The sequence below is a fragment of the Styela clava genome, chromosome 3, assembly GCF_964204865.1.
Source record: "Styela clava chromosome 3, kaStyClav1.hap1.2, whole genome shotgun sequence".
In the NCBI taxonomy this organism is placed as follows: Eukaryota; Metazoa; Chordata; class Ascidiacea; order Stolidobranchia; family Styelidae; genus Styela; species Styela clava.
Window position 1 is genome coordinate 22,053,706 of NC_135252.1, and position 144,179 is coordinate 22,197,884.

The 144,179-nt window shown below is 32.7% G+C and overlaps 8 protein-coding genes across 11 annotated transcripts; 3 read left to right on the forward strand and 5 right to left on the reverse strand.

The window, feature by feature from the left end:
• The first annotated feature begins 8,086 nt into the window (after positions 1-8,086).
• On the forward strand, positions 8,087-17,570 carry LOC120342231 (uncharacterized). Of its 3 annotated transcripts, XM_078111283.1 has the most exons (11): positions 8,087-8,351; positions 8,632-8,697; positions 9,428-9,673; positions 10,129-10,350; positions 11,115-11,327; positions 11,677-11,889; positions 12,781-12,870; positions 14,211-14,300; positions 14,883-15,009; positions 15,768-16,450; positions 16,625-17,570. In XM_078111283.1, the coding sequence occupies exons 2-11, from the start codon at positions 8,640-8,642 to the stop codon at positions 16,630-16,632; spliced, it is 1,950 nt and encodes a 649-aa protein (XP_077967409.1). In that variant the 5' UTR covers positions 8,087-8,351; positions 8,632-8,639; the 3' UTR covers positions 16,633-17,570. The 3 variants fall into 3 exon arrangements, with proteins under 3 accessions (XP_077967409.1, XP_077967407.1, XP_077967408.1); XM_078111281.1 differs by having other exon boundaries at positions 8,088-8,351; positions 15,768-17,570; XM_078111282.1 differs by having other exon boundaries at positions 8,088-8,697; positions 15,768-17,570.
• Positions 17,571-17,694: 124 nt separating this feature from the next.
• On the reverse strand, positions 17,695-22,407 carry LOC120342236 (uncharacterized). The gene is made up of 2 exons (XM_039410988.2): positions 22,342-22,407; positions 17,695-19,535 (listed from the first exon to the last, which is right to left on the reverse strand). Exons 1-2 carry the CDS (start codon positions 22,353-22,355, stop codon positions 18,254-18,256), a joined length of 1,296 nt encoding a protein of 431 aa, XP_039266922.2. The 5' UTR covers positions 22,356-22,407; the 3' UTR covers positions 17,695-18,253.
• A 23,046-nt stretch (positions 22,408-45,453) lies between these two features.
• LOC120342242 (guanine nucleotide-binding protein G(o) subunit alpha-like) lies at positions 45,454-52,719 on the forward strand. Its single transcript, XM_039410994.2, has 10 exons — positions 45,454-45,620; positions 45,912-46,003; positions 47,756-47,848; positions 48,134-48,294; positions 48,745-48,873; positions 49,299-49,428; positions 49,784-49,855; positions 50,482-50,569; positions 51,225-51,301; positions 51,831-52,719. The coding sequence occupies exons 1-10, from the start codon at positions 45,497-45,499 to the stop codon at positions 51,942-51,944; spliced, it is 1,080 nt and encodes a 359-aa protein (XP_039266928.1). The 5' UTR covers positions 45,454-45,496; the 3' UTR covers positions 51,945-52,719.
• Positions 52,720-52,906: 187 nt separating this feature from the next.
• Positions 52,907-69,295, reverse strand: LOC120342237 (uncharacterized). Its single transcript, XM_039410989.2, has 7 exons — positions 69,174-69,295; positions 57,577-57,860; positions 56,306-56,447; positions 55,441-55,565; positions 54,822-54,929; positions 54,396-54,481; positions 52,907-53,953 (listed from the first exon to the last, which is right to left on the reverse strand). The coding sequence occupies exons 1-7, from the start codon at positions 69,255-69,257 to the stop codon at positions 53,559-53,561; spliced, it is 1,224 nt and encodes a 407-aa protein (XP_039266923.2). The 5' UTR covers positions 69,258-69,295; the 3' UTR covers positions 52,907-53,558.
• A 12,387-nt stretch (positions 69,296-81,682) lies between these two features.
• Positions 81,683-93,324, reverse strand: LOC120342238 (uncharacterized). Of its 2 annotated transcripts, none has more exons than XM_078111198.1 (8): positions 93,308-93,324; positions 92,780-92,848; positions 91,422-91,646; positions 88,893-89,072; positions 88,395-88,484; positions 87,373-87,547; positions 85,873-86,023; positions 81,683-84,677 (listed from the first exon to the last, which is right to left on the reverse strand). In XM_078111198.1, the coding sequence occupies exons 2-8, from the start codon at positions 92,820-92,822 to the stop codon at positions 84,381-84,383; spliced, it is 1,161 nt and encodes a 386-aa protein (XP_077967324.1). In that variant the 5' UTR covers positions 92,823-92,848; positions 93,308-93,324; the 3' UTR covers positions 81,683-84,380. The 2 variants fall into 2 exon arrangements, with proteins under 2 accessions (XP_077967324.1, XP_077967323.1); XM_078111197.1 differs by lacking the exon at positions 93,308-93,324 and adding an exon at positions 93,224-93,240.
• Positions 93,325-101,503: 8,179 nt separating this feature from the next.
• LOC120342240 (uncharacterized) lies at positions 101,504-107,114 on the forward strand. Its single transcript, XM_078110768.1, has 6 exons — positions 101,504-101,546; positions 102,226-102,453; positions 103,260-103,445; positions 103,900-103,995; positions 105,524-105,698; positions 106,136-107,114. The coding sequence occupies exons 1-6, from the start codon at positions 101,504-101,506 to the stop codon at positions 106,521-106,523; spliced, it is 1,116 nt and encodes a 371-aa protein (XP_077966894.1). The 3' UTR covers positions 106,524-107,114.
• A 2,419-nt stretch (positions 107,115-109,533) lies between these two features.
• On the reverse strand, positions 109,534-110,298 carry LOC144420921 (uncharacterized). The gene has a single exon (XM_078110769.1). The coding sequence runs from the start codon at positions 110,296-110,298 to the stop codon at positions 109,534-109,536; it is 765 nt and encodes a 254-aa protein (XP_077966895.1).
• A 2,550-nt stretch (positions 110,299-112,848) lies between these two features.
• LOC120342243 (uncharacterized) lies at positions 112,849-118,928 on the reverse strand. The gene is made up of 7 exons (XM_039410995.2): positions 118,799-118,928; positions 117,877-118,015; positions 115,930-116,000; positions 115,160-115,309; positions 114,781-114,884; positions 114,318-114,392; positions 112,849-113,843 (listed from the first exon to the last, which is right to left on the reverse strand). Exons 1-7 carry the CDS (start codon positions 118,808-118,810, stop codon positions 113,747-113,749), a joined length of 648 nt encoding a protein of 215 aa, XP_039266929.2. The 5' UTR covers positions 118,811-118,928; the 3' UTR covers positions 112,849-113,746.
• Positions 118,929-144,179: the final 25,251 nt, after the last annotated feature.

Sequence of the window (144,179 nt, forward strand, 5' to 3'; positions counted from 1 at the left end):
TTTTCATTTTTCCAAATATTATCTTAGTCATATAAAATCTAATATTTCATATTTTATTTTATGGAAGCATTGGTGATATTTCGTCAACCGTTACCGCCTACGCCACGGCTCCACTTTTTTTGCATACTGCATGCTCATCTACATTACCGTCTGAGTCGTCTGGTGTAACAGTATTGCGAATAGTTAAATTATTTGAGCATTACTCCATTATTTTATATATTGTGAAAACCAGGGATGGCCAATTCGAATAAAGTATTCGAATGTATTCGAATATCTCGTCATTCGAATATCGGAATTCACGTTCATAAGAATATCGGATATTTGTGTGACGTCACACATTTTTGACGCCGCTTTCAAGACGTTTCCGCTGAATGAAAACATTCTCGATAGAAACTTGCGCGTGATCGTTTTTATCACTCATCAACGTAACGTGTTATTTAGGCCCGTAAACGCCTTTACGATTGTGTTATTTTCTCTAAAACGAAAATTTTCCCCAAATTTGTTCCACGATAACGATAACATTTATTTTATTTTTGTACGCGCACGGAATTGTGAATCTGGTAAATACGTTTATCGGCGGCGAGTTTCTAAAGACAACGCAACTTTTTGATTGAAAAGCGGCAATTCAAAATACTGAAAATAAAACCGTAAACAACATAAGTTTTATTGAGGCACGCGAAAATTTAAAAAACGCTTTTCTAGGCAGTGAAAATCGCAAAATTTCGTGTGCCTCTGGCACACATTATGTTTGGTCGGCGTTTAGAAACATATCGTTACTAATTGAGGGCGGGACTTGCCTGATTATCCATTACTTTAAATTGCCGTCGAATATTTTCGGGTTAACACGATACAAGGTTTAAAACGCGACTTTTTCCCTGGTGAGGATGTATATAATATAATTAATCTAAAAGTATATTCAATCAATTTTATTGTGATGAAATAAATTTTACTCTGAGATATTTTACTCTGAGCATTTCGATCGAGCGGAGTCACTGTTAACAAGTACATCTAAATATTTGCCGAATTCGCAAAATACGGATAAAAACAATATTTAATCGGACAGTTTACCTCACGTTTTTATTTTTATGGCCGTGGATTGCAATGGTATATAAGAGTGGTGAGGATTTTATTTTGTCGACGCAACCGCAGGTTAAATTGAAGACAATTAAATTAATAAGAGCAAGACATTTTAAATATGTCCGTGTCGGTCACGAATTCATCACTTTGCACAACAGAAAAATATATATTCGTTGTTATATTATTTGTTGTAAAAGTCGACTCTTTTAACAGGTGGCATAATCGCGGCGATGAATATGTATTTTTAATTTACTGCTAAACTTTATATGTATATTCATTGTATGAAATGAATTATTCTCTACACTTAACAGGATTTTATATAATTATTTGAGATTTTTCTAACGGCGAGAACGAGTTGGCAAGATTGCAAAAATACATATTAAAATTAAATACATCAAGCAGTTTATCTCGTAATTTTAGGTCACAGATTGCCGTGGACCGAATAGTAATGTTTTTTTTTGACGTAAGAAGAAGCAACCGCGAGTTATGTTGGACACATTAAATTAATATATAAAGATATTTTAGAATCTCGTAGTTGTCATGGATTGAATATTTTACGTAACAGAATGATCATTATACGCTGACAAGACGGCTCTTTTAACGAGCGCGGAATCGCGGTGGGTGTTACAGGCGGCAATGAGAATTTCCGATTTTGAAAATCCTGACTGCGCGCTGGCAGTGGTGGTCATCTATTCTCTACTGATTTATTTCTAACTCCAAACACAACAATATGTTACACATAATAACAATATGGTTCACATAAATTTATATACAAATATACTGGTAGGTAGTAGAATACTCTAGGCTTAAATATTAGAATTTTTAAAGGCATAATGGATTTTCGATTGTTGTTGCCTGTATTGCCAATAAATTTTATTACTCTCAGAAAATATACACAATTATCTGAATACAAGTAGTATTTTTGTCAATAGACTCTACTATTATTGTAATATCATGGTACCAATGATAGAAAGCGTCAGACAACTCCTTGGCTATCTTTTCATATGGTCATTTGTACAAAGTGAATAATTTTAATAAACTGACTGTGTCACAAGTTGCTATTATTTTTTATTAATAGCTGTAAACTATCAAATACTCTGTGTACATATACTGTTGGTCCGTGGCTTCATTCTGATATTTCTATTGAAGCTTATTTCCTAATTTACTGGGTTTTAATCAACTAAAACAAAAATGTGTTATTTTCGATTTTAGAATGTATTCGGAATTCCAGATTCGAAAACATTATTTTAGAATGTATTCGGAATAGCTTAGTATTCGGAAATGGCCATCCCTGGTGAAAACATCGTCTATTAAATACAAAAATGCAAATTTCCTTTGCTTTCTCATTTAGTCTGGAAATATTCTGCGGAATATACCTAAACTATATCTAAATAAAAAGGAATCCGCCGTAGGCACCAAATAAGATATCGAACACGATATTAACGTTTAAAATATTCATTTCATTTAGTTAAAGGTATTGAATCATTCACGATCAGGCGTGGTCAAAAGTAGAAGTGGCGGACCTAACTAGGGATGGCGGAATCGAGTCCGGATTCGATTACAGAATCGATTCTTTGCGGAATCGACTAGAATCGATTCCGATGCATTGGAATCGATTCTCGAGGTTAAAACTTGGATTGAAAAGAACGTGTAAAGTTTTGTGGCAATTTCTTCACATATATGTATAAACTGCTTCACTGCTATGTTGAGTTGCTACGACAACGCAAACTTCACTATATATAATATATAATATTTCGATAGAAGGCTTTAACGTTTATTTATTTTAAATATCTCTGTGGGTTCTGAGGGATTCGTTTTTTTGTGCGATTTTGTCTCCTGTGACAGATTGGATACCCATACCACTTAGTTTCGGCCTTCTTGGCAGTCCAGAATTTGAACATCGTGCTCTTGTTTGATTTCATATGGTATTGCTTAGGTGAGTATGTGTTTTCGGTAAGATATGTCGAGGAATCGAGATTCGGAATCGAGAATCGGAATCGAAAATTTAGGAATCGGATAAGAATCGAATACTTGTAAGTACTCATACTTGGCATCCTTAGACCTAACATGTAAAATTACGCTCATGAATGGATTACAGATTGGTCCCAAAAGTAATAAATAAAATGGTTGAATGCTACTAAACAGGGTTGCCTATTGAAACGACGTCATATTATTATGATACGAAAACCGTATAGGTGTAAGATGATCATCAAATTTGAACTTCATGATATTTCTTAGTACGATTCTAAATTCAATGACGTCACATCTCATGACGTCATTTTTTGCACATTGTTCGAATCGTTTTTCTTTCATACACAATGAGAGTTTTCATATTTTTTTAGTGTAACGAAGGTTTGAAAATGGAAGCGTCATAGTCCACTATTCAACTCCAAACTCATGTTATTAATTGTAAAACTTTTGCAGTAAACGTTTGAATTGAAATAACTGTATCAAATAAATTGAAACTTGCCTGATATTGAAACGAATTATCTCCGAAAACGCGTTCAAAATCAAATCTTTCTCGTAATAAAGGAATTTATTCTCAATTGGCACAATTTTGTAAAAAGTGAGGCTGTAGTGTAGACACTCAATTACTGGAACGCAATAAGTTATTTGTTACGGAAATTGATCGCGACAATCAGAATAAATTTTCGACCACTAGTCGACACTCGAGAGCTAATGTTCATCTAAATATTGCCATTGATCAAATCACATTATTTTACAAGCATGACCCTGGGTGACCCCGATAAGCGTGATTCAATCCAACCCCGCCAGATCCGATGAAGCCTTTTATGTGATTTAAATTGTTTGCCTGAGATTTTGAAGTCGTCTGCTCCTTGTGTAAACATAATCGTGATGACAGTCAGAGAAAATCGAAATTCAATCCATAACACGAAACAGACCAATTTTTTTTTTCTGGAATGAAGAGGAACTGAACTATTACAACCAGATATTTATAATTTATCTTCAGTCGTAAGTTCGACTAGTCTGCAAATATGGGAAGAATTAAAAGATTAACTAAAACAATTCAATTAAAGCATGCAAGTTGGTTTCTTCATGACGCATGCTACGAACCTGAAACGTTTGATATCCTGACGTACCATGGTTTTTTGTCAATATTTATACGAGTTGAATAGATGTTAGGCTGTGTACGGGGTTTGCACCCCGGAACTCAAACATGAAGTGCCAATATAATACGTGATAGTAATGAATTTAGCGTGAATATAATGGGGCCCTATATTCATTATATTACAAATATAACTATACTAAATATACCACCCTTTATATATACACTACATTCTTACAAATTTTAGGCCTGGCCAGCGCATTGCCTGGGTCAATCAAAATAGGCCATTAGTTGACACTGGGCAGCAAAATGCATCTGGATATCGTCATTTAACGGACGATAATGCAGATGGGTGAAGGGTGATCGAATACTCCGAGACAGTTTTTATTCGTGGCCCTTACGCTGCTCAGTATGTAATTTATCAGAGCTATTTTGAGACTACAAGTAAATTCTTCAATGCGATAGCACTAAGTAAATATTGTCTAACCGGGGTATCGTCAAGAGTTGAAATCAGCTAGGTTGGCTCTCATATATATCCATATACGTATAAGATATACATATGCACCGGCGTCAATAAAATGCTACTCATATTTGGTACGAGCTTAACAATCTATCTCCGATAATTTTTTTTATTATTTCAATGTGTATATTCTTGAGTTCAATTCATATTGATTGGCCCTTACCCGATCGTGTATATATATATATATGTGTATGTGTGTGCGCCAGCGCCGTCAAGACCTAATTTGTCTCTCTGGTACGTGCTGGAAGATCCAAATCCATTAAAATTTTCTTGTTCCTGCGTGTTTGTTGTAGATACTCTATCCATATCTGGCACGTATTTAATCTATACCGAATACATTGCCTCTACTTTGCCGTCTCAACCCTTTATTTATTTCGTCTATGGCCCGCATTTATTGAAAATTTTCCCTTGCAGTTCGCGTCGCAATATATCAGATAATCAAACAAAGATAAAATACCGAATTAGTTCAGCAAGGTGTATATTCGTTAATTAATAGCCCAACATATGTTGCTAAACCACTATGTTTGATTGAAGAGCGGTTTATTCCAGATTGAGGATGACGATACTATGCAGTAATCCAGGTTGTTCTTTCTCGCGCAGTTTGGATTCAGACCCAAGTTTGATTTGAGATTTTCTATATAATTTCATGAATTGGTCTAACCGTATACTCATCTAGGACAGCGGTATTCAGCCAGTGAGCCACAGAAACATTTTCAAGTGAGCCACACACAAACCTATTAAAATTTGCTTGAGGTATTTATAAATTAGTTTAACTTTGATTGTAGTAGCTATGGATATTATGCTGTTTTTGCTACTTTAAATATATTAATGAGGAAGTGTCTATCTTTATTTTATTTTTTCTGCATAACATCTAGGATAACTAGTCTATGTTCAACATAGTCTTAAATGAGAATTTCAGACTTTGTGTTCACTTTGAAATTTTGAACAGTTCGTGCCATGCACCGTTTTGAGCATATAACATGTAATCTGGATATTCTTCGCCCAAGAAAATTAGAAATCAGCTAGTCAGCTCATAGTCTTAGAAAGTGAGTAAAGCAAGTCTAATTTTCTAGAAGTTATTTGGGGGTTGGGTAGCAGTGGGGGCAAACTGCAATGCAAGAATGGCAGTCAGAATTCTTTGCCAATGAGAAGCTTCGTAAAGATATTTGAAAATCTTAGATGGGACAGTGAGCAAAGTATATCAAAGAGTTACTAGATTTGATTGATATTTCAAGCAAAGATATTGTGCAAATTTCGAATTTACAATATTTTTCTGTACAAAAGTTAATTTTTTTTTTGCAAGCAAAAGCTAAAAATTGTGACTTGGATCTCCATTGCGTTTTATGCGTTAAATTATGCTTTTTGTGTTGGTCACCATCTGTAAATCCAGCATGTGATATTATTTTGTATGATCAAGCATATATACACAAACCCAAGACCCCCCATAAAATGAAGTCAGGTCATCAGGAACATATTCTAGAGAGAATATAACTTTTGTGCAAAGCGTCATAGTTTACTGGAACTGTGTAGAATCATACATAAACAGAAGTGGAAAATAATTTATCTTTCGTAGAAATGATTAAGAAATTTATGTAGTTTTATTTCTAAGTAAACTGTTTCTTCAATGTGTTAAAAATTAAAAGTGCGGATGACTTTATAATTCTTGATTTTTTCAAAATATAGTTCGTTTTTCAAATTTTGAATTAATATTGAAATTAATTTTTCAAATTATTTTTAACTTGCACAACTAATCGCATTTAATTACAAAACAATTAAAAATGTGAAAATTTTCAAAAAATGCTTTGAAACTGGAACCAAGTTTTTTATCTCTTTGAAAAAACATGTCTGTTTTATAATTCTTGTAGCAATTGATCATGTCAGCAGTAGGCTATTGCATCTCATAATCAGCTGTGTAATAACGTGTTATGGCAGGGGGCGTTTCTGAAAAATTCTCGATTGCTTTAAAATGGTAAAGTGTTTAACTTTGAGATAAATACAAGTAGAGCGCGGACTATTTTCTAAATTTAGGACAAGAAGCAGACAATTAATCTAATATTCACGCCTGTTCGTTCAGACGTTGTAAATTATGGATAAATGACGCAGGAAACATCGGTAGTTTGACAGTTATAAAAGTCTACATTTATTTCAAAAATACTTATGCTTCCTAAATTGAGTGAGTGTCTGAATTAGGTAGACTTTGAAAAACCTTTTATCCGGCAGTGTTTGTCTTTGTGTATTTGAGTTTAGCGTGAATTTTCGTGCCATTTTTCTTTTCTCTTGTGGTTAACTGTAATTTTACCTTATCCCAAATCTAGTCGTCAAATCAACATTATTTCTCAAATCGAATGATATCCCCACTAAGTAACCTTCGAATACCCTTTTATCCCATGAGAGCAGTGTATGTTTTACGTAATTTAGTTAAGAAAGGATTTGCTTGTAGCTTTCTTTTCTTTCTGTGGTAACCTCTACATTTGCCCAAATCTCCCTACAAATACAATATTATTAATAAAATCTAATGTTTATTATTATCCTCAGGAACTATAGAATTTATTTATCTCGGAAATTCATGATTTGCTATTTCTCATTCGTTTTTTTTCAGCCCTCCTACTCCTCATTTCGTCATTTCGCTCAATAATGTTCCACATTTTAGTTAAAACATGAGCAAACTTGCAAAAAAATTACAAAAATTAAAAGTAAATAAACAACGATGAAGTTTAGACTTTGGCATTTATGTTTATTTCAGACGAAAATAGAATGTGCGCGTGAACAAATAGAAACCAAATCGAGAGTTAATCCATTTCATAGCTTAGAATAATTCTTGACCCCAATTCTCACCGTTTAAATCGTAATTTCCTGAATTATTCAAAAGGCAATGTCTCTGGGTTACTTAAGCTGGATTAGGAGTTTAAACATCATAATCTGATTGCCTGGACTCAGTGGAAGTCAGTTTACACGATTAATGGATATTGGTTCGAACCGTAGCGTTTTGTACTTGGGTATATCAAGAGGTCCATCTAACATCATAAAACACGCAATAGTTAGTTAAAGGATAAATTCGGTTTTAGTACAAAGAAATTTTAAAATAATTTTAGCATATTTTATGTTTTGAATATGTGGTATATGTTAGAAGGTAGTGGTTTTCGTTCTTGCTCTGGTATACATACCCATAGAAGGAATGAATTTCTTCTCTCATTGTTGAAGATTGAGTCGGTAATTGTATGGAATTCTTAAAAAGTCTAGTCAACTATAGATACTATACATTATGTTTGACAGTATATGTTTTTTTTTTTAAAAAACCTTTTTTTTCTGTCATTTAGTATCTAATATTTTTTTATTTCAAGTTTTGAAAAATCTGTCCTGAATAAAGCCAATACCTTCAGTCGCTCCAACACTTGATAGTTACATTATTGAAATGGTTTCGTAATTTTTGCCGATAGGTGTGATCTTCGTAATAAAAGCTGTGGTTTGGAATAAAGAACTCGACTCACGAAGCTCATGCTTGTCGGATTGTCTTATTCTTGTTATTTTGTCAAACAAAGGAAAGCCGATAGGACTGTTTAATAATAGGACAAATGTTAACTAGTTAAACTTGGATAGTCAAACCAAGGCTTGCACTATAGTGATGAAAAAACTATAACCTATCCGCGATTACGTGAATAATTTTGCCATAAACAATACCAACATATCGTAAGTTTGTTTAATTAATTATGAATTACCGTTCCTATTCCTACATTGTATGCCTGAGAGAGTATTAAATATTAAGATGAGATAATCTCCGTAATTCCTGGTGATTATTCATCTCGTAAGGGTCTGAATAATTGAAACATGCTGCTACTCGATGTCAAGTTGGGTTCCACTAGAAATTGGTTTCACTTAGAAAAAGCTCTATTAATTGATCAAAGAAATTTCAATGGTGCAATGTCTTTCATGGATTCTATTTGAATATATTCAGAATTTATATAATTAGGAATAGATATGAACGCGTATTGGAAAAGTGCACTTTGGATTACAAGTTTGATACTCTTAGTTGAAGGTAAGGTTAATTTTTATTTTTATTTGTAGTGCCTACCCGGGTGAAAAATTATAACTAATAGGCCTTTATTGTTTGCATAGCTTATTGCATAATATGATATCATGTGAGCTAGGGAATATCAATTGATAAATAGCGACTTTGACTGTGCATTAAAGCGAGGATACATATCCTTCATTGTTGTGCTTCAATGCTGTGCTCATGTTTTTATATGAATTTAGTTGTAATACACCATAGACAGACAAACTAAAAATATCAAATATATCTGTTTATTATTCTTTTTTGGAATTTTCATTGAAATAAAATCTGCTTTATCGAGCATATTACATATTACTTACAAATACAATTACGTATTATGCGTAATCGTATAGTTCCGAGAGTAGCTGGTAATAAATTTTGTCCTTCTGTACTTTTGTTTCTTATACTATTCTTTCGTGATATATACCACCCTACTCTACCCTACATATTCCCATTCATTGGAATACATCGACAGAAGTCGATATCATAATAATAATCGTAATAAAAATCTGTTGTAATAATTGTAATAAAAATCTATTGTAATAAAAATCTGTTAGTCGATCTGAATTTCATCACAGCAGGATGACTCCAAAATAGCTACGAATAATCACAAAGAGTTGGTTTGTTGGTTTACAAAAATTAATATTGCTATTTACTTGAAATAAGTGAGCGGTTACATTGCATCTACCTAATACTTTCCATTTTATCATTTCAGTACCGACTGTGAACTCACAATGCAAAGAAGGAAAACCGAATGTTTACTCAGCGGGATCGGGATCTTTCAACTCACCCGACTACCCAGATCCTTATCCAGCAGACCAGACCTGCGTTTGGCAATTTTTGGAGCCGTTGGATAGTGATTTTATGATTGTTTTCGAAATTGTGGACATTCATTTGTTTCAAGGAGGAGAAGGCATTTTTGATCCCAAAACTTGTACAGCAAATCTTCAAATCCATGACGGTGAATAATATTCATATTTTTATGCAACCTTATTTTTCATATAATACAATGACATAAAATTACTCCACTTCGATGCCAAAGTGGCTCTTGGCCTTGAAACTGTCTAAGAATGAAACATGTTGCAACACATTACAAAAGCTATAAACTTGGTTAAAGAACACCACTATATTATGCTACATAAATGATCAATAAGGAATTTTATTTTTATGCGACATTCAATCGACATACGCTTCGAACAAGATTTGGTACAAGCCTCACTACTTGGTAATAAGTTACTATAGTATGGGGGACCGCAAACTTTTGACATCGCCTATTCAATTAAAATCTGGATGCGATAGACGGCTTGGGTTTTCCCCACCAGATTTCAACTTGCAATGACAACATAGGTATGTCCAGTCTCTTATTCAATTGGTTTTCGCCTCACACAAACAAACAAATTTTCCACTTTTCCACAGATATCGTCGACTGTAAATCGGAAATTCCCGCAAATCCGTCTTGCTACACTCATGCAAATAGCGGTTTGTGCTCAACAAAACAAATTGCTGAGTTCCCAAGCTGCCAAAATTATGTCAATTCTAACTCACCATTGGAAGTTAGATTTACTTCGAATCAAAACAATGAAGATGGTAAAGCGACAGGTTTCAATATGACATTTCACTACGTCGACTGTGTTTCAGGTATGGTGTTACTTAGTAATGGTTGCACTCGGTCCTTTTTGAATGTCTCAAACTTCCAGATTGAAACCGGGAAAATTATATCTGAAGTCTTGGATTAGGTCCGATGGTTGAAATAGCGAATCACTTAATATCGTTTAGCATATTGAGAGACATGTTTGATATGTTGCTGCCCTAGATCCATAAATCCAATCACATGTATATATATATATATATATATATATATATATCTTAAGAAACTTTGCCCAAAGTTATTTCACGTTTTTTACTTAAAAGCAAAGAGAAGAATCGGTGATCGAATTACAGAAACCACTGGAAGCCTACTGGCATTATATAGAAATATATCCTGGAATTACGCGCGTTACAGAATACCAACTGACGCGAGACTGGAAACTCGGCTCTGGTCAATGCGATCAGTAAAACGGAAGATGGGATGAAGAATTCCAGATTACAGAAATTCTTAAAAAATTGTGGCAAAAATCATAATTTTCTGCTCTCGGGCTCAAGCTTGGCCCGGTCTCATAAGCCCTTTCCATAATACAAAACAAGTTACTTGAAGAGGTTCGTTTGTGTAGACCAGTACCAGGCAATATCGGCATATGAATAGCAGTAGCCAATAGAAACCGAAACACAAGACTGATCTTGAATACAGACCCATGTGGTGTCCGAAAGGCTGTTTGAATATATTTGAATTGGAAACACTGTAAAACCATGTTTTGTTTTATCTATTGTTTCCATTCATTTGAACTTTATTATCATGTTTTCAGAAAGCATTGAATACCTGTCTGGTTCTGGAAACATTAGTTCACCTAACTACCCTGGACCCTATCCTGCGAGTCAAGCCCACATTTGGGAATTCCACGAACCCGAAAACGGAGAAATTGTATTACTTTTCAATGTCACGGACATTCGACTGTTCCACGAAACTGGTTTTATTTCTATAACGAATGAATGCACAGGATTCCTAACAATCCAATCTTGTGAGTTGATTGTCATTTGACAAATATGTGAGAGCCACAGATCAAATTAAAATATTTAAGATAAAAGCAGACCAATTTAGATAAAAATTAAAGAAAGAATAATGTAAATTATATTTCTAGCTTGAATTCATTGGTGTAGATTTAGTTTTTAGCCATGTAAGACGCTTTACATTTAGTGAAAAAATGATCGTTTATATGATTTCTGATAGTTTTTGTCGTTTGTTTTAAATAAATTTCATTTTCGTGATTGGTTTGAATAGGGTGAACGTCACTGGAATATTTTCCCGCCGTTCCTTAATTCAAGTAATATTTTTTTTAAATATTTTTAAACCGTATCTGCTTGTTTCAGATGAAGTCAACTGTGCTTCTGAAAGCCCAAGCTGCTACTCTTATCGTAGTTCTGCAGTCTCATTGGTGGATCACAGAAGCATGCATCCTGACTGCATGCTTGGAGTTATAGAAGGTTCCCCCTTAAAAGTGATATTTCAGACGGGAGCAAATGTTGATCGCGAAGAAAAAGGATTTTTCATGCTTTATGATTTTATTAACATCAGTACATCAGGTATACTATTCGAATATAGGGTAAAAACATCAGAAAAAGTTTTAACCTAATGAAACAGTGAGTAAGCCGAATTAATTATTTTGCACATAGTTCGGCAGGTCATTTTTCATTTTGTAACAAAATTCAAATAGTTACTACAGTTACTAATTCATAGCCTTAATTGAGTGCTGTAAATATTAACATCTTTATTCTTAAAACATAAGAATATTCATCTTAATTTATACATTGACTCATGTTTCTATCCTAATTTCATATATTCCATTAAAGTAATCGACGAGAATATCGGTCAGAGACCGGAGACTTATCGATCGAAAGTTAGGGGATTCCCCAAAACAGCGCTCTTACTCCATAGTGACACCTTGTGTCCCATCACTAATTAATTTATAACTCGCTAATTATACGAAATAATTCATCCAAAATATGATGACATGTCCGACATGTGATGAATGCACATGCAAAATCTGGAGCAGATTCAATCTCGCTTTCGTGAGATATCGCGTGCATCTAACTGACAGACAGACAAACATACAAATACCTAACAACATACTTGCCGATTAGAATCGATAAGTAATAATAAAAAATAAAAGTTATAAATTTTGTTCGCCTACTTCTACCTACTGAAGGGAGTAGAATCTATGGGCAAGAGGTATGTTCACTTGGCTAACATAGACACTGCCCGAACTCGTAATAAAACTAAAATAAGGAATATTGGAATAGAATTATGGCCTAACCCTTACCTGGTACACATACTACGGAAGTACCCACGCGGAGACCTAAACAAAAAACCCGATTACAAGCAAAATTCTTTTCTGCGTTCCTCCATTAAATGCAATAGGAACGTAACATTTTTACAATTTTATTTGTTGCTCAACGTTGTATTATATTTTGCAGAGTCTACTACGATGCAAGTTGACGTAACAACAAAACAAACAACTCATTACGAAACATCCACGAGTGACAGCCCGACATCAGCTATTTTAGGTAGATAGATTATACATTCCTAACCAAAAAAACTGCCTATCGGAAATTTTTTGAAGCAATTTTATGATGCCACTGTTCTAGTTTTGAAGTACAGTTACAACAGTCCTAGGCAGAGTATTTTTGTTTAAACTTTTTTCAGTGCTTCAACTTTGCTGAAAAAAAAAACTTGTAAATATGAAAATGAATTTGAATTAAATTGATTAAAGGTTTAAAGTCGAGTACGAGAGTCGCGAAAAATACCTTGTTGCAATATATTTCGATTTTGTCAAAATCGATTATTATGGGGCTGTACTAAATGACTTCCGATATAATATCCTACGCACTCTTATAATTTCAATAAGTTCGCTATTTTCTAATGTTTTCATTAAAACCTATTTTTTTCAATTTCCACACTATAATAGCAATTACATCTTATCAAATCTTGTACGTGGAAATTTGACATGAAAAGACTTTCGCATTTATGTTCAAGAGTAAAGTCAGATGATCAGTGTAATTCTTTAATAATATTATCAGCTTCTATGAACGCAAATATCTAGCAGTAAATATTTTTTCAAATATGTTCGGAAATAACCTACAATATTCGTATTTGTCTTGTTATATGGTTGTAAAACAAGTGCCTAAACGCCAACGATATGCAAACATGTTGGTTGAAAACATGTACTGGTAAAGCATACGATACACTATTTAAACATTGAGAAACATTTTTATGTACTTGCTATTAATAGCCATGAAAAAATCTCTCTTCCTGCCAATTGATTTGACGCAATCTTTACAGTGAAACATGTTTTTACCTTTGCTCTTGATCGAGATAATAAAGCATTCCTTGTTCCTCCACGACGTAAAATAAAACATTAAAAACTCATTTGCTGGGTCTCCTGGTTTTTCCTCAGCCATAACCTTAATTCTAAGGTTTACCTTTTATATATTTGCCATGTTTTATATCAGAAAATTGTTCTCCATGGTTTGATTAAACGCAAACGATATGCAAACAATTATAATAAATAAAACTGTTAAGGAAGCAATCCGTTAATACATATTGTTCATGTACATTCTAATAAAGTCAAACACCAGAAATATGGTATCTTGATAATTTGGGAATTACGGCCCTACCAATTGATGTGGTACAGTGTTCAAAAGCTATATCAATTAAATTATTAATTTCCAATGATATATGAAGAGGTTACTTTCTATTGTAAATTATTTGGGTAATATTATGGTATTTCGCGGTTTCCCTCTCCCTGAAACGCATTTTTCATATTCATTATAATTTTTTGTATATCCAGTGTGTTTTCAGTATGGTGAAAAAATTAATTACTGATTACTGATTACTATCGTCACAGACTCGACTACACAGCAGACAGAAGTGTTTATCGAACCAACAACAATTTCTTACGAAACGGACAGTTATCAGACGACGTCACAAGCGATAAGTAAGCATTTAGTCACTGAGCAAACAGTTGTTTTTCTCTACCTCGAAGTGAAAGTGGTTTATTCCTCTAAAATATTTCGCAATATCATCATGTAGTTCGTGTTATCACGCATTTTAAAAAGAAACTCGTTTTGAAAATTCACTGTCAAAGAATTACAATCGCCAGTTCAATGCGTCTGCCTTAGATGTCGACTTGGCTGCCATATACTCACTAGGTTATAAATAGGCATAGATACATTGTTCCATTCGTCATTTAAATGGTCTGCCCCGTAGACGACGTATACAGCTTCTATATAGACGATTAGGAATAAGGATAGATATATGGCCAAAATTGCCATTTGAATGGGCTTCTCCATAAAGAAATATTGGGCTGCTATATGACCATTCAACATGGTAATAGAAATTGAATCACATCAAATCCTGTGAAATTTTTTACATATATAAAGATATAAAGAAAATATTCGGTTCGACTCTATACCTATTGTAAATAGATCATAACTACGCTTATTGTGATCGTTTCTATGAGAAACTGGAATAAAATAAAATACTAGATAATATTAATAACTCTCATATTATGACTTAGCATCAACCGCAAAAGTCCCAATCGGACAAAGTGACGGAAACACGATAATGGTCGTGGGACTAGCTGTGCTTTTTGCAGTTTTGATTGGCATCGGACTTGCTGTTCTCATCATTATGCTCCGTAAAAGGTATGATTTCATAGGCCATACGATGAACAAAAATTCTCATCCGTTAAGTTTTAGTATACCAGCTTGGCAATTGAAAATTTCAATGTCAAAAGTTTTTGTCTCTAAGGAAATAATTTACAGTAAGTAAAATTAAAGTTCAAGCTTTTTCAATTCATGCGTCAATCGGTATTTGATAACGCGTAAAACCAGTTCGATATGAATCTATAAATCTTCAGTAGCTATTAGCATATAAGAAGTTGTCCGTAACTTCAGTAAATATCAATTTTTGGACATGAAATGGACATATGGATGGTTTTGTTATTATTATTATTATATTGTTCGTTTTCGTCTCAATTTTCTTGGTAGTATTTTTCTTCTATGAAAAAATCGCTTCAGTGGTTGTAGATTATTGTTGTCTTTAAAATGCTATTTGTTTTATTTGTTCGTAAATTTTGTAATATCCCATTTGATATTCCACCCAAAATTTTGCTATTCAATTTGCATTTATGGGAATATGGTTTTTATTCCACCAAGCGTGACGGCTGTCTTCCCATTTGATTTCGCTAACTAGTGCTACGCAAAAGTCGGAAGATTTTCGATACTGGCAAAGTATTGTAGATTAGTTAGGTAAGTTAGTTTGGTCTTTATATCTTAGCATTGCTCTTTTGTTTATACTTATGAGCGAGTGTTCGTGACCTTGCTTTGATCTAGGGCAAGGTCGGATCGTCGTGCCCATTTTATTGATATCAATTGTTCTTTAATTTTATCTGTGTGATCAGATCTCAACCTCGTCGTGGAGAAGATATATTTCCAACTAGACACCGAGGCACACCTTCGGCACGCCCTCTTCATACCGAACCACCGCCTGATTACGACGTACTTTATCAACCACATCAGTATGAACAATCTAATACGTACGAATCTCTTCACTCAAATGGTAACGTAACAGATACTATATATTGCGAGGTGGCTCCCCTAGATGGTCAACCAAAAATCACAAATAACAATCAGCCATGCCCAGAGTACGATAACTTATTCATCTATCGAAATCAGCAAACAAATAACAGACAGTCATCCACAAAGAGGGACAACAACCAATCAGAGTACGAAAATGTTTCTGAATTTCATACTGAACCAACCACCGATGTAGACGCGAGCCAATCAAATGGCGTATATCCAAATAACAACCAATCAGATGACGGCAACGAGTCGTTATCATTTGATCAACAACAGACTACAAGTGACTGTGAGCCAAATATATACGATACAGTCTACGAATCCAGTGAATCTATTGGTCTCGAAAATAACGAAAATGGCGAACTTCCAAGGCCACTGGAGGGCGTAGACACTCCTACTTTGACAATAGAACCCTCTGATAAAGATTCCTCCTGCTCACAACAGAGCCAGCGCGCCCTTGCAGTTTCTTACGCCAAAGTAGTGCCTAAAAGCGAGCGGCGTAAGAGTGAAAAGCTATAAATTGAAATTTATAAAAAAAGGAATTAATATAAATTTTCCATATTATATCCAGATAGTAATATAAATAATACGTTTTTACTATTACTGCAATTGATGGCGCTCCAGAAGTGTGTGTACCAATATGGAGGTAAGTTATTTTGTTCGCCTATTTTACATCAAGTTGTATAAAGGGACTTAAGTCTTTGGGCATAGGGTATATTCACTGACAGCTAACAGTAACAGTCCCCGAACTCGTAACAGAACTAAAATATTCCCAGTTAAATGGAAAGCTTAAGCAAAATCGGAACAAATTATGGTCTAACTCTAACCTGGAACATATACTACGGAATGCCCAAATTATTGATTATACCATCGTTCAACTTAATTAAAATATTTCAAAATACTCAAACTCGAAAACCTCCTAACTTTAATTAAAACTCGATTATGTACTATAATATGCAAACAAGATAATTTCACGTTGATGCAACGGTTGACATAGAGGCCCACGTATTCGTCTGGGCATGTCCGTTTATTTCATGAGTTTCATGAGTACTGATTTCATTCGTACCCCACGCTCATTATCTCCCAATGTTTAAACAAAATAATTATCTACAATTCCCAAGTCTTCACAATTGCTAAGTTTGGCATCTCGAGGATTGACTGGAAAAGCTATGAGAACTGGACGAATAGTTTCGTGAGTAGAAATAGGTGCTGTGCAATATTTTAATGAAGGGGTAGAAAAACTGAAAGTTTTATTTAAGTTATTATAAAATAAAAAGCGTCGTAAAAACAAACCGTCATGTATCTACTTTTTTATATTGAGGAATATATAAAAGTGTCCTTTATTCCATCTGGGCATGATCTCGCCACCTATGCTACTATAGTGATAGCCTCCTTTATCTATGTCATTGCAATGTTTTCCAAACGTATTCTTCTGTACGATATTTATAAAAAATATTATGATAAATCGTCCTTAAATCTGCTCTTTATTTTCCGACAGTGTTCAATAATTTATTTCAAATTTTCCCATTTGATCTTAATTTTATATCATATTGAACTTTATGCAATCAAAATGCAATACTGTGAATAAAATTGAAAAGTGAATACATAAAATTGCTGTTGTGTTTTTTGTTATGTTTTTTTTTTGTTTGTTTCGAAGCCCAAGACTCTCCAATTGGTAAAATTACAGACAAATAAAGATGACCTAAATTCATATCTTGATAGAATGTATAAAGTATACCGGATAAGGATTTAGCGCATCAACGTTCATTAACAGCTACTCAGACATACTTAAACACTAAACTCTTTATATCACATTTGCCAGGGCGTTGCGTACAAGGATGTAGTTAAATATTTGTGAGAGCTGTGTGATAATTCTCGAAAAATTTTGTTATTTCTGAAATGCTTAGAATACATATTAGGAATGATCTGACGTTTTTGAACATAAAATATATTGAACAAAATGGCTTATAAACAAAAAAGTTAATCAAGATTGTGGCATTCGTCGCTAAATGTCTGATGTTTTGTCGACAGTTGAATAGTTAACAGTCGCACGACAACCCATACAAATCGTCCATAACCGTTCATGTTCAAGTCTCTCCGTTACATCATAGCATAGTGTTTTCCACGGTGTTCCACTTTTACATATTCTCCATTTTCTTCCGTGCCATGCTTTTTTTCATAGCTACCGAATTTTTCCTTGTTGAAAATCCAACAAAGAGTTCACCCAGTACATACGTACTAGCTTCAATACATAGCCTTTGAAGTCTTAATTCAAACTGGCCAACCATTCTACATTGTTGAGTGTAATTCATCTAACGGAATTCAGTCGAGTCTTCATAGTATTGAACAGAAAACTTTCAGAAAGTTCGTTTTTCTTTTCACCTGCAAATCTCACTTTTTTGCGCTCTTTGGTGACATCTTGTGCACATGAAGGAGACTCGTCGTTGTTATTGAGAGTGCTCTTGTGTGAAAATGATTTACTCTGAGAAACCGAATTCTCATTGAATTGGGCACTCAGCGCCTTCACGTTGGTACCATTGTTAAAAGATTTGACGCTGCTTAATTGTTTTCCCTTGGGTACGTATTTAGTTTTAAGCTTTGACTCGTCTTTTTGTGTCAATTTTGTGACTGGTGTTGTGACTTTTATGACAGGAAAATTGTCTGTTTTCCCTGCGTTTTTGAAGGATTTATCTGGCTTGGCATATAATTCTTCTTTTTTCTCCTCACGGGTTACAACAATGTTTGGTGTCGATGTATCAGAAATCTTTTTATAGGAGTCGGATTTATCCTTCTCGGAAACCACTTCTAGTCTAGGTGTTGACCTTTTCGCTATTCTTCTGTTTCGCAACTCTTCACTCGTTAGTTTCTTAGTTCCTTCAGAATTGCTAACATTTTTAAATCTATTCACAGCTTCTTTTACTGATATAGATGGTTTGACTATTTCAAGATGGCCTCCAGGTTTTCTATCTCGTCTTGGAGTTCGTTCAGTCTTTTCTTGATTATACAAAGCCATTAGCTTATTAAAATCATTAGTCCGTCTAATACGACGTAATTCAGAATCAAGTAGTGTTTCATTCATCGCATGGGAGGTCGATCGCGATAGCAAATAGTAAGTGCTATTGTTGTTTCTCAATGAACGCTTACGTAACATATTTTCTGGTACGTCATTGTCTCTTTGTAACGTGTCATAAAGATCGTTTTTTCGTTTCTCATTCAAATTTAACAAATGGTTGTACATTTCTTCCGTTATGTCACGTGATATTTCCCCCGCGCTTGCCGATCTTCTTCTAAATTTTCCAAAATAAGCCACTTCATAAATTGCGTCACTGTTTATTTCGTCATATATTTGAACGTCATCATAAGTGGGTTCATTGAATATGACATCATCATATGTGCTCTGTGATGTCACATTGGAATTTTGTTTCTCGTCAGTGATTGGTAGATAAGGCTCGTAAAGGTCGTTGGAAACTATGACTTTGCGTTTCAAAATATTCCCTCTTCTTTTTCTAGATATTAAATTGTTATTCTGAGTTTTATCTTTTATTTTCTTTTTGCTTCCTTTTTTACTGCTCCTACGGAAGATTTTCATTCTAGAAAATACAAAACATAATAAATTATTATTGAAAGCAAATATATTATTTAATATTTTTCATATAATTACTGTGAAAGGTCAATGTTGTGACAACTTCTTTATTTTAATACTTATTTCAAGTTTTGCTTTAACAATAAATAAGTTTTAGCACATTGAATGACATGTAGTATTTCAAAACAATAAACAATCTTCTTGCATATTTAATGAATTAGTTGGTAGAATTCTTCAACAAGTTTTCATAGTCATTACAGTTAAGGCTATAATATGCACTAACTTAGGCAATTAATTACATAAACAATTATTTGGTGTCAATGAAAATTTATAATTTTAAAATAAAAGGATTTTTCTGGTATTGGACTTGATATTATATCGAGTTATGTTTTTAATCGATGTATTTGCAAATCTTTGCTCTGCGCAAGCAACCATTTATATATATATAAGTTGCTATTCAGTTATATGTGGGAAGGAATAATTTTTATTACACTCTGGATTTGAATGCAAGATATCAGCCTGCGATGCCATTATAGTTAAGTCCTATGTTACCCACTAGAACACCACCGAACACTATTATTTTGTCTGTTACAAAAATGCTTCAGTTACATGTGTATCAGTAACCAAATCACTGTATACCAATCCACCGAATTAACAAGATGGCGTTGTGTATAAGCCGTATTTCAAACCACCCTATAGCACTACCTAGTTTTTGACACGATGTCTGATTTCACCATATCAATTGCCATATAACCTTTTAACTATAATTTAAGTTCACTGTTTTTCGAAATTATAACCTTAATCAAAAGTGGGACCCGTGGCAGGCCAGCACAAATATAGCAACTAACATTTCACGTTAAACAAGGTATGGTGGCTGATTGACTAGTTTAAGATATAGAGCCAAGTTGGTTTCAACACGTTTTGTCTCGTTCAAATATATATTTAAAGTTGCAAGCCTAAAATTTATTAACTCGCTAATTAAACATTTTCTTTTGCTACAGTTTTTTTTTAAATTAATTTGAGATCGAACGATTTATTATTATATGGATAAAAAATTTGTATCCATGATATTAATTTGATACTCCCGAAGTATGTGAACAAAGACATCGGAACGTAGTATGTGTACCAGGTTAGGGTTATGCCATAATTTCATTCCAATTTTCTTATTTTAGTTCTATTGCGAGTTCGTAGACTAGCCAAGTGACTTCCGTAGTATTTCTAACTGAAATTATGGCCTATCCCCAACCAGGTACACATACTACATTCCAGTCTCCGCCATCTTGGTTCACATACTTCGGAAATACCATTAATTCAGTTGACAAAAAACTTTATTTTATAAATTTGATTTCATATAGTTTTTAATTTGGTATTCAAAATATAATAATATATTTAAAAAAAAAAAAAAAAAAACTGGGTACGTTTTAGCGTATACAGTACTAAAGTAGTAAAGTTAAAAGTTACAATTACGCATAAATTAACCACGTATTTGGCAACATTAATCAAATGAGTACACAGATTCACGATTCTAAGTTTCGTATATATAAATATACCAATTTGACATTCTGATACCTCCAATATTGATTATATTACTAATATTTTGTTTATATTATTTATAGACAACTATAGACCGTCTAAATTTGTTAAGTCATGGTCTGTCTAGAAATGTTAAAGTTTAATAACATGATGTATCAAGCAACGTCTGGAATATTTGAGATACAATTTTTTCATAAATGAATGAATTAACTGTTGAAAAGACAGTGAAAAAGTACCTGACACAACTAAATATTTTATTATGGGAATGTGGGTTGTTAAGTGAGTTTACATTTACTATGTTTCCATATGGTTATTTTATTTTTTGTATCGGAATGTCGTTTTATTGAATGTGTGCATGTATTACGAATTTGAAAAATTAGAAATATAATATCGATCCTGACTATTTTCCGCGACCTTAAATGTACGATATAAAAGTTCTATTTTTCGAAGTAAATAATTCCGATATTTGAAAACAAATTTTAGAAATAGTCATTAATGTATTATAAAAACACCATGCACTTCCAATACAACAGATATATTATATTTCGCATGTTGGTTTAATAAGTTTCTTTCGTTAATTTGAAAATTACTTCTATGGTTGGATAATGCAAACCTTGTAAAATCTCACAGGATTTATAATAATATTATAGAGTGATGATCATCATTGGTTGGGGAAAGTTATGTTTTTCAATTTTAAAGGTTTTTCATGATATATTGACGTAACAACTAAAAAGAACTAAAAATCCCTATAGGTAGTTTATATCAAAATATATATCGATTGTCCGAATTTGGTACACATTGCAGGAAAAATGTCTCGATCAAATAAATTTCGTGAGTGGCGAAAGTTGCTTAAAATCAATTTCATAATAGTGAAAATACCTCAATAATGAATAAAGAATTTGAACACACATTTCCAAGTTTCGTCAAATAAAAAAAACTTCATTCACAAGAGCTCATGAAAGAGTGTAATCTAAATATTGAAGTCGTCAAATATTATTATTTTTATTGACCAGAATGATCTCTAAATAAATCAATTATTATAAAATAATATCTCATATACATCTAGTAAAAATAAGAGATATCTTTCTTACACCCCATTGCCATTTTGCACAGTATGTTTCTAAAATTAATGAAGTAATTAGTTTTACGTCAGTATATCATAAAAAATTTTAAGGTTGTTTCAATAAATACATGGAAGTTGGTTAAGCTAAATGCACGTTTATTTGGACACAGCGTACTTTAGAACACCGGGGATAAGTAATAATAAAATTTATACTTACAGAAAACGTAGCATCTCTAGAAATCTTTGCTTCGAGTACAATATAAGTGAAAAATTAATTTCTATTTTTAAATCTGTAAAATGTGTTAAATATATTTACACAATTATAATATTGCAGCATTTGAAATAAATGTTTGATTATAAAATTAATGTTCTAAGATATTCTTGTCGTATGATTTTACCTAAAATTAACAAAAATTTTATTTACTTGTAACCCAATATATATAACAAACTATTTTCCCCTAAAGGACTATATATTATAATATATATAAAAGTGTCTGATTATTTTGCACAGTGGAAAATTATACATTTGAGTTTGCAATTACCCTTGCTTTTATAATTAGTGGCGTCAATGAAGGTAGGCAATTCGATGGCCTCAATTGCGCTTTCACTCAGAAACTAAAAGCAGAAGCTATTAAATATGTGTTCAGTTGATATTTATTTGTGTCTGACATATAAATATAAATATTACAGAATAGATTATCCTCGACATGCATCATACCTTGAGAGACTTTTGCTACCAAATGGCTCAAAAATTTCCAGTCAAAATCAATAATTTGACCCACCCACTTCACCCACGCAGAAATAAACTTGGTAGAGTACATCAATCCGGAAATTCAAGTTTTTATGATAAAGAAACTCTATCTTTGCTCGAACCATTTGACAAAAGCATGGGTTCTCTATATCATATTATATGATAGTTTAAGCTTGGACAATATCTGCTCAAATCCGATTCAACACAAATGCATAACAATAAACGAATCAAGATTTCAAGAACCAAGTAACGAGTCAGTTACTTCAATGCTAAGGTACATGACGTACTTTTTAGGAACAAAGTCGCAATATTGATCTTCATTTCCGCATTTGGGTTTTTCCTGTCACCATATTCAGTTTCGTAATTTTATTCATTGATCGAAAATTTCCACGGAAATTGATGTAGGTAATAGGTATTGAGCCAATCATAATTTACCATTCATATTTGCCGTTAATATATTTATTCCATATTATATTTAATACCAAAAGAAAATAATGCTCAAATATTTGGATACGAAGGTCGGGTATCGGTACGGCTTAGGTCAGGTCTCAGCTAAAAAGATCGCTGACAAGCGTGACGAAATCAGAACTGTTTGTTCTCATATTTCATAAAAAAATGTTGCCATAAATTGGAATAAAAATAAATCAGCAAAATGATTGGGTGAAATATAGAATTCATCACACCCGCAAGGTGGCCTTCTAAAGCCTTGAACCATCTTTATTAAAAAAAAAAAAAATTGAGTGGGCCCAGGGTTGAGAAAAAAACTATTTTTATGCGACAAGAACGACAAAAACTATCAAAACCTCAAAAACGATTTAAAGAGAGCCTGATGGACATTTTACGTTTATATTTCTAAGCCATAAATTTATATATGTTGGTTGGTCGTCAGCTCATTCGATAACTATCATTTTAATAATTTAACTGTGCCCAATACACAACAACAATATATGTTTGTTGTATTCTGAGCAAAAATTTATTTTCATTGGAGCAACAATCTACTTTAGTATTTTCAATTGTATTGCAATGAACTATATCATAATAAGAAAATTTAGCTCCTTTGAAAAAAACAAAAACTCGAAATCAATGTACCCACTATGCAGTATCCGCAAATAATTATTAATTTACAAACAAGTCGTAAATTACTTTCTTTCTGTATAAAAAAAATTTCGCTCGAACTGTTAAATTATAGTTACGTACTCAAAATATAGTTTTCTTATACTAATAAACAATATTTCGAACTCGACATAATATGCCTACCTTCTGATGAATGACCCTTAACATTTCATTGTACTTCGTTTACTATTTGTACAATTTTTTAATATTCTCTTGCATGTTTTCTGTCTAAGCTTAATGCATACACAGTCAATATAATTAAATCTGAATTGATTTTGGAACGAAACAGTTTCGAAGAACAAACTTAAAAATAGTAAGATGTATTAAGTAATTAAACCAGAAATATCTCATTATAATGCTATGCAGGGAAATTAAAAACTGATCAATATTTGAGCACACTGTACGAAGTATGTTATTAAATTTATAACTTCACAAAGTTACGCGATATTACAAATAATAAAATATGTAAAAGTAAGTAAATAAAATCATCTTGTCAGATTCGCTTTTCGATTTTTCTTGTTAAATTATGATATACTTTTTAAATATCTATACCGCTATCAAAATCGAAATCTCAAAATGTTCTCTATTGGGATCTGTGTCTCAATGCTAAGCCTATATTTAGCATTAGTGTCAATGGTACCTGCAACTTTTCATCAGTACTCATTAAAGCTCCATATATTTACCCTTGCTTTGTTATACAAAAATTATTTCAACAGGCAAAGATATCATCAAATTTTAATATTACTGAACGTGTTGTGTCCATGGACGCATCGTGCTAAATTGAAAACAAATAAAAACTATGAATGTTCAGAACCAGTTATCGTATATACTTAGATTTAACCTATAGTCAATTGAACAATGCCAAAACTTACACGACAAAAATGCAAGACAACGGTTGAAAATCCGAATTAAAGTTTCCCAATGAGCCTAACGACTTAAAACAAATCTTCCCAATGAATTCAGAAAATATTATATAGAATATTATACATTTAAAATATTGTATTTTATATTTTATAAGCAATATTGTTGCTGATTCTAAACTTCTGGGAGAAACTGTTTCTAGTATATACAGCAGTTTCACAGTCAAAACTTCCGTATCAATCAGACACTTTGAAATTGTTATAATATAATATTTACAATTATACGAATTGCCATGTGTAGTGCATTAAACATCGCAAAATTCCTTAACCTCAAACAATATAATCTTCAGTTCCAAATTCAAATGTAAGCCAGGAAGATCACACCAGTATATGCAATTTCTTAAAACTCTAAACACTTTCCAGTAATACCTACAATCAATTGTAAGACTAAGTTTTTTAGTCAAATATTGTTATTATTGAATTTTCGCAATAAATATTATCTGCAGCACATCAACTTGAAGCTCAGATTTTTGTGAACTTTCTCGCATGTTTGTTATGTGAAAGACTCTAGTGCCAGATTCATGTGTTTGCTGGTGCTGTGTGCTACCTACTTTCTTAAATACTTTATCTAATAAATATGTCACAACTGGTCCCTCTTAAAAATTTAATTACTCTTTGACTTGAGCTATTTCCCGAGACTAGTCCACTGATTTTCATATATCAAAGTATAACTATTCTCTTCGTACTTTGTACTTTTTGAACTATTTACAAATATTATCTTGAATCAGTCTTATATTACTATAATTGTCCTTCTGTCCTAAATAAACCGAAATAATTTTGGCGATTTCAATAAATGGAGTCCTATCATAAGATTCATATTTAATTCCCGTGTATGATACAAATTATCGACATAAATGGAAAATGAATTTATTCAAATATTGATTGACTTTAAAGAATAATTCTCCTTTAAACATTTCACTTTCGAAATTTATAATTATAATACGTCACCATAGGAACAAAGACATCTAAATTACCGTGACATCATTGGCATCTTCATTAATTAATTGATCAATGGAAGAAAATGATCTTACGTCATTCAAGATTTAGATGTTTTTGATATTACACTTATCGATTTTGCTGGGAAATCTTTCACTTGGCATAGTCAATTTGGTGGGTCTTTGTAACTAAAGAAAAGCGAATCTAATTTAGTAAGCAACATACTTCAAGAACAGTGGGTTCGAAACTTTCCCGCCGCATAACAATTAGGTAATGAGTTACTCCATATTTATGCCAACTGTACGTAACAAAGGTATTTAATATAATTTGCATATTTGAGCAAAATATTTTCACCATGTTGCGAAACTTTGACCATGTCACTACCTCTAGATTAGTTTCAAATAAGTTTGCACATAAATCTTGGCCTGATTCCTGCCGTTTCTTTTTAACAATAACCGCTAAACAATATATAGCTCTCAATGAATCATATACTTTCCTATCAATAACGGTTGCTGCAATTTTAAAGTGCCAAGGCTAATCATTTAGCTCCTTACTTCACTTGTATTACTACAGTATAGATCGAATCACATCGACGTACCAAAAATAATTAAAATGTTTCAGTTAGCGCTGAATTTATCAAAATATATAGTTGAAAACAATTCTAGCACGTATTTACAAACCTTTTTGTGACGTAACAAATATACGTAAGCATCTTCCCGGAAATGGCGATATTTATTGATCAGAACGATGTCGATTTGGTCACGTTTGACCACGATTATATCAAACATAAACAGACTATAAAAAAGAAGTTCGAACTGCCATCATGCATGGTTGATTCCAGATAATAGAACTTGTGCATTAACGCAGACTTCTTGGCGCACGTCCATTTGCGTGCACAGAAATATGCAGAATATACACAACAGAAATAAAAAGATTTCAATATTGAACAAGCATTCGAAAATTACATTTCGACTAATGATGTAAAATTGGAAATTTATGCAAATGAGAATGTTGCACAGTTTGAAAATATATGGATGTTTTAACTAAAATATAGCAGTTAATAAGTGAACGTATGGCAAATTGTCAAATACTCTGCCAGATTATATTGAATAATAAAGTATAGGATACGCAAAAGTTGAAGAATACGTAATTATTTTCGTATTTCATTTATATCAAGGTAAGCTACGGTGGTGCAAATTTCGGCCCTAGTTAAAGAGAGAAATTTTTTTCTAGGTAAGTTAAAAAAGAAATTGAAATTTCTATCGTTATCATTATACGGAAGAATGCTGTAACGAATATTTGAGCTACTGTGCTTCAATTTACGTTTTGCGTGAGTCTGGAGTCATTTTAGTTTAATAAATATTTTCGCTTTTCAAGTCGAATCTTGTTTACCCTTATTGCTATACCATGACAACGTTAGATAAGATAACTGTGACACATGGACATAAAAATATCGTTTTGCTCTTCACTGTGAATCGTTATAAATATAACTGTAACTAAAAAAATTGCTATTTTTAAAAATACAATTAAATATAAACTTTTTGTTAATATTCTGTAAACGAGTAGAAACTTCTCCGTTGTACCATTGCCAATTTTTATATGTGTTACATTACTCTTAATGTCTTTGACATTTATTGACATTTAGTTGTTCAGATGTTGCAATCTATCACACTAAAATCTGAAAATTCGTAAACACTTTTATATTCAAATCATCTTTCGATAAAAAAAAAACTGAAAAAACGGAAATGATCGAATATCTGATATACATTATTTATTAATTTTGACATTACTTTTCTTTTCGTTTAATAAAGTACTGCGAAGCTAACATTGTTGTACAATTACATCGGCTTAGCATTAACATACCAATCCTATTAGGACAGGTATATATCTGACCGATTTCAAAGACTTTGTGCACTAACTTTCAGACCAAACAACTCCTCACTATAAAACTTCACAGAACAAAAGATCGATTGATATTTTTCAATTAGTATTTACGAAAATACTACAAATAAAAACCCAATTAAATATTTTTGCCATAATTAATTTATTAGACAAAAAGATGAGAAAGAAGCTGTACTAATAGAAGTGTATCTACCGCACTATTAGGTCTAGTTTGAAAGAACCAAGGCATTGGCAAAGTTGTTTGTGATAATTATGTGTTTTCAATCGCTATTTCTGCTTTTGTTTCATTATCACGGGATGTGGTTGAGATTACGCAATATTGACTGACTGGTCAAGTCTGGTCATGTGATTATTGCGTTGTTAATTAAATATTTACTTGATATATACAATTGGTCTTTCACCTTGAAGGGAAAATGAACCAATACGGTAATTTTCCTCCGACTACACTTCGGCTCATAATAAAATATATTTGTTCCGAACAACTCCAAGACTTTAAGGTAAATATATAGATTTTATGCCATTTGATTTGCATGTTGCCTCCCGTGATTTCTGATACATATTAACTTTTTAAAAAATTAGTAACCTTTTGCCTAGATCTTTTTCCTGAGCACTTACGAAAAATAATACAAATCTTGCACATGCGCTATAACTTGGAATGGAATATGACATTATAAACTGTATATACAGTTTTCGGTACTCCCGTAGTCTGTGTACTAGTTTAGGGTTAGGTTATCTTTTTATTCCGATTTCCCTTATTTTTGTTCTATTACAAGTTCGAGACAAGTCTGTGTAAAGTATGCGAACAAAATCAGTTAATTCCATATTGGTACACATACTTCTGAAGCGCCCAATTTTTTGACATCTATATGTCTCTAAAGAATTTTGACAAACAGAAATTTCTGAAACTCTAAGCCGTAGTATACCTCAACACCTACACATAGGAAATATTGTGCATGTAAAATGTGTAGCTTTATATTTCGCAAGCAGTCAAGAAAAACAAAATATTTCATAAATATTGCGCGTCACTCACTATTCCCACGTTTTGGCAAGTCCAGCATAACATGTGATAAAAATAATCAACATTTTAAAATAATCGCGTATATAATCTAAAAACCACGTACTTTAGTTTCACTTGCGCAACGATTTGACGTGAAAGAATATCTGAGTTTTGTACATGTGCCGTATCGTGAAAACCTTTCAAAAAGGGAAATCAAGTCCACCATTGCATTTGAAGAATATATCATATAGCTTACCTTACCAATATATTTATATTGTGTATATTATGATAATATTAACAGAATATTGACGGTAAAATATTGGTCGTTCAATTTTTTGGTCATTTTTGTGCGTGTATGTGTATCAAGTTTCCCAGCACGACATATAAATTCGAGATTCTTGATATGCACTTAATGGATTGAATTGCTTTTTTATGTTCATCGAATGAATCATGGATAGTTACCTAACATTTAGAGCGTAAAAATACATCAAAACATAGAAAATGCTGACATTACGCTTGCATATCTACTTCCCTCTGGCAAAACGGAATTGGGTTACTATATTATATTTGAGGTTTTCATAAAATGTTTTAAAACTTGAACATTTATTCTTTTTCTTTTGGTTTTAAATAAAAGTGCTAAACATAATAAATCATTGATGGTGAAATATCATTTTCGGAGTGCCTGTCGCAAAATTGTTATTTCATAAAACCAGTCCATTTGCTATTTCTATCTGAAAAATCTTTATCTATTTTGAAATCTAGCTGCCATATTCAACTTAGGAGTAAGTAAATAAGTATGCTGTTCGTTCGCTGTTAGTTTAAATCTACTAAGAAATTTCAAATTAAAAAAAAATTTGCTAATGTTAGGAACCGTTGTCAACCCCTATCTATATTGTCATTCTGTCGCAAACTATTATATATCCATGAGAGCGACCGTGGTAGGTTGTAATTCCTTGATCATTACCATTTCTATGTATTACGAAGTTTGTTGATTTCACAAATCTCAAATCGTCAAACGAAAGTCCCTTAATTAATAATTCAATATGTTCAAAATATTCGCTAGAGCAATGTAGGATTTTATACATGGTCTGTATAAAGTAGTTTAGCTGATTTATGTCCGATGTTACCAATCGTGATTGCAAAATTGGAAAAGAACATTGCACGATTGACGTCGAACATGCGTCGTTCACGACATTGTTTGAATACAATACAACAGCATTTGGCAATTCTGTGCTTTAGATCACGTAGTATGTTCAACTTAACGGAAACAATAACGTTGAAATGCGTCACATTATTGACGCAAAACTCACGTCTTCATCAATCACAGCGTGACAGACAAATCCCAAGAAAAAGTGTTAAAAAACGCGTTGTTGCTAGACGACACCTAAAGAGACGCGCGTGTTTTTGGCAATTACTAACATGCCAGACGAAAACGTGATACGGACGGAATATCACTCAGGGAAGAAAATGTATGAAAATGTACTTGGGAAAATGTACGATGATCAAATTGAATATGATTACGGCACTAGATATGTTTTCAGATATTCATATAAATGAGTTATAAGTTGCTAAATTCTCATCTTTTTTCATTCGTTTTTGAACCAAAACATTTCTTGTGTTACATTACAACTTCACATACCTGAATTTGACTTACTCTCGTTGGATTAAACTGATTTAACCTAGTAATTACTATTGAACTAAACAAAAAGCTCAATGAATTCAGCTTGTGATAAAATGATTGATCAAAAAAAAAAAAAAAATTACAACATAAAATTGCATTTTACATTTTAACCTGTGAAATTAAAATTCAAATTATGCTATAGATTTCAGTGGTTCCCAAACTTTTTGTACCATCGCCCCCCTACAGTAGTTTATACAACTTCATCGCCCCCCGGCACTACAAAAAAAATTGAAAGTTTGAAACGAATATATTACAGACCAAATAAGGAGACAAATCATAGTTTATAGTATTTTTTAATGAGTTGGGTGTTCTTCAGCGAGTTTTTTATTTTATCTAAATTACCCCGTTTACTGAAAAGCGATTTAGTTATTTTGATAGCAATAGCAGCACCGCTAAAAACCCCTCTTTCACCAAATCATAGGTCGGAAATGAAAGCATCCAGGATACTACCTTCTCAAAGACCGTGTACTCTTGTCCTATAGCATTTATCTCCCTAAATTCACCCCATTTCACATTGAAATTATAAAAATTAATTTTCCAAAACATATATAATAATGATTTTCGTACATCTCATTGATCCTTACAGTCTGATGACCTTCACCAAAATACATGATATATAACGGTCTTCGGTACAAATCTTCCCCGATTCCACTCCCTTCCATGTCCTCCAGTCCGATCACCTGTCCATAGAATCAATCAACCATTTGTTTCGGATTCGTGGACTCGGATGGCCCAGGGGTCCGCAAATTTTACGTCGTTCGTGTGACAAAATTTAGGGTTGCTATTCTTTTGCGGATCGCATATATTTTTTGAAAGTTAATAACGGAACATCGTGCGAAAACTGCGACAATTCGTGAACTCAACTCAGTCGTCTTATTAAAAAGTTATTACAATGACATTTAATATGACACTGTCTTGTTGCTGCATCACGCTTGACAGCTTTACGACGCCAAGATTGGAAGATTTTCTAAGGGAGCATCACTAATCTTAGTTTTTTGCTTGTTCTTTGTGATGTTCATTTTCGAAAATAAGTGTTCGCACAAATATGTACTTCCAAACATCGAAGTGAATATTTTCGCATGGTTTCTGAAATTTTGATAAAGATTTTCTTTAAGATACATTCTTACAAAAATTAAGCAGTGATGAATCTCTCGAATAGAATATGAATTTTATTTCTGCGTGTTTCCATTTGTCCAATTATGAATAAATAGTAGGCTCGTTAAACGAGTAGCTGTTCAATATAATGTTTAGGATATAATAAAATTTAGTCTGACTGTGTCGCACGATAAATTTTGTTACGTAAAAAATGTAATTACACCTCGAGCGTAGATAATAATTGAAAATAATTCATCGTTAAAGCCGCCGTTTGGATACTTGACATTGGCCATTCAGCAAGATGCAAAAATAAACGTAACAATGCCCCCTTTCGCATCCCCTCGAGACACATTCCTCACTCAGATAGACTTTTAGGCGTGGTCGTGAACATAACCTCAATTTCGCGATTTTGAATTATATTCGTTAAGTTTTTAGTTAAACAAATCAATGATCATCCTAGGAGTTTCAGTTTTATTACAGTAATCAAAAATTAGTGTAGAAATAGCTGTGATAGACTAGGCTAAAATTTTTCACCGGTACTTTTAAAAAACAGATTGTTGAATGGTATGAATTAGAATGATAGTTTGAAACAAATACTTCATTTTATAGGCAACAACTCGCGAAACCATTCTTAAATGGGCGCCGAAAAAATAAATTTAGAATGTTAAAGTGAGGGAAGAATTTTCCGGGATCAAAGGTCGGGAAAGGTCCATTCAGTGAAGCGTCCCGGGCCAGATTACTATAGATTTCCCGACCACTGGGATATCTTACTGCGAGGACGAGTCCAGCAATCGTTTCGCGTGTGACATCGCCCACGTGATTCAAACCTACGAAAACACGCAGATTGCCGTAATCAAGTGCACGATGCTCCGACCAAACACGGGTTTTGCGAAATCGCCCCCCTATCGCCCCCTTCGACTTTTTCGCCCCCCTCTATGTCGTTTTCGCCCACCGGGGGGCGATATCGCCCACTTTGGGAATCACTGGACTATAGAATACGAGTTAAATATGGAAACTTATCCCCTTTCATTACACAAAACATGATTCATTCTCAAGTTAAATTCTAGGCATGTTCGTCGTGATAAATATTTACGCAAATTTTGAACTTCAAATTTGAACGCGTTAAGTTTACCTCGCGTATTTTCAGACAACGTAACGTCGACTTACGTTACGTCTTGACGCAGACAAACGTCTCAGCACATCATGGCGCAACTAATAATTCATCGGAGCAAGCCAAGTGACGTCTAACATAATGGAAAATCCATTTGACATGACATGGATTTGATAATTCATATTTTTATCGATTGGTGAATTTGATGAACTCGACAGAAATGAACTTCATGTTAGCGTTTGACCTGAACCATGAAACATTGATTGTGTTCAAATTTATACATCTCAAAATTTCATTTGTCAAGATGTAACAGCTGTTTTTCATTTTATTGAAGACTCACAGTAAAGATTAAAATACGAATAAAACGTTATTCAGCTAGATATTCGAGCTGATGAATTTTGGAATTTTTGCTTTTATAGGTGTTAAGGACGAACACCATTTTGTGGTAACTATAGATAATATATATATTATATATGATGTTTTATGCGGATCGGTGGAGGTTGGGCGTTAGGAATACGCTCGCCACCTCTGATTTCTTATATATCTCTTCGAAAGAAGGCTCACTCGATTGTAATAATAAATCATAGGATAGACAAAAACGTTTTGTTCAACAACATTAGAAATTGGATTTATTAATAGCCACTGAAATCAAAGCCGTACTGAAATAGGAAAAGTGTTTTGGAATTCTGATTTTGAGGGAGAGTAATGTAAAAACATACTTAGAAAATTTATCACTATTATATACAAAAAATAAGGAATCGAAAGACAAAAGTTTTATATGTTGGTATAGTAATGATCTATCTATAGTATAGGCGTGTGTGATGGGTGGTTATAGATTGCTTCGGTGATATTCTGATTTCCTTTCTTTATCCTAATTATTACATACTGTATAATCTTTTGAAGTCTTTCCTTATCTCACTACACTATTAGAACCCTTCGTTTCGTAATAGATGAAACCAAGATCAATATAAACATCACTAAATCTAACTTTGGTTGTGATAAATTATATACATATTGTCATTGCATAGAAGATACCGTCATATATAACTCTTGACGTATAATACGTCGGTGTATTCGAGTATATTTTTACGTTAGGTCTAAAGCACGTGATAAAATCTATTCGTGCTTAATTTTCAATTTTCTCCCGTTGCAAATTTTACTAATTATAAAGTTCGTAAAAATCAATTTTTAGCTGATTATTTTTCAAAGTATCTGTTTGGTGGTCGTGAAGTGGCAAAACGAACGGTTTTAATCCCTTGGGTATCAAAATGGCGCCTGCACATGCCGTGGCTTTATCGAATTGCGTTACTTTGGTATTAAATTACTAAGGATTAATATCCCACGAGGTTCTGAGTTATTGGGGAAGCATTTGGCATATTGGGCACGCTTCTTACAATGTCTTTTACATATTAAGTTTAATATTCGTTTTTCCATTTATTTTTAATTTGAGGTCTTTGTAGAGTGAATTAACATTGACTTCAAATTGAAATTAAATAAAATGTAACGTCGAACTTTATACTTTTCAACGTACAACGTCGCTGTGTTATCGTGCATTAACGAACTTAAGGAGTAGGGTATTTATGTTATTTAACATAACTCCTCTAAAAAGAGATCTTTACAAGCAGTTATTCAGGAGATGAAATTTAGTAAAGTTTGAAATATTTTTTCGGGTCAGTATTGTTAATTTAGATAGATTCAGACCTTGTACTCGCTGTGATCTTATATAATTTTACCGTGTATGCTTCAGTAATAGTATCCTAGAGTTGGTTCACACGTCACCGGCGCTAAACAACCAACTTCTTTACTTGCACTGTAAATTTCGCACATCGTTGCTCAATAGTTGTCACATATCTATCAACGTTTGTCAACAAGATAACAGGATTTCGCGAGTAAAAGTCGAAAACTAAGATAACGAGAGAAAGGTCGTTAAATACAGTGTTGTTGCATTTTTGTATGTTTGAATTTGTGATGTTGTGAAATATTGTCATTTTATAGATAGGTAGAAAGTGACCAAGATAAACGCGATGAAGTGTAATAAAATTTTGAAAGAGTCAAGTTCAAAGGTTAGTGACGTTCAGAGCAATGAATGCATCTGTAGTGAAGTAAACGAATGTACAACTGACAAGGAATTTAAACGTGTGTCGAATAAAATATATTGGATTAAAATAATAAAAAGTAGTACTGTTTCAGTTTGTTTGGTATGTTGAAATTTGGTATGATTTGAAATATACTTATTTGAGAGACAGTAGAATTTAAGCTCAAAATTTACCAAAGTTGTTGGGCAATGAATTTGTATGTAGTGAAATAAAGGGATGAACAACTGACAAGGAGTTTTAAGTGTATTGTGTGAAAGATGTTTGGATTAGAAATTAAAAAAAAAACATGGGCTTCGTCAGCAGAATGTAGATATTTTAGTATAAAAAAGGATTTCATGTTTGAATATTGAAAAGGGTGTTATAAAACAATTATGTTATTGGTTTATGAAATCATAAGTTACTTAATTAGAGGTCAGATTTATTGAGAAAAATTTGAAAAAATTGACTTCTGTATTACAAGTACAACTATCACTATATACATCACTTACTCGCCTACATGTTTGCAAAACCTAGTTGAAAGCATGCTGTGAGCGTTGATTGTATATCCGACTATACACACAGAATGGTGTATAGGAAGTATACGTTATATGTGCTATCTACTACGTTCCATTTCGAGGAATTTAACGCAATATGGCGATCATTTAAAAACCTTCTTTGTGAGAATGAGCAAAATATGTTTTTTGTAGTCTTTTATGGACCTATTACTGAATATTACTTTAAACTAGGATTGAATACCAGCTTTAAAGGCTATAACTCTGTAAAAGTTTGAATTCAAAGATTTAGAAAATTCAACATTCGCCCTTTGTCTTACAATACACGCAAATTGTTACCGTAACTTCTTATAAACATAGCAAGTTATATTCATTTTCCTATTTCTTCGACTAGAAGACTCTTGTCGTTGCTTAGAGAAATTAACATGTGAAACGAAAACATATATGGTATCCTATAATTTATTTTGAAAAGCTTTCGAGTAATTCAAGGAATTAAGCTAAGCACTTAAAGACAATTATCATTCAATTACTTCCGGAGTTTCCTAAAGTGATAATTTGATACGATTATATTGCATTCCACAACTTTGAATAATATAAAATTAAGATTAGACATAACATTTCATTGAGATCTCAATTAGTATGTTTGTATGTCTAACTCTATAATTTATGCCAAACGATAAAACGAATGTGGGTGTGTTTATTCTTCAATTAGAAGAGAATCTAAATTCATCTGAAATATACTTATTATTGTAGCACGTCACACTTTCTTTTAAAACTTTATACGGAAAAATGCCAATATGTAGTAAACTAAATTTTTGCCTGGACAGGACGTTTTCGTTTCACAATGTATATCTTATTAAAGAAGAATCTACATTTATTCTCTTACTCCATAGTGACACCTTGTGTCCCATCACTAATTAATTAATAACTCGCTAATTATACGGCATAATTCATCCCGAACCAATAGGCTTCTAGTCCAACATATGATGAATGCACATGCAAAATCTGGAGCAGATTCAACCTCGCTTTCGTGAGATATCGCGTGCATCTAACAGACAGACAAACAGACAGACAGACAAATACCTATCAACATACTTACCGATTAAAATCGATAAGTAACAATGGTCATAAATTTTTACGCGGAGTTAACTATTTGAATCCAAACTGTATGATTAGTTTATATTGTCCCAATTGGCTTGTGGCATTTTCCAAGCTAGATAAAAATGGTGATAAGTTTTCCCAGATTGTGTGAATTTTTGGTATAAAAATTCAGAGAAAACTGGAAAGTATTTCAATGAGACAAATAATTTGTTATTATCTTCGTGGGTACTCAAAGTGATAATTGATTCGAATATTATTTGCATTACAGTTGATAAACATAAGGTCCACAATTGAAATAAATAGTTGATTTTCAACTGTATAGTCACAACGCGAGGACTATTCAGTTAACATGTTATCACTTCCGGAACGTCATAGAGTCATAATAGGATTCGATTACTTTGCATTCCATACTCCTAATAATGCAAAGTTAGGATTATACATAACATCTCATTAAAATCTTAATTAGTATGTCTGTATGTTTAACTCTATAATTTGTACTAAACAATAAGACAGAGGTGGGTGTGTATACTTCAATTAAAGTTAAATTACGTTTTACAAAAATTTTACTTAATATTTGTAGCGAGTATCACCAACTGTAAAAACTATGTATGAGGATTTGCTTCGACTGAAAGGGAATTTTCGTTTCAAAAAATTTCAATAAGACATTGGGATGATGGACATAACGCAAGGGAGTAAAAAAACTTTCTGAAATCAAATAGTATAGTTACAGAGACGAATATTTGGTCACGACGCTGTTTAGTGGTAATTTTTAATTTGAAGTTATATAGTTAAATTTGATCCACTGTATTTTCTTTATTATTCAAAACTGGTCGCAAATCGATTTTTCATGTAGATCAAAGTTGTTTTCGAAGTGCATTATAACAGGTAAGACCACACGACATGTTTTGGGTCTTAGTATTTGATAGCGACAGACTGAACGACCTTTAAAACGGCATTTTACTCTTTGTGAATCCCCATGGGAGACTTTAGAAGACATGACTGCATTCTCGATTCACATCTGTCTATGTTCCCACATACAGCTAAATAAAGAAAGTAAAATAACTTATATTTTGTAAGTCTATATGATTGAGGTCATACTGCACATTAACATAAATGTATCCCTAAAACGTTCTGTCAGACTGAGGGCATTGATTTTCAGACAAGTATACATTACTATCAATTACTACACTACATAACTATCAAGAACAGATACGGCATGAACCTAAACAATGGTTATCAATTGTTGGGTTTCTTCTCAATCAGGACAAATAAAATTGAACTGAAATTGATTAAGAATAGGTCTCGCGTAACCCCGACTGATAGTAAAATATCTTTCATTTTGAATAGAAAATGTGATACAAGATTCGAGCTTCGAACTAACACAAATGTATCTCTGTAACGACTGACCAAGGTCAGATTTTCTCAGACATACATAATTCCACTACAACATAAAAAAACACGACATGCGCATAAATAATAATTTACGTAGTTCTTATTTTGTTTTCAATAAAGAAATATACATTATGCAGACTTGGGAAAAAGAAAATTGCACGAAAGCATAGAGGACGATTGTCTCACGCGACTCCAACCGATGGATTAAAAAAATTATTCATATCGGTGATTTTCATAAATTATTTTTGGGTTAATAACTTTGTTGTCTGAGAACTTATATATATTTTAACTATTTTACGCTAACTTAACATATTGTGAGACGACGTATTGTTCTCCATTCAAGGCACGGCCTATTTGGTTGTTCGTAGCAGTGAAGGAATGTTTTACCTTCCCAAGAGTGCACTCTATGGTCTGTTTGTGGACACAAAACGACAGCGGCCGCGGTTTTTGAGGGCTCAAGATTTTATTGTTGATAGATTAATTCGGGTTGTCCTTTATTTGACAGTCTTGCAGTTTCCTTTGAGTAAATATTCCACATTTCTATGGCGTTGCCGAAGAGTTAGGATACGTGATATCTAGCAATGAAGAGAATGACTTGTATGGATTTAATAATAAGTTTTACTTTTCTTCAATTACAGAAATATGAGAACGGCATGAGATTTTATTTCGAATTGTAAATTATATAAAGGTCATTTGCAATTAATTCAAGATTTCTTTTGTGTAATAGGTATGAGATAAGCAGGAAAGAAAGTACTTGTTCCGTCCAGGTGTGCTAACGTCCCAGAATTGGCAATGGTTCAGAACCTTGTGCGGATAAGATTAGTACAAAATACAGTTGATCTCATTTTTTATATAGTTGTGTAGTTTCAGGTTGAAAAAGTCTAGTAAAAGCTATTTTTATCTCATTTCAAAATTTCACAAATTTTATTTTATTGCACATACGTTACGGACCGTTCTATTTCCTGCATTTTAATATTACAGTTGGGTGACGCAATGGCCTAGCTGTTAAAAGTGTGGAATTTAACTTTTCGGATTTAAAGTCCATGTCCCCACCTAAATATATTGAGTATAGGAAATGACAAATCAGAATGATTCCGGGTTTTCTAAGTAAATATAAAAGTAATGTCGCGATATATCAGTGATTATTTTTCTATGATCTTGTTCGGAGAGAATAAGCGTCGTAAAAATACCATGAGGCTCATTAAATCACTCAAAATCTTCAAGAGGGAACACTACAAAAATCGTCGATAAAATTTAGTTTTATTACATTTGTCTTCTGCGTATCAAACGTTTATCGGTCTGGCGAAAGAAACATTCAATCGATTTCCTTATGTGGGTCTTTGTCAACAACATTAATTATGTATTATGGAAATTGGCGTTTCATGTCATTTATACATACTTTATAGACGTCTTCAGGTGCTGCTTTTTATTTAGCTTGAGAAATAGCTATTAAACATATGTTGTCTCTACAGTTAGATATAGGTGAGTCTGACTTCCAAATGGCACAAATGTAGAAATAAAGATTTTTTACGCTAATTCAAAATATTTTCAGCAAGGTAATACTTATTATTTTTATAATACCAAATCACGACTTGCACCAGTATCAGTGGTTCGCAGCGTACATTGCGTGATTGAATTGCGCTTATTTGGTTTGTAAGAGGGCGTGAAATGAGCGTATTTACCATTAGAATTAGAAGGTCGGGGGTGTGAACGGCAAGCAGCTATGTTTGTTCTACACAAAACTTAAAAACGCTTTGAACACTTTTAGTACGTAATCTTCTGTTTTCCGTAAGCAACAAGTTTATCGATGGGCACTCATGCAATTACATCCACTGACCACTATCGGACTTTTTGTTAGCACTGATCATTTTTTTCGCAAGATTCCGCAGATTTTTGTTAAGAATTATCATCACTAATTTCCTTTAAATAAATTTGTCCTTGTCAATTAGGTGTAAGAGAAGTAAATAAATATATTAAAGTCAGTTCATGTGAATAAAATCAAAATATGTATGGAAAATTATAAAAATATAAAATCAAATTCTGTATGGAGTTCTATTACAAATGTGCAGCGAGGTGTAATATATTCAGATAGTGAAAGGGCTAGAGTTGGGTTTATAGAAATCTGTTATTCTTTGTTCAACTTAAATATTTCTTTAACTAAACTGACGTTTTCATTCATAAATTCACAATAATGAATTATTTCTGACCTTGATCAAAATAGATAAACTTTAAAAGAGCCCAATGGTGATACTGATAATTTTTGAGACCGACTTTGGGAATTTTGCACAAAATTAAAATAACGTTATATTTATTCCTATCCTCACAATTAAAATCTCAGAAATGGCTATTTAAAATGCCTTGTATCATTTTTTTTCATAATAAACCCGATTATTCTATTTTAGCCAATAATAACTTGTTTTGAACTGAATAATATCTAGTTATAAAGCAATTACATCAATTACGGATGCTATTAAAAATGTTAGAAGTTTTGAATAGCATTTAGATGTCATTGTGAATAGTAACTAGATAGGGTTTATAGCCTTACACAGATGTTATATGTATTTTATAGGGTGTTTCTTAGATTTGAACGAAACTCTAGAAAAGATAAGACAGCGAGTAAGATCGTGGATTCTTTCAGTGCAGTTCATTCAGTGCTGCTTTATATTTATTACACATCTGGTGTTGTTAGAGTTCAAGATATTCAGCCTATGACCTCAAAATAGTTGGGTTCGGCGCGGTAATCACTCAACGATACAGTATATTGAAAAATAAAGAAAATAATTTATTCATAAATTTAAAATTACAGGTATCGATTTCCGTCGTAAAACCACGAAGTATTTGGAATCAGTTTTAGGGTTTCCAAACTCTAGTTTTTAATGTTCATGTTTTAATTTAACTTAAATATAGGCACGAGCGGTAGGAAGCGCCTAAATAAAGAACGGCAAAAATAAGAGTGACTACTGTTTTTATTAAAATTCGCCGGGCCTCTTCGGCGCAAAATCATTTAAATTTACTTTTTGTATTTGTTGTAGCTTTTGTACGTACAAATACGTGTTTAATAAAAAACGCCTGGAACGTGTAAAGGGAAGGTTCAGGTAGATAAATTATTAATGGTTTGAATATATATTCATATAATATTATATAATATAAAAACAACATTTGGACTTTGTATTGTATACAGTACAGAATTACTCCCTCGCCCAAAATCATGTGATAGTTATATAATTTAACTGTTGCGTCGACAGTGAAACTTCGAACTTCAAACAGCAGGCGATGCTGAATTATATAGACTGACCTGCGAACGAGATGCCAATACAGAAAATATGTTGTATATTGCCTCGTTGAATTTTATCACCCTGGTTCCAGTGGTTTTTTTATTCAAGAGAGCTGCTTCATTGTACAGACTGATGTTAAAGTACAACTTGGCACTGTTAGCGTTTTCATTTCAAAATTCTATTAATTAAAAAAATGCTTCAGAAATGGCCGTAGATATAACATTAAAACTTAGATCTGGTGTTTATTTTGTTCCTTGATTTCAGTTGATGCTTGTTTGTTATTATTTATTTGTTGTAACCGTCTGTCTCGTGCTCCATGTGCAAACAATGTTTAACGGTTGATAAGACAAAATACTGATAAGATTAATAAGTCTGTGAAGAATATCACTTTGATTTTTTTTTTATCAGTGATTGTAATCGGCGTTATCGGTATCGCACTGTTTACTTCCACTTATTTATATTAGAGAGCTCACACTTTTACTAACTTGTGCGCCGTATATAAGAAACCGACAGCAATCCATATGTATAAACGAGGGACAGATACATATAAGCTAAGTCAGTTTATTGGCGTACTGGGACTTTTCTAAGTATGTTTATGAAATATGTTTCAAAATAAAAATAAAATTTTTCAGTTCAAAAAAATTAAAGTCAGAATGTCGTGAGAAATATCACAGAATAAATACAAAAAAAAGGAAAAGTCTTTTTAAATAAGATACTATTCCTATTGCATTGTTACGAAGTTATGAACGTAATAATTAGCTTTGTCCAACGATTGTTATTGGACCATAATAATAGGTATGAGCGTCATAATTATCGAATTGATTTCAGTCTCGCGACAATTGCCATGACACGGTCGTGTTATATAGTTGTATTCAAAGCAGTACTTTTGGGATCAGCTAGTCTAAAACTTAGTGCTCCAAGATAAACAGCATGCAAGATTGAAACAGGTAGGTAAATTGAGATCCACATCAACCCAGCGTAATATTTCTCGTCGAACGTTTTCCTGCATTAGATAACAGGCATTTTCTTTTCTGACAACGTGGTCAAGACTCAGTAATGCTTTTGTTATCAGCTGGTTTAGAGCATATGTGTTCCAAGGTATACTGGATTATAGAATGACTCTTCAGGCTGATCGTTAAGGTAGCATATGATGTGTGATTAATGGCCATCCATTGAATCATTTCGCTCGGAACGTTCATTCGCACAATTCACCAACGATTTGCTTTTCATCGTAGGCTAGGTTTAGTAATGCCTTTGTAAGAGAAATTGAAATTAAACTTCATGCTAGGGTAGCATATAAAGTGAGATCCCTGCAAAAACAACAGGTTTTCATTTCAACGTATTCAACAAAAAATGAAAAATGATATGAATATACATTAGATTGTATTGCAAATTAGCCTGATTTAAAGTAAGACTTCAAATAAATTTATCTTGTTTTTGTTTATATAGATATATTTGGCATTCTATTTTCGAAACTTCGATATGGAGATACCTCCAGACGGTTTACTCAATGACGTAAACTATTCCTTCCGAGTCAAAAAGATTGTAAATATGGATTTTTTTTGAAAGTGTGATTGCACAGTGAATATCAATTACAACACCGAGCTTTAGTGAGCAAAATATAGGGCGGCATATGCTTGGCCTTAATTTTGCATAGATAAACGTTATGTAATTAAAACGGGAATGCCGCGGGGAAGAATGGTATTGACACGTGCAGAAATTAATGAGAGCAAGACGAACAATAGTAAATGCTTTAAAATTAGCATCATGCTCGTTATCGGAGACGCATATGCTGCTGTGCTTTTGTACATGAAATGAGATTTTTTACGACCGCGTCATCTGATTTTTGTCTACTCTGTACGAATAAGAGGTTCGATATATCGCGGTGTGTTATTAGTGTGGTATATTGATACAGTTTTATAAGTCACTTTGAATATCGTGCGTATATGAGTGTTTGTTACAATTAGCAATTATTTAATTCTATTTCAGCAAAGTTCTTGAACAGTATAAGGTGATCAAACTTAGTTTCGAATAGTCAGCGAGCGTAATTATACAAATATAACTTATTCAAATATACAGGTCGGGGAGGCGATTGAAACTGGGAGTTTCAAAGTTGCAACGCCATCATATCCGCCGCGTCAATAGTTAATCAAATGTGTAAGTTTGCACAGTTAGATTTCTGTTTATCTCTGAACATTGTAAAGTATGGTCACGTCACGAGCATATCAGTTATCAATAAACTAAAGAGATTACAATGCTGGAAGATAAGACTCAGGTGATAAGCTTGTACTTTATGAGCAAAAGATTTGATGCTAACGTAGTCCGGGTATTTCGGATTCCAATCCGTTACCAACACTATGAATATGTTCATCGCATTATTGAGTACATTATGCCGGATCGTGTCGGATCGTAACATATATATGTATCGATGGTATTCCTCACTTAAAATCCATATCCTCATGAATGTTTGTATAGTTAAGGAAGCATTTACGAATGGCAAATTTATAATTGTTCATTAGTGGTTCATATTGCTTACATAATTTAGCCTCGTGGGAAAAGATATTCCAGCTTTTATCAATGAATCAGCATTGTAATTTATTGTTTATTCAATCTATGGACCGAATGTTGAACTCGAGCGAATCGTGATTATCTGCATTAACAACGTATTTCTAAATTTCAACTGGAACGTTGTGAAGCGTGACCGCATTTAGATCCTGCCTAAGGATGGATGTTTATTTATTTTTAAATCTGATTCAATTATACGTCAAGGAACTACAAAAACGTACATAACCTACATAAATCAAAAATCATATATCTCATTGCGGGGACCTATTTGGCATACGATGTCTATAGCTCTTATACCGACTGCATCCTATATTTTAAATATAAGGATCGCATGTTTTGTTTGGTTTGAAAGCATACGTGGGCCAAAACGTCCGATACGAAATGCCTGAAAGCCGATTCAGTCTATAGAGGAAATATTCATTTTTAATCCATTCAATTCAATGATAAATTAGGAAACCACAAAAATATAGCAGATAACAAAGGTAGTGGATATCAATTCGCGTACTAACGAATTCATTGGGCGCCATTACTGCTTCTTAAATACATGCTTTAGCTGACTTTGAACATATTTTAATTTACTCGGCTAGCTAGGTGTTCACGTGCTAAATATGATTGCTGCAGTAGAGTGAGGGTCAAAGAAAAGATAAACCAAAACCAATGTTTTATAAAGAATATTTTCTACTGTAAAGTTCGACAAAAAAATTAATTAATAATAAATTTATGAAATTATTAGCTAAGTTAATATTATTGCTTATTAATAATGCCCACCTGCAACAGTAGCATAAGTGAATGACATTAGAATGTATAACCAATCCACGTTAAAATAATATATTGATTTTCATAGTTACATTTGCTCTAAATGAGAGTGATTTTCCACATTCATTTAAAAGTATAATGATACCCAATTAGCGCTTTTCCCACCGTAAACAATGCGAAATATTTTAAGATTAGTACAATTATGTCGAGGCATTCATTGAGGGCTTTATTAGCAGTTGTATTTTGAGGCCAGATGCTCTAATAAAGATGTTCATTTTTAGTTCCATACAATCGTTATTAAGATATGACTTGAATTGTATTGCGGTTTTTCTTGTTAATACTTGTTTTAGTGGTTTTCCGACCTGGGAGGAACTCTTACCCAAAGAGGTATTTGTCGTTCTTAGGGAAATGTTGATTTGTATTAGCTGTAGCATTATTTTTATACTTTAGTTTCTTATTATCATTGTAATACTTATTTATCCACACAATATAAACTACTTAATCTATATAAAAGCGGGGGTGCGACTTGTGCATAACACTCGCTATAGGATCCACTAAAGATCAATTGAATAAAGTTTTCTTGCATTGCGAGGGAGGAATAATGATTGATTAGGAATAGAATTTCGGCAGTTTAACAATTTCTGGCTATAATTTGGTATTTATTTCTCTATTGAATGAACCAAATCACTTTACTTCAGGTTTGGTTTGAATAATTAAAATTGAAAATTGAAAGTTTTACATTTACATAAATGTCGCTTTGATAATACTTGTTGACATTAGCTGAATTGTATTTTGAATAAAATTTTTATCTGTTTGGCCAATATCCACCATCGACTTTATATCCGATCTTTGGGTTCGCGCGTTTTGCATGCGGGTGATAGGTGACACTTTGACGCAGTTTGATTTCGACCTGATCTGGGGTCAAAGCGTTTTTCTGATTTTACACTTGCTAGGTCAAGCTTAGAATCATTTTATGACATTACTGGTTTATTAATCAGCGCAATGGACCTTACTGCAGTGCCACCAGAGAATCAGGACCTGTGTTTCAAACCACAAGCTAATCTGTCCAAAGTGATTTAAACATCGGATTTATTTTTATTTTTATAACGACTATTAGAAAATCGGTATTTAAACTATAATTATCGATATTCCTTTATTCAACAGTGAATTTTAATTTATATAAATTAAAAATGGGAGTTTGCATGAGTTTGAATCATGACGAACTTCTTGCCAAACAGAGGAGCCATGATATTGACAGACGGCTGAGTTTTATGGCAAGAAAAGAAGAAAATGTTGTAAAGCTGTTGCTCTTAGGTGAGATCTACTTGGTAAACGTAGTATGGAAAAATTAAATGAACTACATGTGTAGGCAGTATTTTCTCTATTTATTTTTACTTAATTTCACTGTGAAATTCCTATTTACTTATAATTGATGCTTTATATAATTGAAATATCTCATTTTTATTTAAAGTAATTCTATTAGATGAGTTTAACTCAGAAAATTTCCAAGGGAAAATAATATACACTTGCTTGATTTTGCTAATAGGCAATTTATATCATATTTTAATGTCTACTCTTATTCAAATTATAAAATAATAATCTCAGGGGCTGGGGAAAGCGGTAAAAGCACATTTGTGAAGCAGATGAAAATTATTCACAATTCTGGATTTTCAGCCGAGGAAAGATGTGCCTTTAAGGTAAGAGTATCTAAAACGTGGTCAGGTTATATGGATTACCAAGTTTAAATATCATACTCTGTCGCTCAGTCAAGTACACCAAATTATGACTTCGGTCGTGAAAACTCTTTGCAATATCAGCCCAATATGTAGTAGAGTATTTTTGTCTTAGGCACGATAATAATTTTGGTTGAATCCGATACCCATCATCTCATTCAATGTGTAACAAATTAAATGAGCAATGATAAAAATGGAAGAATTCTAAATTTTTAAACACTGTAGCTCCTTAGGCAGTCAGCAGATTATTGTACAGAGCCTTGATCGAATTGAAGTAGTAAAAGGGCCAAATGAAAAAGCCTGTTTTTGATAACCACGCATATTTGTATTTTTATTGACCTGTCTATTCAACTGACTTTTGTAATCATAAATATTTTATCGTCCAAGTTCATTCCCACGGGAAATGAAACGGTTTTAAATAATTTTATTTCCTGGTTTATCGGGTCATGGAATTTAAATGACTAATCTAAATTGAGGTACCAAATAGGTTACAGGTACAGCAAGGATCGCTTTGGCATTTGGTATTAGCTTATATGTAGAATAACATGAATATTTATATAAAGTGTCTATAACCCCGATTAGTTTGAAGTGCAACTTGTCAAAAATGTTTAAAATTTTACCACCGAAAAATGGTAAACTCGTCTAATAAAAAAATTGAACTTTTCTAGCCAAATTGGATTATGTTAAGGTTATGGTTACGTCGAGACCAAATCTCTTGTTGTACCTTTCAGTTTTTTGACATCTATGTCCCAATGATAAGCTTAGCTTCTGGTCGTCAACGCCATGGTGGCTGACAACTCTTCAATCAGTACTAGTCATGCATTTAGTTGGGTAAAATGATCTTGCTATGAGCAAACGTATATTGAAGATGCAATTGAAAATTCAAAATCCTCAAACATAATTAAATACCTCAAAAATGTAATTAACTCGCCGATATATTCACAGTATCAATAAATAGTAATTTGATATTCCAACATGTTTAAAATACTCCTTGTATAATCAGATGTAATTATGGCACTTCAGGGCGGCGAAAATTGGCGCAAAAAAAGCAATTTTAATTACCGAGCAGCGCCACCCATTACGACTAACATTGAAGACGAAAATAAAAAATAGTTTTTTGTCGATGCGATCTAATATTTTATATAACAACCACAAATCATTTCCTATCATATAATAAGGATTGACAAGAATTACATTTTGTCATTCCAATGCAATTTAATTACTTTGAAGCTGCAATTAAACACACTACAAATATGTTTTTTAATTTCTATACCTGAAATTATTTCTGAAGCGTCAGTGATTTTATTACTATTTTTAGTTAAGTTTATTTTGCTGCTATGTTTGGCTGGTGAGTTACTTGATGCAGGGCCAAATATATCTGAATGGGCATTGCGTTTGCTCTTGCATTTTAGTGGAATATGCATATATGAAAGTTTCCGTTTAGCATCTTCCTATTTCTGTTTTTTTCGTTATATTTTGCTCTTTGGTCGACTGTTTACTGACAATAGAATTGATGCAAATATTACGAAAATGTAAAAATTAGATAACTGTGGGATCACTCATAACGTTTTTTCATTATTGATATGTAATAAATTAAATTTTTAAATTGAACATTTTTGTCTTCATCTAGCTAAAATTGATACGATTTTAAAAATACATTATAGTAAAGCTGGTATCAGATTTGTTAATTTTATAAGAGTAAATTTTAATTTTCAGTCAGCCATCTTGGACAATCTTCTAAATTCAATGAAATTCGTACTTCAAGGAATGGTGATTTTAAGAATAAATCTCAGCAACATAAAGAATAAGGTAAGATACATTTTATTTATCAAGCAGAAGTGAAATCTTAATAAAAATAAACTGACAAGTCTTATTTTTATGTCAAGTCTTAGAACCTCAAAATTTTAACAATAAAATACATCGTAAACTCATGACTCTTACATAATGAATCAAATTTTAGAATTTGATTTTAATCTTAATGTTTGATTTTTTTTAAAAGTACTTATGCAAAATAGCCTTCCCCAGAATATCAAGATAAAATTTTTTCAATTGAAAGAATGTTTATGAAATACCAACTTATTTCTTTATTTCAAGATTCACGCCCAAACTGTACTTTGCTATCCTTACACATGTGATGACGACGTCACACTTCCGCCGTTCCTAGGAAACGCATTACGCCATTTATGGAGAGATCGAGGTGTTCGAGCAGCAGCAAAAAGAGGTTTCGAATACGAACTCAATGATTCTGCTTTATAGTAAGTTTTAATGACTATGTTTTAATAACGAAGCAAAAACAGGAAAAAGAGATGTAATGCGTAAATAACCTATTATGAATAAACATACCAGCCACAAGGTAGAACGTCTGACTGTGGGTATATAAACATATCAAAAACACAGAAAAAAACAACCTCAAAAGTGCTATTTTTAATTTTGATCTTCTTTTCAAGCCAAAAAAATACCAAATGTGCACATGTCGCTTCAAATGATTTGTTTCAAACTATCAGACAATTTTAATCTTCAATTTAATTTACCATTAGTCCGGTGCATTATCCTTGTATGTTTTAGATCTTCATATCTCATTACGCTCGCCTGGCTTTGTATAAATTATTATAACTTGATATAATTTAGCAATAGATTCACTATATAAATGCGAAAGGGCTCAATATTAATCAATATTTAATTAATATCAAAGCTTCTCATCACAGTTATTTTAACCACATCCGACGTTTGACGTCCTCTGATTACATTCCAACCGTTGATGACGTTCTTCGAGTTAGAATAAGAACTCTCGGTGTAATGGAATCGCAGTTCAGATTCAGTGGAATTTTATTCAGGTACAATAATTTTCGATTGGTCATTCTATTTACGTATCTGTTGTTTCATGGTGTTCAGGTTTTTTTTTAACTGGCCATATCTAACCAAAACTTTTTCTGTTTACAATGAGTGCTTTGATTTTCACTGAAACAGGCCTCTCTATTATTGAGTCACTATTTTAATGAAAACTAATACTACATTATGAACGCTGGATAAGAGGTTAGTTGAATGCTAATAAAACAAATCATTCACATAAAAGCATACCTCATATCCCAATATTTATTTATACGTTGTGTATATGGCATCACATCAAAGCGAATATTGCACCACGTGTCAATTTATAGAACCAATGTTATTACAGAGCGAATAGTGACCATAATTGAAATTTTATTCTTGTCTGCTAAATGAATGAAATTAAACTGATTTGTGGTTATTTTCTGTCCAGAGTTTTTGATGTTGGAGGACAGAGAACAGAAAGACGAAAGTGGATCGCTTGCTTTGATCACGTGAGAGCTGTATTATTTGTAGCCGCTTTGAGTGGATATGACATGACATTACTAGAAGATTCTAGTGTGGTAAGCAACTTTCAATATTAATTTATGTGTATGAGTTTCCATTGCTGTTAGGTTTGAAATTTCATGTCTGCAATACAAAATAGAATCGAGACATATGGACTAGTTGATGGGGATACGTTTGAACAAACCATTTATCTGCTTTACTTTTTTCATGATGGAAAGAATACCTTCTAATTGTATTCCATGAAATAAAGACACACAAAAAATGTGTTTGTAACAAGTTGCATGTTAATATTCGAGTGTCTGTTTCAAGTATTCTATATACTTTTTATATATAAAGTTATATAAATTTATACAATTTCATATATTAAAATGTTCTAAATGCGTTTATATAATCACATTTGTACCCTTTCAGAATCGACTTCGAGAAAGTTTGAAATTGTTCGGATCAATCTGTAACAACGCTTTCTTCAACATGACATCTATGGTAATTTATATTTTGAGCATTTTATAAAGTTAAATTAAAACCTCACATTATTTTTCATATTTCATTGCTCTTCTCTCTAATTCTTCTTACATGTCTACTTTATATAAATCCAAGATTTTGTTATTTATATTCTTATGGTGGAAATATATTATTTCCAATATTACGTTACATGGCGATATTAAGCAAATTATTGGACACAAAGTGTACCATTGGATTTCTTTGTTAAATTGTTGTTGTTGTTAATATTACTCTTCTTGTTGTTGTTATTTTGTTGTAAAAAAATTGCTTTTTTCACTAACTTCGGAACCAATTGCTTCGGGATTTTTAATAGTTAAATATTGTTGTTGTCACGAAATGCTTTATTTATCGTAAACATTCCCGTGGGCTCTATTGAATTCGTTTTCACTTCGGAGTTGTTCACCGTTTGGCGGTTTCGCGATCGCATTCTAGCGATTTCAGTTGGTTTTTATCAAAGTCGCTTTCGTGTCCATAAATCTGAGCATTGCTTTTATTTGGCAAATAATTTGAGCGAAACAATTGAATAGTCTTCACTCAATCATTTCATCACGAACGTGTGAGTTTATTCAATCAAATGTTTATTATAATTTACCCACATTTCTATTCAGATATTGTTTCTCAACAAATATGATTTATTTGAGAAGAAGATAAAACGAACTAAAAGACATATGAGATACTATTTTCCTGAGTATGAAGGTATGAACTGTTAGAGAGAAATATTTTATTATCTCACCATTACTAATTACTCGGTTTATTGATGAAAGAATTGCTGATTTATGAGTATTGAGGTAACAATTATCGGCTAGGTTGACAAATATCCTGCAAAATGTTAACTCGATTGTGAACGCAAAAAATTCAAATATTTAATCTCTAAATATTTGTATGATTTTCGGTATGATATTTGGTTAGTACTACTTAGTTCCGCTATGTCCCAACTGAAAGGCGGCAGAGTAAATTGGTAATAACTCTATGTTGAAAATGTATCCATGCTACACGAACGTATTTATTCTATCTCTAGTTAGCTTGTGTTAATTAAATGGGACAATACATCGATGTCTAACTTTCTATATTCCATAGCAATTTTCTTATGTAAAAACAATAAATTAATAGCAAGTTAGATTTTTTAGGAAAATCTAATATGATAATTAATGATAAAAAAGAACTTCTCGTTGTCGTTGTACGCAGGGTGTAGTATTGACCTTGGGCAAGACACATAATCGCTTTTAAAAACTTCTAGACTGATTTACTTTCATTGAACTTATAATTTCTTTTTTTACCGGGTGATAAACATGGAAATGCACTCTGCTAAATTAGTTTGTTTGATTCTAAATATTGCATTTATTCATTTTAGGACGAGATGGTGATGTTGACTTTGCAGCCGATTTCGTGAAAGCAAACTTTTTGGCTTTGAATAGAAATGCAGAAAAGGTAAATAATCGATATTGGCTCGACTTCGCATTGATTACATTTGATGACTCAAATATCTTATTTGAATTTGAACTATTTAAAAGATACGTGCTCCGAGAATAAACGGCGGGGTATTTTAAAGTTGTGAGACGTCAAAATATATTTCAAAAACTATTTATTATATTATTCTGGCGCTGTGTAATTGATCAATTTCTGTAACATTCCTCTGATGAAATATATCAATCCTCAAGTGCGAATCCCACAAGTTCGACAAGGTACTAGTTGTACCTTGTTTAACTATTGTTTAACTGTTAATTAATGCGAGAAATTGTCATTCGATTATGTTCTTATACATACAAAACTAATGTGGTTAATAGAAGGTATTTTAGAAGAAATACTATTGTCAATTACAATTTTTTCAATTTTGTCATATAAAATCAGCATCTGATGTGCAGAAGCGGGAATATTGTATGGATATTGCTCTAGAATCCTATTATTATCTTGAAGCAAACAAACATTGTAAAGCAAATTGTTCTTTACTTATTTTCAGGTCGTTTATCCGCATTTTACAACGGCAACCAACACCGAACATATCGAAATCGTTTTCCACGCAGTTATGGATACAATAATAAGAGAGAATTTGGAATCTGCATCACTTCTGTGACATAATAATTTAACATTGTGACGGAACATTTTCATTCATAGGGAAAGTAATATGTCATAAATGAAAAGTAATTGTCATGATGTTGAATTAGTAATCGCAATTATTACCGATTGAGGTGGAAGAATCTAACGAAGAAGAAGGGCCGGCGCATGCGAAGGAATCAAACGAAAAAGTAATTTCGACGTTGGTCGAGTGATTATCTCAAAATATACATAAGGATTTTGAGGTATATATAAAAGTCGTATCCCATAGAGACATATACACCGGTTTATAATTGCTATGTTTTTATATTTAGTCCAAAAACTGGTCTATTTATTTTTCGTAAGATACGGTGCTGTTACAATATTTTCTGATGAACAATCTCACTGTTCATTGCCGATATTTGACAATCCAAAGACATATTTCAATTAATAATTGGCAGAATCACAATAAGTGGAATCTTGATATGTTTTTTAAATATTATTCATATAAATTACAAAAAACTATGACAAGGTGAGAATTGAGCCGAATACCAGGACATGACTGCGACTGCGCTTTCCAACTTCACGTACTGAAAATATTTTCCATGAATGATAATTCAAGTTACATTCATTGACTTTCTTTTTCATGTTTGTTTTTTTGCATTCTGCAATTTACATTGTTTACCATTCGGGTATGAACTAAATTTGGATTGTTTGATGGAAATTTAGAAGGCAAAAATTAAACCATCTATATTCACAAATATTGCCAGTCGTTTGTTTCATGCCGGGATTCTAAAATTATACTTTCATTTTTTTTAAATAAATTGAGATTGTAAGATATCATTCATAGCGTGACATGGTAATTTGATAAAGATATTTTTAAACTATGTTTCGGAAATTTCATTCGTACACATTCTAGTGAAACGTTTGCTTTGTACAGCTATGTACTGCATGAACTACGAAAGCTGAAGAGTATATTCCCATTATCATCAAAACACAACGTTCCATTTATTATTTTCTTTATTATATTTATGTCTCAGACAGTGGAAAGTGATCATACCTTTGTCGAGAAATATTGAACGATCACTTTATTATACAAATGCAATAAAATACATTTAAAATAATTATTTTGTCATCGTTGTCTCTCTGAAATACAAGACAGAATATGAAGCAGATGGAAGAATCTGTATCTGAATCAGGTCTGTGGCTTAAGGTCGGAACTTCAATTCATAAAACATGGCAAAATATAACGCAAATATAGGTCAATTTTTCATGGCCGATATCGAAGTTTAGCAATCGACATGATATTCAGAATGATATTTGAGATATTTACTTCAGAATGATTCTGCCGAAAAAAGTGGTGGTTCACTTAACCACCGGATTACCGTTTGGATAAAATGAATGGTAAAAATATAAAGTGTTTGGTAATCAAGTACTCTACTCAACAAAGAATTAACTTTTTAGGACTCCTCTACAAGATTATGAAAATGTTATTGGAAGCATAGCTATATTGATATGATTTTAACATGACGTTTTATGAATAATATTATGACGCGATAAAGACTTGCGTGCTTTCCCCCTCACACGCTGCACCGGTCACGGCTGGCGCGCTTTTCTGAATAACAATCACCTAATTTGTTTCGGTGATGAGTGTTCATATCAAGTTCTTCGCATACACCCTTTGGGGGCAAATCTTCTTTACCACCTTATACTTGGAGCCTTGCATGAGCATCATAAAACAAGGTGGAGCAGTGCGTCCTATACACAACCATTTTCTGACGTATGTCGAGGTTGTGACGTCACATTTTTTGTTGACGTATTCGTTGACCTGCGGGTTCAGGTTAAAAGATGGAACAGGCTGATTAGGAAATATAAACGATTCAGATAATGATGGTCCGTATGGTGACATCAGAGATGACGTCAGAAAGGAGTATTGGTCATCTAGGAAAGGATAGCGAGTATCTGTTCCTGGTTGCACTCGAGATCGTCTTGCGCCAATGCGCCTCGGAGGCGGCGTCCCTGAATCTCCCTGCACTGGATAGAATGTGTCTGTGACACAAAATTAATATAGTTAGATTAAATTTATTATATCGTATGAATCGGTACAGCTCAAAGCTCTAGGCAATTAGCTACCGACATTTATAAATTACCATGTTCAGAAGGACCGAAAACAAAAGGTTCAGAGTAGACTATGAATTACTCATCTTATTGCATACTGTATGGAATGAGGGTAAAAAATTTTGAATTTGATATTTCCGCTTACAATTTTCATCATATATAAGTTTTAAACTTTACTAGGCCATCACGCTTAACAGCTGGACATGGAACGAATAAAATTCGTTGACACAGCGCGTTATCAGTAAAATCGAACATTGATATATACAGTATACTGTCGCAAACTCTATTTAACACAACATTTGGCTCTTATCTTGGATCTTCCTAATGGTGGTAAAGGCTACACAAAATACGGATTCCGAACGTAAAAACTTACTTGGTTGCTTCGTCGGGCAATTTTCAACCGGTTCGGTCCGGTTTTCACTGGCTTGTAGGTGACAACTGTTTGGCCGCGAGAGGGTGCTATTGAGACAAAATGATTATATATTATTAACTTCAATATCGGAGGCAGGGTGACCAAAAAGGGACAAACAACATATTGAAAACTAGTTGAACTACGCGAGCTTTTAGTCAACAATAATATTTTAATACCTCTTGCGGGATAGTTGGGGTATTTAAAAACCTTTTTTGTATTCGGAGTATAGCAGTTTCAGTAACTGATTATCGTTTTTTCGAAAAACTTGTCAAAAGCTGATTTCCAGAGAAGTTATCTTATGCATATTTAGTTATAATCTTTGGTTCCATCGTTCTGAAACATGTGATTTTGAATTATTTCAAGTCGTACTATAAGAAAATGAGTTACCTTCCTATTCCATTTTCATCCCATGCAGGAAATTTGGCTTCCTGTTCCGGGGTCACAAGATGGGCGGTCGCGTTACCGTCTCCAGTGATGGAATATTCAAAAGTGATTCTAGACAAATTGTTTTGTATTGAAAATTTAGAGAAATTCAAAAAATAAAGAAAACCGAGAAAGTGAGTGTAAAACTTCCGCGTTTGCTTTTCGTTCGATCAGACGCAAACAACAACTTCTTTAACGCAAGGTAATATTTAACATACTGTCGTCGAATATATGATGAGGCAAGTTTAGTAAAGTCAAGTTTATTTTATCCAACAAGTAAAAACAATCACATACAATATTCAAAATAGAGATCTTCATACAAATTTAATTTGAAAGGAAAGCCGCGGGGAACCAAAACTGGTTAATGAGCAGCGACACCCAAGGTGAAATGTTTCATGTCATGGAATATCAAGCCACCGCGATGGCAAAACCTTTTACAACATATTTTCAATTATATAATAAAATCTTCAGAGAAATTGGGGGTAAATGCATATTTTGAGTTTGTTCTGAGAAAATTGGGACTTACGCCATATAAAATATTTAACTTCACAAATAAAAACTAACTTCACTTGTGAATATTCACCTAAATTTGTCGACTCCATCAAAATTAATGCTTGCAGAACCTCTCAGTTCAAATTTGTTATCCTCCACAAACGTGTAAGTGTACAAATCATCAGCGGTGTCTCCGTTGATACCACCAGATCCGGGCTGAATAATAATGAAAACATGACTCAAAGTAATAAATGTCACTTTACTCTCACGACTGTTAGCGCTGTTAGAGCCTCAATAACAAAACACTGATAAAAAGATTTTCAAAATAGTGACTGAATAAAACAAAATTTTCGTCAAATTCCCATCCGAAGATAGGACAGAATATGACCTATTGCCATCTTTTTAAAAGTTTAGGCCTGTGGTATCCCATTCAATTTGTTATAAATAAATTGTGTTCGTTTTTATGGTACAAATATTGGACAATAACAGGATGTCACAAAATAAATAAAACGCAATAATACGATTACCAGTTTTGTGGGTTTAATTTATTTCGGGACACCCTATATTTCATGTACATGATCGAAAATGTTTATACTTTTATTCTTTGTCTTACGGCTACTTTTTCATAGAATCTATAATTTACTAAATATGCATAATTTTCTTGTTATTGAACGTTTTTAAATAACATGACTGGATTATTACAATACATTTTTTATGTAAAAAAGTAAGGCAGGAAATTTATTACTCATTTCTCCCACCAAGTGTTCACATTAAATATGGCAAATGAAGCAATGGCACACTTGTGACACGCAATTGACAAAGGATTCAAAGTTAATGAATAAAGAAAATACCATATTCTCAATTTTATATGTTATAAGCTTTATATGTTATAAGCATAAAGACATATTTGTAGAGAAAAGTAAAAATGTAAAAATTCAAATAATATCCTAACTCACCATTGGAGAAATATAAATGCCCGGTTTCTCAGGGGGCAATGAGTTCCACGGATTTTTAGAAGCAACGCCATTCAACCCAAGTCCTGTGTCGGCTAGCCCACGTCTTCTCGGCTGAGTCGGGTACCTGACTGATGGACTGCGTCTAGAAAACAATAATAATACTAATACTTGTCGGACATATGTAAAGCATTTGAAAAAATTGAACTACGAGGAGATGCATTGGAAGTATTACATATTAAGGTTAATAATTTTTGCAGAATTTCATCATGCTGTCAGCTAGAAATTGTTTTCGATTTATTCAGACATAAACTGCAATACACAATATAATTTATATTAATACAGATATTTAGAATGTGGGTGGGAATGGTCTGACTGTTAAACATATTGTACCAGGCCTAAAAACTTCTTACTAGGTATACATTTTATAAATTCAGTATGGCTGTTTTTCATTAGATGCAAAATAGTGAGGTCTCTGAAAACATATATAATATATCCGTGTATAAATCGAATATTTGTAAGGGAAGATTCCATATAAATATTTTTTCTATGTGACTTTTCTCAATGTTATTTTTAAAATCTGAAAAATTAAACAATTGAAATTAAATGCTTTCTTGTACCGGCGAGTTCAAACTTGAAGAATTAAATATTCAAATAAACGAATTCATCAAGAAGATTTCTCAAGTATTTTCAACATGATTTTGTTTATTCTAATTTTATAGTACTACTCTTTGTAGAATTATTACTTGATCGAATTGGCATCAAGATGAAAAGAAAAAAAATGACAGAGGACATCTGATATGTTTGGTTTATGGCCTTATACCACACATTCAAATATAAGTTGCAGTAAACCTGGAAGAAGTCAAACAATACTTGTGTAGTTTAAATTGAGTTTGCTTCTTAATTGGGATGTTGTCTTCAATGATTATGATTCAAACAATTTACTTAGTTTATTTTTCAAAGAACTTGTTGGTTTGCATCAAATGCAAATTTATAAAAAAAGGTCTTGATTTGATGGGTCATCTAACAAAGCTGTGTGTGATTATGTTATTGTGTTTATTGTTGCCTATTCAATATCAATAATCAAATAACAATAAATTCTTATATTGTGTATTAAGTATAAACTTCATAAATATTTAATCAAATATGCCACATTGATTATTCATTAACCGGAAATATTGAAAATTGATATTTTGCAGGTTTACGACACTGAAATACGCATAATTGATTGTTAGGTTGTGTATTTGAATGCCAGAGAGTTTTATGTCACCTACCTTTTCTTTATAATCATTTTTCTCGATTTCTTTTTCTGTGACAATCTTGCTTTCGGAAGTGTTTTTGAGGCAGTACTTGTTCCGGCATTTTGAGTCTGTCTTTCACTCTCGATAGTTTTGGACAAAACATGGCTTGCCTTTCCCTGATTGGAAGACTGATTCATACCACTAGTTTGATTCAAGCCTTTAGCTTTGATTCCATGGCTTTCTGGTAGAATTACATCAAAAAACAATGAATTTTGTGGAAGACTGTCATCAGCAAAGACATTGAGAGCATTTTGATTCTGAAAATAAAAAGTTCAAGTGTCAGAAAATGAAGAATTATATTATACAGCGCACGCAGAAACATACGGAACTTGTTTTATACAATTTTAAAATTTTGTTACAGATTATTCGCATATATGTTAAGGTGTAAAAAGTTGAGTCGACTCATTAGAACTGTATAATATTAGGGAAAGCTAAGCCACGCGAGACCTCCAAAATTATCGGATTTTAAAGAAATGTGTTAACCCACAATCCGTAATTTTACAATAGACATTCGTTTGCTATATTACATAGTATATGTAAAAAATAATCTTGAATTGATATATCGTCAATGCAAGACAACAACAAATGTGAAATTCATTTGTAAACATATAAGAATATAGATCTGAGTAAAGGTAAATTTTGTTGATATACTCAGTTTTCGTTTCTGAATCACATCAAAGTTAAGATCAAGGTCATTTCAAGATGTTTTTAGGATTCGTCGATTAGTATCGTTCATGAACTGTTTTCTCTATTCCATTTTTTATTCATAGGAAATCATGAAATATGCAAAGGAAGGCGCTTGTCAGAAGGGTTTTTATCTTAATTCTAACCTGTATTTTACCGGAATTACAGCATTTTCAACTTAAACATAACAACGGGATCGCGGAATACGTTTGCGACTATGTGCCAGATGTCAAAGAAATATTTAAGTGATTCAAACTAAATTTAGGTTTCAACAAATAGGATATTTAAATTGTTTGCATAACATTAACGATATTAAAGATTGTTGCTGGCCCTCATATAAACTTTTTAAAAAATTTGTGATTTCGCGCCCAGAGAATTGTTCATGGAAAAATGTGAAGCACTGCGGAAACTTTTAATGAAATGATCATGAAAATCATAAAATAGAAAATCTAATAATTCATGCCAAATATATATCAATTCCAAACATTAGTGGCTGCTTGTTCCGAGCCTCACTTACAACAAATTTGTGATAAGTCTAAGCAAAACATTTTGAACATTAAATTGGAGTCAACGTGAATAGCTTTTGGTTTTGAGTTTTAGCACTAGCAGGGCATTTGAAGGTGTATGGACCTAGTAAGGCATCGTAGGTTATTTCTAACAAACCGCTATCATCAATATTTTAATTTACTGTGTCACTTCATGAAAGCACCCCAAAATATATTATATATTCGAACCTTCTTACAATTTTTTCCTCTTTATTTCAAAACAACCTAATTGTTGAAGAGCGCACAAAAGTCAATCGTTTATTTGTATAGTATTAACCTCCTAACTTCCTCATCTTAGATTTTGGAATGCTTATCAATCCTTCACTAAAGAAGTAGGATCATCTGACACGATCTATTCCACTCCATCAAATTGTTTTTATTCAATACAATAATATATAAGTTAGTTTTTCATACTCGTCCTGTATATACCAACGTGATCGCACCATTCTAAATTGCCAAAACAATTTTAGGCGTGACGCAAATGCATACGACGGCGCCAAAATTGCCGGCAAATTGTGAGGTTTGTCCTGGTGGCAATTGAGGTCTTCATCAGCCTTGTTGACACTCAATGATTAATTTTAGAAACGCTAGGACGGGGCTAAAACTGGTATTCAGAAATATACTTGGAACTACTTTACTTCCAACAAAAAACTTCTACAAAATATTTCTCAAATCTCATTCGCATTGTTTGTTTGATTAATCATTTTATGCCTATTTCATAAATTTAAAGCTAAAAATGCGTTTTCCGTTATACAAATGTCAATTATATTTTTAAAATCAAAACTCAACTTTATGAAAAATATCAACCAACTCCGCCTAATATGTTGCTTTTTCTCGTCGCCATATATGCAATGCAAAAACCTTTATCGTTGTACTTACTCACTGGCTTGGTAACAACGTAATATTTGAAAAGTGACATAGAAATTATGACCTGTCAAAAAAAATAAACCCACAGGACAAACCTGCTTCTACCAACAGGAGGGTCTTCAATATAGTATAAATTTAGGATTATTTGCCGTGCCATTTTGAACTTAACGTCATGGGGATCAATGAGCTAGTGACTGCTCAACTGTGAGGTTGAGATACGGAGGGAAAGAGAATCTGTTTATGTTTCTATTCCGTAATCGCATGGTTTCACCATGTTAAAACTTTGTAAAAAAATTTCAGTTCAACCTTGCTATAACTTTTACTTTTCTACATGTCGAAAATGTTGAGAAGCGCAATCACCCAGTGGTAAAAGAAGGTTATCTTTGAGAAAGTTATATTGAACTACTGAGATACCGAAGCTACAAATTCTAAAAAGAATAGTGGACAACGAAAGAGCACAGTTCCAGTGAATCCGAGGCAATAAGTTATCAAACACATTTCATATCATTATCGTTTTTGAATAGGAAACAGTTAAGATCTTGAACGTATATATATTTTGTGCTGACGTTTTTTGAAGTGCTGTTCCACGAAAATGTGTTCATGGTACCAACACATAGATAACCTTATTATTCATACGAGAAGCGCTACCGCCGACATTGTTTGACATGTAATGTACGTGCGTAATTATTTATTTACCAGGTAAACGACAGGCTTGAATTTTGCATGCCGTTGTGGAGAATGATTGGAGTCATTCGGCGGATAACTGCAACTCAGTGTAATCAATGAAAAATTTGTTAGTTTGTTCTCTTTCGATTTTTATTCATGTAAAAAGAAGTCTAAATATACAATTCTATATTATTTTGAAAATAGTATATGTTGCAATACTTAAATACTGCAATACTTTTTACTCGGTTGGATTCAAGATAAAAAGATTTACTTCGTTTTCCAAAAATTTCCTATGGGAATTGATTTGATTTGCATATATGTCAATAAACTAATAAAAATCATATAAGAAATCGCTAAGGAAGGATGATAAAATCTCTTTGGAAGCAAATAAAATTTTTATAATTCATTAATAAAACAAATTAATAGCAAAAATACCTCTTGTAAAAATCATATTATTTAAATTGCTGTATAATTATTTTTTTTCTCATTTTTTCTACCCTATTTATGAACAGAACAGCTCAGATTTGTTTTTATAAGCGTGCATACTCTTTCATACTAATTTTTCCAGTTTACAATACTAAATCAATGATTTTAAATTGGAAATAACGGACGTACTTATTCTGACCAATTTCATGCTTATGTTATCCGTATGCTCAAAGCTTTGGAATCAATAATAAAGTATTTTTTGTTATAATATATATATCGAAACGTGTGACAACAATTTCCATTTTAACCTTTTCAAATATCAAAGGGAAAACCTCTGACACACACCCCTAATATTAATTAATTTACAAATCTGACAATACATGCTTGTAGTATTTTTGGTATGTAATGATTCTAACTTGTCATTCTTAGACATGACATATTTTAAAATTCTGAATATACACAATGGTGTTATTTGAGCTTTAACAAAACTTGTTAACGTGCATGTAGTAGTTTTATTATGGCAATATGAAATATGGATGTTACTGATATTAAGGGGACATACGAACATTTTCGCTAGTTCAGGTCTAATTTAACCTGCTGTGATGACAACGTATTTCAATCCAACTTTTGAACTGCTATAGGTAATCTAGTAAAAGCAAGAGCGCATAATAGAAAACGTAATATAAAATAGTTTGTCTGAATTTAGAAACTTGATTTGATTATCATTTTGACATTTCATTACGCACAGAACTCACGGGCGGTCGAACTACAAGAGTTACGCATTTGCCGTTACCAGCGTAATTGAGTTATTTGACAAAGGAGAAAAGAAATCGCCATACGTAGAAACACAGAAGTGAAATATATTTGGGAACAAAGACAAATGACTTGGGTTCTGCATATTAAAACATAATAATTATGTCTATTACTGTCGACGTGAACTTTTAAAGTCAAATATATCTTTCTTCCTCCATCTTATGGAAGACTATTTCTGTCAGAATAATTTTAGTTTTTCAATTTATACAGTTATATTTAATCCTGCCATAATATCGTGTAAAATACGAACAATCATTGTGAAAAAGTAAAAAGTCTTGGCTGGACAAGAAATAATAATTTATAATAGAAACGGTAAAGATTCCAATATATTATGAACAGACTCAAATTCGCCAAAGTTCAAAAAAATATTATAGGAATAATATGGCATATTGGCATGTTGTATAACGGCAGACTTAATCCGTGTACTTTAATAACGTTTAAAAATTAGTGAGATTTGTATAAAAAATCAATAAAACTTATGTAATGTGAATTATTCAAAGGATTAGATATGTAATCTGCTGAAGGTGATGTGGAAAATATTGATCGACAAAAATAAAATATTTGGAATTATTTTTAAATAAATAGTTGAATATCTAGAACAAAAATCAATAATATTGATTTTCAACAAATTTGCTGCATCGAATTATCTTGTCAAGGTTTTAGAAACCCCTTCCAAATCCTTCATAGTTTACGAAACAGAAGAACAAATTATGAAAAATATTAGTAATTGGGATCGAGTTTCTTGAACTGAAAGCTTGAATTCTTTGCCAACCCTTTTCGAGGACACTACAATGCGTTGACTCAATTTAATTAAATAGTTAGTAGCTTTTTCTAACAAATCAATCCTTTTGCTTGGTCAATTTATAGGTTCAAAAGGAGTAATTTGGTGCAAATTAAAATGTATGACCTGATACTGGTAAACTGTTTGCGTTCCCTCCTTCCTAAATGTTTTCCCCTTCCACATTTTAAATACAGTCCTACATTGCCATCCCTATACCAATCCTTTGACCCCTATTTTAAAAAATATTTGACGTTAATAGGGGTTATCCATGTTGTAGTCAATATTTTCTTATTCAGCTGTAAACGTAACAACTTCCTTTACAGTATTTTATGAGAATTGTAAGTATACCAAACTTTTATAACATATTTGTAACAATTTTCTCCAAAAGTTATAATTGGCCATTGCATTGGGCATAATGTCTTTATTTATTTGTTTTGACAATAAATATATTTTCATTAGTAGCAGTTTTATTTCAAATTACACGTAGAAATGATAAAGTTTCATATAATGAATTTTTATAACAAAATTTTTCTATGTCCGTTTTCCATGTCTATTTTTCCATAGGCTGAAGTCCAAGCCAGAATTTATGTATTCATTTTTTCCGAAGTCAATTAATGTGTATATACTGAGGTATAATAGTTGGATAAAAGAGGGTAACTCAAAGGTTACTTATAACAACTTGGAAATAAGGAAGAGAAATCAAATTATGCATTATAAATGCCCAAATGTTCAAACTGCATATCGCCTGAAATCTAATTAATGTTCTATTGAAATGGTGATTTAAAATTGTTGGATACTGTTTTTACATCCCTGTGCGCATTTTTTTTTATAAAAAAAAATGCATTTTTGTCTCTGAACCGTGATCTCTGAGCTAAACTTAGTACATTACATTTTAAATTGTACGATCTACGCTGTTTGGCAGACAATATTCAAAGATATTAAAAACTTGCTTTTTCAAAATGCTACAACAGTCATACATAGCAATTTACATAGAACTGTTATTACGACTATCCTATTACACCGTAGCGGGTCGTGGAAGATAATTCAATCCGCGTTCGATTTTAAACCAATTAGTCACAAAAGATGTGGTCCAGCCTTACAAATTGCTACTGTTTCTACAAATATTGCCTCGGAAAAGTAATAAAACACGGATTACTGAAGGAAATTAAAAATCCATTTCATTCTAACAGCAACAAATGGAATGTTTTTTGTAATATAACCAATAAAATATTTCTCAAAAATATTTTTTTCCAAGGATTAGGGAATATTGCTTTTCGAGACTAAGGCCCGTCGTTTGGCGCATCGCGCTAAGCCTTGCCTTTGTAATCACACTTCTAATTACTATAGTTCATCACGAATAAAACGTGTCATAACAGCGTTTCACGATTGTGTATTTCTCCACTTGTTATTTTAACAATTGAACAATTGTCTCAAAGTTACAACGAAAATCCTTGGCATATCGATAAATCGCTTCGTCGACTTTCACGTTGCCAGGTTAAACATGAAAACTTTTTTTAGTATACAGATCAATTGTGTAATTACCGTGCGAAAAATATTTCGTACATCCAGGTTTATAAATAAACCTCAAATAAAATTAACCTCAAGTAGATCTTTATTGAGAGTTCGAATCCAAATAGAAACTTTTTATTTCAATATCTTCAAAACTACCACACAAGTTAGCTATTCATAACTCAAGCAAATGAGAAAATATTTAACAGCAGTCGAAACTCATATTGAAGTTTTAAAATATCTCTAATCTTATCTGCTGTAAATTATATCAGAATGTCATAAAAACATTTCATCAATCATGAATAAAGCAAGCACGATTTAATTATTTTCATTGATGCGGTTGTAAGCTACTGGACCCCAAATGAGCACAATTGTTTGTCATGGCATTTTATTACGTGAATTTGCATATTACTTAGATTGTTGTTTTGGGGATTTTGCTGTCAGAAGCAATTTGACTCAAACTGAATGATATAAATTTATCGATAAAATGAGTAATCGTTACATATTTTTATATAATACCCGCTAAGACTTTTCTTCCCTTCTGGCTGGGTTTTATATAATTAATTGGATTGTTGGGAGCCGCCTGTGCTATGGTCTTTAATATGGAAATAAGATAAATGGTGAATTATTAAATTATTTTGAATTGTTTGCGAATATTTAATATTTTTTCATCGTAATATATTTTATTTCAATTTTTCATATATTTTGAGCTATTTTGAATTACAACTTATATTGAATAATTTAACTTAAATTCATGTCAAAACTGCTATGTATTACTCATTTCGTACAAAAACCACCGTCTTTTATTATCTATTATGATATTTCAGTTTATTTAACAAATCTTGTATTTCAGGATTCACCAAATAATTTATTATTGAGAAGATTTTCTAGCAATAACGATACATTACAGGGGGCCTAAAATAAACGCCCAATAGCATTTCACACCCGCTAAACATCATTTAATCGTCTATGGTTTTACATTTACTTACGTTTTACAGTTGAAATGGCAATGATTATTTACAGCCTACTTTGTCTCATCTTTCCCATAGGCCCAAACACTATACATAATTTACGACTTTGTCTCCAAAACGAACGACTCACATACCTAGTTTGACATCTGTTCGTGTCCACATGGTTTTATCAGACGGAAAGCACAATTTTCCATAGTAGATGGCTTAAAATTTGTGTACAAACCCACAGTCTTGGTTTAAGTTGACATTTTTGTCTGTGAAATGACGTTTTTTCGATGTTTTCTACCGACAACGTTCAACTCAACATTTTGAAAATTAACTGATAACTTTGAATGTACTTGCTGCGCATTAGTGTACGCAGTTGGTGTGTAGCAGGACTCTTGAATCACCAAGAATAGTTATCTTCATTTTATTGCTACAGCGTCGATGCAATATATGCATACGGATTCACAAAGACAATAGCATAGAAGTGGAAAAGTAGCTAGAACTAGCCCAGATCACGGGCCGCAGACCAATTAAAATTCATGATATAAACTTCATAAACATCTTAACATCTATATTTTAACACATATTATAAGATTGTTCAGAGAACAATAATCGAGATAGCTGAGGTATAAATAACATTGAATTCCACAAGAATACATAAATAAGTTCATTATAGATGCGTGTTGGAAAAGCAGAAATTTAACACGAATATGTATTACTCCTCCTCCTATATCACGTCATAGTTTTTTCATTTCGTATTCGTTCTTGGGGACAATATTGTATACCCCACATGGCTTCGTGCGCTTCGTCCCTGTGTGACATATGGCGCTCAGACCACAATCTACTTTTTGCAATGATGTCATTTACATGATTTCATCACGAGTGGACTGGTCCGCTTACCATATGTTCTGTACATTACGAAATCGGAAAGCGAAATTATAAGTTTTGTATGAGGTAATCAAATTATTTAGAATAATGTCGTCACTGAAAAATATTTGGGTATTTTGTTGAAAACAAACATAAGGAAAGCTGGAAATCTCATAATATTTTTGTCGACTAATACTAAATTAAATATTATATTCCCTTATGTATAGAAATGTAATGTTTTGTAGTTTTTGATATCCAGCATTTGCATTTGGGATATAAAACCTGCGTATCTTTTAGCGCAAACTTATTGTCAATATAATTTCCCAATCTTGTGATAATTACCAAAAAACATACTAGCATACACATGAGTTAGTCTTTGTTTATTCGAGTTATTAACATACTAATAATACTTATGACATATTTTATCATTATTTCCGCGTGGAAGCTAAACGCGCAATAACGAGGAAAAAGATAGATTTAACCGAAATAAGTTGGTTTGTTACCGCGTTGATCTAAGCATATTAGTAAATTAAACCGATCTAGAAGCAAAATAAAACTTGCGTTTTCATTAAAGTTCTCAACTGTTTCAATTATTAATTCAAAATGACTATGACCAATACAATGTAATTGAAAATTATCTTTGCGCGACTGAGTCATTGTGACAAAATGAATTGAAAAACACCATTTGTGATTAAATTGTACTTTGCAACCCATGAGTGAATTGTTTGAGTGTCATTTTTGAGATATTCATGTTTCTATATTATTTGAGCATAAAATGCCTTCATTTTATAATAGAATCATAAGTTCGGAAATTGGTAAAAATCTGAACAGTACCACCAAATATCGTTTTCTCTAATAAAAAAATTAAAATTTGTTAATATTACTTTACTATGAATCAATACATGCTGCACAAACTACAAGAGTCAAAGAGTAAAAAACTATATAATATATAACTATATAGTAATGAACTATATAATAAGAATATGTCTTAGGTTTATGATTTAAATTTTTATGGTATCCAAGGCGTTGTATCACATATGACGTGTCCATTTACCATTAGACAGAGATATTAGGAAAAATGACCATTAGAAACACTAGGCAAAACAAATTTACATCATGTTTACAGAATATAATTACATTTTTAGAAATAATGTTTTTGTTTAATTTTTTAGAAAAAATGTAAATTTAATATTTGAAAATGGAACTTCACAATGTTATACCTGTTAAATTTTTCAGTCACCATTATTTTGCGTTAGTCACAAGAAAAATATTTCAGAAAGGTTAAATAAATGAAATCGGATAATAAAATGCCAATCACCTCAAATTTCAAAAGTAATATCAAGAAAAATCAATCAACTACAATAATCTTGAAAATAAAAAAGCAGAATTTACTGGAAGAGACGATTTATTCAGCATTATTTTTTGATTAATGGGACATGACATTAGTAAACATAGCATATCTAATTGGAAAGACATTTGGCCTACAGCCTGAACTAATGCGCATATAATATTAAAATATTTTTGAAAATTTTATGGAGAGCATTATGACCAAAAAAAAAAGAGATAAATTCATATCCAAACAAAATGGTCAAACATCGACACGTTCTATGGGGAAATATGTACCTAATAACGTTTCCTAAAACATGAATGACAATAAAAACGATTTTTTAATAACATTTTCAGTCATTTCAGCCTTCAGCTTTATTTGGATACTAAAAACATTTTTTTTTGTTGTATTTTCGAATTGACATTCAGTTAAATATTGCGTAACGAATTGGTACAGCAGCCGAAAAATTGAAATCAGACTATGGAAACCATGAAAAATTGCCCATATAATATTTAAATATTCAAAATATTAACCCTTTTCCATCAGCAATGGGAATATTTTAAAAAGCAAATAATGCAGCCCATAGAAGATTAACCCCATCTTTCAAGATACAAAGCTCGTTTGAAAAGCATTGTTTTTTGTTTGTTTCATATAAATCATTCTGAATTATTTTTTGTTGTTGAGATATCGACTACGGGCAATATTCTAAGCGCAAAGTAGTACAGTTACATTAGGAAAAAAATTAGGAAAGGTAAATTAGTACAATGAAAACATTATTGAAATCAAATCCTGCATATATTAGAATTGACGTCCTGCATAAATAATGTTTGGAAAACATTGCTTAATTAATTTTTAATTTCATGACAATAAAGTTGCATCAATGCTCTGCTATATATGTACCTTGTATTTGCCCTCATTCTTTCATCAGTTCTACAATAACAAATATCAAGTCTGGATAATTTTGCTATTTCGATGATGAAGTTGTTTGTCTGGTATATCATACTTGGAAATCTTGCTATAAAAAGTTCCACATTGGTATATGATTTATTCATAAGTTGTTTCTGTATTTTCCGTGGACTTGTCGGCACGTGCGTGATATCAAATTTTAAAGTTTAAACGTAACTATATATTTATTCACGACTTGTTTTACCATCTTTTAAAAATTTTAAATAAAAATCTCGAAAAATCATTTCATTGGTTATATAATATCACTTTTACATAAAAATTGATTTAAAAAATACCATAAATAATATATAAAAATTGTATTCATTTGTAATAAGAATGAATAAGAGTTTCATTACTTTAAAACTTTCGGCAAATTTCATATTTTTTTTATTATATTAAGTGGAAAAAATTGTGGTTAAAAAGACGTATATTGTTGTTGTAAAACGCAATTATTCTTATAAAATTTTGAAGAGCCAGGTTATTTTGGGGTTAAAATCTCTATTCTGCGATTGATACAGATCTTACCTAAACTATTGCTCCTCATTTTTTCAAAATATGACCCTGATTTATAACTTAGATAAAAAGCATGGAGAATCTGTCTGAAGGTTAGAATAGCATCATGGCTATATTGAAAATCAAATAATTTAAATTCAACTTTAACTTATAAAGTTAAGACTGACCAATTATATGTGAAAATAGCTGCATTGCCGTACATAACCAGATTCCACTCGATTAAAGGTTAGATACAATTAAAGTCTAGGGCTTATAGATAGATACAGTTCATAAATATAAAAAAAGAGCAATGTTGAAATATATGAACGAAAGCGAAATGATATCGAATTCTTAACAGAATCGATAATCTTCCTTAACAAAACTACGGTGAGTAATTTTTAATTTTGTTTACGCTATCGCACAAAACTTCAATGTGAGAAACGAATTCAATATAGAGCCCACAGACATTTTTGAAATAAAGGAAATTAACGGTTTGCTCGCGACAACAACAATATTTAACCACTGTAGTAAACCGTAAAGTAGTTGGACTAGCGGTGAAAGAGAAAGACGATTTCTTCACATCGACAATACCAACAACAACAGTTGGAGAAAATGATCCATTGTCGACTTCGTGTCCAAAACAGACAGGCAGAAAGCAGATTACCTGAATATAATTATTAAACACAACTCACCCTTTCTTCTTCTCCAAGTAAGACGAAACTTTTGGCGAATCCCCAAAATAGGAATGCAGAAATCCAATGAGTCGTGGAAAGCATTTTGCAATATACGCTAAAACTACGTGATAAATGATACAATGAGCTATCTGCAATGAAATATATATGCTGAATGTTTATTTTATTTTTTTGCTCAAACACATAATTAATCGATTATAAACTTTGGCGTTATCTAATAGAATGTTGTGTAATGCCTTATTTCACAAATGGCTTATATACACAAAAGAAGCGCTATTGTCCTTAATAAGTTTTTCATTCTATATCTTTATTATTAGCGCATTTTCGACCCGTACAAGCAGCTACTGATATGTAACGATATGCATGGAACTATTCTTTCTGTAAAGACCAAAATCTAATTTTGCCCACCCATACCTGAGATTAGTAATCTGCGATACCAAAACAATTGAACCTTTGCCTTGTCACAAAAGCCATCGCACCCCAAAATAAATACAATAATTGGAATATTGAATATTAGAAGAGTTATGACTATTCAAGCGATGACAAAAGTCCAAATTATTTTGAGTATATTGCAAACTATACAAATCATATACAGAGAATATGCATAGGATTTCATTGACCTACTTGTAAGAATTATGCGAAAAGTATCATATGAAACTCAATATTGTTCTGTCTATTATGAGTTTCCCATTTCAGTGCAGATTGGTCTTTTGATTGACCCCTATCTATACAAGAACAGCCTCAGTACTTCAGCCAGTCTTTTTATACTACATTGCAACACGCATATTCGTACAGAACAATTATATTTCATCTACAGGTCTTGGGAAACACTGATCTTTGGCCTTTGAGGACACTTGTACCTGTACTTTTAAGCTCGTTAACTTGCGTAGTAACAACACTGAATTTTTAATCACCGTGCTTCTATGTACGTGTCTGTGGTTTCAACAGTATTCTGGTCCATTCAAAAAATAAAATCTTTGAACGTAGGCTTCATCATTATATGTTACATATGCGGCGCTGCAGAAGTGTATGTACCAATATGGAGGTAACTAATTTTGTTCGCCTACTTCACATCAAGTTGTGTAAAGGGACGGAAGCTTATGGGCAGGGGGTATACTCACTTGGCTAACACAGACAGCCTCCGAACTCGTAATAGAACTAAAATAAGAAAAACCGAAATAAAATTATGAGCTAACTCTGACCTGGAACATATACTACGGGAATATCAAATATGGTACATATATTTTAAAAATAAAAAGTACTAAATATACTAACACCATCCACACAATTCAACGAGCAATGAAAACGACTTGGAACGGCAATATTGAAATTTATTTATCTTTCTACAATTTCCTGAATATCTTCATACCAAGCAGTCATGAATGAAAGAACATTAATTTGTGAGTTGGATTTGGACAGCTGGATTTTGATGCATTTTGGACGAAATCTTAAATTAAAAAATTAAAAATTCTCAGTGTCTGAGTATTAGAACTATCATATCTGAAGCAATAAGGTTTCAGGGTAAATACAAATAATTTTAGCCAGCCAAACCTTGTTGAATAATCGATAAAACTCTCAAGCAGGCTATAAACTTTTCCAAAATTCTTTTTCGCGCAAAAGCTAATCCTAGTAGTGTTACTAGTTTTGAAATGAAGTACCAAGCCACGCTCAAAGCATAATATATGTATATTGATTTTTTTATTCTCTTGGGGCAAAATTAGTTCGGGCTGACAGTTCGCTTGAACAGCCCTCACTCCCCCGAGTAGGAGCGAAGTTTTAGGATTATGCGCAAATGATATACATTGATTATATTAAAATTATTGCTTTATTGCAAGTTGGTGAAATGCGGAATTGTGTAAAAACATGTACCGTGTATTTCCGATTCGCCATTCGCGTTCAGTACATATAAAAAAATATAGTTATAGCAGAAACACGAATATGCTTAGTGGAATAAATTCTAAAAAATAAATTCATTTAACAAAGGAATGATTGCAAATTCATTGCCACAAACCTAGGTCGGAAGAATTATTATTTTTTCAAGCAAATGCTTTTTTTCGAAATTTAACAAAAAAAAAGTAGCTAGTATCAACAATAAAAATTAATCGGGCATAGTACAAAGATTTTCATGGTTATAGTATAGTTATAGCATAAACTCGCACATCTGTAATGCTGTAAACTCGGTTCAGAAACAATTCAACAGATAAACAAACCTAGAATCCTGTTTCCACAAGACTACGCAAAAATGACTATTTTAAGAAGATAATATTTTTTCTAAATTTTATAATAAAAAAAGTTATTAGGCAACCACAAAACTGACAACAAATGCACATCAATGTTAATATTATCAAGGACAAATTTTCTCTGATTTTACACAACAATAATATTGATGAAATCTTTGATTGTTTATATATAATATTAGATGTCGAGTCGTTACAGTTAACAAAATGTTATAACCAAAAACCGAAAAGTTGTCATTTTTGACAACCTAAAAATGTTATCAAGTCAATTATGTGAGCTTGCTTTTATATGTATTGCCACAGCTACAGGATACACAACACACTGTATTACATTTACACGAAAACATTGATTATATTCTATTTTAGTATATATACATCCACCTTTTATACCATTGTTTGATGCAAAAATAAATACTTGATAATGTACTAACATTTTGAAAAATCGATATTCAACATTTTATAGATCTAATTATATTTTGATCAGTTTTGTTCAACACCCTTGGGAAATTTTTAGGTCATCTTTGGTAAATTTTGGGTTTCGATGCAAATATGCTATATAGATATTAATTATATTAAAACTATGATCCTCCCGTGTATTATCTATTATTATATCTCGATTCCGAGAACATCTTTTTGATATAAGAAAGACGATATTTTAGTGTTTTTATAGAAAAATACAATGCACCAATCAGAGCATATGTGCTTGCTGTCATTTCAATTTTTCACGGCACTGTGGCGAAGTAGCGAAGTATATTTTAGAAAGCTGAATTTTTTGTAGCAGATGTCACGAAATATATTCTCAGTGGGTTTATACTGTGGTGCGTACCTGTGAGATAAACCAAAATTTAGAAGATTCACTTTCCATTTTTCTATACTAAAAGTCATAATAAGGAAGAAACTACTTATTCAAAAAGGATTGATTCATACCAAACTTCGGCGAATGATTAGTGATCGCTTGCGAATATTTGGGCTAATTTACTTCTAAAATAGATATTTCTTGATATTTCTCTAAACAATTTTATTTAAAAATATAACAATGATACAGATTCTAAGTGATTAAAGAGTCTTTCTGCATGAAAACGGATTTAAATCTTGCCTTTGTTTCCGACTTTTCTCAGACGAAACGTTCAAGAAATATATTTGTGTTCTTTTCAATGTCCCAATAGTCGGTAAATAAAGCGTCTCACTTATTATGTTGAATACTTTTAGCTTTTGTTAACTTTTTTTTATCAACTCTGCTTTGGCGATATGAAGCAGCAAGGATGGAAACATCATTATTGACTAGACTGAGAAGCACGAAACATTTCAAATTCTACCTCATTCATAAATCCATATATTATATTTTTATTTTAGAAATAAATAGATTTTGGACTCGTGCGCGCACTGTGTCTTTAGTTATCACATTAGGTATCCGGCTATCATTTTACGTTTCTTTTATGAAATATATTTTCATTGGGTAGAAAACAAAATTGTTTCAAATTATGAGCAGTACTGCTTTTGCTCATACGTATTTTTAATACCAATTTAAGTTACTTTTTGAATGTATAAACAAGTTTTGTCGTTATTATTTCAAAGGATATCATATTTCAAGCCCTTTAAATAATCATCAAGCGAACGTGAACTTTGCTACAATAAAGTGCCTCCCTTTGTAGGGCGTGAATAAACGTAGTACAATATTGCTCTTACACTTATCTTTTCAGTGTACAACAACAAATTTTAACATTGATTATATAATTTTTTTTTTCAAATAATATGTAGATCAAATCACACCACCTGTTATTTTCCCCATAATCTGCACCAAAATACCTCAGCACACATGGGCGAACTGACGCGCTGTTGAAACAAAATACATCAACATTCCACAGCCAACACACTTTTAATTTATAAAAATATTGCTAAAACCTTATATAATGAACCCAAGCATTGAACTTTTTATTTAATATGCGTACGTAAATAAACTCATCGAAGACCGAAGACTTGACATGTATGGTAACGAGCAATGCAAAATAGATGTAGCATGTTACTTTCATCGACGCATGTCTAATGCTCTCCTAATGACGGTATTAAAGTCCGACACAAGAGAAAAGTAGAATTAATAAATGATAAATATTATGCGCACGCACACATGATAAATAATAAATGAAGCAGTAGCAACATAATATCCGCAGCGTTGCAAGTCATTTCAGGAAACGGAAAAGTTCATATTTATAGTGATTATTAAAATAAATTTGTCGAAAATATGGAATTTCACTGTCAAAGTTAGTAAAATAGCTTATTTATCAAACTTCATTTTGCAATTGGGGGATATGGTGTTTTGAGTTAAATAATAAGCAAATATTCTAAAATTATGCTAGTCTAAAAACTCTGCTAATTATGCTTTTTTTACAAGTCACAAAAACTGAAATTTTCATATTCTCGAACCGCAATGTAGACGGCGGTTTGGAACGGGAATTGTAATTCACATTAATGTTTCCACATTGTGATAGATGATAGATGGACATTATGATAGATGGATCTACTCATTGGTTCTGTATGCTATACCTCTATATAATCAGGAATTATGTTTTCGAACGACTTTAATCTTTAAAGTCCGGTATAGACCTCCCAGCTACGGCCACGATCATCGATCTCAGATTAGTTAAATCAGATGCGCCAAACGAACTCAACAAGATATACAACTGGATCACAAGTTTAACTCAAACAATGTGAAAAAAATGAGGTAAAAAAATCTGCCTCTGAGTAACTATGCTCGTTTTGATTCTTCTTACGAACAATCGCACAACGTATTGGTTTGATTAAAGAAAAACTTCATTTCACTATTAAACTTATTGGAGTAACCACAATAGCACGCAGCAAAATAACTATGTTAATTCAGAAACCGTGTTCCATTAGTGAGCAACTCTTTTCTGTTCTGTAAGGTCTGAAGTCTAAATACTCTTGGGCAGTTTTGGGCCTTCGCTACAAATACGATGTTACATAAGACTGGTAATTTTGAACTTTCGTTGGTGTAAAAAAATCGATGGGTTCACTGACATAGCCCCAAAGACACTTTTTAGACAAAGATGCAAAACCAAGAATTGAATCAGTTCAGCTGGCTTAGTTCACTGGTTTATCCATTAAGACATTTTTTAGACAAAGATACGTTTCGTGAAAAACTACGGTTTGAATAAATGTTGACTACTGAATGCACATTTAGTGCGTAAGTGTCCGAAGCCTTTACAACGTTTGCTTGACTAACACCCTTTTCAAAATTTTGGCATGAATTCACTGTACAACAAGTCTTAGGTCTAAACTCAAAATTCCTTCATTTCTTTCAAGCTCTTCTTTGATTAGTTATGTTGAATCATCCGCCAATCTGTTTATAAATTATCTTAAAAACATATTCTTAAAAAATGGGACCAAACACTACATGATATATAAAGATAAGTAGAGCAAGTACCGTTTGTGATATTCAGTACTCTGCCAATTCGCACCGATATACGAACTCAAACTGAACATAATCTTCAAAATACGGAATAGGTTACAAAGGTTGTAGCGCATCGATTATAGAAGTGAACTCAGTTTTTTTAAAGAAGAAGGAAGAAAGTGTCATTATTTTTCTATGAATACCATCTGATTTTCTCTACAAAAAGCTGTGTAAAATAACAAAAAACCGAAATTACCAAGTTCAAAATTCAAAATTATCGTAAAAGTAACTAAAATATTGTCTAAGTCAATTTCACGAGAATAGAGGCGTTTTTTTTTATTTTTGTATTTTGCGGTAAGATAAATATATTTAAGAAAAACAACAGAGTAATGAATATTATATCGAATGTGCAAAACAAAAAATTAAAAATCTTGAGCTGTTGGTATAAGTTCTGCTATATTACCATACAGCCAAACCACGATGCATATACATAGATGGTTTTTAAACCTCGGCGACTATTTCATTCTTCGATGGACAGTTTCGTTAGCAAATCTCAGAGTGTTCGTTCTATTCAAAGACTACCATGTCCTCATACTCACTCTGGTCAATGTGATGGATACTACAATGGAATCGACGAAGTGTTCGTCTGAGCTATATACCAAGCTATCACAACTCAATTTAGGCCTAACTATGTCGTGTACTTTCACCCAAACGTAAAAAACCTGAACGTTCGCAAATACATTAACTCGGAGCATATGTTGTCAAACGCTTTTGACTTATGCTAATATTTCCTCTAATCCCCGTAATTAAATATCGATAAGTTCTCACCTGGCAATGTGTCTCGTGGCACTAATTTAGATAATTTTACAACCCTCTCTCCGCTGATTTTTATTACTCACCACTTTCCAATTACTTGAAAACCAATAATCGGTAAAAGTATTGATTATTCCTTACGAAACAGAAGTATTCCACAACGAATAACACGGAAGCTTGTTCAGATTTGTCAATCCCTACATATAATCCATTTTATATGACGTATAATAATACGTCATTTATTGCAAAAGAGGCTCTGTACAAGTTCTAATTCTATTGGGTACTTAGCTACAATACTTTTAAAAAAGGCCGGAATATCCCGTTTCGAAATCAACTGCTCATCACTTATGCACTCGGCGAGCTAATGGGCACAGATTTTAATCTAGGATTTTTAACCAGCAATGTGGGAAATTAGCTTTTGCATCTGTGTTCTTCTGATATCAGTTGGTGCGTCATTTTTTCTAAAGTTATAATTTTGCAACTCGCCCGTACATGTGTGTAGAGATTAGCTTCATCTAATAGATTCCCTGCATTGTAACCATGAAGAAGCAATTACCAATCTCATATTTATACCATAACCAGTTACTATATTTATGCGCGTTATATCAATAAATATTGCTAGTGTACAACCCATAACAAGTATTCACAAGTTATGCTTCGAATTACGTACTCGAATTGACCAGTTGATTTCAATGAGTAATATATGACGTTATAGTATCTGATCAGAAACAAGTTATGTTTGAAGATAATACAAAGAAGACTTTGCTATTTACGACTACCTTGGCTTGGAAAATCCCAAACAAAATAACACACTCGCTGCTATTCGTATTGTACCTTCAATAATTGCATTCTCACAGCGATCAATTTTCAATTCACCTCACTGCAGTAAGCACACTTTGGAATAATAGGTCGTCTTAAGCAGCCGACGTTATGTTTTTGTTCTCTATAACAAACAAAAGAAAAAAAGCGACTGAACGACCGATCGATTGGACGAGTACCTGAATTTTTAACAGCGTTACTACGTAAAAGCATACGATAATTGCAATGGCTTTTACTGATCTTTGCCTCTTTGACTGTGAATATTCAACCAAGCTTGACAATAGAACCGTAAACTGTATCTGAGCTTTTATTATATGGTTATTAGTTGGCGAGGTGCAAAGAAATATAGTGTATTAACTGAACAATACTGTTTATATAAATCGACGGTAGTAAATTTTTGTGGCTAAACCTCGAGGACGGGTGCGTTATTTTTGACAGGTTTTTCGGGTAGAAGCTATCAATTTTTTATTAAAGAGCACACTGTCAGTTTTATGACCTCTGATGACCTGTGACTAGTCATTTAAAATAACCGTAAAATGACTAAACTATGTTTAAACTTTGGTTTAAGAGATAGGATTTACATATTTATCCCGCGAAAGAGGAAAGCCGGTAAATCCTAATCCTATGGCGAACCACGACCTCTCGTCCGGTTACCAGACCATGTCGGGTATAGGATTGTTAGTCAGTTATTTGTTTAGGATGCATAGACTTGATGGCGGAGGAAGCCGTAACCGATCAGCGGTTACGTGAACCACCCTACTGAGGCGAGGAGTAGAGTAATATTGTCGCTAATAAGTATCCCTACGAGATTCGAACCTGTAAACCCACGATGTGCGATGTGCGATGTGCGATGACAAACCCAATTCTAACGTTTTGCACGATGTGCCACACCTCATTCATATATCAGTATTGTGGAACATTCATGTGCAGCATAGACAATATATCAAATATCAGAGTTTATAGGATTATATGTGTAATGTAATAGGCATATGAATAAGACACGTGCATTTTAATCCGGGATAATCCAGGTTAATGGAGTAAGGTAGACGTTCAGTTGGGTGTTATGTTTTGAAAGGAAACGGACGAGATTAGGAGGGATAAGGGTTAGAATATTTTTTCAGGAATGGAATTTGCTTTACGTGCACAAACATGAATTTTATAAAATGATCATAAACAGATATAGTTTTTAGGTCGAAGAACGTAGAAAATTTTTCGAATAACAATTTGGATTATTATTAGAAATATTAGGTGCACATATTAATATTCACATATCGCGCGAGTAATCACGTCGGCTCCTTATTTTTCTAAAACATCTGCAGTGATAAAATTGTACTTTAAGTTCTGTGCTTCTTACTTGGAACAAATTCTATCGGGCGTGACAGAGATGAAAATTCAGAACGACTAGGTATTTGTTTTCAATGCATAAAAGTTCTTTTTCAGATACAAGAAGGAGAAGATACACGTGAGTGGGTAGATTAGAGACTTCATGTTATGGATAAAATGCTGCCATCCATCTACACCCAATTGTATAAATAATCATTTTTAAGACCACAGGTGATTTAAAATTGCATGGAATTGCCTATTAGATTGGATGCAACGAATTCGGTCGACACTACCCAATCAAAAAGATATTTGACATTACAAAAAGGGTAGCTTTTGCCGAATAGTGACAGTCTTTCTGGAGCTTTTTTGAAAGAAAAAAGCCAAGAGTATATTAATGCCCTGGGCCACTTCCTCAAACAGTATTTGTGATGAAGATTATGATATTAAACCGACTGCGTATACCGTGAAGGTCGTGATTCCTGATTATGTTACATATGCCTGTATGAGCAAACTACGTGTCGCATCCTTGCAATAAAGAAAAGAAAGGAAAATGTAATTGACCAAAGTGCAGGTTTGTGGATATCTCGACAGATCTTTCTTCCTGTGAAAGGATATAATTTATCGTGACAAACCTGTCATGAAGTATCCGAAAATTGAGATGTAATAATAATACTGGTCATGACTATTACAATTCTTGATTCCCAAAAATATTGAAAGTTGACAAAAAAATAGTCTCTCCTCTTGGAATGTGACTTTATTTTTCTTAAATTTTGACCGCTTGACCCTGATCGCTTCGTTGTTCTTCTCTAAAATTTGTTATTTGTTTTGAAAATTAAGTTTAGTACGACCTAATCTTTGTTGAACAATTCTAAATAATACTAGAACAAAAACGACATGTAATGCTATCTTTTTGTATAAACTTTATATGAGCATATTTTTCTCTTGGTCATTTGAAGATTTTTTATACAGCACTTTGACATAGCGAAGTATTTTTTAGTATATATGACTCAAATTATATTCCAAAGACTCAAAGAAAAAATATTTATTACTTCTGTTATTACTTCGATATATTTTTTTTTTCATTCCCCAGTTATATATCTAATTTGGCAAATTCTTCTATCGTATGAGAATAAATGAGCTTTTGCAGTCAAATTCAGAAGTCCATGCTGTATACTATAGTATATACATCATTCCACACAAGCAACAACCTTAACATTGTGTAAATATTTTATTTCACAGTTCTACCTCGGCAACCAATCACATATTCTTTACACGTCATTAATTTTTAATTGCAAACTACTGTAAACCTTAGCACGCTTCAAGCTTAATGGACTGATCACATTTTCAATCCCGACAATGTAAATTGAACTTTAAACTATGAAGATTTATTATGATTTATTGACCCTAAATAAAGCCAGATTTTATTTCATAAAAAGTTCTTTTAGCAACAGGTATTAGATACTCTAAGACTCAGCCATACTTTTTTTTTGACAATTCATAGTTGACAATCTACATCTAAACATTCATATTCTAATCTAGACCGAATAGAGTTCCGCCACTGCAGTCCAGGGGTTCGGCGAGTTTACGTTTCTTTTTATACTTTTTTTTTTATTTTCTTGCTTTGTTTTATCATTATAATATTTTAATTATTTATGCTTATAGTTTTTACAATTGTTTTTACAGTGTTACAAGTATGGATAGATTTTCTGAAAAAACATAAATATTGGACAATTGAACTATTGTACAGGGTTTTTCGAGCCTATGGATTGTTTGATCGGGATTCCGTTCCGTTGAAAAAAAAGATGGAAAACCAATGAGATGAACATTGAAAATGTTACCAAGCATTCCTGGTACACATGAAACTGTCGCAGGGTAATCATGTTTGTTTTACTTATTACACAGTGATTTCAAACATACTCGTAAATAATAGTTAAAATCTGCGCGAAGTCGCAAATTTAAAGCTTGAAACAAAATATTGCGAAGTGTTCACGCGAACTACAATAAAAAGAAAAGGGAAATGCAATAATATTAGGAAACTATTGCACCGAAAATTATTTTTAAAAACTGTATTTACAATTTTTTTCATACATGTAAGTTTTTATATAATATTTTATTTATGAAATTTGTCAAACTAACATTCACCGTAAGAGAAATCATTTATATTTTCTATGTCGTGTGATATTACGACAATTTTCACTGTATTTAATAAGTGAGTTACGTAGCCGTTCTGTGACATGTTTCTACCTTTCTTTATCATTTACTTTTTTCCTCCATAATTTTAATATTCATCTGATAGTACAAGACATTCTGTGTTAAATATTCATTTGAACGAAGTTCGCAGAACTGGGTTAATGTACATTTCAGCCACTTTTGTTGTCAAGATTTTTTGACATTTTGAATCTATTTAGTGTACAAAAATTATATCTGAGCAATAACTAAACAAACATCTGAGAAGAAGTACACGCCCTCTAAATGTTTTTTTTTCACTTCCAAATTACGTGTGCCACATTGAAATCAGTCGTGGTGCGCGACCAGCAAGGACTCAGATTGTGTCATGAGTATTAGACAATGAAATATTTTTAAACACATTTGGTTATCCAGTGAAAGATTTAATTTGCCCTTTTGTGGGATTTTATCAATACGCTCTTTTACGTATATCGACTTATATAACTATATACTTATAGTTAGATAATTTATTCGAATGGCTTTTAGCTAGACGATGTAGACCGCACAGGCAGGCTTAAGTGCAGAGATATCTTTATCAACAATAGGAGAGACTCGGTCGCCGTGAACTCGTGAAAGGGAATTATTTCGTTATTTTATCAAAATTATTTCAATAAAGTGTTTCGCAAAAACGGTTATAGAGTTGATATACGTTTCTTCGAACTCAATCCTTCGTGGGCCGAAACGTCTATATTCACAGCAGATTGACCTTTTATGCTATGCTTTGTTTACGACACCACTGTAAGATGCTCAAGCTATACCATTTTTAAGAACTACAGAAGTATGTGCACCAATATGGCGGACACCGGAACGTAGTATGTGTACCAGGTTAAGGTAAGACTATAGTTTGATTTCAATTTTCCCTATTTTAGTTCTATTACGAGTTCGGGAACTAGCCAAGTGACTCCTGTAGTATTTTTTCCTCAAATTATGGCCCAACCCTAACCTGGTACACATACTACATTCCGGTGTCCACCATCTTGGTGCATATACCTATGGAGTGCCCATATTTGTGTGCTATTTCTGCAGCGTCGGGCTAAAAATATCTGTATACCAATCATGTTGACTTTGTTCAGTATGCTTCGTTAACAGCACAGTTAGATTTATTTAGGTTTATGGCAGTCAGTGTATAACAGATAAATAGTTATAATATTTTTAAATCTTTACAATTAAACTTGATGCCATGAACATGTCGTGCACACATGAGAATCTGAATTCAGTGATGTGAAAAAATGAGATTTTGCGACTCATAAACAAGTTGTTCAACTTATTGATCGTTAACATGTTTGATTAATTGCAATGAACAATCATTTTTGCCAGTTATTTGTGTTTTACAACAGTCATTGCAAATTTGCTGTTAGTCGCAAATAAATAGCTCCGATTTTTCCTCGCATAAATGCGTACTTCAAATTCAACAAAGAATCATCTTTTTCTGGAATTTCTGTTTATAACATCAAAAATATTTGACAGTTTTGCTGCGGAGTTTCCGCAACTTATGTACAAACAAGATTCTCAGTCTAAATTAAAAGCTGCTACAATTGCGTATCTATAACTCCCGCGAATTGAACTAAGTTTATAGATGAATATAGACACGCATTGTTTTAGTATAAACTAGCTAATACACGTTAGGTTGAGGAGGAACACAATACTGTCACTGACTTGATACTATCGAATAAATTGTACAATAACTCCTTTTCTTGCTCTATTATTTTTCAAAGGCAAATGAAAAATAAACCAATCTCATCCAATATATCTTAAACTATATGTCAAAAAATTCTGACAGCGGATGAAAAAAATATATACATTGTAATATTGGAAGAAAGAACATTGTCGAGTACGTACATTTTACAGTTCTAGACGTTTTACAGTTTTAGATCATATTGAACATCATCGAGCAAGCAAGTAGTTTCAAGCTCTACCATTGTGTTTTGTCCGCAAGGTTTTTCGAATCGAGTAAACACATTTTTAAGGTAACTCTAAAGCAAGGCCACAGGCATTCACTAAAAAGTGAAGAAGATTGATTTCTGTGAGTGAGGCCACATTTACCGTGCCAAGAGATACCGAGACAATACAGAAATACAGTGAAGATTTAGGCTTTAGTAAATAATGATTGACACCAAAGCAGTTCAGTTCAAAACGGTCAGGAAAACACATATTAACTAGGGAATTCCATATGACTAGAGTTTTTGAATGAAACAACTTTGGGCGTAAATAAATTTGAGAGTTCACAATGCACTTGATGACTGAATGACTTTTGATTGGGAATTGAACTCGTTTTGGAGACAAAAATCTAGTTATAAAGCAATCAATACTTCATTCAATTGAGCAGTTGCTCATTCAAAAATATTGGGGTAAAGCTCATAACAATGTAGTAAAACAGTGGATAAATCATCAAAACTTATTGCAGAAAAATTAAAATGTCGTTCAAAATTAATTTTAACTTGCATATATAGATAGTAAAAAGATAAATTTGTCAATCTATAAGATGAAAATTATACTGAAATGGAAAAAATGGATCAGCGATTTCCAAGTTTGCTCGTTTTTTTCCTTGTGAAATATATAAGTGTTTAGGCCGTTTTGGGGTTTTATATTTTATATTAAACTTCATACCTTCTAGTGTTTAGTGCACAAATATTAATTTGCAATTAAGAAACTTTCTATATTAATGGCGTTATGATTTACTGATCATAGAAATGACATTAATGAAATGAACTCATATTAGATTTATTCTTTATAAATTATATTTACAAGACTACAGAAAACTGCAAAATTTTTGCTATTTAGAAATAAAGACAAGTTCATTTTTTCAAGCTTTAAAAATCAATCCTGCATGTGTTACGAGAAAGGAGAAACACACAGTTTTACCGCGTAGGGGAATTCTCAGAAAACCAAAGATGGTTGTTGAGTAGCGACACCTAGAAACAGCTGATGAAAATAGATAAAAATTAGCAGTGTCAAGATCCCTTTCATAATAATAGTTGAAGACGAAGAAACAGTCTTGATTGGCGCAAAAGTAACTTTATGTGTTTTAAAATCAGTTTAAAAATATTATCTGCGCAAGATGAAAAAAATTACGGTAAAACAATATGGCATGTTTTCGCCAATCAAACGACACATCAAGAGTGAAATATGCCACTGATTCATATAAAAAAAACCTCTGGGCAATGATTGGACAGAAATAATTCAAAATTAATTGATCATATCAAATACCAAATTATATCTCTCAAGGGCTTATATGTTGTTCGGTTGGGCATTGCGAACCAAAGCTAGTTAAATATTTTACGATGAATATTTATTCTAAAATTATTCTTCATAATATTATAGGTTTTGTGTAAAACGCGTCATGAACTTTACAGAATTGTTTTAACAATAATCAAGTTTAGAACATTTCTGTAAGTTTTCAGCATTTTCAAAGTAACGTTTCTACATATATATACATAAATACATATATGGGATAAATAATAAAACAATGAAAAACAAGTTTCGTTGTTCACAATTATTACACAGACAACGGAGAAAATATCGAGTATGCATAGAAAAATAACAATATAAAAGCATAGCAGGTTAGGTCCTACAGGATAATATAAAGCCTAGATTGTGTATTAAAATGCTGCATTAGAAAGCGCAAGAATATTTTTTTTATATGCATTCACTTATTACACGTGAATTAGTAATTTATTTCGCACGAAACAACTGTCAAGTATATATTAATAATATCACGCGGTATTTTTTTCTGTGACTTTTATCGGAATATGAGATTGTTAAAAGTTCAAAAAAACTGTTCTCGTCGTAGAAGAAATTTTTTTTGCGATATTTGAAGCGGGTGAAATTAAATTAAAACATTTCACCTGTTATTAACGAGATTAAAAATAACTCTCAATTAATATCAAAAACTAATGTCAGGCATTGGGTTTTACACTTTTTGTATCAGGACTCAATAGTGCGGTCCAAATGTGCTGAAGCGAACATGAATTACAAATTTGACGCATGACTGAGAAATGTACTTGGGATATGAGTTCAGACATAGGTTGTTTTTCATCGAATCTAAACGAATTTTCAACAACTGGATAGATGCCATAAGGGCAGTTTTATGATGTAACGCTATGCTTCAGCGTCCGACGACAGCGAAATATTATATATTGCATATACTTATGGAGTACCCATGTTGACTTTGTTTAGACAGCGAAATATTATATATGTAACTTATTCTTCTACTAAATTAAATTATTAGTATTTAATACAGAGAGTTGTAGCATATAGATACAAAGAACATGTTTTGGGATATCTGTCTTTGCAAAATGTATGAAAAAAACACATGACAGTCTAACTAATGCTGAAACAGCAACTTTTCTTTTTAAAATCATGTTCCACGAGTCTATTAATTAATCACCTACTATATATTACATTGTAGACCTCCTGCTTTTCATTTGGTTGTTTGGCATCGTGATTGTCGCCATTGTTTGTCGGTTCTAGCGCAACATCGTCATAGTTGTGGCGCACTTCGTCCCCGTCTTTTGTCCAATTTGGGTCCGCTGCGACTTGGTCGTATGCTGGCCCACGATTTTCGCGTTTGCCTGTTGCTTTTGCACTATCTTCGTTTACAGAAGAATAAAACACAGCACCATCATCTATTGACGCGTATGCTCCCGCTTGGTTGCTTTCCCCGATAACTGTTTGGTATGCCTGTGATATAAATTGTGATAGTCAAAACACTGTAGTACTTCAATTGTAAAAATATGGTACTCTTGAATTATGGTAACCCAAATGGCGGACATCGGAACGTGGTATGTGTACCAGTTTAGGGTTAGGCTATAACTTTATTTCAGTTTCCCTTATTTTAGTTTTATAACGAGTTCGGGGACTAGCCGAGTGACTCCCTTGTAGTATTTGTATCTGAAATTATGACCTAACCCTTACCCGGTACATATATAACGTTCCGGTGTCCGCCATCTTGGTTTACATACTTCGAGAGTAACAAAATATGGAGTTGTAATACACAATAAAATAAACTTTTATGTGGGGTAAAACGGGATAATTGGAAACCGAAACATTTGAGCCTGGTAGAATATATACAATCATCTTAATATACCAGAGCACCTAATATTTCATTTCGTTTATTAATATATAGTCATATGAATACTAGCATAACAAAATGTGAACTTTTTTGAGGGAAAATTAAAAAAAATGTACAACTAGTTGTTAAGCAACGATCTAAGCTCTGCCTGTGCCACTTTGCTATGGTACTATAAAAGTAATCAGATGCGTGATCACACTAGCTTAAAGTGATCTCAGTGACACCAATTGTGGGTTTTCAATTACCTTTCTAAAGACTTTCTCGTAGATTTAAATTCATAACTCTGCCATCATTGTGTTATGGTTAGGTTAATAGGAAGATCACTGAGAGCATACGGAAGTGGCACCGCATCACCAACGTTTCAAATGTCGGTACTGACAAAGGGCATGATCTCAATAGAACGGCATCAGAAACGTCGGCAAAACGTATAGTTAACTATTTCGTATTGTGAATTTATCTACCACGAATAAGCAGAGTAACATGTTCTGTCTAATACAGGCGTGTGCAACAGGCCACAATCCGCCCCACCAAGCGATTTAGAGTGTCCCTTGTCAAAATTTAGATCCTAATCCGACAATTTGTTCCAAAGGCGCCCACGTGGGTAAAATTATTTTTTTACTCTTGTCGCTGCGTTAAATCTTGCCCGTTGTGTACGGTGCCTTTATAACTGTAGATTGTTGTATGCATGGTAAAACTAAGTTTTTTTTTGTGCCCAGGTTGGTTATATGGCCCACCGACAAAAATGCTACACACCCCGGTCTAATACATAGAATAAAAATATGTATACAACACTTAGCATTTTACCTGATTTCCAAACGATGAACCAGTGTGCTTATTTGTATCAATATCAATTTGTTCATATCCTGATGAGCCTACAACATTGTTCGGCTTGGGAGTATTTTCGACATCAGTTCCGCCTTGTCTGCGCCTATTTTCAACTGCAATTTTCTTGTGCCTGAACGCAAGTATTCATTTTGATTAATACCCATCCAATAGCACAAAAAAACAATATACATAGCGTTCCATTATATAGTGGTTGTATACAGTAGTGGGATTCTATATATATAGAATGGGTTACTATTTGTATCGAACTCACTGACAACTAGCTTACAATTATATATTTTCGAGTATTCAAGACTCGATTCGATTCGAAAAAACTATTCTGAAATCACAAGGTATTCGAAAATGCCCAGCTCAAGACACGATTTACAAAGATCTAATAAATGACTAATAAACCTTCAAATATACTACTGGTCGTCGACTGTGGTGCGCTTTTATAAGTTTTTTGGGATATGAATGACCTTTCAAGGATGGGTTCTTGCGAACCTGTACCAACCAACTGAATCTTACCAAATAATACACGTGGTTGCCAAATTATAGAAAAATCATCAAAGTCTGTATAAAACAAATACCACTGGAGAGTTCATAAAATGGGTAAATAATAAAAGACGAACAAACAGACAGACAGACAGACAGACAGACGAGCAGACAGAAAATTAGCATAAAACAGAAATACACGGCAGGATGGGGAGGATGGGACGGATAGTCGTAACTGGCGGGACGGGCAATACAATTAATAATAATATTAATACAACAAATAATATTAATGATAGTATCACCACGGCACTATTCAACACTCTATTTGGCTAGATGGTAACAATAAAATTTTCAGTAAAATTTACTCATTATTTTATTGTGCTTACCAGAGTGTGAGATTACTTCCTTTTGTTATGATAATATTGTTTAGAAATAGGTACGACCAAATATGAGTCATTTATAAAGCTTGTGAATTTATTCATAGAGTCTTATAGATGACTATGATTGATGATAAACTTGAAAAGACTTGTGGAGTCAAATCAGGTCAGTCACACGTCGTTACATAGTGGTAATAATCAGTTACATGTCATTGACACCAACTTACCAGACAAACCAAAATACTAGACCACAAACCTCTATCGGTCTCGTGGTCGTTCAGTTAATAACCTATCATTTAATTTTGATTTCAACTATTCCAGTCTCAATTCGTTCAATATTTTAACAATTTCAGTCGTATTCCTGATTTTAATTTATGGAGCATTTGAAAAGTTGATTCCCAGGGTAACTATTCTTTATATACATTATCGATTTTTGGTCAAATGCGCGGGTTCGTGCTTTGAGTAAACTTGTTCTGAACTAACAAAACTACTGTATAACAATAAATATAAGTTTAGCCGTACATTTGAAGAATTGTAAATTAGGTATATGACGCCAAACGATCAGCCTCATTAAAAGTAATACTCGATGTTATTTAACAAAATATAGTACCTGATTTTCAAAACGACCAATAGGAATATAATTCCAATGAGTAAAATCACAACGATTGGAATGAATATTGAAAGCAGTTGCATAGCAGGCGAAACGGTTGTGTCCAGTCTGTTGCCCATTGTTGTGTGTGATGACGGCGATCTCGGGCCAGAAGTATAGTTGCTCTTTTGGTTCCCTGTAACAATTACATGATTAATGTTCAGCGACCAAAGTCTAAACAAATGAAGTGTCAGCAATATTAGAGCCTAATGTTAAAAGAATTGTCCGAATGTTATATATAGGTATAAATAATTTAAAATGCGAAAGTTGGGGAAATCATCCCCGGTAGGCAACGGTCTTTTTACAGCATCACTAAAATGGATCTGGAAATGCTACTTCGGAGGGTTCATTAGTTTTGGGAAAAAGTGTGTTTTTACAACAACAATTCAAATTTCGAGAGATGGAGTAACATTTTTTCATTTCCTGTTTATGAAATATATCCATAGGTGTCCAGCAATTTAGTTTAAAACTAATGGAACGAATAATTCATTTCAAAAAAAAATTTCACGCATTTGCTCAAATACGCTTTTAGAAATGCATAAGCTAAAATTTATAAATCCACTCTGTACCGGAAAGACTTAAATTTCCTCCGTTCGATATAGAACCTACTCTTTTGGTAACCACGGATACAGCCGGATAAGGGATTTCAAAACTAGATTCAAAAGAGAATAAAAGTCAGAATTTCTGGTATTAATATGTCAATATTAATGTGTTAAATATTTTTGAAACATGATGAAAATGGAGCATGTAGAAGCATGAAAATATACCCAGAGTTTGTTGGAAATGGGTGATCTAACAACTAAGTGTGAAAAGTCTAGAAACAAACACAGTCTATAAAATTAATACAAGACGCACACAAGACTCTCTTTTTTGTTGGTTACGTCAGGAGTGACGGTGAGTTTGTGGTTTTCTAATTTTGTGTTGGTCTGGAATTTTTGTTAATTTTGTCAGTTACATGTTTGTGAAATAAATTAGGGGGTTACCTGGGACAGAATTCACAGTCGGCAAAATCTCATCTTCTTTTGTAGTACGTGGTTCAGTTGTTTCTGCGGATTCAGTGATTTGCTTCGTTGCTGTAAAATAAAACATAGACACTGACAAAAAATTCAAATATATAATGATTTGGTATAGATATTTTGTTTTTGTTTTTGTTTTATTTAGTTTGCAATTGCAGTTTTAAAAAATTTGTTAAAATGATTAAATTCTTGTGAAAGATCAGATCATGAAAATATAACTTCACTTTTTTTCCGGTCTGCATAGGGTCTACCTACGTCAAGCTAATGAAATGTATAACGTTTCAGCCATTATTTTACTAAACCTGCAAAGTTGGGCAAAAATATAAATAAAAAATAGGCTTATTATCAATGTCCTCTAATCGTTTTCTTTCAACTCGCAATGTGGAAAAACGAAACTGCACTCGGTGACAAAAATAATATTTTTATAAGTTGTTTGGGGAAGTATAGAAGCACATGTTATCTTACTTGTAAAGCAAGGCTTAAACGTGTAGTTCAATGCAAATGCTTTGTTCCTATTGTTTTCATCAAAAGTTATTTGGAGTGGATAGTCGTCTTCAACGCAGTTGTTGAGGCCGTCACAAGATAGTCCGCATGATGTAGGGTAAAAAATGTATGCGAATGGAGTTTCATCGCACTTTTCAACTTCTGAAATTGACGTAAAACATATGAAATTCCTATTTAGATTTTAGATAAAGTGACGTTTACCGATAACTGATGTCGTATACCACTTTGATAATACCCGTTTATGTCATTTATGTGACAAATTTTCAGTGTTCGATGTGCAATTCTACTTCGAGATATCATAAAGAAAAACAGAATCAACTGCGCACTTGTTGTAGGACATTGAATATCCGATTTTGCAAGGAAATCGTGAACAACTTACAATATGTATTTCGAAATCGACCAAAAACTGATTCTGGATTCATCATTGTCAAATTTCCATAATCAGCAATCTTGGTACTCTTTGTATCAATATTTTTAACATTTATTGAGTCTATACCAGTGCTCGTCAACCTTTTTTGTAATCCTACACCCTTTCAACCATTTCTTAAAATCTGGTACACTCCGTCCATCCTACATTTTTCTTACGTAAAAAACTTAATATTTAGAAGTTATATATGTATGTTTATGTTGAAACAATAGTTTAATATTTAGTAAATGTGACCATTGCTCTTGGATTTCATCGGCCATTTGGTATTTTAATTTCAATGAGTGCACACAACCTATGTTCGAAAAGTTGTGCGCATTCGGATGAAAATGGGGACAGCTTTTTGTGAAAGATTGCGATACTCAGGAACTTCTAATAGTGCTGCCCAAATTTATTTGTTGTTTTTATATGTTTTGTACTCTGCCTTTTGTACAATATCTGATCGTGATTCACGCAGTTCACCATACATGTGATTAAGGTCAACTTCACCACTTTGAATGGCTGAACGACCCATGTTAGAGAACCAAGATTTTGATATTCAACATAAGGAAAATGGGCTCCAAAGTTTAGCAGCAGCACATCAAGGTGCTTAGCGTGTTTTCCCGAAAATAAGACAGGGTCTTATTTTATATTTCTTTCTAAAATAACCGCAAGGGCTTATTTTGGGGGTAGGTATGTCTTTTATTTTCAATTATCAAAAACAAATTTAGTAGAGCATTACGCAATTTTCAAATATACTTACTCATAAATAACATGTTTTTATTTAAAAAAAACTGCTAATTATAAATTTTCAATCAATCAAAACGTGTTGATGTCTTGATATCGAATAGGTTAGAAAAAATTCGTGCTATCTTAAGGGGAAGGGGGAGGCTTATATTGAAATTACTTCAAAAATCTAGGCTAGGTCTTATTTTTGGGTAAACATGATATTTACAATTGATCTTATCTTGGTTTCCATATCTGCGTTTCCGTTTTCTCATTCACGAGTCTCAGTGATATAGTTCAGAAATTCAAAATCGGAAAAATCTAATTTTGATTCATTATTCTGCCGCAATTTCAATTTGAAAGACTCAATCTTGCTACTAGCTCCAGAAATATCACATCCTTCCCCTCGATACCTCTAACGGATTTGTGATTTTGAATATGATAAGACAATTTTGCAATCCAAAAGATAGCTTGAAAACTAGCAGCAATCGAAAGTCTTTCCTGAGTTTGAAGCATATCGTGTGAACCTCCCAACATTTGGTACGGTACACCCCTGCTACACCCCATCGATGTGGTACACCCTTTTAACTTTTTGGTACACCCTGGGGTGTACTATACACCCGGTTGGCGAGCACTGGTCTATACCCACACAGTAATATTATTTTGAATTAAACGTTGCGAATTTGCGTTGACGTAATCATATTTGAAGAAATTGTACGCGGTATAACGATGATTTGTACCCGAGATGTCATTTAACGATTAAAATGAATCGTAACCGTTAATCATCTGAAATTGGTTAACCATTCCCAGCCCTATACTCGGTACATCAATTCAGCAATCAAGATCTGAAGCTGCTATAAAGGCCAATGACTCATATTAAGACTTCATGGTTTTCATCATGTCAAAAATAGAATAACGAAAATTGGAAAATAAGCGACTTTTTTAAATTGATATAATCTTGATATAATCACAAATTTTCAAGAGTTCCCAATGAACGCATATTTCTATAAACTTAACCTGATTAATTTTTGTTTTTATTAATTCTTGTGTATAGTTTAACCCGATTTTAGCGTTTCCGTTTTAACTTATGGATTACGATTATTGTATAATAAATGTATATTCATATTTTTATTAATAAATTATGCTATACAAGCTTTCTCCGACAGTTTCAATTCTGACAAAGCATTGCCATTAATTCCAATGAATCTTAAGAAAATATTCATTCTTTCGTCGCACTAGTCATTTGCAACCTCTTCGATAAAAGAATTTGTTTTTAAATGTTCAGATATTTGAATGAAGTTTGAAGCTGCCATTATAATCGTTTAAAAATTAAATAATTTAAAAAGTAAAAGTTTTATTACCTCCAATTTTGAATTTATCTTCACACTCAGTCTGAGTAACGTTTAGAGTCAAAAATAAATCTGTTCGTCCATTCGGTGGGCTAAAATTCCATCGGCACTTGCCTTGAAAGCCTTCATTTGTAGAAATTCCTCCCTCGTATCTAATGTTTATGGGAATAGGTTCACGTTCGCTTTTCCCAGTAATTGAGCATGTTTGTTCCCGAGCCGATAAATTACATTTAAAGCCTGATAAAATATATGAAACTTTGATTTAATTAATTCAAAGGTAAACGATTTGGACTTATTTCATACCATGAGTATTCCAAATTAGTCGTAATATCAAACACAAAATACCCCATGTGCTAGATGTCTTTTTGAAATGATTTGTTTGGATTTCAAGTACTGTTCTGGGTTATTTTTACAAGTCGTAACTTTGAATGAGGCATATATTTCGAACAAGGTTTGGTATCAGTAACATACAAGCGAAACGACTTTAAAATGATTTTATTTTATTTAGTTTGGCAATATTCTTGCCTCATTATATTATGTTTGTTTTGGATGTGGGAGACAAGTATAAAATAAACTTCATTGTATTATTCAGATGTACAAATAAAACATTTTAGCAAAAATTGAATCATTTTCATATGGTGTGAAATAGCAATTATATAGCCTATAAAAAAATATACCCATAAAATATAATATCTGATATTTTCCTTCCGCAACTATTGATCCGCTCTATATACTCTATGAGGATGTTAGTCAGACATATGCATATTATACGAACTCATTCGCTACGGTGCATAACTGTGAATTCTATGACGTCAATAAAATCACAAGATGTGAGATAACACATTAAGGCCTTCAATACTAATCTCAAGAAATCACAAAAAAACAAAACAGTGAAAATCCTATATTTGATTTAGCCAAGGGAAATTGGATTTAATATGTTTATATTTTTCGCTTGATAACATGAAATTCCAACTCCGAATTTCGCTTGTGGAAAACTGAAATGTTGTCTACGATGCTTGAATTTTCGTTTTCAATGCAAAAGGTTAACTCAATATCATCATCTTATTAGACATTCAGGCCTTTTTAAGGTATAAGACTGTAAATATTAGTCGAGGTGAACAATTGCAAAATGAAAAATTATTAAATTGGTTATTTGTTGGCTAAATAAATGAACAATGAATAGATGAATTACAATTAGATGAAATTAAGTTTGTTGGCGTTAAAATTTCTTAACCCTAACACCGTTTCCCCCCTTGATCCTTGGTGGAGTAAATTGCTCATATGTCGGTGACTTTATGGGCACGTATATGGGCACGTCAGTGAGAATAAATTAAAAATCCTATATATCCATAATATAGTATATTACCCACCGATCAATATTACGCACACAACAATGCTTTGCAAAGATTTCATATTGTTTAGTCAATCTAAATAAAATCCTGTGAATTGAAAAAGGCAAAGTTATACATGCTAATATTGAACAGTTTTTATTCTATTTTTTAAAAATAATTTTTTCGGGAAGAGTCTCACTGTCTTATTCAATTCAGAAATATTTTCCGTGAAAGGCAAAAAAAAGCAAATTTAATATCTTTCTGGTATGACAATCTATGATCTACATGTCGGGTATGTGATCAGCAGAAATGTAAATTACGTTATTACTGCGTCAAAGCAGAAAATTTTCGCATGAAATACCGCTCCCTCCGGATGCAAACCGTCAGGTGCAGATTGAAAAATTTGGTTTCGGTAACTCCGATCTTAAAGAAAGCGACTTTCTTACTACCAATAAATTACCCCGACGTACACTACATTATTACCTTTATTTTCGCCTCTATTTCTCACATCACGGCAAAAAAAAAACAGAAGCAAAAAGAAAGATTGAAACTTCAACTTTAGCTAACCTTAGTCGTCAATTGTGGCCGACTAACTTCAGGCATAAACTACATCGGAATCAAAATCTACAAAACCAGTAATAAAACATTAAAGCCAAGCTCGTGTCTAATCTAGCAGTCGAATCGAGAAATTTAGATGTATTGCAAAGCACAATAATCAATCCCATGACTGTTCTGTTTGTTTGAACCTCGGCAAATAATAATCAATGAAACCTCTTATCTAGATTTTGTTTGCTCTAAACCAGGGGTCGGCAACCTACGGCCCACGGGCCGGATCCGGCCCGCGGATCATTATAATCCGGCCCGCGACGCTTCACTAAATTATAGTAACAAAACATCCGTTTTGACGAATATATTTTTTAGACTTATTTATTTTATAACCTAACAATGATATATTTCACAATTACTCGTTTAATGAGCATATAATTTAATTATAATTAAGCAAATGGCCACAAAACGCAGAAAAGTTGATGCTAAGTGCAAACGGTTCAATGGCGCTGAAAATATTCAAATGGAATTTTATGAGATACAATAAGGAAATAAATTTATATTTTATTCGAGAGATGTATCACTGCTTGATTTTTATTATAAAAAGTACCATCCGTTCGGTTTTTCAACTTTCTAAAAATATGTGCGTCCCGCCAATGACTTGCAACTTTAATTTTGGCCCGAGAGCGACAAAAGGTTGCCGACCCCTGCTCTAAACGTTCAAATAAGGCTTGTTAGTCATGTACATCTAGAATATACAAGTTTATTCTACTTAATTCAAGAATCTTAATGGCCATACGGAATGTTACAGAAATAAATTTGTGTCAGTATGCAGCAACATTCTTGAATCGAATAGAATGGTCATTTTTATTCTTGCTACCGCATTCTTGCATTGAACTCATACGGATCGACTTGCATAAAATCATAGAGTAGTGAAAGGTAGTTAGTTTCCCTTAACGCCAATTAATGACTACATCTTTATTATTGGTATTTTGCATAACAACATGATTAGTTGAAGTAATTATTTCTACCCTGTATAGCCCAGCTGAATAGGAATTGGATTAACATGATTAAGCAGACTCACTCGCACTTGATCAAATATTTTAGATAAATGAATTTACTATAGATCGCTTCAAATAAAGCTACTTTCTCAAGTTTCAGGTGAGTGCTTGCAACTACATGTAATCTATCTTGTCATTTGTCTCAACACCGCATGTGGTTTGATATTTTAAAATATAATTACGGAAAACGGATAGCGTATAGTTAGTTATACTCACAGGTGGAATTTAAAATTTCAGGAACGGATTATGTATCGAACTTTCTAACAACAATTCCTTCATTTGAGCATGTTGCCATAACGACAGACAGGCTTTACAATACATACCTTTCGAAACGCCTAATTTAAAGCTGGTAGTCATCACCTGTTGCACCCATTTTCTGTGATCTAACGTGTAAATCAAAATACCAAAACGGGTTCGCTGATATGACGCGAAAACCTATGCAAACCGCTGAATCCTATTACTGGTTACACCCATCTTCAAACGACTATAGCGTATAATTTGCTGTAATAATCTAACGCCTTAAACCAAAAGCCTGCTGACCGCCTACTTGAACAGTTCCTGTTATTATGCGAACACTAGATCTGCCAGCATATTTCTTAAGCTTGCAATTCGAACCGAACGTTAGTCATCGCTGAGTCATTAAGATCCTACCAACAAACAGTTTATCGCACGTATAGTTGAATAATACAGCTAAAATAATAACAGTCACGTGTACAGTGTGGATAGAAAATATATTGAACAGACGTATTCTTAACGAATATTTTAAACTAATAATTGGACAATTAGATTTTAAAAGTAGTTTCAAGAATTTGACCAATGAATTCCTAACATGCACAAGAAATAAAGAATAATTAATCAGAATGCATCCCAGCTTGGAAGACCTCTTAAATACCACTTACTTAACTTAAATATCACAAGTTTTTTGCCAACTTTTTTATAATGAATCTAAAAGCATATGATCAATCTTAAATTGTTCGGATATGAATGTACTAGCATGTATTAGAAACACATAAAGCAAACTGATCCTATCTCAAACGAATGATTGCTGTTAAATGGCTTATCTTTGACAAGTTCTTTTTTTTATATGAGTTTGCTACTATCAACTATGAAATTTATTACCGACAATACCGACTAATACTGACTGCATTTTTAAAGTCCATGGCTATTTCTATTGAGGTAGTAAACACTCGTCAAAGAACAATATCAATATTGTTGGATAAGTTTCATCCAACAAAATAGCAGATACAGTAGTCTTGCTAGTAAATTTTCAGTATCAGGAATTTTTCGGTGCCCGGTTCTCCACGACGTATCTATCAGTCATAAACAACCGAGGGGAAATTGAAATTTGATGAAAATACTAATTAATCATAGGCGTGTCCTCCTAGATGGAATTGAATATAAACCTAATTGTTGCGAAGTTATTCAGAAATTGAACATATTTTCTATCATGAGCAATACTATATTATTTGCTATCTTTGTGATTTTATCATAATTAAGTAACCAGCCACACCGATAAAAATAAAAGCAACAAAAAATATTTTAAATTCAATTTGAAATTTGATAGCAACCCGAATATTATTTTTTATGTTGAATTTTGCTCTACATTCAGTGATTATTAATTGACCTAAGGAACATTTCATAAATATTTGTCATCACCTATTATCAATTCCTTTATTCATACACTTGGTAAAGGATCTGTTGTTTATAAGTTGTGCCAAATAACACATGCATTCAACTTTATTTCAACTTTATTTGCACTATAGAAATAAACGTTTACCCGCGCTTGTTCTGGTTAAACTTCCTGGTATATTTTGTAAAATTCCAGAACGTTCACACGATTCATATTACAAAGGAAGCAATTGCAATATCAGTCTGCAAAAGCGAACAGCTGAAAATAAAAGAAAATAGATCAGGTCACAAATTTTCCCTGATCGAAAAAATCTATTCAGTAATCATTGGTGTAGCTTATACGTAGTGAAGCGAAAACAACACAAATTTAGTACGTGATCATTATGACAACGAACCAAAAAGTAACGATGATATTAATATTCAAGGCCTCTAAAATATTATATTATTAATTTAGGCTAAATACTATCATATCACAAATCGCCGTTTATCGATAATTTTGATATCTCGTTATATTATCAAATTTTATACAGAAATATATAAAAAAAAATATATATATTTTTGATATACATCTTTGCGAATGAGTTCGTTTTAAAAAATCGACCGTCGTCTTGTTCCAGCTCTAAGCTTTTTAAACCGCAATTACGGTATACGGTACAGATACACATAGAATGATATTCCAAACACTGGAACAATCTTTTGTAATGGGTAAAATTTCTGGAACCGAGTGTACTTGTACAGTTTTGTGGATTGGTCAGTAATTTCAATTATTACTGTGTTACTCTTTGTGCGTAACTTGATGGACGTCAATGAAACTCCACTTCTATCGGCATTGTCATTAGGACGATTTCAACCATTTTAGGTCAGTGATACGTCACCTTCATCAGCAGGGGAAATTTGAATTGACGCAATTTCGATTAAAGTGTGCGTAGCGTGCCGAACGTCAGAAAACGTCATATCAATCAGCACCACAATCACACGGGATCTCTGGGGTAATCAAGAGGTATTTTATAGTCATATCACCAAAAATGTATACGTAACCATACGATGTATTAAACAGTGCTACTTTAGCGTGAAGTCCACCTTCCCGTTAGCAATTTAGGGCGATGTATACTCCCTCACGCGGTAGACCCCAGGTGTAGGTTACATAGGGCCGTGGGCTTCACGATAAAGTAGCACCTATCAACGTATATCGTATGAATAAATTTTGTAATTGTCCAGCACTATTAAACATGTGACTTAACTATGATTATTGTTTCTTATATGTTCTTGAGCTTGGGAACAGATTGCCATGTTGTCTAATTAGTATTTGTTTCAAACATCTAAAACCTAGAGATGATCAATTGTATTTGATTTTTAATTTTCTCTAAGTCCAATAGCCAGGCTTGTCCATGGGAAACGTCTCATTGGATGGGATGGGACAGCACACATTTGTTTTACCCATTGGTCACGTGGGACCAGTGAACTCATGGGAAAAGTAAAACTATTGGGACAATTTTATATGGGATTACGTTTTGTGTGTCAAGAAAATTAAAAGTTTTCAACATGAGAGTGAGCTGAAATGGTAGCACGATAGTGCGTATGCACAGTCAAAATCAGAAATCGTTGCTGGTATGGCGTAAATGATAGTTATTAAAATAATTCTAGGGCGGGGTCACAATTCTGGATTTCTCGGAAAACTGCTGGACCGATTCGGACAAAACTTGGTATGTAGGTCTGGGATGGTATCCACATGACCCAGCAATTTTTTTTCATTGCGATCAGGCCAGAGAAAAGAAGCTATCTTCTCTTGTTATGAACTCTATACCAGATTTGCATGTAACATAAACGTTAAGGGAATGGTTCAGGAATTACCCGGATTTTCTGAACTGTTATAAATAGTCGATGAGCAGGAAATTGATAATTTTCTGAATGAGAAGAGTGACTCCAAAATAGAAAACGAGTGCCAGAAAGTTGGCTGATCGATGACTACAACCATAAATTTTCAAAATGCATCCTTTTTAGGTTATTATGTGCAAGAGAGTGCAAAATATGTTTCACAGAAGCAACACACTTTACGTAATACCCTAGAACAACGGTTCCCAAATGGTGCGCCGCGTTTAACAGAATTGTGTTATACATAACTAAAATTGTGCTTTTGCTATTATTTCTTAGGCCTACATATTTATAAACGTTAATAAAGGCATAAAGTATACATTGCCGATAACGATATTGAGTTTTATTGAATAGCAGCATATTTTTCTCGTGTAAGTGCGCCGCTAGTATTTTCGCCTGATAATTTGGCGTCGCACGAACAAAAAGTATGGGAATCGCTGCTGCAAAAACTATTTGATACTTGGTATGAATATTGTGACTTACTTTAACAGGTATATTTAAGTTATAAATTAAATAACATGGGTGCTATACTAAGCATCGCTAAATGCCTTCGGAAGAACCTCAGTGAGTACAGTATATTATTTGATAAACAATTTTTATTTCAAGGTTATTGATGTGTGGTGAGAGTACTAGAGATTTTAATATGATTTGTTAAATCATAGTGAACTAGCATATTCATTAGAAAACGCTTTTAAACTTAATGTAGAATAATATAAATCTGTATACTTTGTACGTCTTTCAAAATTAAATTAAAGATCGTAAGCCACTAACATCGACAGCTAATGACACGAGGTAGGAACCGATAACAAAGATCGGTACTCCTGAAGTATGCGAATCAAGATGGCAAACACCGGAACGTAGTGTATGTACCATGTTAGGGTTAGGACATACTTTTATTCCAATTTTCTTTATTTTAGTTCTATTACGAGTTCAGGGACTAGCCAAGTGACTCCCGTAATACTTGTACCTGGAATTATGGCCTAACCCTAACCTGGTACACATACGTTCCGGTGTCCGCCATATTTGTTCACATACTTAGGGAGTACCCAAAGATTTATCTATATCTTGATTTATTTATACCTTGAGCTTTCCTGGGTTCAAATGTTGGTAGGTGCAAAAGTATACGAGTGCAAATGCCCTGAGTGCAGTTGACGGTTGCAAATTCGTGAGTGCGAATGTTCGTGGATGCAAATGTCGATGAGTGCGAATATATGCGGGTGAAAATGCTTGCCAGTTAACGTGTGCAAAATGGACGTGGGTACTAATTCACGTTTTTGAAAATATCCATGAGTGCAAAGTCAGCGGGTGCAAAATATATATGGGTTTCAAAAGCAGTAGTTGAAAATGTCTGTGAGCCCAAAAGTATGAGAGTGCATATGTCCTGGATAAAGTTCAAGGTGCAATTTCAGTTTACGGGTGGAAATGTACACGGGGAAAAATATATGCATTTGTTCAAATTTTCGAGGGTACAAGTGTTCAGGCCGCAAATATCCGATGGTGCAGAGATAATTAAACCATTTGCCTGTAATCATCAGGCATTATTAATATTTTTTATTCAATTTCAATATAATCTTCGAGCGAAGATATTTACTCAAAAAAGTTTATATCGGATATAGATCATAAAGTACTGAAGACAATAAATGTTCCTGATTTCATTTCAATTGCAATATTTTATTTTTGCAATATAACAAAGTTAGATGAACTTTGCACAAGACACAAATGTGAGATTTTTGAAAAAAATTGCCCTTTTCAATAAATTTACATCATATTAGTAGATAAAAAGTCCTTTGTGTTGTCAGCTACACTTCATCACAGCTAAATACATTCATTTTACAGGGCTTGGGTATGAAAAGTTTCGAATATTTGTTAATAAAAGGTATAGAAGATTTGTGTGACACGATAAGAGGTAACCTATCTGGAATTAATGTCCGTAGATACAAGTTGTGATATGTGAAACTAAAATATTTGAATTACAAGAGAACAAGTAAATATAGTAATTACCATGACTTATAATGTAATAATGGATGTTATCGAATGGGTTTCTACGGTACTAACTGCGTAACCTTCGTCTGTTTTGTGTGTCCGCATGCGTATCATGCAAGGGTGATGTAGCAAGAGTGAAGATAGCTATCCTAAGTGATTCAGAAGTCTTACTGCACACTAATAAAATATGTTACCATGACGTTTCGTCAGCAAGGCCATACTGCATCAGACAAGCATTATTAAACTAACAAGCTTGGAGTTGAATTTGTGTTAGTGTGCAGCAAGACTCTTAAGGCTGGGAATGGTTAAACCGATCTTAGATGGTTAACAGTTACCATTTTGTTTTAACCGTTAACTGACATATTAGGTACAAATCATCTTTATAATGTACTCCTTCAAAAATGAAACCGTGAAACGACACGATGCGATTAACCGGTTAATTTTACCCGGTTCACGGTTAAAGTGTTTTCCCTGAAATTCCCAGCCCTACTAATGATACTTATACTGGAATTGCAAATTATACGTATATGTTGACTATGTATAATCACACATGATAAATTTACCTATAACTCGTGTTATCAATGGATGGACCTAACTCGGACTGTTTCAGTCTGCCAACTGCTATGCATCCGGTTATTGTTTTTCAGAACAGCCAACAGTTCGCATTTCAATTTCCTTTTGAAATTTGAAAATTCACCAATTTCAAATTATTGAATGCCAGTCAGACGAAACTGCAATGGCGTTTGATCTAAGACATTCGAGATTAGCATTAGAAGTTTAACTGTATTGCAAATAGTAATATAAATGCAGTTGAATTTTATTTTATTCATCGCAATGATATATGCTTTCTAAGGTACCTGTTCAGAATATTGTTGCAACTTCCTGTATTTCCATACAAATAGGCTAGTTAAGAGTTTCATGCAGTTTACAATAAAAGGAGGATGTTGCAGGTAGTAAAGCAGTTAGTTACCCGAGCATCTCCTATATATATGTAAATTAAATCCCAAGGTATAGCTATCAATCAATATTTATGACAATTATTGCACAAAATCTTTTTATGATGGCTTCAAAAGACGTTAATTCTACAAATATTTTATTGTCTGTATTTTTAAATAGTTTTTTGTTTCATAATCCTGTGCAATTTAAATGTCAATACTGAAAAAATTAAAAAGCGTCGTATATCAATTTGGCTTCTATAAACTTGATTCTAATTTAGTTTATGCCGCCTGGATGCGTATATTGAATGACAGAACTAAAAACGAAGTCTTAATATTATTTTTTTGCTCTTGATTTTTTTCTCGCGAGAATTTAAAAAAATGATATAAAACGAGTACTGCAATTTTGGGTGTGCGTTGGCGTAATTTATTGAGAGTGAAAACGCTTATCGAATATAGAAATACCGCGATTTCAAAACCTGATTTGTTAATTCGCGTTCAGGAGTTTTTCATTTTGCTGCCAATCATATATCAAACCTAGATGTCATAATATTTTATATCAGTAAGAAAGCGAATCTGATTGGCCTTCATCGAAAATGATTTCTGAATTGAAGGAAACAGTATGAAAGCTTTCTAAAAACTGCTATTTTTGTCGAATAGAATCAAAATTGTTCGATATTTAACATGATGCAACTCATTTCAATTAACCAGTTTTTATTTCGATTAAATTAAACAACATGAAAACCTTACGAGGCATCGTTGTGTACGTCATAATGATATGTGAGTAACATAGTATTAATATAATAGAACATCTGAGATTTTTAATTCTTATTTACTGATGTGCAGTCATATTTTTGAGATGTGTTCCTCAACTCTGGTTTCAATAAGTCGATATGTAAAGGGCATTTTATTGTACATTATATATTGGGGGGGGGGGGGTCTTGTAGCGTCAACGTATCTAACTCTTCGACTAAATTTAGTTGTTTATATTTGATGGTCGAATCTAATTATCAAATTACACGGGAGAAAATTTTTGCATTTTATGAAATCGGCTTATGTCAATTTATGTCAATACCGTTTAGCCGAACATATTTAGTGTGGACGCATTTTAATGAACTTGTCTGAGATGCAGTGCGTCCGAAATCCATCTAAGGCCGATACAAAGTTATGATATGAACAAAATCTTTCGGTGCATTTATTACTGTAAGTGTAAGGTAAGGCTAAGCGATCGCCGCTTTCTCTTTTTCTGCCTTTACCGCTAATTTTTGTGTATGGTTCAGACTACATGTCTGAAGTTGGTTATACGGCCTCAACGACAGAAATGTTGCACACCCCTGATTTAGTACAATTATTGTGTTAAAAATTGAAGTTTGAATATTTTTTATGTAATCTTAAGAAAATCATAATTCCAATTTAGTTTTGGGTTTCTGAAGTTATACTTTTGAAAATATTCTATCAGGCCTTCAATGCAATTTATCGGCCAAGGAAAACACGTGCTTCATTACTGGCAACGACGACAGTGAACCTATTCTAGTAAACAATACATATGAGGGAGGATTAACAATTCCAGCCATCGATGGTTTTTTCGAATGCCGTTGGAATTTTAGCCCACCGGATGGACGGACTGATTTATCTTTGACATTAAATGTCACTAACACTGACTGCAAAAATATGTTCAAAATCAATGGTAAATGCACTGAATATTATTGTAGTTGTATATTATTAATATTTGTGATAATGATAAAAAAAACTCGCATTTTATTCAATTCATTGTGAATTGAAACAAACGAACGAAAAACTTTTTTTCTTTAAACGATGCAGAGGAAAATTGAGTTTTGGAAATGAATATTCCCTTCAGGTGCATTGAAATGAATGTGAATAATATCACTTTTTATTTTTATTTTCCAATTTTCTGACAAAAACCTGAGATTGCGTCAGCAGCACACTGGACTGAATATTCTACTTTTGCTCTACCTTACAGATTATTAAACTTTCCAACAATTCCTCGTTTTGATTCTTGAAATGTTGATTTCTCAAATGGTGTTTATTACTCACTAATATATATATATGATTGTGTAGTAATAAGATTGTTTTACGCTACACATCGGAATCGAATATGGGCTGTGCACTAGAGCAGGGGTTCTCTAACAGTTGGCGCTATGGAGCCTGTGAAAAGGTTGACTTTTATTTTTGGAGACCCATAATAAATTTGTAAAAACAAACAAAAGACACATTGTTATTTACCGAATAATGTTCCTGAGTAAATTAAAATAACTTTATTTAATGACTCTGGTGTATTTGCTGCTTCATATTCAAATAATATTCTTATTGCGGTTGTCAAATTTCATTAATGCCGTTATTGCTTCTTCGGACAGGTACAAAAGTATCCAAGTCAGTTTTTTAATGAGAGAACGAATAGTTCGAGGAGCCCCTCCTTTTTTAACATGGACTCGGGCTCCGGACAAACGTCTACATTATGTAGTACTATTTCAGGTCGTCCAAAATGCAATGAAACTCTCCCGATGATATACAGGTTTTATCCTACATCATGCGGACAATCTTGTAGCAACAACAACAACTGCAATGATTATGAAGAATATCCTCTTCAAATAACTTTTGACGGAACCACTGATAACAAAGAATTTTCATTAAAGTACACGTTTGCACCCTGCTTCACAAGTGAGAGAAATTCAAACTGACTACATATTTATTCTATAGAAATGTCACATTGGACCAGGGAGGTGCAAATATTTTGTCGATGGGCCGTCGATATAACCAACTGCAGATATCTAGCTGGGCCCAACGAAAAATTTAGTTTCCATGTACAAAACATATTATAAACAAATTATCACAGTTCATGATATGACGCAAGGACAAGATCAATAAGTTTTATATATTTTTACCCACGTGAGCGACTTTTTAAACCTAAAAAGACGGATTAGGATTTTATGCTTATTGTCGGGGAAAATTTGAGCGTCGATGAGGGCAACACTAAATGGCTTGAGGGTGTTTCTCGGGAAATTTGTTGCACTCCGTTGATTTGGACATATTAACTCCAGGCATGTAAATAATGCAATTGCTAATTTCGTGAAATAACAAATTTCTATGCAAAAAAAAAACATTTATTTTATAGCAACGAAACAAACTACTGAAGCCGCAGAAACACCTGAACCACGTACTATAAAAGACATTAAGATTAAGAATGCGCCGGCTATAATTTTTGTCTCAGGTAGGCCGACAACTTAATGAAGAATCTTACCTAAACACTAAAGCACAACACAAAATTAAGAATGCATCGTTGACGACATTTATATACCGGTTCTGTTGAAATTTTTCAATTTTCTTGTCTGGGCTAGTTTCCATACTTTTATTCTTTTTTATGCCTAATTATTAGATACCAATTTTCAATAAGCTCTGTGTACATTTACAGTATCATACCATAATTTATTTTATTTTAATTATGTTCCAGAAATGTTTACCACACTTATTGCGATAGTATTAACTAAAATACTGAATAATATTATTTTTTGAGTCGCCCTGAGTCGACTCATGCCCACGATTTTATCGGTTCGTTGAACTGGGTATATATATTGGAACAGGCGAAATTTCATTCTTTCCTGTGCATAACGGGTTCATTCATATCTGTAGTTTCATATCCGTGTTTTAATATTGATGAATTATTTTATTAGTTTAAATCTCTTGACACAAAGTGAAGCTATGAATTATTTTGTAAAATTGCTGCTGTACCCACTAACATGAGTTAAACCAGAGTGTTCCAAACCCAGGCCCGCGGGCCACAAGTGGCCCGCGTCGCATTCGTAGAGTAATCGCAAAAAACGCATTTTTAGTGTTATTTCGTCATAAAATTAGTCATAAAAATTTTTTGGCATATTATTACATCACCAATGTCAATGAATGGACTAATGTTATGGCTAGCTGAAGCAACTAGCGAAGTAGAATGATATTCTTGGCAGTCTTAATTGTTACCTGGCTTTCTATCTTTTTGGTCGGGAATACATGCTTACAATTTTGGCATGCTTAGAATTGAATGCGAATTCTATTAGCTCAGATTGGCTATGCCTGCTAACTAAAAAAATGTTGCCTATATGTCAGAAAGTTTAGTAATTGCCCTCAATATTCGAAAGCACTTACATTTACGGAAGCACTTTTTTCCGTTTGAAATCTTACACAAAATATATACATAGAAAGACTGTTGCATGTTTTCGTGAGTGTTATGGGTTTTTGCATGTTTTAGCTTGATAAATAACAAATACTGATCAATGTGTTTCCATAATAACAGTTTGTATTGTATTAAACTGTTCATCTATTCTTGGCACTATTGTGGCACGCGAACAATGCAAAAATAATTTTGTGGCCCGCGGAGCCGACAACCTTGGACCACCCTGAGTTAAACCATACAAAATAATATATTAAAGATAGTAAATATAAATATTTTTGAGGTATTCGGATTGTTGATGCAAATGAAGCTCTTTTTTTTATCAACTAATGGGCTAGTCGATTTCACATTTCAGTATTTAAAGATACTCGGCACTCAAATAGGTGGGCGTTGTCAAAAGCCATAATTTATATTTTTTAAGAGATTCAATATTTCCCACCAAGTTTTGTTTCCACCTTTATATACCATTCGTTACAATTCCTTTGACATTTTACTGAAATTTCCTTGACAATCCGGTTGTCATTCAGCTCTCGTGCACATATATTTGAACATCGCTCACTTGTTTATGTATTCATTTCAGGAACCAAGATCAGCCGATATACTTCGGGAACGAGATCGTCATCACCAAAGACAACAATTAACAACATCCTGGACACAACCGTTTCGCCTGTTATTCGACCACTTTCAATATTTGTTCCAATCTCTGTGATTCTCTTTATTGGAACTGTATTCATTATTGTCATTTTGAAAATCAGGTACTATTTTTAATTGAAAAATTACATCGAGGATTACATTTGGCAGGCTTAAAAGCCTATATTTCAGAATTCTGCAAATGTGGTGCCAAACTTCAATTTATTCAAGTGCGACTCTCTCGTCCACTACTAATCGATTGCTTAATCAAACATCTGCGTTTCAATGTAGCACTTCTTTTACATAATTTCAAAGTCCAAATTTGCACTTATCCTAATTTGTTTCAAAGTTGTTGTTAGCAATTCGAGTAATCTCATATCACGCCATCGCGGTTAGATCATCGATAATTTCCTCTCAAATAGTGGTAGTAAAACGGATATGCCATGAAAACCAGAATTACAAGTTTTGTAAAGATTATATCTGTTGTTACAAAATCGGTATATTTCCCTAAATTCATTATAGCTTGGTTATTTCTCTCAAATACTCCATTTCAACTTTCCAGAAAACAAAACGAAAAACGAAAAAATCAACAACGAGTGGTTCACATATCCGATGTTCACACGTATGCAAACGTACTTCATAATATTCCAGAAGTGATGTCAACACCGGGACTATATGAGAGTAGTTTAAGCCCCATTGCACCAGACCCGGAGTATATAACTGAGCCAGAAGCGGTCCCAACAGAAGGTCCAGCGACCGATAAACATGCATACGCAGGCATCGACATGAGACCTAGTGCAAGTGAGGAATACGCATCGATAGAACATCAGGAAAATCGTTACTTGCAGCCGATTAGAAGAGATTTTATTGACGGCGAATATGGGTATCAAACACCGATCCCACTTAGACCAGAAGACGATACAAGTTACATGCGGTTTCAGAAAAAGTAAATTGAAAATCGATTCAATTCAAGCAATGCTTGATCGTACTATGCAATTCAAGATGCTATTGATAAACTCGTCGTTATCACGTAAGGCTCATTTGATTGGTTATACATTATGCTTCTGCCATCCTAATTCATGTTAATGTATAGATCGACTTGTTGGCTATTTAGTAGCTTATCCAGACCGGTGACCAACTGAAAGATTTATCTTTGCTTTATGACTTATCAGTCTTAGCTTTTATTTCTGCAAAAACTGAACACCTAACGTTGTAATATTGAATCGGTCGATCGTGATCTAGTACTGTACACCCTGATCAAAATATAACTTTGAGCAATGCCGAGCTTAAGATACTTTGATAAAGTTTAACATTGCCTTCAAAGTCTTTGTTGCTCGCGGAAAACATTATTCTTATTTTAATTATATATATTTTTTTGATTTTCAAATATTTTGCATCAAATGAATAACGAAAATACTAAAAATCATCAATATTGAAAGATTTGGTCATATTATATAGTGTTTAAACATTGGTTAACTTCTTTTCTTTAATGTTACGTAGAATCATGTTGATAATGTTTTCTTCTAATCAACTTAGGTTGAATCAAATAAACAAGTTGTCTTCTTTGCAAAAAAATATCGTTTTCTTCTTTGTGAATTATTAAATAAATGTATTTAGAATTTTATATGATTTTGATTCAATGCTTATAGTATAGGAGTGCCCAAACAAGAGCCCACGAAACGTACCTAATAAGAAAGTGCATTCCAGTGCCAGTATACATTGAAGAAGGTGCAGGAAGGGCAGTCTATTAAGTTGATGAGTGATGTAAAAAAATTGTCTGATTCGATGTTTAAATTCTACAGATAAGAACATTATGTTTCTAGAAGTAGACAGTTGGTGTCAAAAACTTGCGTAAAAAACTAAAATTTGTCACTATTCTAACAAATTTCTGACTTTGAGCAGTTGGGAACTGTGGTCACAAAGCTGCTTTTATCGAACAAAAAATAAGAGTCAACATTTTTTGTTGATTTTTAATCGTTATATTGAGTGGATTGAAGCGTATGACGGATTTAACAACCATTTTTCACAACCCGATCCGATTATTTTATTGCACATGTAATTGAATTCTTGGCGTTATCGAGAAATCAATTGATGAAGCAATTAACACACTGGCTAAGTAAGTTGGAGTTGTTTCGGATATCCTCAGTAAATAAAGCTCTACGCATTGCAATAATAGAATATAATATATTGGCAGAAGTCGTTTGCGCACACGTTCTAGCGGTCTTAAAGTAATAAATTCAATTTCACTGTTACGTATTATTTTCTGAAATGTAATAATAAATAGCAATGAAAACTAATTGCCAATACTCTTGGTTTAATAACTTATAAATGTCAAAACGTCAAAATGTTTTGGGTAATTGACATTTGTCTGTAACTTTTGCTGAAATTGTAAAAAATATTGGTAATGTAATGTAAGGAATTGTTGTTTTCCACATTTTAAAAAGTCCGGAAAACTCTGCAAATCGTGACAAATGAATATTTTGATTGTCTGATAGCATGCACGATGTGGCAGACTACCAAAGTTTGGAATGAGTCTTAGATGCCTAAAAATATCCAATCACGAATTGTCGTTTTGAACTAATCTGATGATAATTTATTAACAATAAAATGCCATCCTAACAGTAAAATGCAGACAAAAGCCACGTATTCACGAAAACTTCGATTTTTTTGGAAATGTTTTCAAAAGATGACTAATGTAGTCTATAACCTAACTTTCTATTTTGCAATTATTACAAATATTTTTATGCGACACTGTTGCACCCACGATGTTATAAAGTGTGGAGACCAGTCTAGAGTTAATTTGCTGAAAATTTAGAGAAAGTGTGAAATATTGTGGTAATATTTCTATTAGCTTGGCAGTTTTCATGAGCCAGGGTCTGATAAAGTGTGTTGGGTGAAACCACACATATCATCATAGTCCAGTTTGTTTCAAACCTCATTCGTAGCAAAGGTTCTAAACTTTATGGTATTATTTCTATTAGCTCGTAATTTTTCATATACCTAGATTGTGCGACACTGTGTCACCCAGGGTGAAATAAATACGGTGCGTTAGATGTTAGTTCTCTTGGCACGCAAGTTTCCACAACGAGATCTACTGCAAGGTCAGATTTAATATTGGAGTTACCGCAATTTGACCACACTAATTTTTTTAAATTTCAAAATTTTTGCAGACTTTCAATTTTGTCTGCTGACCTTTTGATAAATAAAATCGTTCAATTTTTGCATTCAATTATGATATTTTTATAAAATTGGTGTTATTTCATATTGATTTTAATAAGAAATCATTTTTAGCAAAATTAAAAAGAATTAATTGGTTTTACAACTGTATATTTACACGGTAAAGGCAAATGATGAATGGTAAAATATTTTAAATATCAAGCAATTGAATCACTTACATTAAATATAACAGTCATTGCATTTCTAGCAATTTTACAGTTTCATGCATAAATATTATTAAGTATTTGATTCTGACATTGCAAAACTTTGTCGGTTGGATAGAATTTTCATATTTACTTTGAGGGATAGAAAAGCATGCGTATTAAATACAATCTTCAATGGAAAAAATAAATTTTAAATTAAAAAATTGAAAAGTTTGCAATATAATCGTTTCATTTATTTCTTTTGCAAAAAAACTATTTGAATATAGCTCAAAACGAGTCAATGACGCTTGCGACAGAACTATTCATCAGAACTATCTAAACCTAGGGTCAAGTGAAGAAGTGATACGAGCAAACTTGCAAATCTGTTAGAGTTAAAGTTATACAAAGTAAACAGAACATTCAAACATGTAAACATCAAACACGAAATTGTTAAAACTATTTTTCAACAATCTGTTCCTCAAGTGAGAACACGAGTGATAAATTGTTTGTCCTTGATTAGGGCAAACAATTTATCACTCGTGTTTTCATTTTTTTAGCCTTGATAAATGATCTCATTAAGTTTAAGCAACGATATACTATTTTACAGTTTTGTTCGTTGAGATTTTGTTTTGTCAGGAATTTTGATGTAACAATATAATTGACACGATGCTGCTTTACCGTCTTCGCGGGATGTTCTTCCCTGTGAAAAATAATACTCTCTCGTGAGACTCACTTCGCGAATTGAATTTTCTTCTAGGAGTTTTTCGATTTGATCTTCAAGGAGTCTTTTGTCCGTTTCATCTCTTGGATGGTTTGCAGCTGAGAAAACTAAAACCCCTCCCGGCTTCACGTGCTCGGCAAACAGAGGGAGCATTTTGGGATGAATATGCTCAACCCCGAATGAAGCTATACACGCTAGTCCATCGTATAATTTTTCCGACACGTCAATTTTGTCATCAATACATAGATATTGCAAATATAAATCATCGTATGCGTTTTTACGATTCGCAATATTTAACATAAGTTGATTCTCGTCTACTCCATGTAAAATCCCGTTAAATTCTCTTTTTCTTAACGCAGCTCCGATGAATCCAGTCCCACACCCAGCATCTAAAACTACACAATCGAATCTTTTACTGCTTGCCATGTTTTCCATGAGCAAAGTTGCGGCGACGTCGTGGAGTCTATATCCCATATCAAGCATATCCCAGTCATACAATCCAGCCCAATCGTCATAATATGTTCTTAGAATCTTTCGTGGTGCGTTCGCCTCGAATTTCTCAAAAATACTTCGATTCAAAATACTTGAACTGGTTGAAGTCGACATGATACTTGACCTCGACCTGATACTGCTACCTCGATACATGTTTATTTCTTACTAGAGATACTTGATATAGAAGCTATGAAAACACTACATCTAAAAAAAAAGAGGTGATATAAAATATTATTTGAAACTACAGTCATACGAAATATGTGTTGAGGATAAATAGTCCTCAAATGGTTTAGTAATTTGACAGCGTTTAAAGTTGCTTCACAGAAAAACTTCATCAAGGCATTACTAAATTAAAAACGTTGAGAAACTACATAATTGTGCTAACACCGGTTGTGCTTTATTTATCTTCGACAAGAATATACCTTAGGGCAATCATGGGCTATTTATTCAAATATTTGTATGAATCTGCATTTTCCAAAACATTTTCAATTGCCTCTTTAGCGCTTTATAATAACCTTGAATAAGTAAGCTCTTTTATTACTTTCTTTTTTGAATCTTGAATTATCAATAATGCAAACGGACAACAAAACTTGATTATATTCACCTCGTTACAACCACAAAAAATGTCCTATCTCATATAAACCTAGACCGGTCTTACTAAAACAACATCTCATTTACAAATATTAAACGCATTTTATGATAGCGTGATATATTATTTGCAGACAAGCGCTGTAATACAAATAACATGACGTAAATTGCATCGAATTCAAGATGCCAAATAATCAATAAATATTTTTTACGACCTTTTTTGTGCGTGACTGAAAACAAATAACATAGATAATAAAAAGTATGAGCGCAAACGCAATTGCAAAAAGGCATGTTTATGTATTTATCCATTTCGATGTTGATAACAATGATTAATCTCTAGTAAAACGACCTGCTTATAACGCATATGAGACTTTTGTTTCTTAGGTGTATATCCAGTGACTGAACTAACGTTTACCTAGAATAAAGTTTCTCAGCTAGGGGTAAATTTATCCGTGGGTCGATTTTGCAAGTGAAAAATTCACGTTTTTTTGCTATACTATCCTTCCATTACAACATTACATATAGAATGACATATAGATGTAGATAGAAATACAAAACTTTCACTTTCGATTTTTACACAGGGGTAAATAACAGAGTTGAAGTAGCGCACTTGACCCAGTTAAAATAAACCATTTTATGTCAAATTTCTCTAGTTAGACACTTTAACTTGACTTAACCGTTTTTAAAGCGAATAATTACGTACTTCACTTTACGTACTTCACACTGTAAGTACTAATGGTACTTTATCTCATTAGATATCCAACAGGGTGATTAACTGTACATTCACTTAGATAGTTAGAAAGCTGGTTTAGCTTCCATATACGGGCATATGTCAATATCATAAAAGTATCCCACTTGAATTTTGACACCCTTTTATTATAGTGGTTCTTATACAAAACTATAAAAAATATTTGACATATTTTCACATGATTTCAAAAAATCATGCGAACAGTATTCCGCATATTAGCCATTAACCTTTATTTTTTCCAGTACGTCCTAGAAAGCTGCTGTTCTAGTAGGCCTATATGTAAAGTTATCATACGTATCAAAAAGTACCTCGTTCGCGCTAAAATCTATATTTCTTCATTACATGTTTGAGGCGCGCTATTAATATCCGGAACAAGATTTGTATTTGGAAATCCCGATTGGATTGGATTACTAATTGTTCAGACAAATTGATCAGTATCAGATTATTCTCTGTAAAGAAAAGTGATTTACAAAATTGACAACCATTCAGAAATTAAATTTTTGTAATTTTATATATTATATAGATATTATATTCTTATATATACTTACTGTATACTTATTCATCAAAAAGTATTAGCTCAATGAATATCAGTGTATGCTTGTTCATGAGTTTGTATAAATAAAAAATCACGGGTAATAACGAGGATGAACTAATTTCGTCCAGTTAGTTAAAAACATCCAATATTCGTATAAATATTTGCATAACATTTCCCCAATATGCAGACCATATCATATTGTTTAGGATGCTAGCATCTGATGACTAGGTAAGAAAACATAATCGATACATTCTGTTATACGCCGATGATTTTGCAACATATTTATACTTTTCTTGCCATGCAAATTCATCTTTACAATAGGCAGTTGATAGCGAATAATACAAGATACGTTATAAAATATCCCCCAGCCATATTTATTCTAGCCAATGGCCTATTGAAAAGCAGTATGCAGGAATTTTTAATTGTGAGCGAATGTTGTGGCAACATTTCACATGATTTTATAATCCACTAGGTGAGGCTAAAGTCTCGCCAATTTCATTGTTCAATAAAAACCAGTAGCTTTGCTGTTTTATGACGTCAAAACGTCCTTTACAAGTCTCTATTTGAGCAGCCACTTTTACACTCCGAGATACTACGTTGATAGAAAAATTGTCAACTCGGCATCTAATTTGAGAGTTTCTTCCGCCTATAATTTATCCCTGATCTTATGATTTTCCCATAAACTTTTTTATCCACAATTCTTCTCCTCCTTGTATAATATTATAACAGTTTGGCGTTTCATATTTTCAACTTTTATTGCCAACGTAGTTAATCATTACCTTATCGCGCCATGTCTAAACCAAGTACACGAAGTTTTCGAAGAAGAAGAAAATCAAACATAACATTATTTTATTCATCGTTTAATCATAAAATAAACAGTAGTATGCATAATCAGTAATAAAAACAAACAAAGAAAATAGGAAATAAGAAACTTCAACGACATTTTTGTTGACTACATGGCTCAAGATTGTGGTCAAGAAGTGTTTGGCAAGTTAAGAATAATTATGAATGATAATTTATTGATAATACTTCGATTTACTAATTTTTTAATGAAATATATCTTGACTGTCATGAATATACATTAATACGAAATTAACTCATAATGTGTTTAACAATTTATCAAACCTGATATTTAATTTCAAGTTTATGATGCGAAACAAATCAGTATTAAATACAAAGAACTGTGTTGAAACACTCTTTTGGACAAATTTAATGAAATATTTGTAATATCATTCCGAATTATTGTAAGTCATTTTGGCTGAAAAGACTAAAAATTAGTCAGCCTTATATTATTACGCGTTAAAAGCAGTGCAATATATATTGTGAAAACATCAAAAATGATTTTATATTTAATTAAATTAATCAAATCGATAAAGTTGATAACCGTTTATTAATCATAATATTGTTCATTTAAAAGTTATGATATATTCGTTGTGTCGTCTCATCTTGTCTGCTTGACAATATTTTTTGCCACTCATGAACACTTCATTCAAGAATAAATTATCAATACTGAAATTTGTCAGAAAAGTGCTACTGAACAAATGTAAATGCGTAGAGGATTCTATAAATCATCGCTTCTAATATGCATTTGTTTATCAGCAATCTTTATAAACATTTGAAATGAAAATATAGTCAGAGTTTTATATTCAGTCTATTCGGAAATGTGATCAATATATAGTTATATTCCGTCTCACTAGTGGAAATGAGAAGTGAATATTCGGATGAACCGTTCATGACGAAGACGAGCCAGGTGACAGTGTGACATCATCAGAAGATGGCGGAGTTGTTGCGTCATCAGGATACGCATGGTCGGGCGCTTGAAGCATTCTATAATGCAAAAATTCGGGTGATATTATTTTAGAATAAAATATTTTCTTTACATAAAATCTCACATATATTGTTAGCCCAAAACAACTCGGATTTTTTGACTTCTGTACAAATTTAAATCATCAAATTTTCCCTTCAAAAATGTATTTATTTTTTGTAATAAATTCGTAGTATAAATTCAAGAAATTATTATGCAATCCTGTTTGTATTGTTGAGCATGGCATTTGTTTTGAGTGACCTTGTTCTCCTTACATTGTTATCGACTTTTTGATTAAAGAAAGCCCATACACTCTCGCTCAAATGAACAATAGGTTTTCTCTAAGCCAAGTTACGGAAGACCACTAAAAATCCAACAGATTGACACTACAAAAATATGATCGTCGAAATACCGTGTTTAAGAATACAGGTTAATCCAATACTTGGGGCAGTTGAAAAACCTAACTGGGAAAAACGCATGAGTAGTGAATCACTTACGTGTTTTCGTCTGAAGAATTTAAAAGTTCGTTTTGCTGTTTCTTCTTTGATTCAAGAAAAGCAATTAACCTCAGTCTGAAAATTATGTATATTGTTATATTATTTTATTTCTAGATTGTCTAAAAATGAAATGACCCTAAGCTGGTAATATTGAAGGTGATATGTTTTATATTTTCACAACGATTCATTGAGAACTGACAACATTTTTCTGTTTTCCTCGGGCTGAAACGTTTTTTTTTTATTCAAACTGCTATAACTATAAATACTTTAAATAAACAGAGAACCATGGTCAGGTCATCTTTTCAAACCTCACTTGTTTGTGCATTATAAGTTGTTACTTTAATTTGTTTGCTTTGATTTTGAAGTATGATCATTATCTACTACATTGTCTATCTGCATTATTTTCGCAAATATTGCATAAAAAATGAAATATTTCAATTCAATATAAAAAATATTAACTCGCCTGCTTCTCCTCTTTGCTGAAGGTGAGATTCTTTTCTTTTTTATAACTTTTGTTGTCATGAAGTGCCTTTGGAATGATGCTTCAGTTGGGAAAAGTGTTGCGTTCTGATAAAAACACAATATTCAATATTTTATTATCAAATACTGTTTTTATTCATTAAAAAAACTGAACAACTAAAATAAATGAGCAATTTTTATTTGGGATATGAATATATTTTTTTAACATGACCTAATCACTACATTCTTTTATTTTAAACGTTGCCTTTGGGTCAAAATTCTGCAAAACTTTTCTGATATTTAGGAATATGACAGCGTGATGATGAAATTATATATCTGAATATTGCAATATATTGAATATTATAAAATACCAATATTATTACCTGTGCCAGAGACATTTGTTTGTCTGGTTGAAGATTTAGAGTTTGACACTGTGGGATTTCCATCAAAGGTTGTTGCATTTCGTATGGTTGTTTACCGGTAGATGGAAGTAGTAAGTTGTCAAATGGGATCCCGGGAATGTGTATGATATTCTGAAAGATAATATATGAATATTTAAGTGGATATAAAATTTAAAATAACATTTTCAAAAGTTGATAAAATTCATTTTTACTTAATTATTCTCCCAATATTAAAAAATTCTGTTTATTTTACAGAGTATTATTGCTCTCAATCTCGAAATTCTAAATATAATGGTTTAAAACGCGGCAAAAACACACAAAAAATGAAAAGATAAATGCCCACGGATGAAAAGATGTGAAGGAATATTTGCGTGGAACTATATGTAATGATATTTACCAATATTGACGAAATGAAATGAACTTGAAACGAATTATATAGGTTGTGATACTATAAATTAAATGCGTAAAATTGTAAAATTTAAACCTTCCAGGTACTCCCATAGTATGTGTACCGGGTTAGGTTAGGCCATAGTAATCAGTCCCTTTACAGAACTTGATGTAAAGTAGGCGAACAAAATTAGTTACCTCCATATTGGTACACACACTTCAGGATCGCCACCTTTCGTGTTAACTGACTTATTTTATATTGTTTTGTTACTCGGGTTGAAGCAATAAAAAATGTTTTTTTTTTGTAATCAAACCAGCAATGAATTTAAAAATATTTTAAAATTATAAGTAAAATATGTACTCACTTGTGCTGGTGACGGCAATATATGCGCTTGTTGAAGATAATGTGGACTTTGAATTAAATTTGTGGCCGGCACTGAAAAAGAATGATATTGTTTTAAAAAAAAATAGAAACTACAATTTTGACTATGCATAAAAATGTAAACTACATTTTGTTAAAAAAATGAAACGACAACTGCAGTTCGTATTTAAGTATCAACTTAAATGTTCTCGTAGAGACGAATAAAGATTTTGGTGAAATAAATCAAAAACAAATACAAGCCCCAGGAGAATCGAAATGAATTTTTTTCTGTTCATCATTAATATAAAAACTGATTTATTTATCATATACTCAGTTATCGATTATGCTGCACTGAAAATATATTTTCTATGATTGCGTTGTTAGCGATGAAAAAGAAGCACAAAAGAGAACACACTTTTTTCACATTTCAATCTGTAAGAAACGGCCTACTGTATGTAGGCAACGAATTGAAAATTTGATACAACATTTACACGAAATTGGGGTATGCTATCAACAAACGTGTCTAATTGTTACACCAGTTGTTTCATATGATATTGGCCCTAGGTCAGCACTTGTACAAAGACAAATAATTTATTTGTCTATTTTCAGGAGGCCGCTCAATTTATCCGACTGTCATTTTCTTTTATTCCAAATCTAGGAGATCTTAAATTTTTAAGTACATTCAGTTTTACTATCAAATGCAAACGTTGGTGGCAATTTTTGTAAACCAAACTCCGGAATTTCAAAAAGATGAGAAATTCTGGTGGATTTAAATTTCATACTAAAATTGCATCAATCCAGTTTGCATTGTCATTTTTTTAAGGTTCTAACCATTATGAAAGATACGAGGATTTACTAGGTAAGTTAAGTGCTTGTATTATTACTAAAATTTCTTATTCATTTATTTTTTATCAACACCAAAATTTGTATTGTCTTTTCACACATAAAGCACGTTTCTATTCATTATAAAATGTCTATTATTGATATGATATATATCTTTGTATATGTAGTGAGTAAACGAAAAGACTTTGAAAAAAGTCAAGATGATATCCGCGATAAAACTTGTATTGCTAAAAGTAAACGAGGAGCTGACAAGAAATAGGTGATTAGCTTTAATGCCATGTTCTCAACAAAAAAACTTATTAGGCATTATCATTCTTTTGGCCGTCGTGAACGTGAAGTGTAACCGAAAGATCAATGTATAGACGGAAAATATCATTTAGTTCTTTTTGATGGTCAGCTAATTCCATGGTCAATAACCAAATGGCGGGACATACAATATAATAAAACTAATTAACTATGAGCTTCTAATTGAATTCTAATACATTCAAATATCTTTGAGCAAATATATCATAATCTTACATATTCCGTGTTCCACAAACTCGGTAATATGGATAATTATACTAAGTGGAATTTATTTCCAAATTCATGCATGACAAAGAAACACCAAAAATGAATTCCCATATTCATTTAGAACTATCGGGAATCCGAGGAAGTTTCCCAGATCACCGGTATTTCAAATCCGCGGTTCCCGCAAGACTGAATCTGAATTACGATACCTTTGTGGGTCTTTCAATATACTTCGACGGTTCTTAGCCTAATTGGGTAAAAATACAACGTAAAACGCATACAATTTCGATAATAGGATAACAATACGCATTCATGAAGGGAATTTAGTGCTCCAGAAGTATGCGCACCCAGATGTCGCACAACCGGAATCTTGACCGGTGCACACATACTATGTTCAGGTTGTGCGCCATCTCGGTGCGCATACTTCTGGAGTTCCGGGAATTTTTCAATTAATCATTTATTACTTCAGAATTTGAAGTCAAAAAAATATTCTGCTGAATTGCGCGAGTCGTTCATTTTTTTGAAGAAATAGGATATTCTTCTTGCAGTTGAATTATTTATCAAAAAATATTTTATCAGAAAACAAGCATGAACAATTTACCTGTTATCATTTGTTGTTGTTTGACAAATTGTGACGTCATCTGATGATGCGCTGCTATTGCTGATGTAGGTTGAAATTGCATTGTGGGTACAGGATTTAGAAGACACATTCCTGGCGGAAGCCACAACGTTTGTGCAATCTGTGATATGAATCGAAAAAAAATTATTCTGACACCCAGAAACGTTTAGATTTACATGTTTACATCGTAAATGAATCACCGATAACCAATTTTCAATTAACAAGAAAATACAAAACAACTATTTTTGTCATGCATGTACGTTCAGGAAGTTCATCGAAAATGTTTAACCAAGCTACAGCCTCTTATCTATTTATCAGCATTAATTAGGAATAAGAATAGTCAAGATCCTTTTTACGACACATTCATTAGCCTTTTTCTTTGAACAAGGCACTGCACAAGCGGCCACTTCTGTGTAGGAAAGACCGGATTCTCCTGAATTCGACATTGCCGACCCTATTGATTACACCCTGGATAATGTGGTGGCCATGGGATTAAAACCGGAAAATTTTACCTGCGATGTGTAACGCTGTAACTCTAACGCTTTACCCACAATGATAGAGGAATGCCTGTGTAACCAGCGGTGAAGGACCTGACCACAGCAATGTTTTCATGAAATCATTTCCTACATAATTATTTCCACATGGCTCAAAACTTGCAAACCCAATTTCATCAGTCCGTTTAGCAAGGGAAATCTCACTTCTTGAAATTGAAGGTAAAATCAGATTTTCATAAAGAAGAAAATGATTTACCACTTTGTGTACGAGACTTACCGTATGCGCACAAAACAACATTCTGCTATCTACAGATCCTACAGTGTTCGCGAATATTTCAGAGATAGGCATTTGACCATCTACCTAACTCATTTATACTTTGTTTACTCTTGTATAGTTAACAGTTACGAACCTGCTGTTCCATATCTCTGGTCTTCCTGAAGAAGCGGGATAACGTAGAGGTGTCTCTGCAAGTGCTTTTTCAAGCTTTGCCCGAGGAATATCCACAAATAGTGGCTTAATATAAATATTTCAATTAATCTGTGAAATATAAGCATAATATGTTAAACCCTGTAAGTGAATTTTAAAAGAAGATTTTTGAAGAATTCTCTCTCTCTCTCTCTCTCTCATCGACTGGATGGTCATCGCTGACCAACCGTGGCACTTTTCACGAAGCGTCGCCACTGACTCTGCTTCTGAGCAAATCAGTCATGTTAATTCCGCGATGTTCTTTTGCCAGGAATTGTACTAAACAATAGATATTTTTTTGTCGGCCGTCTGTTCGGATCACATGTGACAAAATCGCAATTTCCTGAATTATAAGTCCCCTTTTTACAATAACTAACCCTGTGTTTGTGCATGATTGACACCAGGTATATTCATGTCGAGGATAAATAAAGCACAACCGGTGTCAGCAAAACGATGTATTCTTTGCCGACGTTTCGAATTTATATACAGAAAAACTTCGTTCGATTACATTTTTCTGGCTATTCTGAGCATGTCATACTATATATAAGTTTAATAAAGATAATAGCATAGAAATATTCCGGTTAATGGATCAAACAGAAAAGTTTTGAAGCATCTATAAATAAATTACTAATCATGGTCAAATGCGTTCTTATAACTTGCTGGCTTGGCATTCCTCAGAATACAGCTTAAATATTGTGATTAAACATACAACTGAGTACTGTTCTACGTAATTCAATTGCACAACACAACTTCAACAGATAGTTATACTACATACAAAATACAAATTATAGCAAGGTAAGACTCATGAGACATTATTTACACTGCCAACACTAACTAGTCGCCAACTCCAACGCTTGTACAACCCCCTAAGTGTATGTAACACCGAACGCAGTTCATGTAAATCAGTTATAAACATTCATGTCAACAGCTGAGACAGAGATGCTGGCCTCGGGGGACCAGAAATCAAATTAAAAACGAACAAGCTTGGGCATAGTTAATTTCTGATTAGAACTCCTTGTGTTCAGAATATATAGTATAAAAGCAGATAAACACTGGAGCTAAAAAAATTTTAGTGGCAGACATGAAACAATGCATGTCAATAAACTTATGCTCGTCAAATATTTTCAATACACAATTTCAACACGTTTCCTTACTCTGTATATATTTCCTCTTGTTAACAAAATTAAATTTTAATTCAATCTAGCTACATCCCTGACCGTATGAAATTAAATATTTTTGCTATATACAGACATCTCTTGTTTCTAAGTAGAAACCTTTGTATATACTAAGCGCTTAGCTTACCAATATCAACCAGAGTATGTTCAGTTCGTTCGCTTTACTATTACTCCAAATGCGCATGCGTTAAAAGTCCTTCTTGCAATAAATAGGCGCTTTCATATTCTTCTTATTTGAACATTTGTATAATGACTATCTATAGATACTTTTTGTCGCCGAGTATGATGGTAGAAACCTTTGTATACCAAGCTCTAAGTCAGTCAATGTCCCTTTGCTATGTACTGCTTCCATTAATTTAAAATGCCATCTTAAACAATTCTTTTTTATTCATGCTATGAGCATTAGTGTAATGCTTTCTATAAATGAAGTTTCCAATCTTGTAAGAGTATTCCACACCCAGGCAAAACATAGACATTTACATTGTAAATAACAAAATACAGAGTCTTTTCTGTGCATCAGAGGCTCCGACGGAACATAGATATCAATTCACGCCCTTGTGAAAGAGGTGAAATGGAAGCACATTCACAATTTATTCAATGCTAAATATTGTGCTATCTATCAAAATTTTCCGCTCGACATGTTAATGTAAACAAGTATTTGTATACATAGCAATAAACGTAATGTAGATGTGTTGATTTAATCCTTGAAAGCCACTGACGCCATATATTGATTTTTGTGTAATCTGGGCAATTAAGCAAAATAACTAATATTTTGAAGTAAATTGTAGCAAATAACTAATTCAATAGATTTTATCGCATGTCATTTGTGATGTGGGTAAATTAGGGTCAAGCTGGGCGCTTCATTTTATTTGTCAAATAGTTTTTTAATATCATTTACAGCTTTTGCTATTCGAAGTATAGCTAAACTAGCGCTAAATAGACAACCTTTCGCATTAGGGACCGTGAGTTATACACAACAGTATTAAATGTCCAAAAAGAGGTAATCTTTGTGTTCGTTGGATGTCCTGTTGGAATTATAAATTTTCTTTAATGTCCGAATAATAGTCCCTTTGGGGCAGACTGGACATAGCAGCACGAGGCTACGTAAGATTGAAGATATTGCAAGTGGTCTTTTGGAATTTTCATTTACTTTTATTGAAAACTCCTTTAGCAGGGAATAAGAAAAATAAAACTCTTATTAATATTGAATTTCATTGATTTCTAATGAAAAAACATCACTCACAAGAACTGACAGAATCAGTGGTTATTGGCTGCAAGTTTTATCGCATGTTACTCAGTCTGAAACGAGACTGAAAATTGTTTTATCATACGGTAATTAAAATATTGCGTTGCCGCCATATTGAGAAATAGTGGCCTTTATTGAAAGACTGAATATGTTTTTGTCCGGGTAAATGCTTGAGAATAATAAAATTGAATGTCCATCTGTCTTTCAGGAAATCGAGAATCATTCTTGAAATTTCTCGTCAATCATTTGTTATAATTGACATCAATTAAAGAACAACTAGGATTACAAACACTTAGCCTTTAATAGTTTTGTTCGTTATGTGACATGCTGGGGTCAGAGTTCGAAGGTTGCAAAGGATCTTAGGGTCAAGACACTGCTGAGTGTCGACAAACAACTGATTAGTACTAATGTTCAGAGTGTAAAAGCCGCTTAAACTTTACCCCTTGTTTTACGACGCCGCATACTTACGTAAAATTGCGACCAGAATATTATAAAGTATCCAAGTAAGTTTGAATTGATGTGCTACTTTGCGGATATTCAGATTAAGACAGTAAATATTTCATTTGTTTTTAATTTTGTTGCAAATAATGCTTCTGACAAGCAGACCACCAAGCTTAGAAATGAATTTTGTGGTTGATAAGTTTTCTAATAATTATATGATTATATGATAATCATTTGCGGGGTAATAATATTTACTAAAAATATTCTACTAAATCATTCATAAAGATATATTCATATTAGTCGAGAATTTTCCAATTTCCAATTCAAGCCCATTTACACAAGCACGTTGACCAATATAGGCTCACGCGATTATGAAAAAATAGTGGCAAATCATAGCAAATTCTCTACCCTCAAATGCAAACAAGATTACAATGTACAAGGGTAATCAAATCGATATCAGAACTAAATAATAAAGGTATAGGATTGTTCAGCAATTCAAGAACTCGACACATCGGCGCTTTATGCAGACATTTCAACAAACAACGACTAGTCATCATCATCGTAAATATCTGGTAAGTGGCAAACGGTTCACGTAAGTCACACCTCTTGGGATTTATCCGACTCGTGTTGAAACATATATCCTTCCTTGTTAATGTGTGGGTGTGATGTCTATTTATAATTGTGCAATACTGCGATAATTTACCAATATTACGTAGTATGGTCAGAATAGTATAATTAGTGTTGTATTTGCAATCTAGAGGACAACGGTTTTCATTGAGAACGATGAACATATGATGTTAAATTGCCATTTTAATAGTCTTCTCTTCTTCCTTATTATTGACTAGTTTAAATAGACATTCAATCAATCAGATATTGCAAATGGCAAGTCGCTTTCAGAATTGGTAAAGGTAATGCCGAGTGTTTTGATAGGGCCATGGAATTAAAATCAAATAAATAAAAGCAGCAAAGTTACGATTAAATTATTTTCTTTATTCACTAACTTTTGCCACGAATTAAGTATGGACGTTAAAATAACTCTTACTTCATATTTAAACTAACGCTATTTTTTAAAGTATTAACTTAGTTGTAAACAGCGAAGAATTCGAATTCATCTTGGAGAGAATATCGGTCATGGATAACCGTAGTCCCTTCCACATCTTCGTCCGAACTCAAACGCGCAAACATATTTCTGTTTAGGCAAATGTTGGCGAACGAAAATGAACCTTGATGGATTTGAGTTTTTATATTTCAGGTTATAAGAAGCAAAAATATATAATGATGTTCAGAGTTTTTGTAAAACCCTTAGCTGTTAAATACTAACACAAATAACGTTATCAGCAAAAATACGAATAGGTAGCAAATCCTACCGATTTATCTCCGTGTTTACATAACCAATCCGTCACCTAATATAGAATCAAATTCTAAAAATGTAAAGTCGTCCAGAGACCCGTGAAAGGTTGTGTTTGCTTAGTTAATCACGTGATTTATCGCGATAACTATTTTGAGGAGAGACGCATGTAATAAAACTAAATATATACAAATCACGGTAAAAAATAATTTTGAAAAGTGTAATGAATAATCATAAATAGATAAGTTAAGTTTTAACTTTAAAATAGAAAAATTTGCAACTGGAAAATTTAATGCGCATTTATAAAAGGTTAGTATTAGTTGCTATTTTAACTACATACATAAATAAGCGACGGGAGAGTGCTGTAATCACAATATACAGGGAGGTGGCTAGAAAAACTGATATTCGAATACTCTAATATACTCTAATATTCGAAACTAAAACGGGTAGAGTTTGGTAAACCGGACTAAAAATTGGCTTGTTGCCTATAATAACGGAAAATAAATGAGTCCATATTCAGAAAAAAACGTGAACTAAACTACTTTAGTCTTACTGATTTGTTCATTGATTGGCAACGACGACGAAACTTTGTCGATGTTTGTTTAAAATTTTCTTCAATATGCAATAAATACGTCATGCTTTGGTAGGCCGACAAGAATATAGTGGGTTGTTTATTCATGAAAGAAAAAATAATGTGATTTGCAATATTCTTACTATTCAAAATCGTGAATGAAAGTAATTTACTTGATCTTGGCAGAACATCAACGTATCTGACGATTGCCGTAAAGACGTGCGGGACTGAAAGATCAATCTCACACATTAACTTGGGCTCACTAATGAGTGCCGTGGAAATTACTAAATTTCATAGTTAAAACATAATACTGGTGGAATAAATAGGCATAAACCTATTAATATAGTCTCTCGGATTTGAATGGAAACTAACGGAACCTCTGGACTGGTGGAGCCCTAGGATCCCGCGTTATAATTATGCGGACATATTTCTCGAAATCTATCCACGGTCACGGGGATCATGCTTGGTTCAAGTTACATGAAATATACCTTCTTGGCAGGTTCAAAAGAAAATATCTAAAGGTCAAACTTATTTAACCTTTTGTCACTCATCTATGTTATGTAAACTTCTAAAACATCAAATAAACCTCTGTCGGTCACGCCCAAATGCAATGAATGCCAACAAAATTGTAGGAAACGAAACCTGTTGACTTTACATCCTAAGTCGGCGTGTGAGCCGCTGAACATATGTCATTCAATTCCAACGGTCGTGGAACTTTTATATGAGGTTTTTCTAAGCTTTGCCCCGAATAAGTTAGTGATCTTCCTTCCTTATCGGGACCGAGCTATGGCTCAGTATAGCAATTTATATGTAAAAGCATACCATTTTTTTGAAAAAGGTCCGAATCTACAACATTCAATGCGTTTTTAATAATAGGGCGACCGTATTATAAATTGCATTAACTTCACCTACAACTCGAAGTCAAATGCTTCTATACATGAGAAGCTGATTTAGGTCCTAACCCTATCGATTGATGAGCTACTATAGGACGATTGAGTAAGAATAGGCAAGCAATACACTTCTCGATTACCTTAATAACGTTAGATGAAAACAAATCTCAAAAGGTTATTAAAAAATACTTCTTCTATAATATTCAGATGTAAGTTTCTTTTAACATCTTGAAAAGCAATAAATAAAGCTACAAAGAATTTAAAGCTTGTCCCGACATCAATTCAGCGACCCGTGGTAAACCTCGTAAATCTGTCAATGTTCACGATAAAACTTACAACGCCATGGTGTGGCTGCTCATTAATCACAATATGTCAAGGTTTTTTGACGAAAGCAAACGACATGGGTGGTACCAAACAACATTTATATTAAAAAGCCGAAGTTCAGGTAAAAAAGTCTAGGAATTAACGTAAAGTACAAGTTGATGTTCAAAAGTAGTCAATAATCTCAATTTAGTTTTTCTTTTGTTAGAAAACATTATGCTCAAGTGTTTGTTTGAAATTGTCAGCTATTTCTACCTGTTTTAATTTGATTTTTGGTATTCCTAAATGGATTCTTACAGAGGACAGAAAATCGCATTTTATACTCGTGTCACCACCACCGCATTGAAGATTTAAATATCGAACTGTTGACTCTACATTTTCAATGGTATTTGCCGAAAAAATTCAACGTCCTTCACCGTTTTTATTTGCGATACATTCAGCGAAGCGAGGATTACCCTGTCAAAACGTTGGAGGGTTTTACACCAAGTTATGCTGTCAGAAGTTGCCTTTTTTCAATATACAGCACATTACTTCGCTAAAATTATTTAACTATAAAGTCTAGATACAACCGGATTATTTCTAATAGGTTAAAGCCTGACTCAATAAACATCGGCTTCTATTATTCAGGGTTCATACAAGACTTAATCTACCGTATCCCCATTACCACCACTTCAAGTAGGCAACTCTAACGTTTAGAAAATAAGTTATGCAGGTACAAACAACATGAACTTGAGTTTGTATAGCTTAACCTTCATTTAGGAAAAACTGAAAATCTACCAGGACTCGATTTTAATAGAGTAATACATGTGGCGATAGGTCTCGGTCCTAAATTCGGAGTTTAGATCGTCACTAACTGACTAGCAAACATGTACACCATCTAAAATAGTGAGCTTATGTCAGCGTGTCTAGAGCCTGTCTTGCAGTGCACGTATGAAGATTTCTATATATGATTCATAACACAGCGACCTGTAGTATTTGTACAGCTGTTAAAAGCAAATAAACTGAGTTTTGTGAGAATTCTGAACTTGTTTCATTATTTATCAAAACTTCTGTCGTCGACTTTTATTTGATATATCCTCTTTTTGTATTAACGAGCCTGGTTCTGACAATCGCCATTTAAAATATTCAGTTTTATTTTCCGAAATTTCATGTTTCAATTCATATTACCGCGATGTTTATATTCTCCTTTTTCCTGATTTATGCTTCTACGAAAAACTACTATTCGCAATACATTTTTTATAAGTACGGACAAAAATACAACCATAAATAAAATAAAAAATCAGTAATTTTTCCCTGATTAACGGTATTTAAATCTTCAATGTTATGGGGGTGACACGAGTACAAATTGCTATTTTATGTCTTTGCCAGAATCCATTCACATTAAATTCGAAAACGTTTCAATTTTAGTCTGAGACTTCAATATAAATATATGAACAAACGATGCAATTTTACCTACCTAAACTCGCGTTAGTAAGTAAGCTACAGCGTCTTTCTTACCTAAACTGTTCTCTAATGCTATCATGAACTAAAGCAAAAGTAAAAATAATCTGCAACACGAAGCAAGCGAAATCATAGTCTCGGTTATTGACAATGAATGTGGGCTTACAACAACAGTTCGTAATGTGAAAAAGTCAGAAATTTACCTAAAGTATGAATATAATTGTAATTTCTTGAAACAAATATTTTTGAGTAATTTAAAATCCCCATATTATATGAGATATAAGGCCCAAAAATATTTCATAAAAATTCCTTCTAGGTTCACCATTACTCTAAACTTGCATTACAGGTGAACTAATATTGTCCCTAGACGATGTGGACTTGAAAAATTATTATTACATTATTTTAAAATTCGCATAAATTGGCAGATAATACAATCAGAAAATAACTTATTCTCCAGTGGTGATGCCTTGTCCAAACCAGATCCATAAACTGAGACTGGAATTTTTTTTATTCTCCAGTCTTCAGGTTTAGGGTCTCGGTAACTGATATTTTCAGTAAAGGAAACATTATCTGACACATTAGTTAAAACATAAGAATAGCGCAGATATATTCAGAAAAGCGTAACCGTTCTACAGTGCCCAGAGACACACAGCTCAGTTTAACAGGTAGATTGGGCGTGCCGTGCTTTAAAATCTTAAAGTCACATCACCCTTTTTCTAATTCAACATAGTACAACATTGAAGATAATCATAAAAATATGAAAAAACATATTTGGAGCTTTAAAACAAAAAAATGAGACTGATGGACGCCCGATTCATCTTGTTTAAGCGTTTTGTGAATTGACGATTTTGATCGATTGCGATCTGAATACGGGTAAATTGCCTTTCATTGCTTTAACGATACACGATTTTGCCATAATTTTTATATCGTAGGCCTTTACACAGTAGAGTGGATATTTATTTAATGAACAATACACTTCTTTTATTGAAGATTTCTCACACTTCTACGACGACTATAACGAAATTATAGGTACAGAATTACTATGTCATTGAAAATAGGCGAATATTTTTGGTCCAGTATATTGCTCACTCAATTCATTACGTAGGTTTTGGTTTAAACAAACAATAATATAAAAATATGGCAAATAGAATACACATTTCGTGTTATACAATCATTTCATGCCCACCTTTCACTCTAGCGCTTTTAAAGTAATGCTTAATAATTTGCAATACGAGATTGTCGTATTTTAAAGAAGAGTTATTTCAGACTCAATGTAAACAAAGATCCATTTAAATATTAACAGTAATACAACTACCACTTTTGAAATTGAAAGGCACCATAACGGTACTCCTATTAATGAATAATCTATCATTCAAATTCAAAATTTATTGTCTTCGATACTTCAACTATAATTCCACAAAAATAACCATGTTAATATATCAGTTCATGCTCATATATTTTCCTTTTGAGATTTATATTAGCTGCGACGACGTGACTCATATTTTTTCTTACTTTTAACCCTTAAGTTTACTATCACATTTAATTTCAAAAAAGCAAAAGATAGCATAATAATACTCTAATTATTGATAACACTAAAACTTAGATACCATATACTGCATTTATTCTCCCTAATTTTAGTGAATTTCACAACATTTTTGCGATGCGAGCAAGTAAAAGTATTTCCCAATTTGTCCTATGCTGGGTATTCATGGCCAAACTTTTCTACAAAAAATTTATCGCTTCAGTAAAAGAAAATCGGCGGCATAAACAAGAAAAAAATGTTTATCATACAGATTTCCAGAAAAATATATGATGTCACGCGGTCAACCTACTTGGCGAACACGGTAATTATTCAGCTACCATCTAATGAGGTAATTTCATTTTGTCATTTGACAAAAATAGATCATAGATTTGCCAATGTCTACACGTTGTGAATATGCAAAGACGGTGCGTAAAAATTCTGCTTGTTGATTGCTTTTTTAACGAGATTAAAAGCTAAAAAATGACAATAAATGAGAAAAAAATTTGCCCTTTATAACCTCTTATTTCCATTAAAAAATCACCCGACATACTACTAAACAAGGTTAACTGTTTGAATGTCATTTTCACAAATTCTGATCCACGTTCGTTTTATGGAAATTTGTGAACGAATATTTTTGTTTAAACTAATTGATGATTACAATATTATTACTTTTCTAAGAAATTTAAATTTGACTTAATCTTCAATTAAACAAATTGGAGATAAAGATATTTTGTAACGTTTGCTTCAAAATTTTTCATATTTTAATCTAGATAGTAGGGTATTGCGTAGCTTGTTAAATTTCGCCCAACTTGAATGTCTAAGATTTTTAACCACGGAAAGACGGCGTACATCTGTTTAATTGCTCGAATTATGTCCTCTTTAAAGCTAATATTGAATTAAAACAGGCGAGTAGGTTCTTTAACTTTCGAAATGTCTCATTAAAATCTTCATTACATGGTATTCCAACAGTATTCCAGGAAATTTTAAAATAGTTTGTAACCCTGTTGAAAAATTCACATTTGTAACTGAAATTTCGAAATAACTCAGAACTCTCGAAAAAATGTGAAAAATTGATATTTTCAAGCTTAGATCATTTAAAATAGCGATAATGATTATTACCCCCATATCAAGTATTAATCACATATTTGTTTAAAGGATTTTCAGTAAGGCATGTAATCATCTTTGCCATCAATACCTCGTTTATTATTACACTAAAAGGCAAAATTGAAGACGTAAACTGTAGATTGGCAAGTATCTAAACTGTTGCAATATAAATGTTCATCAACCAAATTGTGTGACGCTTTGCCTAGACAAAGATGATAGCAATAAAACACAATTTTCCTAATACAATTCACCTTCAACTTCAAATCACGATCAATTAATCCTAGTTTGATGGAGTAGTGTAATTGAACTACACATTGAGGGTGATAATTAGTTAATTAATAGAGGAAATTAGTAATTGATTTTAGCGTAACAGCTTCAAAACGTTCACTTCTTAGAAATAATTGTATATTAAATCCTTGTGATTACACTTGATTAGGCTCAATTATATATTTTAATGCATTCCAAGAAATCGGTGATTCTGCGCTTATCGAGAAAAGTTATTCAAGTCATTGTCAAGGCAGGCGAACAAAAAACTCATTCGAAAGCATTGGGAAAATATTTCATATTAAACGAAAATGTGATGTGTGAAGAAAACGATGTGTGAAGGAAAAATAATGTACAAGATTATATATTATATTAGATGTCTGAATATTGTTGTTTAGAAAGCAATAATCACAGACTGATAATCAACTTTCATAAAGAAACATTATACTTGGATGTAATTCTGGTTATGAGGAGTCACGAACTTGTAAAATAATACAATTCAATCTTCAGAAATTCAAAAATCAGCAAAGTCTGAGACCACAAAACTTTTCTAGTAAAAAAATTAAATCATCAAAATGCTTCCATGCTGAATTGACTACAGATACTTATAGTTCTTATTCTTTAGTGTTACCTATATTATCCTAATTTCTATTCTCAGCAATCTACCTGAGAATTTCTTCACCTGTGATCTTTTTCCTCACGCTTTTAATAGCAAATGTTAAAGCAGAATTATGGTCATTTGGTATCATCTATTTTTAACATATTTCTATGAAAAACGGACTATAAAAATGTTTCTCCTAAATTCGTCAGAATTAGTAAGCTATATTTCAGACACTTGCTCATCACCGCACCCGAAATTTTTGTGAAATGAATAATTTAACTAAATTCACTTTTTTCATGGATATTCGTTGAATCATATTTGGATAGACCGCATCAATGACTGGTGGTGTCTGGTGTGACGACGAATCGAGGTATACTCAGCTGTAACATCTCCTATCCGGTTGCATATAATATATCTACGTCCTTAAAATTGCGTTACAAAATCCATAATTATAGGGAATTAGATAATTGTTGGCTCTGAACAAAAATATTATTCATTTGCCTTTTTGCATTCAGCGTAATTTTCAAAAAAATTACAAAATTTGCGAAATTAATAATTCAACTAAATTCACTTTTATGTGGATATTGTTGAATCACATATATATAACATACCGAAGACATAGTCTAGCATTCATCAACCACACATCTCACGCATTTAAGTATATGTAAGCTAAAACTTACTTTACAAAACCTGAAGTTTTTATAATTTCACGTGATTTTCGTGGAATTCACAAAATCAACTGAACTCGCTTTTATGAATCACATGTATAGAACGTTTACCAATGATATCCATGCGTGGTTATAGTGCGATGAAAAGTGGCGTCTTCATGGCAGTCATCAGATAATCTCTTATGTGGTTTCGTATATAACCAAAAATTGACTTTACGAAATAAATTATTTTACCTTATTGTGTGAGCGATGGCTCACACAAATAAAAATTACTCAAATGTTTGAAAACCTATTATTCAATCCTCCGTTTATTTACATTATCACAGTTTCACAAGAGTTATATAAAATAATAACAAAGTCATACAGAACAGGGAATGACGTTTTATTTAATTTGAAACAATTCCTGGACAATTTGTGGGCTTTCCCAGTTTACACGTTTAATTTTTCGTTAGAAAACATGCACACGGGAACAATCTTTCAAATCTAATAGGGTAGTTTAGTTTTACAAAGTAGGTGAAATTATACATTTGAGCAATTTTGAGGCAAGTTTATTCTCATGCATTTCAAGTCATATATATATATATTGCATGACATCATAATTACAAGTTGTTAACCTTTACTTTCTGAACACAACCAAAACTTTCATCTCCAATTCTATGGTAGCAAACGCCAAAATTTATCCATATTCACATTTCTCATCTATATTTTGCTCTTTTCTTCTAATCTTGATTAAAACTTCACGAAACTATTTGTGAAAAATAAACTTATCTACCACATTTATCACAAGAACTGCTGGTAGCACCGATGAAATCATTACATTCCCAGGCCAGAAATTCCTGATTTTCCTGAATCTCTTTCCTAGAATATATTATTCTATTTAACACATATCTTAAAAGTTTATAACGACAATAATAAGACTTCCATTTATCGCGCGATATGGAAATTATTGCCAACATTTAAATTCAAGCCAAGCAAGATGTAAGATGAAATTCTACAATGGAGAAAATTTCATATTACGACCAAACTTGGCCATGTATAAGATTCACACTAAGTCTAACGAAGTTGTCAAGTTTGGCTAATAAATGTCGCCTGGGGGCAGCGGTGGTGAGATTTGCGGAACCGTACATATAAATAATGTAACAATTGTAAACATTCTCGTCAAGTCTTTCACTGTAAACGTCACTAAGATTTGCTACAAGGTAGATTATTACGTAATAAAACTATCATGCTTATTGTATATTGAAATCGTTGACGTCGACTGCGGCAGGAAATATATTTGATAATTTAATTAATGATTTCGAGATGATTGTGATGATCGAATTGAAACATTCAAATATAACACTTGTGAATATACATAAATGTAATAGTATACGAGAGATCGGGGATTCGTTTCGTATTCTCGCCATAAGATAGGGGGCTTTATTCTATTAACATGGCCAAATTGTGAAATACTTGATTTTTACTTGCAAAAACAAGTCGCTTGAGAAGGATCGCCATTAATGTTATTATTTTGTGAAGTATAAAGACGATACCATAATAAAGTATATTTGAAATAATCGATAGGCTTTTTCCAATCAAAAGTATTTTGGTGAATACACAAATATGTACAAAATAACTAGTTTATTCTTCCTGTGATTTTTGAGTTTTAAAACATTTATCTCATACTTTGTCAAATATTTGACATGATAAATGTCAATCTGTATATTTTTACATGATGAAAAAATGTTGTGTTCAAAACAAGTCTTGTTTTACAAGTTTTATCAAGTACATACCACAACCACAAACCACAAATTGAACATTTATCGTGATACAGTCAGAAAAAACTTAAAATTGAGGGTAATTTTCTTAGTGTTATCAGTTATATCCCTTACGGATCTTCCTTCGGGGTAAACAATAATGTTGTGTCGTTTTGAATGTAACTTGGCGACAGAAGATGGGCAGATAAGAAATAAAATTGGTTTCAGATTTAACCTTGAAACCGCTATCGTTCGGGGGATATCGACACCAGCAGGAAGGCTAGATATTACATACAACCTGAGACATTTTCATAGGATTTTGTTGTACTGTCATTCTTATATTTGAGTATATTCAATCAAAGCAAACTGCACCCCACCTAAATTAATTGGTGTACGATCCACTTCTATGGTATTGGATAAGATTGATAAATTAATTTTGGCATGTTTTTACGATTTTCCAACTTTATTTCAAGCAACTATTCAACTTTACTTGACTATTTTACTTGAATTCTTTTCAGTTCAAGTTCAAATAAACAAAAATATAATTGAACATTAACACGAATTTCAAAGAGTTTACCAGAAAACATACAGGCATAACTCTCCGTGTCAATTTTTTACTTTTGCTTTCACTTTCACTTCAACTTAACACTTTCGATGCCAAGATCAGTTTTTTCAATTTTACCGTTCCGTGCCAAGGTGAAAACGAGAGAGTTCTCTCCTATTCATTCTCTCTCGTATTTAGTTTTTGATTCATCGGGAAAGGGGCGAACCCAGCGGTGTCATCAGTTATCGTTCATTCCGACACTTCAGTCGTAAGTGAAAGAACTCACCTACACACGCGTATCTTGTCGGAATTGCTCTCTCATGCTATTATAACATAAGTTGATGATAACTTGTCTTGATCTCTCATTGCGATAAAGATTCAATTCGAACATTTTATTCAGCAATCAGAATCATTTTATTATACGAAAATATCAAATTTGAACAAAGAAAACAAAATCGTTTACTAGCATAAAAATATATCCTTCATTCGCTATATATTCCAATAACATTAATAATGGCCAATTATTGTCACTCACAAGGATAACATATTGCAAAATAAACAAAGTAGTCACATTGCATATTCATACAACTGTAACTGTACAAAGTTAAAATCCAGGTGCGTTGGCGCCAATCGGACTCCGAACATATTTTTTATATTTCTATTTGCGATTCATCGGCCAAGCTAGATATGTTGATAGTTTAGTGCATGGTAGACGCTAACTTCACCAAACCATAATTCGAATGAGGCAACATATTGACTACGTCTGTGATTCCATAGCGTTTTTGACAAATTCCTCGATTGATGTATTATTTTATGCACCACCATACTGCACATTAATTTTTTATAATGAATTCCGATATGAAGCTCGATAATAAATTTACTATGTTCGTATGTTTCAAGTACATATGTGTTACAGTTGTATGAATATGCAATGTGACTACTTTGTTTATTTTGCAATATGTTATCCTTGTGAGTGACAATAATTGGCCATTATTAATGTTATTGGAATATATAGCGAATGAAGGATATATTTTTATGCTAGTAAACGATTTTGTTTTCTTTGTTCGAATTTGATATTTTCGTATAATAAAATGATTCTGATTGCTGAATAAAATGTTCGAATTGAATCTTTATCGCAATGAGAGATCAAGACAAGTTATCTCCAACTTATGTTATAATAGCATGAGAGAGCAATTCCGACAAGATACGCATGTGTAGGTGAGTTCTTTCACCTACGACTGATGTGTCGGATAATACCGAAACATGCGTAATACATTTCAGGTGCGTTTGTATCTTAGTATTGCTCCTGAGTTTTCGTCGGGCGCTTCCAGATTTGGTGGGTTCAGTCAGTAAACGATGAAATTCGAAGTCTTTACTTGCCTCGGCAAACATTTCATTCAATCTAGTATTTATAGCGAGCAAATACTTATTTGTGTGGATATTTGAACTAGTATTGGCGTGCAAAAGAAGTATTTCCAAATGCAATTTCAATATTCATTATACGCATCCGGTGTCTCTAAGTTGACATAATAAAAAGGTTTAAAGCTTCATCGAAATTCGTCAGTTGATCTGTCAAGAACACGATTTTCCGAAATTGTCATCTCACGCAATTTGCTACGCAAGTCTTCTCGACTGCACGTAGTCCCGTCTTCGTGGCGCCAGACACGTGATCGCTATTGCGTAGCTACGTAATCAGTACGCCATGGCTGCTTATTGAACTTGTTCATCCGACACAAAGTCGTAGGATTGCATATTTTGCTATAATTATGGTTATACAATAGCTACGGAAGTAATTCAATATGAGCTGAAAGCATACGAGGGGCTCTGTGTTATTGGTAATATATTTCCCACTAAATTACTATATCATGGATCATATCTCACTGACAAGTAGAAAAATATATGTTCCGAATAATATCAATTTCTCACTTTATTATTTCAAAATGTAACATTTCACCTCTCAGGACGATAAAATTTGCTTTCGTTGCAGATGTCCGTCAATCCGTTACCCAAAAATGATGAAAAATTAAAAAAACGTTCAAAAATACCAACATTTTGAATCATTTCATCGTCCTGCCAATAAGACGACGATCATGCATATAAAAATATTCGAATTATTTCCCGGTTTAGTAATGTTTTTCTACATCTTCGTAACATGATTGATAATATTATCATCTCTCCTCACACCTTTCAATCATTTCACCGTAAAAAGTTGAAACCGTGTGTTGGCGTCAGTCGGTCTCGTACAAATTTTTGATGATAATTTGCGGCTAATATGTACCTCGGCCATGCTAAATAAGTTGATAATTTACTTCATGGCAGACCCTCCTTCCATCTTGGTATTTCTTGAATGACGCGATTGGCTGACGACGTCATTCTTTCCCCCCAACTTGACAACAAGAGAGAGAGAGAAGAAAAAAGACGGCAAATACCTGAACTCGACCTTCTTCTATCTATTAAACTTTTTCCTTTTCGAATGACGTATATATACGTCATTTTGCATTGATGGCACGGAACGGTTGGCGCCAAATGACGTATATATACGTCCTTGGCATCGAAAGTGTTAATAAGCTTTAATAATCGGTGTTAATTTTGCAAATTCGAATTTGTCCTGTTATATATGCTCGCTTTTGTACCACAATACATTAAAACTAGTTAGATGTCTAGAAATTTGTATATAAATCTGAAAATATAGAAAAAAATATGTCAACACTTAAATGTTTTAATTTTATGTTCGGTGCGTGAGAGTATTTCGTTCTTTCAAGCTTAGGAAAGATATAAGTAATTGCGCCATTACGTCCCGACCATGATAACTACAATCTAGAGATAAATAATTTTATTTTGCCCGTATTTATTTTATAAACCTTTAAAATAATATTTTTGTGAACATCTATATATCGTTTAAAAATAAAACCAATTATGAAATTCGTCATATTAAACCGACAGTTTCTTTATTCCATCATAATTATAATTTCCACTCATCTGGAAAACAACCGCGATTAAAGTAAATGTCACGTTTTATTATGGTATTAAAATAAACTATTACCTATTTCAAAAACAGAGCTCCAACTTGGAAGAGCGTGAAAGAAGACTTAAACATGTCTACGTATAAACGAGAATTCACGCCCTTATAACTTAAATAAAGATTAAATAGGATCTTGAAACAGTCTATTTATAATTCGGGTTGAAATCCCCATCTCGTCAAGAGTGTAATAAATTGAAAATGAAACGCCGAACCGGAATATCTCTGTTCCAAATAAAAGTAACTCCTCATATATCGTAAGATATCAGTGGTGGCTTGTATACAGCCTTGTTCGGAGCGGAATACGTGAAAATTCGTCATAATAAAACGAGAATTCCAGTCTTTCTGACTGTAATAAAGCATAAATGACCTTTTTATATTAATGGGGAAACAAGATAAAATATTTGGCTATATCGACCGCTAAATATCTATATCGACAGTTGAATTGAAATTCACATTGGCGGTTTCCGGCCTGTATTCTGTGATCAAGATCCAGAATCAAGCAGGAAGGATTATGGTAGATGTTATTGCCAAATCGTGTCGGAACTACTTTTCATAATCAATGATTGTCTAAACATTGCAACAATCCTAAACAAAAATTCTGATAGAGATATATTAGACTTAGTCATAGCAAGTACAAATACGCCTAATACTTCACCACAGATGCTTTAATTCTCTGGTAAACCGGTATATAATAACGCGTAAGTCACAGTTTTATTACCCATTATGTTAGTTGCATTGGTGGTAGCCCGCACCTCCGCTCAGGCATCACCTCGTTTGTTTCTTTGTTTGACTTCACAAAGCACGAAGCTTTTGATGTTATAATGTTATTGTTTATCCAGGCAGCTTCCCTTTTGAATTTTGAGTATAAAACACATGCTTTTCAAATACGACGTACACAACACTTTTTACGTTCAACTGAAATTGGTCAACCATTGACCTGACATTTAGTTGTACAGTGTAGCCGGATGCATATTGGAGCCATCGGCCTGTCTGACTTCATCCTAATAATCTGTTTTGACGAGTGTCATAACACTCGCTTACAAGCCAACATATAAATGAAATTAATAATGTATTGTGCATTTTGAAGTTATTGCAGCTGTATTGACAAATTGATAAAGCGATTTATTTTGACGGAAGTTATACATAATTAGGTTTTAAATTTTATAAATAGCTATTCATGACGAACGTAACTATCATTTCAGACCATGTTATTTGGGCGAAGGTTGACTGTAAAATTCACTTTGATTTTTACCATATTTATGTACGTCTGGTGTTCTGACATCTGAATACAAACGCTCAGACAATATTGACAATTTGATTGACACTTTGGAGACAAATCGCACAACGCAAAATGTTGTCTGCAGGTTTGAAACTTTGAATACAAATTTGCAAAATAGTTTCTTTTTGTTCATACATCTACGTGAACTAGGCGGAGGCGTCTTTATGCTTCTTTGAAACATGTGTAAAAACATAACTGCATAATATACACGCAAAACCGTCTAGTTCATTAATATAAAAAAGTTGTTAAATAGTTAAAAAGAGGAATTGCTTTGTGATCCCAATCGCCATTTCAATTTCGTTATCGATATAGAGGACAAACTAATCTGCCACGAAGACGGCCGATTCGATTTTTATGGCATTACCTGCAATAAAATTTATTCGAACGCTAGATAGTTAGCACAACACACGCTCATAAAATATGAACAATACAGCTATTCTCAAGTCTTGCTCTGACTGATTATAGTCTGAATTGCGATTAAGCCATAATAACAATTTTGCTATTCGCGACAAAATTAAAATGCTCGCTACAAATTGATTACGAGGAAGTCCGGTGTTAATTATCATTCTCCAAAAGTATTATTACACGACATCTTTGTTTATATCTTTAAGACAGAAACCTGAACATCTTTCTGTAATACTCAGAAATAATTTGCGACCTCTCTACTCAGATTACATTCACTCTTCTGTCTGTAAGGGCGAAAACCAGTTATTTCCGCACTCTAATTTTAGAAATAATACTCATTAAAGATAGACAAAATAACATGCTTTGAATAGTACAAAGTCACAAACTGTTGGTCTTCACGCAAATTAGTTTGACAGTTTTTTGACCTAAAATGTTATATATGACGTCAAGTTTCGCTTTATGCTTCCGTGGGTACTATGACGTTATTTAAACCCCTTTATAGATAACTGTTGCTAAAAATAACAAAAACAGTCGCGCAAGATTTACAATGGAATGCGAGACCCCGCATCATATTTGCTTGTTTTAGCAACAACAGGTAGACAATATTTTGCACATCGCAGGTGCTAGTTTCAAAACGTAGCAAAACATCTATATTCATCCAGAAGTCGGTGTCAAGTTTTAATAAACCCCGTAGCAAGATATTCTACCGAAAAGGTGCGTTTGCTTTGAAAATAAACATAGAGTAATATTCTACGAATTCCAGTACTTGCTGTTAATTGTGCGCAATTAGCGTATTTATGCGTCTTTCTCTGCGAACATGGCCCTGCACGAAAAGCTGATATATACGGAGCTACTTCAATTAATTAATTTCATCTCAATGCACACATCATTAAGAATTCTAATAATTACTGATTATATTCTGCATTTACAAACAGCAATAATAAATTTCAATATCACCGAAAAACAAAAAACAATATTGCAACATCTTATTAAGTAAACTATGTAACTTGCCTAGACTACTTTACTTATATTATTGTAAATTTATTTCTGACATCTTGAGCGTAAAATACAAAACGTTTGACGACTGTGCGAGCAATTTGTTTGATATATAGACATGTACAGCGTAGTATAGAGTATTGCCAGTAAAGATCAATATCAAACTATTGTCTGGCATATAGACACAATTTTACTAAAAATGCAAATTCGATGCAATGTCTACTTACCTAAAAAACAAGCTCTAGAAAGTTCATGCTAATGTAATTAGGCAACACTGCACAACATTATATGCTTTCTCACGCGCTTCAAACACTTTGATAAGAAACTTCAAAAACCAAAATCTCGCAATTTGACGCCCTTTGTTTTAATTTCACATTTAAACGTGATAATGTGGATTTTGAAGGTGCATTGTTAGAAAACAAAAGATCACGTTTCTATAATAAAGCAAAATGATTAATGACATCATAAATGCCGAAGGTAGGTGCTTCGTTTATACTAAACAATAAGATGTGAACTTTAGCCGCCAGTTTCACCTGCTCAGAAGGTAGAACTTGTTTAAAGTTGACTGTTATAGATTGAACCGACCAGGTGGAACGAAAAATTGGTGAACAGAATTTTAATTTATAAAATAACGATATCGCGTCTAATTCTAGTAAAAAAATGCCTTATAAAAATGTATGAAATGTATTTTATTTTGATGATGCTTACGGAATTGTTAATAGTGTAATTATTTGATTACCTTCCGTCTGTAAGTTCTGTACTGTCGTCTTTATTTGTCGCATTAGTGACTTGCTCTGGCAAATTGAGAATAACTACTTGACTTTATTATTTATTATTTGGGCGTTAAGTATATTTAATTCTGAATAAAATCTAAAGCGCAACTGCTTATACAACAACTGGGAACAATGCTGGCCTGTTATATGTGGCGGCGAAAACTTATGATCTGATAGATGTGTTGACTGCTGATCACCCACACATATGCGAACTAAAAAAATGCCTTCCAATTAGAGCCAAAAAAGGAAACAAGATAAAATAAGCAACGGCATCCCCAGTAAACAATCATAAGCGATTGGGTATTATGTTCAACCTAAAAATGACGAATTGTGTTATTTAGCTATTTCTGTTTCGTTAGCGATAAATGACAATTATTTACCGAACCCTCCAAAAATCACTAATAAATTGTATTAAGCTTTTTAACCATTTGTTTGATAGCTGTCAGCTTGGAGTACAATTTCACTAAATTAAATATGCCACCTTCATTGTCACCATAGTATTATAAACAACAATTCTTTTACTGCACTCGCTGCTCGAACCTGCGTGATGAACTGGTTCTAACATTATAACGTAAAGCGAAGATTGCAAATTATCAATCATTCATCTTCATTATCTGGGTTAATCTCTATGAATGATTTGAATTTAGGATATTCACGAAGTTACTAAATCATAATTATTATGTCAGATGGAGATTTTTAGGTGAACTCTATTGCTGCAGTTTTGAGAAAATTTGAGAAGATTTCCCTATGTTTATATTCCTGAAATAAACTGAATGATAAACTAAACAACCGAAGACTATTTTTATTAGTATCAGTGGAATATTTCGTCAGATTAGGTATACTACCAGTAATGAGAAAAATTCGAATTTTTACAAATGCTTTTTTTAAACCAGCCTGGAAATCTTTTAATAATCAATAAAATTCAGAAAAGAACTAATTTTTTTAATCTTTTAATACTGAATCAGAAATCGTTTAAGTCATTTCAATTTCTAATTTAATCAATATTGCACCTGCATTCAAAATGTAAATTATCTACTTCGGTTATTTTTTAGTTTTTATAAAGAATGAAGTCCTGAATGCATCCGAATTATAAACAATCAAAAACAGCATCTCCAATAAAATTTCTTTCCTAATAAGGAAAGTAAGCTTGCTCTCCTTCCCCTCGTTGACCGATTCATCACAATTAACGTTGTTGTTAATCCCTTTATCGCTCTTCTTTTATCCATTGGGATTTAGTATTCAAACAAAGTAATTAATCACGCTTTGAAAAAATTGAAAAATGCATTTCGTTTTCGAGAAGTTGATATTTCTAATGTTTGTATGGTGTTTAGTTGGCCTCAGATGTGGCAAAAGCAAATAACAGTATCATGCTTGGATATCATATAAGTTTTAGGGCATCATTGAAAAGTAAGAACTCTAAATGGTAAATTTAAATATAAGTCTCTCAAGAGTTTACGATTGATAATTATCAAATATTTCGTCTTTTTGCGCCTTCGTTTCAATACGAATACTAACTAGTAGCGTGCGCGTTTTTGATTCGTGAAATACGATAAAAAAAAAATAGAACATAAACACCTTTCGTGTTGCCCACAGGATTTTATTTGAATAAGAGCACTTCACTTGACTTTATCTGGTACACTAATAAAACATCCAACTGCTTTGGTTGCGCATAAATACTATTAATATTTATGTAATGTACATCTTATCGTTTGTATCTCATATGATCGCAAACATGCTTTTTAAAGAAACACTGGGTAGCGGGTAGCTCAATTTAGATATAAAAGAAAATGAATAGAAAATTATATGTTTTCTAAATGAAACCCATTTTTGTACTTTAACGATCCTCGACCTTTCCCAAATACTCACTTGAGCCCGGAGTCCCCTACTCTTGTATGAGATAAACTGGTGATGGTTTGAAGAGTCCATAGTCAAAATTTTCATATTTGACATTATTTAGTAAGTTTGAAATAGATTCGACAAAATTTGGAAATAAGATATTGTGGAGAAAATTTCGCATGTTTTGACATAAGCAAACCATCGGCATGCTTTTCTGATCTTTCAAATCAAAAGGCGGTTATTTGATCTTATTCGCATTTAACGCAAGCTATTGTATACTCAAGAAATATCAGATTGTAACTCGTTATGTTTTTAAAATAAATGCTAAATCTAAATGAAAGTCGACCTTTGATGTTCGCTATGGAAGTTGCATCGAATTTACATTCCTTTACATCAACCTCCTGAAACATCACATTGCCTTTAATCCTCTTGGTAAGACCTCATTTTTGACAATAATACCCAGTTTATCTAACAACGACCTAAAGCCATTAATAATTGAAATAGGAAAAATTTGTTAGATTGAATTTGTGGTGGGTTATCATCATCATATAAGAATAATAAAAATATACCTATTTGCCAATAGAATACTAGCATTTCAAGATCCATCGGGTAAATGGAACACCATGCTGTACAAATTCGAAATACCTCATCTCAATAGATACAGACTATATTATATCCGCTGATCAGAGAAATTATATATATGAAATAAATATGAACGTTAAATGAATGATAAAACTTTGAAAAGGAGATGAGAAATTGTGCAGGGAAGAGTTAAAACGCGAGGTAGACAAAAACTACCTGTTGACAAAGTTTTTTTCTGGCAGGGGTACTTTCACACAGCTACTTTCATCAAGTCTTTAGACAGCCTATATAGATAGTTGGAAAGCTCATTTTCACTCATATCGTGTGATATATTTGAAAATATTGAATAATAAAAAGTTTCGATCGTCGTAAAATTTAGTAGCTTTGAACGGGTACGTCATAATTCCCTATCTTTACTCTTGCAATAATATGAAGCACCTAACAGAACTTTCTTTGATAAACCATAAACCTCAAGCTCAGGCTGATTCACTAAAATTCTGACGCGGTTTCTTGACACAAAGCGCGAGTAACACGAAACCCGCAATACGCCATACTGCTGTTGCCGAAGTATAATGGCATCTTATCAAATATTTAAATCGTTTTTATTTTTCTATTGTCTGCGTTTTTCATAAGCTGAAGAGGTTGCGTTTTATGCAAATTTGAAAAATTATGAAATATTATATTACCTAATGGCTTTATTGTGTATAACTTCCTTGTGGGATGAATGCCACATAAATTTGAATTAATAAAAAATGGGGACAGGCAAAAATGTTGAGGCAACTGTAGTGACAGAAAATATAACGTTGAAACGCACACACACAATCACATACATGTAAACATTAATTTTTGAGAAAGCAAAAATGTTGATATGATAAATCGTTCTAAAATGGTTTCATTACACAGAACAAAACTATCTTCTAACAGTAGTTTTCAAAATGCCTTAAATACATAGAAATATTGTGAAAAGTTATTACTTCTTTCATGAATCACATTGATTGCATAGATGAATGTTTATACCAATCTACAGCAATACCCATCATATATTTGACCATAATATCAAGCGTTCGCGGAAAGGGCACGATTTAATGAATGAATTAGGGAACAGCGTTTAGAAATTAAATTCTCCCTGTACACTAATGCGTTCTTGGGCATATCAGTGATAAAAAGTTGAGCTTTTATTAAATCACCACTGATTGCTAATTTCCACGAGTAATCATAAATTACGTTAATAACATCTTTAATATCGTTGTTCAGGAATAACATTTGGAGTTTAATGTTGTCTACTATACATATTTAGGAGTTGTCCCCCGATTCGTTGTATTTACCTAAAATTATCTGAAACTTACATTAAAATTTACGCTATATATTACTCTTTCATCGAAAAGCACTTTGCTTCCTTTTTGCTGACAATATGGAGATATCATTATGCAAAATGTATGCAAATGCCAACTCGTTTCCTCAAGGATTATAATCTATTATTCAGTGACCTAATTCCTTTGTTATCAAAGATTATATTGAATGAAAATTTTAATACATGACAAGAGTTGTTATAAACAGTATATCACTGATTTACAGGGGATTATCGAAGTAAGCTCTGAATCTTTTTCTATATAACGATCAGAATATACGCTTGTTTTTAAAGAAATGGACGTATAAAAAGAAGTCCAATAAATATAGATTAAGGGTTACTAACATTTCTTGTATTAATCTGCAAATTCTATATTCTTGTGTACTTCCTACTTCAGATTCGTATGTGTCTGTTGCCACAAAGATGCCTGATCAAAACAGTATTCAAGTGATCAATCAGAACAAAATATTCCCTGTCTAAAAGATTTCGCGTTCATGGAAAATGTTATGATATCCCTAAATATTTATTTAATACAATGTTGCAAAGTTTTAAAATAACTCTTCCTCTCGTTTACTCGACTTGTCTTCGTTAGAATTCATTTAGGAAAATAAGAGTTATATTTAATTCCATATACATTAAACTTGCTCGGTTGGAAAAAACTTGAAATCAAGTCACTCAAACAACACACAGCACAACGCACACATTACTGGCTTTTCAAGTAACAAAGAGTAAGTTATGGAAAAAGCTTTTAATTAAGAAATACACTTAACATCGGATTTGTGGTTGTGTGTCTGAGTAGGATTAAACATATCAATTCCAGACAGTGCCGATGTTTGTGACCGTGCTAATGTGGAGAATACAAAAACTTAATTATATCGGCTTTATGAAACATTTTAAAAAAACTTCTGATTTCTCCAGGTGACTACGAGAACGCACTTGTGTCATGGTTGTATACATATACGTTTTTCAACCGACTTCTATACTATTTTCAAAATCTGGAATTGTACGTTTTATACTTTTTTGAGGATGTACCCTCACATTAGGAATACGAAGTTCAGAAACTCTAATAACTAATATGCAAACTAAAGTAATTTTTTTTATCATTTTTACACAACTTTGCAACAAGCGAAAACTTTCCAATTTTATGAAGGATTCTACTATTTATTGTTACTTGCAAGAAAAGCGAAGCTAGCAAAAATAAAATTATTTATTT

Bases quoted from the DNA above. Each gene is read 5' to 3' on its own strand.
- LOC120342231 (XM_078111282.1), top strand. From the start codon at position 8,640: ATGAACGCGTATTGGAAAAGTGCACTTTGGATTACAAGTTTGATACTC. The intron at 8,698-9,427 runs GTAAGGTTAATT...TTATCATTTCAG, and splicing joins TTTGATACTCTTAGTTGAAG to TACCGACTGTGAACTCACAA. The intron at 11,890-12,780 runs GTATACTATTCG...TATATTTTGCAG, and splicing joins TATTAACATCAGTACATCAG to AGTCTACTACGATGCAAGTT.
- LOC120342242 (XM_039410994.2), top strand. From the start codon at position 45,497: ATGGGAGTTTGCATGAGTTTGAATCATGACGAACTTCTTGCCAAACAG. The intron at 47,849-48,133 runs GTAAGATACATT...CTTTATTTCAAG, and splicing joins TCAGCAACATAAAGAATAAG to ATTCACGCCCAAACTGTACT. The intron at 48,295-48,744 runs GTAAGTTTTAAT...TTCTCATCACAG, and splicing joins CTCAATGATTCTGCTTTATA to TTATTTTAACCACATCCGAC.
- LOC120342237 (XM_039410989.2), bottom strand. From the start codon at position 69,257: ATGCTTTCCACGACTCATTGGATTTCTGCATTCCTATTTTGGGGATTC. The intron at 55,566-56,305 runs GTGAGTTAGGAT...ATTATTATTCAG, and splicing joins GCATTTATATTTCTCCAATG to CCCGGATCTGGTGGTATCAA. The intron at 54,482-54,821 runs GTAACTCATTTT...TTGTCTCAATAG, and splicing joins GATGAAAATGGAATAGGAAG to CACCCTCTCGCGGCCAAACA.
- LOC120342238 (XM_078111198.1), bottom strand. From the start codon at position 92,822: ATGAAATCTTTGCAAAGCATTGTTGTGTGCGTAATATTGATCG. The intron at 87,548-88,394 runs GTAACCCCCTAA...TAATTGTTACAG, and splicing joins GACTGTGAATTCTGTCCCAG to GGAACCAAAAGAGCAACTAT. The intron at 84,678-85,872 runs GTAAAATGCTAA...TTTATATCACAG, and splicing joins GTTCATCGTTTGGAAATCAG to GCATACCAAACAGTTATCGG.
- LOC120342240 (XM_078110768.1), top strand. From the start codon at position 101,504: ATGAAAACCTTACGAGGCATCGTTGTGTACGTCATAATGATAT. The intron at 101,547-102,225 runs GTGAGTAACATA...ATATTCTATCAG, and splicing joins TGTGTACGTCATAATGATAT to GCCTTCAATGCAATTTATCG. The intron at 102,454-103,259 runs GTAAATGCACTG...GTACTATTTCAG, and splicing joins AAATATGTTCAAAATCAATG to GTCGTCCAAAATGCAATGAA.
- LOC144420921 (XM_078110769.1), bottom strand. From the start codon at position 110,298: ATGTATCGAGGTAGCAGTATCAGGTCGAGGTCAAGTATCATGTCGACT.
- LOC120342243 (XM_039410995.2), bottom strand. The intron at 116,001-117,876 runs GTAAATTGTTCA...ATTCTTTTTCAG, and splicing joins ACAACAACAAATGATAACAG to TGCCGGCCACAAATTTAATT. The intron at 114,885-115,159 runs GTAATAATATTG...TGTTTTTATCAG, and splicing joins AACAAATGTCTCTGGCACAG to AACGCAACACTTTTCCCAAC.